Below are 120,023 nucleotides of genomic sequence, written 5' to 3' on the forward strand. Positions count from 1 at the left end.
CTTGGTGGATAAATATTGGCATTTTGGGCTAGCTTTAACTAAACCAAAAAGATAACCTGAAATTTATAATTTGCTGATGAATTGTATGATCTATACAGTCAAGTAATAATGTACAAGCATAGATTGATCTTGAGGTCAAGAATAGAATCACTTAAAGATCGAGGTTGAAGACAATTTTTACTTGTCTTAAAGTTATACCGAGAGATTGTCATGGGTAAGATGCATTTCACTCATGTCTGATACAAATTTTCCAGGCCCTCATAGTTGATTTATCTAGACATCTTTTTATGCCGCCCTTCGAAGAAGAGGGGGTATATTGCTTTGAACATTTCCGTCCATCCGTCGGTAGACCAAAGCTTGTCTGAGTGATAACTCAACAATTCCTGGAACTATGGTCCTCAAACTTGACATGAAGGTTGGGCCTGACCAGCATATGACCCCTATTGATTTTAGGGATCATTGATCAAATGTCAAGGTCACTGACCTTTACCGCTAAAAGGTTGTCGAAGCTTGTCCAAGTGATAACTCAAGAATGCCTGGACCTATGGTCATCACAGCTGGCTGGGCCTAACCAGTAGATAACCCCTGTTGATTTTAGGGTTCAAAGGTCAAGGTCACAGTGATTTTGAATGGGGAAAGGTCACAGTGATAACTCAACATTCAAACTTGACTTGGAGGTTGGACCGGACCAGTAGATGACCCCTATTGATTTAAGGGGTCATCATGTCAATTGTCGAAGGTCACAGTGACCATATAAACAAAAAGCTTGCCTGTGTGATAACTAGAGAATGCCTGCTCCCATGGTCCTCAAACTTGACATTTAGGTGGGGGGGGGTGACCAGTAGATGACCCCTTTTGATTTTGAGGTCAAAGGTGAAGGTCACGCCTCATATTGGTTATTAATTTTTTGTGTTTTTATGTTCTATGTCTTTGGCGTTCACCCAGTGCCATTAAACCGGGTTTATATTTAAACTTTTTGCTACTGAGCTTGTTTCTGTAGTTTTTCGCATAAATATTCATCAAAAACTGTACCTTCTGTTCTCACACTTTGAATGGTCATAATCTTAAAATTGCCACAAAGGCATTGACTGTCAATGACAAATCAGCTGTCATTTTGGTCCATGCATATTTCATTCAATTGTCCAAATATTCCGGACAACATGGCGCTCTGGGGGACATAATGTTTGACAAACATCTCTTGTTATTAGTGAATACACACAGCTTATTTGACCTGACTTTTAAACAAAAGAAAAACAATGAATAGGCCCATATTCACGAACATCTAAAGTCTAGTTCGATGATACGTCTTTTAAGTTTCAAATATATAACAAGAGCTGCTACAGTATATAACGAATGTCTCCGAAAGTGCCAGCCAGTTCAATGGATTGTACAATAACAATGTACTGATATGCCCATGTTCAGGAAGAGATATATTAAACTATTAAACTGCAAGGATATGCAAGCCCCATGATGATTTACATCAAGTGTGGAGGAGTGATGTAATAAGAGGTAAAGACATGGGTCTTGCACCCGACACGTCTTTCTTATGCACTGAATCATAGTGCCAATGAGTTTTAAAACCCCTCCCTTCATGGTAAAGTTACAGCCCAGACACAACCAGCTACACTGTATGTGCATATATACAGCATTCCATAATGTGCCATTTTATCTTAAAAATCCTCAGACCTCTGCACACGACATTATGCATTTACGTACGGAGCACGCTCCATTTTATTTTAAAATCCCGCTGTCCATGACAAATTTATAGCCTGAACACGATTAACCACACTTTTAATGCATAAATTTAGCATACAACCCAATAACCAATAAACCTGCAACAGTGGCCTCGACTTTTGAGGTATTGTAGGGACGTGGGTCTTGCACTTGCCACGTCTTGTTGATGCACCAAACTCAAATGTCAAGTAATTTTAAAATCCCACTGCATGACAAAGTTACAACAGTGACCAACTACACTGTATATGCATATAAGCAGCATTCTATAATTATTAACCTTTAAGTGTGACCTTGACCTTTGAAGTAGGGTATGGACATGGGTATTGCGCGCGACACATTGTATTTCTTTATCGAACATAATGTGCCAAGTTATTTTAAACCCTCCCTGTATACAGCATTCCATAATGATTATCTTAATGTGTGACCTTGAACTTTGAGGTAGGGTCGTGATTCATGCATGCAACACATCGCATGTACGTACGGCACAGTTACACATGTTGCATTATAGTTTACAAACCCTCTATTCATGAAAAAGTTATAGCCCGGATACGATCAATCCCACTGTTAATGCATATATGCCGTATGCAATAATGATAAACCTGTAGGTGTGGCCTCGATCTTTGAGGTAGGGACATGGGTCTTGCACGCGGCACGCAATATGTCGTATTTCTGTACCGAACACATGTGCCAAGTAATTTTAAAATCCCTCTTTGTTCGACAAAATTACACCCGGAAAACGACAAACTATACTCTCTTTATGTGCTTATATGCAGCATTCCATAATGATTTAAATCCTAGTGTGATCCTGACCTATGATGTAGGGAAGTGGGTCTTGCATGTGACACTTCGTCTTTATATTCTGAAAACATGTGAAAAGTTATTTGAAAATCTCTCTCTGCATGACAAAGTTACAGCCCGGACACATCCAACTATACTCTTTGTGCAGCATTCCATAATGATTTAGCTCCAAGGGACATTGACCTTTGCGGTAGGGTCGTTGGTCTTGCACGCGACACTTCGTCTTTATGTACTGATTAAAATGCCAAATTATTTAAAATCGCTTTTTGCATGACAAAATTACAGCCTGGACACGAAAAGTCGGACGAACGTACTGACGAACGGTGCGATTTTCATGTACCTTATTTCGGGGGCTTTAATAAATACGCAAGATGAATTGTTTTGTTCAGGAAACCTACTCGAGGCCGATTCATTTCAGCTCTTCACTGTCTTCCCAGTTGAGCTAAAATAAATTGGTGTAAACCTGAGACCAATAATCCTTCTCCTAAAGTAAACTAAGGTCCAAGTAAAAGAAATCAGCCTCTCAAGCATGCACAATCTTCATCCATTCATCATTCTATGGGAACCATTTTTTTCTTCCGATCTTATTTTATGTGTAAATTGGCCTTATTAACAATATTTCTACTATGGTTGCTCGAATTTATTCTAAACTAGCTGGAAAAGTAACCGTGCATGATATGAACTTTGTCTCAAGCTGATCTCATAGCGTTTGGTGGTGACAGCAGACAGTGAACAAAATGTCATTCCGTGGGCCGCCAATAACCGAATTTTTTGCTGTACTTTAGGATACCTACGCAAATAGGAGTTATGATAGAGGCTGGGTTATGATAGAGGCTGGGAGTAATAATACTGATTATTCATCTCAGGATAGAGATGACTTAATCAGATATATGTGACATAGCGTTTGGTGATGACAGCTGCTGAGACAGTGAACAAAATGTCACCCCGTGAGGCGCGAATAACCGAATTATTTGCTGTTCAGTTTTTAAGTATACCAACGCAAATAAGTGTTATGATAGAGGCTGTGAATAATAATACTGATTATAGTTAGGATATAGATAACCCAATCAGATATATGTGGCATAGGGTTTGAGCTGAAGGGTAATGGAAGGGTGCTGCACCCTGCGCTCTTCTGCCCTCATGCAGCTTTTGTACACTTCTGCCTGTATTTAACTTAATGCTTATAAAACTGTGAAGTATTTCTTTCGTTTTGATAAAAACTTGATTTTACACATAAGAACTTTACATATATGGCTTGTATTTAATGAAACAGAAATCTAACCTTTTCTATCATAATATTAAGCTTTCCAGAGAGAATGTGACAGTTTATCCCCTAATATTCCATCCCTCTTCTTCATTACCCAGTTCTTTCTAAAAAAAACTGATTAAAACCCTAGGACATATAAAATCAGAACTTGTAATCGTCTTTTGAATCCTATTTGAGAACCAGTCGTATATCATGCACAGTTGCTTCTTTCCACTAGCACATCAGATACTAGGCAAATAAAACTTCTTTTTGTGGATGTAAGCCGCAGACAAAATAATAAGTAGTTGATTTATTAATCTCTGATATGTACCATACTTCCTGGGTCCCTTGGTCCAGTTTCCTGAATCTTTCTGAGTGAATGGAGTTGCTGTATAGGTGACATTATAGCAGGTTTTAAACTAATTTGCAACTTATAAAAATATTCTTATATAATTATGTTGTATACATTTCAAAAAATGCATTCTCAAACTTAGATTCAAGATGTAAGCGAATGGACCCTGATAAAATGTATAAATGTAAAGCCATTTTTAGAGCCAAACAAACCCATGTCAGCTTTAAGTAAGCATACTCAATGTCAAATAGACCGTATTTTGGAAACCATGAACCTCATTTAGATTAAATCAAACCCATGTGCAGCTCTAAGTTTTAGTAAGTAAGAATGCATAGTTCCCAAAAGACCACATTTGGAAACCACAAAACCCAACTAATTTAAAAAACAAAACATATGCAGCTCAAACTTAACATACACAATGCCCGAAAGACCGTATTTTGGAAACCAATTAAGCCCATTTATATCAAAACAAATCCATGTGCAGCTCTAAGTAAAATCAAACCCAAGTGCATCTCTACATAAGCCTACTTTGTGACAAAAAGACCACATTGTGGAAACCATGCATTTAGCCCATTTAGATAAAAACAATCCCAGGTACTGAACCCAATGTGCAGCTTTAAGTAAGAATACACAGTTCCAATAAGACCACGTTTTTGGAAACCATACGCCCATTTATATAAAAAAGCAGCATGCGCAGCTCTAAATCAGCACACACAGTGCCTAATGGAACACATTTTGGAAACCATAAAACCCATTTAGATAAAAAAAAAAACCACATGTGTAGCTCTAAGTTAGCATGCTCAATGCCCATTAGACCATACGTGGCAACAATGAAGCCCATTTATATAAATCTAAACCCATTTGCAGCTCTAAGTAAGCACACATAGTACCTATAAGACCACGTTTTGGAAATGACAAAGCCCATTTAGATAAAAAACAAGCCCATGTTCAGCTCTAGGTAAGAATACACAATTAATGCCCATTAAAGCACATTTTGGAAACCACAACGGCAATTTAAATCAAAATAAACTGACATGTGCAGCTTTAATTGAAGTAAGAATGCAAAGTGCCCAGTGGACCACATGTGACACCCATTAACCTCTTTTATATATATAGAAGCAAACCCATGTTCAGCTCTCAAAAGAATACATAGTGCCCATTAGACCACATACATGTGTCAACTATAAAGTCCAATCAGAGCCAAACAAAATCATGTGCAGCTCTTAGTAAGCATACACAGTGCCCATTAAACCACATTTGGTATCCATCTTGGATATACATGTAGTAACGTCATTTCGGAAATGACGTCTGGTATTTTGTCCCGGCTCTCTGAGTGATTGATTTCAAGTTGGAAGGGGGAGCAGGATACAATTCCAAAAAATGAAAAATATCATTTTTAAAAAAAACAACAACACTGTTTGAAACAGTGGAATTTATTTTTTATTTCACTGATAAATCTCTTAAAATCATCTAAAAACATACAACAACGATGTTCTTTTGCATCAAATCACTATAATGAATTCGAATTTCATGTACAAATCATACGTATACAATTGATTTTTCGGGTACATTATGTTTATTAACAATGTATTTTTTAAGAAAAAGTTCCAAAGAAGCCATCGTCTTTATTACGAATGAGGTCAAATATCTTAAACAATATGAGGTTTCATCCATACTGTTAATTGTGTTATCATACCTTTCCATCCATCAAAACATATAATTCACTGTACCTTTTCTCTTTTTATTATTGTTTGAACAGATGTGTGTAATGTTAATTCAATTTTCGTATAATGCTTCAAAAATTATTCGTACACCTTCCTCTGCAATCGTAACAACTCGGCCATTCCCGGCAAGCTTCAATTCTGTTAGATAATGGCCGAACTGTTCCGATGACTTCCTGTGCACATTTCCAGGAGTGCCAATGAATGGCTGTTCTTTGGAAATTAATGTCAATATCACGATGCACTCCTTGTTCACAAGTGCTTACAGGAACACACACCTTCTTATTTACAAACGAATTTGCACTTAACAAACAACGCTTTTCACCCACCCACCTGGGAATCCCAGCACCCACTAAGGATAATTCTTATTTCTCATGTGAAGTGAAGTGCAATACTAAATATGGTATTGCAGCAGTCAGAATAATACCCTCCATTATGTCAGAAATATCGTTATCGAGTTATTCTGCTACTTCTACATCAATACTATTTCATATATTATCAGGGTGTGTCCGCTGATTGTGTTTTTCATGATTATTCTCAAAAGACATATTCAGATGGTATGATGTATGATTTGTTTGGAAACTATTAATACTAGAGATTATTTGTATATGTTAAGTGATATGTTTGCGTAGAAGAAAGTTTATTCAAAAGCAACATACAGCACACTACTTATTTGAAATAGGCCAATATATGTTTGCGTATACATAGAAGACCACACTTCTTCTTCTTCTTATAATTATTAATATTTTATTATTATTATTATTATTATTATTATTATTATTATTATTATTATTTTAGAGTCCATTCTGCAGCCAATATACATCTATTGCTGCAATTATTTAAATTTCTTCATTTCTAGTGAAAACTACACTTCATGGATATATTGCGGCTCGATAAATTAAAGATAGTAACGTACGTGTACAACGTTTTTTTTCACACACCTTGGACATTATTATTCGATTGTTAATTAAATAGATTGATAAAATCCAATTTACTTTTGACCAAGAATCAACGATCTTATTAAAACAAAAATTATGCGTTATGTACAGATAAAAAATATTAACCTTTATATTTTTTTTCTTTTAAATCAATAGCTACGTAGCTTAACATTTTCCCAGTTAAAAAGTGTCAAATTAAAGAAGTTCTGCCAAAGAAGTTAAACATGATAAATTAAAAACAAAGTTTTGTATCAACCTATATTGGGCGTTAAATATGAAACAAGCATTATGTAAACGCGACAAGAAATATCATACTGTTACACGTAAGCATGCGCTTGGATCAGACTCTTGTTATAGAAGTAGGCTTATGTTATAAAACATATAGGCCTACATTTTAGCCTTTAATTGCATATATACAATTTTATGGATTATATGGAGGAATACTCCAAAATTAATACATGAATGTGCACAACTATTAAGATGGTTTGAGTCTGTACTCTCGAGACAATACCGCCATATTTGCAAAAATATGGAACGCCTATTCTGCCCCATTTTACTCATTCTACTTATAAGTACACATATCATAATGAAGTATGCACATTAAGAAATGGAGAACATAACTAACATAGTGATACGTACATATAGCATAAAGGGGTATGAATATGATATAACGTAGACCAGTATGTTGCAGCAAAGGCGTAATACATGAAACAGGGTGAGTCTGTGCTTGATTCGTACCAGTGATGCCTTTATTGAATTGACAAGGTTTCCAGTTGAGGAACAATGTGTTCGCATGTTGAAACCAGTGACTGAGAACGATGGTGAAAAAATGAATAATGTCAGGGTGGCATTCTCCCTGAAACAAGCATTGGATAGAAACGTGGCGTGTGGGGTAAAGCTTAATTAATATATTCACTGAATAATCGCTATAGATATTAACGTATTGTGACTCCAAGCAATGGTTCAGAAAAAAACTCAAAACAAAGCGGGTAGGTTCTATTACTTGTATCTTGACATTCGCAAGGCATTTGATAAAACAATCCACCATATGTTGATTCATGCGTTACAGAAAAGGGTCTTCAATGGTGATTTATTACAAGATTCAAAAGAAAGTGTATCGCATACTGTAATCTTGTGTTGCAAAACGCAGGAAATGTGACCTCCGACGTGCAGTTGTGACATAAATGAATACTGATCGAGATGCAGTGACCCAATATTGAACAAGGAGATAAGTCATGCCCGACCATTTTTGCACTGTTTATAGACGTACTATATAGTTATGTTACAAGAGAGCTTTGGATCTTGGATATTTAATATGCAAAAAATGCATGTTATTATATGTCTTATGTTCAAAGGGTGGATCACAACGTCAAGTTTTAAGTTTTATTGACAATACCGACAATTCATAGTAAAGCCATTAGCCATACACAAAACATATATAATAAGATTTTCATACATTGTAAAGGTGGCAAAAACAAACTATGATACTTGACAAGCGCAGAAGATACAAAACGAGATAGTTCGTGATTTTTTTTTTCATACAGAACTTCGAAGCAACTGCATCAATGGTGACGGAAATCTGTAATTAAATATATCTAGTCAAACATCTTGTATTGCCATGAACGATTCAAAACATATTTTGCAAGAGACATCTATGTGTTAAAAGATCAACAAATACAAGTTTTACTCTTAGTATAATGGACGATACAATTATGTGTTACTTACTTTGTAAATTGATATAAGTACTGGTATAAGCTATTATAATCATGTCTCTGATGAATCTGGGTGGATTTTTTGGGCTACTAACACAAACTCAGTATCATCCACCATGGCTTGGTAAAAATGCGTTGCACAAGATGTAGGATATGAAGATTTATTCATATTTATTTTTAGACAAAATGAAATTGAACGTTCTGTCCAAAACTGATACCATGAAGTTAATATTTGACCAAGATATCACCATCATAAATATAATAAAACCTCTTAAAGATACCTTTATTTGAAATTTCCATTAAAATAAGATTGCTTTTGCTAGATGTGGATTCTCAAATTTTATATTAAATCGTTGACTTGGGACTTGGGGGAAATCTAAATACTCCGCAGGTTGAGACACTTCTTATATATTTGTTGTCTGAAACAAAATTACATGACAGTAAAAGTTATGGATTGTGAACATCTTTTAAATTGCAGTATGCATCTGGAAAATGGATTCTGAAAATAGTGACACGATATCAAAATATATCAACTGTTAAAATTATTATGATAAACATGTAAGAACCTGGTATATTTTTGTAAATATTTATATGAAACGTATATTTCATGCATTGCAGTTATAACTATAATTATTTCGTTTATATCAATTGATTTAGCTGGATAGTGAAGAAAGCTAACAGCGTATTTTAAACGCTCTGGAGTTCAAATTCACCTGTACTGAGTGTCAATGCGAGAGGCCACAAAAACGTTCCCCGCCCGGGGATCGAACGCCTGACGTCTTTGACGGGAGGCTTATAATGATTGCTGTAGAAACTGTGTATTTTGAGCCGTGGGATTTGTGTGTTTTAATGAAATGAGTTCAGTTGAGTTGTTGCATGCACACAGAATAATGATAGTGAAACAAAACTACCAATCCAAATTTTAGGCCCAGCCTTTACTTATCTACCAATATAAGTATGTCTGCAAAGTACACTTAAAATAACGGAGCCACAGCTAACGTTTAACCTAGGTCACGTGTTCCGGAAGCAAACTCCACGCTAGTTTACTAAAAACAACTCAAGTCTATTTCTTAAAACATATCAACATGCTTATATCAAATACAACGTATGTAAAGCCATGTTTTTAAGCAGTATCAAACAGATTTTACAAGAAAAACAACAACAATATTTAAATGGATAAAAGGAACAATAACTACTAGCTACTACTAGCAATATTTTTGTATAGAAGATTGACAGGTTATTCAGCGAATATTTCCTTTTAGTTTTTAGAAAGTAAATGGATTTTTCTCGGTTGGCTACGTGTTATAATATTTTCATATATGTTATATCAAGTAACGAATGCAATTTTGCACCAAAAAATATTGTAGAATTTCATTCGGTCAAATTGTACCATAAATAAAAATGAAGGCAGCTTGCTATTGAAAAAATCCGAGGACAAACAAACGTTATCATTTTGGTGTCATTGTCATATTGGCTCTACAACAAAAGCTATGGACTTGATTACTATTCAGTACATAACATTTGTTTAGTAGAGCAAAATGACCGGTTGACCATATAAGAGTATAACTAAATCCAGTTTTAAATCTGTGTTCGAGAGTTATGCCGTGGTTTTCGGAAGAAATCGTCATATTTACTGTTTATATTAAATGAAAACGCCACAACAGTGAAAACGCCCGCACGTCGCGTTCGTATCGCCGCAATAAAATATTATTTAAAAGAGGCAGTTCAAAAATCTGTAGTTGAAAGAAAGAAGTACATAAGTTGACACACTCACAGACTTGGTAACGTTTTCAGTCATGGTTATTGGCTTACGGAAACTTGCGTATTTGCAAAGACCTGAAACCGTTGAACAGAGCATTGAACCGCAGCCGTAACTTCTTGCTACCTGCGGTTAAATATATCTTTTTAGAACTGATTCATGCTGGGGGTTTAACATTGTGACATTGTCGATGTGCTCTGGCACATGAAGCTTGTCAATAGTTCTAGCTACCTAACAACATTTGAAACATTATTTGAGAGTTATATGTTGTTGAAATACCCTTACCATTCACGAACCGACTGTCAACAAACTGTTTTGACTTTCAGGACCTAAGGACAAAATTCAGAGCAACAACAAAGATACCGATTAATGCGCATTCCGTGCACAGCATATTTCATAACATTATTAAAGATTTTTTTATTAGAATTCACATTATTTCATCTCGAATTTGAATGCATCTGCTCCTTTATATTCTTGAATACTACGACTCGATTCTCCATCGTGCTTATGACAGGATCGTACTACATTTTGTATTAGAAATTGACTAATTAAATAAGAAACCACTTGAAATTACTTAAGATAAAAATGACTTTGAGATTCGTTAAAAACTCGAAAAAACAACAAGATTTAAACGAGTACGTTATCACGGACCTATAAACCAGGTTTATAGGTCCGTGACGTTATGAACTTACACTCAGAAGGAAAATCGGAACACCTCGGTCATTATCACGAAGAGATATTACGAAGTTTGCCGGTGATGGCTGACTTGTTACGATTGTCGGAAAGATAGGCTCACCTGAATCATCGTTGTTCTGAGTTGCCGCTTCGATTGCGTTAATCGCTTCCTCTACTATTATCTGTTGTTGTTGATTTTCATTTCTGCGAGTCGTTTATTACGACTGTATTAAGGTTGTTCTCTTTTTGCGCCCGGTGCGTTAGTGAGTGCCTTGTTTTACCTGGGAGTAGGATTGGTCCCAGGTTTGACATAAAAGCTATAGTAGTTGCAGGTTCTTTATTTGTTTGCACATCCGTGAAATTTTGACATAAGTTAGCTGTAATGTTTATTGTTGTTGGCAATATTTTTGTTCATTGTGTCAAGTTTGCTCTGAAGATTAATTAGACTTAAGAGGTAGTTCTCATTGTAGCTGTTTATAAGTCTGCGTAATAGCTTTTCCTCACACTTAAAATTCATTATTAGACACTATTTCCCTTAAATGAGCCAAATGCCAGGATTTTTTATTATGACATAAAAAATGGTGTAAGTGTACAATAATTGGTTTGGCAATAGACCCGGTATATTTTGGAAAAGTCTGAGACAGGTCAATGATTTGACCGAAGAAGGTGTGCAGCTTACGGCATATGGCCCATCAGCGCACTAAAAGGACACTATTATGTCAAAATGTGGTTTGGGGTTTAATGTCTTGCCTCAAGTAGTTTTTGGCTTAAAAGTCTAAAATAGTGCATGCTTTAATATTACACGTATAATTTTGCTCCCATATTGACATTTAAAATTGAACTGAACTATTTTAGTAATTATCTAAAAGTTTACCGTCAATCATTCCCCGTTTTCCGGATTTTATTACGGACTACCGTCTAATACACATCCAAGCATAACAACTCGCAATCGTAACAACTCGGCCATCTCCGGCAAGCTTCGAGATAGATTGTTGGATAATGGCCGAGGTGTTCCGAATGGAGTCGCATTCACTCTGTCGCTTACAAATAAAGCGTCTCAAAGATGTAGTTGCTCCGAAATTGATACAGGTGGAAGGTACCCAGGTGGAATGCTTAGCCTATCTTATGAACAAAAGACAAAAAGGTACATATTTACTTTCATAAATATATAGGTTGTTTTTCACAAGCGCGAAGTATATCATACGCAGAAGTAAAAGTTTGAAAAGCGCCATTTTTGAATAGATTGACGTTTCGCACTCACTTGTTTCGTACTTGATCAACCACGGAAGGTTTGAGTCTTTGAAGAGTCGTGCTTATCAGAAATGACATTTTGAATTGAGTTAACTTAGTCTTGCAAACATGAACAATCAACATCACAATATATGCTTTTTTTTATGAAAACACAGATTCATATCATGTCGACCTCGGCACAGGTGCTCGTCACATTGCCTGGATACAGTAATACATACTTATTTCATATTTTCTTACTTTTTATATTTTTTTTTATTTTTTTTTAATTATTTATTTATTTCGGTCAAGATAGTGAATATGTCATTTAAAAAATTATTCCACAATTTTTCATGAAAGAAAATTAGTATAATATATAAATAAATATACGGTAAAAATGTGCAATATTTTAATATAGACATTATTTTGATCTAAAACAAGCGTCTTCGTAAACGAGCAATTGCTCTTCATTCGGTGCACAAGGTCGTTTCTAAAAATTATCGTTAAAACATAAAGAAAATAGTGGTAATATTCACCGAATTGAGGAGATTTATCACTCAAAACAATGAACCGGGAAGCATGGACGCACCTGACATTACTGCCTTTGGAGGTGCTGACAACCTTTCATTAATGGAGCAAAAGAACTCATGGAATCCATACACATTTTCTTATAACATTTTTGCCACTTTGAAGAGGCTTCTGTAATCAAAGGAAACCATAGAAACAATTGAATTTCCTTATTCCTGAGCTTAAAGGTAAATTTACATTTACATTATGTTATTATAGCAGACTATAGTACATCTTTAAGTCTTAAAATTCTATAAAAACATCTATAGATATAGCTTTACTTTATATACTATGTTGTGGTTTATGTTTTATCAGTGTCTGCATTGCATCAAACAAAAACAACAGCAGAACAGGTTCTTTCAGCACTCTGTTTAATGTAAAAATAATTTGATATATTCAGGTTTTGAAACAATTTACTGCCTTCTAAAGGTAATGTTTCCCCTTGCGAAAAAATGTCCATCCACCATTTCCCTAGTTAAAAAAGTGCCAAAACATCGCTAATATTTTGGTATTTAATATCTGTACCTGAATCATATTATGCACTTTTTTTTGTTTCCATCATTAAAGTGAAATGAGTTGAACACGATAATGTATTAAAATTGGGAAAAAAAAATAGTGGCATCAACCTTAATTATATATTATTGTGTGGCTGTAATGGAATGATATTTGCCTTAATAAGTGGTATGTTTTTCACAAATTCCTTAGCAAATTTTGAATTTGTGTTCTGATGGTATAATTGCTTATGTATTAATTAGCAATAATAAAATCCTCGTGAAACAGCCATGGCCTTCGCTATCATAAACTTAATTCTCATATGGAACGGAGAATACTCAAAATGGATTTATAAATATTCATTGGCCTCAGAGAATCTGATATGATATTTGCACCTAATCCTTGTAATAATAATAATAATAATAAGGGGATATTGGCATCCTTGTCAATGTTATGACAATGTTAGTAGACTGAACTCATACATAGAGGCTTAAAAACTGTTTTTTTATTTGGACCGATGTACTAAATGACAAGCTTCGGAATTTATTATATACATTTATAGCTTTATGTTGCAGACCATTATGAAAAGGAACACTCCTTTTACTGAAGTTTACGGTTAATAATACGCTAGGATAGACATCAGGTCTAATCTCTTGATACTGTATAAGACATGCAGTGTTTTTCTTTTGGAAAAGTATACATTTTCTCTTACCATACATGCCATATTTTCTGGAGACCATTTCGGGGGATTTGTCAGGAAGGCAGAAAATTCAGAGGAATTTTGATAGTATTCAGGGGGATTTGTTTAGCAGGTCTAAGTTGGCGAAGTATTAAGAAAATCTTGGATACAAATAAGAATTTTTTCATTCTTGTATATTAATATGTATTGTCATATATGCAAACACTATATACAGTCTATATACTATAACAGAACAGCAGAATAAAATATGTCATAAAAGAATGTTTTGGAGATAATATAAATCAGGACAATTTAATTCGCTTGCCTTACTCCAAAGTCAATTTAAAAAAATCTAACTATCAGAAATAATGACTTTCAGGCAAAAAGAGAATGGAATATTTTTTATAAATATTGTTTAGTTCTTTTATTTCCCAAATAGTAATATTTGTTTGCTTTTGATCATAATTACAAATAAATTTAACACTACCTGTAAAAGTTGAATCTCATGTTTCCTTTTGGCGTTTATCTCTTTACTTAATATAATTTCATTGTAATTCATATAGTCATTTTCTCATTATGCTATCACTAAAATCCAGTGATTGTTAACTAACAAGCATCCAGTGACTATATAACTAACTAGAATCCAGTAGTTTTAACTTGAACCCAGTGACTAAATAACTAACTAGATTCTAGCGACTATATAATTACCTACAATCCAATGACTATATAACTAACTTAAATCTAGTGTTTATATAACTAACTACAATCTAGTGACTATTTAACTAAGAAAAAACAAGTGAATATTGACTGGAATTCAGTGACCATTGACTAGAATCAGGTCAATAGTTACTAGAATCAAGTGACTATTGACCTGAAGCCAGTGACTATTTTCTAGAATCCTTTGACAACTGACAAGAATCCAGTGACTATTGGCTAGTATCCAATGACTATTGGAATAGTATCCAGTGACTATCAACCAAAATCCAGTGAATACTTACTATAAATCAGTGACTTTTGACTAGAATCTAGTGACTAGTTATCAGAATCCAGTATCTACTGACTAGAATCGAGTCACTATTAACTAGCATCCAGTGACTATTAACTAGCATCCAGTTACTATTGAATAGAATCCAATGACTATTAACTAGAATCCAGTGAATACTTACTTGAAATCAGTGACTATTGACTAGAATCTAGTGACTAGTTTATATAATCCAGTATCTACTGACTAGAAACCAGTGACTTCTTACTAGTATCCAGTAGCAATTGACTAGAATTTAATGGCTAGTTAAACTAAAATCCATTGACTATTGACTAGAATCAATTAACTAGTTACTAAAATCCAGTGACTATTGACTAGAATCAAGTGGCTACTGACTAGAATCCATTAACTAGTTACTAAAATTCAGTGACTATTGACTAGAATCCAGTGACTTTTGAGTAGAATACTGTAATTTTGACTAGAATCCAGTGACTATTGACTAGAATCCAGTGACTTTTGAGTAGAATACTGTAATTTTGACTAGAATCCAGTGACTATTGAGTAGAATCCAGTGACTTCTTACTAAAATCCAGTGATTACTGACTAGAATCCAGTGACTTCTGACTAGAATCCATTGACTATTGACTAGAATCCAGTGACTTCTGACTAGAATCCAGTGACTTCTGACTAGAAACCAGTGACAAAAATGTTTCAAAATGGGATATCAACATTCAACGATGATTCACTATATTGCTGATTTAAAAGCTGGCATCAAATGACGAAAGAACTGTGTTCAAATTATGGAAACAAATACCAATCAAACATTTGCTGAAATTTCAACCAAAACAAAATGCATAAGGGCCTCCCAGGAAACCTTAACCACAGCCTTAATATATTCATTTAATCCCCGAAGCAGCTTATCTCAGACAAATGTATTCCTTGCCAATAGTCCATGAATTCCAAAATGGCCATCAAAAGCCCATTTATATTTTATATAATATCATTTACCTCCATTGACTAGATCTGGACCATAATTTTTCTAGTCAATAAATTCTTATAAGGACCCTTTAGAAAGATTTATTTCATTACCAGTCAACAAATGCTAAATTGCCCTCAGATACATTCACTATCTTTAGATTATTCTTTACCTCCAATAGCTCATCTCCGACAATAATATTTCCATTATGTGCAGCAGCACCCTCGGGCTGTTTTCCTGCCACAAACATGCTCATTGTGTTGCGATCCTTGTTGCCGGCGCGACTGATACCAAGCCTGCCAGACCCTCATGTCAGCTCAACAAATACTAGAATCAAATGACCAGTTACTAGATCCAGTGACTACTGACTAGAATCCAGTGACTATTAACTAGAATCCAGTGTTTTCTGATTAGAATCAAATGACTATTGACTAGAATCCAGTGACTATTGAGTAGAATCCTGTGACTTTTTACTAGAATCAAGTGACTATTGACCTGAAGCCAGCTAGTATCCAGTGACTGTTATCTATAATACAGTGACTACTTACTAGATTCCAGTGACTACTGAGTAGAATCCTGTGACTATTTACTAAAATCAAGTGACTACTGACTAGAATCCAGTGACTTCTGACTAGAATCAAATGACTATTGACTAGAATCCAGTGACTTCTGACTAGAATCAAATGACTATTGACTAGAATCCAGTGACTTCTGACTAGAATCAAATTACTATTGACTAGAATCCAGTGACTATTTACTAGAATCCAGTGACTACTGACATGAATCCAGTGACTATTGAGTAGAATCCTGTGACTTTTTACTAGAATCCAGTGACACCTAGCTAGTATCCAGTGACTATTATCTATAATACAGTGACTACTTACTAGATTCTAGTGACTACTGAGTAGAATCCAATGACTATTGACTAGAATTGAACTACTAGTTACAAGAATCCAGTGACTATTATCTAGAATTGAACTTCTAGTTCTAAAATCAAGTAATCTGTTATCTATAATACAGTGACTACTTACTAAGTTCCAGTGACTACTGAGTAGAATTCTGTGTTTATTTACTAAAATCCAGTGAATACTGACTAGAATCCAGTTACTACAGGATATAATCAAGTGACTAGGATCCAGTGACTTCTTACTAGACTCAAATGAATATTGACTCGAATCCACTGACTATTGACTAGAATCCAGTGACTATTAACTAGAATACAGTGACTATTACCTAAAATCTGTTTACTTTTGAAATGAATCCAGTTACTAAACTCCAGTGACTTTTGACTAGAATCCAGTGACTATTGAATAGAATCCAATGCATATTAACTATAATACAGTGACTACTTACTAGATTCCAGTGACTACTGAGTAGAATCCAATGACTATTGACTAGAATTGAACTATTAGTTACAAGAATCCAGTGACTATTATCTAGAGTTGAACTTCTAGTTCTAGAATCCAGTGATCTGTTATCTATAATTCAGTGACTACTGACTAGAATCCAGTGACAACTGACTAGAATCCAGTGACTACTAACTATAATACAGTGACTATTGACTAGAATCCAGTGACTACTAATTAGAATCCAGTGACAACTGACTAGAATCAAATGAATACTAACTGGAATCCAGAGACTACTGAATAGAATCCAGTGAATACTGACTAGAATCCAGTGACTACTGACTAGAATCCAGTGACAGCTGACTAGAATCAAATGAATACTAACTGAAATCCTGTGACAACTGACTAGAATCCAGTGACTTCTGACTAGAATCCAGAAACTACTAATTATAATACAGTGACTATTGACTAGAATCCAGTGACTACTAACTAGAATCCAGTGACTATTGACTAGAATCCGGTGACAACTGACTAGAATCCAGTGACTACTAACTGGAATCCTGTGACTACTGACTAGAATCCAGTGACTACTAACTAGAATCCAGTGACTACTAGTTGGAATCCTGTGACTACTGACTAGAATCCAGTGACTATTAACTGGAATCCTGTGACTACTAACTAGAATCCAGTGACTATTAACTGGAATCCTGTGACTACTAACTAGAATCCAGTTACTACTAACTAAAATCCTGTGACTAATAACTGGAATCCTGTGACTACTAACTAGAATCCAGTGACTATTAACTGGAATCCTGTGACTACTAACTAGAATCCAGTGAATATTAATTGGAATCCTGTAACTACTAACTAGAATCCAGTGACTACTAACTAGAATCCTGTGACTACTGACTAGAATCTAGTGACTACTATCTAAAATCCTGTGACTACTGACTAGAATACAGTGACTACTAACTGGAATCCTGTGACTACTGACTGGAATCGTGTGACTATTAACTGGAATCCTGTGACTACTGACTGGAATCCTGTGACTATTAACTGGAATCCTGTGATCAACTGACTAGAATCCAGTGACTACTAACTGGAATCCTGTGACTACTGACTAGAATCCAGTGACTACTAACAGGAATCCTGTGACTACTGACTGGAATCCTGTGACTATTAACTGGAATCCTGTGACTACCGACTGGAATCCTGTGACTATTAACTGGAATCCTGTGACTACTGACTAGAATCCAGTGACTACTTACTAGAATCCTGTGACTACTGACTGGAATCGTGTGACTATTAACTGGAATCCTGTGACTACTGACTGGAATCCTGTGACTATTAACTGGAATCCTGTGATCAACTGACTAGAATCCAGTGACTACTAACTGGAATTCTGTGACTACTGACTAGAATCCAGTGACTACTAACTGGAATCCTGTGACTACTGACTGGAATCCTGTGACTATTAACTGGAATCCTGTGATCAACTGACTAGAATCCAGTGACTACTTACTGGAATCCTATGACTACTGACTTGAATCCTGTGACTATTAACTGGAATCCTGTGATCAACTGACTAGAATCCAGTGACTACTAAGTGGAATCCTGTGACTACTGACTAGAATCCAGTGACTACTAACTGAAATTCTGTGACTACTGACTAGAATCCAGTGACTATTAACTAGAATCCAGTGCTTGCATCTCCATGTTATCAAAGTTATTAAGCTGCGGCACTTGTGTATAATTTCTATCACGAGGGTAGCGGGTGATGTAACCTTTTTGTACCATATTTTCAAGGACAACATTCATAACTATTATATGTGTGCAATTAATGAAAAAGGCTGTATTTTATCCATATGATTGATTGAACGGCTACCTCCATTCCACTTGTTACCATTCTGATATGGAAGTTAATGTGTACACAGGTGCGAAACAGTGGCTCCAGCTCTTTTAGGAGCTGTGTATAAAAAGGAGCCAATGACACTTCCGAGCTAGAGCAAAAGAATGGATATCATCGTAAAACATAAGTATGACTCGTTATTTTATCTAATATCACAATTATGAGGGCTTATTTGAGAAATCGGGGAATGCAGTGCCATATAAATATGTTTAATCTTCACATGTATTTGGGTTATTTTGTAAACATATTGTTTATGGAGTTATAAAACCAATTATAAAACCAATTCTCCCATCAAACACATCAATGTTTACAAACGAAAGTAGAACATTTTCACCAATTTTCAGCTGAATTTCACTCAAGAAGCTTACATTTAAGATAAAGCCAGTATTATCGAGTGCTTTTTATTTTGTCGGGAATAAAAATGACCGCCTGATTACCGGAATAAGCATGTTTATACTCCTTTTCTGGGTTGAGCTGGAGCCAAACCAGGGAGCTGGAGCCAAAGCATGCAGGCTGAGCCAATACGCAGTATAATAATGCAATTAACTGGTCATATTTGGAATAGTTGCAGTTTTTTATTTATAACTAGTATTAAGATAGTGTTGTATTTTTTTAAATATATAATTATTTATGATTATTTTAGCAATTCATCTGATAATCAACTGACCGCTAGTACATCAATCGGATTTAATACGTGTAAGTGTTAATTTTCTTATTTTTCTGTACATTTGATTTATATTTCCTATATATAAAAGAATGAGGAACCCTTTTTACCGACATTAAACGCAAGCTTGGCTTAGATTAAGAGAAAACTAGTGTGAATTCTTACAATAATTCATTGTTTCCTGGACCTGCAAGGTGTCTATACAGCATAAGTAAGCACACGATATTAAAGCTGCACTCTCACAGATAAACCGTTTTTACAACTTTTTTATCTTTTTGTCATAACACAACACAGGTTTGTTTTATTATTACGATAACATATTAACATTTTTTTATTAATTAATATAGGGTAATTACACCTTTTTGAGGTCGTTACCATCTGCAAAGGCCCGCAAAATGGTTTACAGCCCAACAAGTAGCGCGAGGGTTGTAAACCATTTGAAGGGCCTTTGCAGATGGTAACAACCGCAAAAAGGTGTATTAACCATTATTGCATAAAATTACACACCATGAGTAACTTTTTTTGTTGAAAAGCTGTTTAATGTCACGAAAATACAGAAACAGTTAGTTCAAAATAACCTCAATAACATGTACTTGTGTGACGTCACGAGTGATGTCACTGAAAAAGTTTTACATTAAGCTCGAATAGGGCTGCAAAAAAACTCGACAGTTTCATTTTTGTTTCAACGCCATTTTTTTCAGTGTTCAGTTGATTGGAAAGTGTTTTTTTTTTTAGTAATTTACTGGATTACCTGGATTATTTACACACAATACCTATCAGGTTATCGAATTATTACCGATTTATCCCTACTTTAACATTTATATGTTTTGGCAACTAATTTAAACCGGGAAAAATTGTTGAAATGTTCTGGACAAAATGTTCAGCATCTTCAGCATCTAACAGAGAAAAATATATTTGAAACTCTGTTCATTGCATACGAAGTAATGGAATCATGTCCATTTAAGTCGTTTGTTCTGAATAAAATCAACAGAAATGAGTTGGGAAGAGTTAAACATTTTAGACTTAATTTAGTGCTTTTAGAGCAAATAAAAAGTCAAAACAACTGCAGAAAGTACTATCTAGTAAACACACATCAGCTGGCCAGGAAAAGATATTTCAGAAGGAAATATGTAAGTTATATGTGGTTTATTTCATTTCTTTAATGTTTGTATACAGCTATATATGCTGAAATATGTTTTAGTGCAATATTTGCATCGTTGACCCACTTTCGGTAAGAAACCAGGTCGCTCAGTCTCCATTGTTATGATGCGGGCCCTGATAGAGCTTATGTTAAACAAAACAGTCAGGAATTAACGGCACGTAAATTTACTGAATAATGCACGTTTTTTTTACCGATAACGCCCGGGTAATTGCGTTTTAACACACCATGATAGTGGACCAAAAACACACATTTTATGGAATAATTGTTATTAATAAAGAATTTAGCGTTCGGAATTTGCCGATATTTCTCATCAAAACAGGCATTATCATACAGCGTATTGGCTCAGCCTCCACGCTTTGGCTCCAGCTCCCTGGCTTTGGCTCCAGCTCAACCCAGAAAAGGAGTATAAACATGCTTATTCCGGTAATCAGGCGGTCATTTTTATTCCCGACAAAATAAAAGCACTCGATAATACTGGCTTTATCTTAAATGTAAGCTTCTTGAGTGAAATTCAGCTGAAAATTGGTGAAAATGTTCTACTTTCGTTTGTAAACATTGATGTGTTTGATAGGAGAATCAGTTTTGTAACTCCATAAACAATATGTTTACAAAATAACCCAAATACGTGTGAAGATTAAACATATTTATATGGCACTGCATTCCCCGATTTCTCAAATAAGCCCTCATAATTGTGATATGAGATAAAATAACGAGTCATACTTACGTTTTACGATGATATCCGTTCTTTTGCTCTAGCTCGGAAGTGTCATTGGCTCCTTTTTATACACAGCTCCTAAAAGAGCTGGAGCCACTGTTTCGCAATTGTGGTGTAGAAAACCCCCAAAGAAACACTCTCAAAAATGGAAGAAAAAAGGATAACAGAACGCCCAAGATAAATATTTTTTGTCTGAGCATGACTGTATTACATAAGTATGACTGCCTTGACGTCACCCTACTGTCGAGCAATTATTCCCATGTTTAATAATTTATTATCTTTGGCAGACTGTGTTCATTTTATTCTTAAAATAAAGGAAGAGATAAAAAAAATCCAATCATTGTCTCTGATATTACATCATTACTATTTAATTGTTATAATAATTTATTTTGTAATATTTGCTATTCATTTTTCCGTTTCGTCTTGCAATCAGTGCTTGTATTGTGATGATGAGTTAACCGCAGCTGTAGTAAATCACTACCAAGTTATATGAATATTGATCTCTCTGTTTATTACAGGTCTTAATACTGCAGGTAGTTTGTCACTGAGATTGGTATTAACTGGGTCATGTCCTTGTAAATCATACAGTCTCTTTCAATAAAATGTCATACATAGAAAATATCCCCATTTAAGTAGCAAATCTCTGTTTAGGTTTGTACAATGAAATTTAAACTCATAAGAGTAAACAGCGACCGGTGACTGTGCACTAACAAAACTATTTTATCAGTTTAAATTTAAACTAGAACGCTCAAATTGACTTACATTTTAGAAGCATGTAGTGAGAAATTGATGACACTGTTAGGTTTTAGTGTTCGATAAAATTATAGTGGAAATATACCTTGACATTCTGTGGTGAGTTATATTTTATGTTCTTTAAATGGTGTGCTTTTATTTATGCATGGTTTTAAATACCTTTCTGATATCCTGTTGTTTTGTGTAAATAATCTAAACAGTGCTATTTATTTTATTATTAATGCCCTAGATTTAAAAATGCACCATCATGTGCTCACTGTTGAACTTTTGATATCATATTGCGGGTGTTTGAATTTTGAACTTTTTGTGTTGCCTATACGCAGCATGGCAAACATATAGGCGCTATGATAGGGGTTACTTTGTTGTTGTTGTTGTTGTTGGCGTCACACTTTAGTTTCTAATGAATAACTTTTGAACGACTCGTCAGACGCCTAGCTAGGGTCAATTTGGGATTAGGCAGTTCATTGATGGACAGCATATTAACCCCTTCAGCCCCTACCCCCCTTTATTTTTTTTTTCATAATCGGGTTTTTGGTATGACAAAAACTTAATCTGTCAAAATTTCATTATGCAACTGCGTATTTGCGTAAAGTCAGCTACGCGCCTTCTTGTTGTTGAGTCTTCAAACTTGGTATGCACAATGGTCATGGTCAGTAGATGACCCATATTAAATTTAGGGTCAATAGGTCAAAGGTCAAGGTCTAGAAAAATTGCCGTTGCTTTGGTTTTAGCCTACGGTGATAATAATGGGCATTAAGGTATCTTTTTTAACATTTGGATATTCATTATGTTCGCATAGAGGCGCCAAAACAAAAATCGTCAAAGACTCTGAAGCGGCTGTTTATATGGATTACTTTGGCTGATGATCGATAGCTTTATAAATACTTGGCCTAGAGTCCTCAATCTTGGTCATGACAGGAAACACATCCCATTCGCAGAATTCTAGTTTAATATCATGCTGCACATTTTTCCCGAGTGATGCCGGCAATTATCCACGACCTGGCTGTCACCATCATTAGTGATTGTTTTGTGTAATCAATGATTATGCTATGATCTGACAATGTTACCTGGGGTGAGTTGCACGAAAGAACCCCAGAAAAGCAATACTTGTGAACTTTAGTGTTTTTCTGCGTTTAAAAGCGTGTTCTATTTCACATATAATTACTGTTAACTTTTATCAAAAAGAGCTAGATAGGTTTTACTATGCCTTAGAGACTAAAGGCCTTTGGAATTGTGAAAATAGCCTTAAAATGCCTAAAATTGAGAATTTACCATAGTATATTTTAAACAAAGAAACAAATCGAAGTCATTTTAAGATTTGGGGTTTGAAGAATTTTAGGAGAATTATACTGCATTTTGACATATCTGTACTAGCTGACCCCATTTTCCGGTTGAAAAAACATGGCGCCTCCAGAGAATTCCTTTGAATTTATAAGTCATTTTAGATGGAAATTAGTTTAAACATTATATATTTTACAATGATTGTAAAGAAAGATATGATAACTTATACTTAGTAAATCTCGTTGGCATGATGTTGCGCGAGAGTGTGGTGTTGTGGGTGAAACTGGAGTACTTGGAGAAAAACCATTTGTCCGTCTTTGTGACCATTCAACCAAACTCTTATTCACCAAGACTGGGAATCAAACCCAGGTTGCCTTGGTGACAAGCAAGTGCCCTAACCACTGGGCTAACAGGACAAGCAGATTGAAATTGTCCATGCAACGCCATGATATGAAAAAGCATCACCCATCCCCTCCAGGCAGCTTCTATGTTTACAATTATTGTTGCATAGAAGTTCACTACAGAGACCAGCTGACTTTTTAATGAAAAAGAGATACAGTCAAACTCTGTTGGCTCTTAGTATAACTCCCATCTCTTTACCTTGAGCCTTTGAAAATTTGAGCCAAGCGGGAATGTTTACCTTCAGTATAAAGAAATCAGTCCTTTACAAGTAACGTCTAGTTTGAGCCAAAGAGGAATTTGAGCCAAGCAAGTCCGAGCCACAGTTTGACTGTATCTTACATTTAAGTTACTAACTTGGCTTCAGAAATTATGAAACAAGGCTTTATTATGGAAAACTAAATTATGTGCATTTATTACCCAACACTTGTATTTGCCCTTGCAGGCTTGTACTTATAATCCAACCACATGTATTTTTTTAGCTGTCATTCAACATTGTCGCTATCTTGGTATACATGTTGCCAGAGATATTTACACATAAATATAACAAGGCCTTCATAATTCTTGTCTTATGCTCCTTTTGAGGGAAAAAAATGAGCAACGTGGTGTTTACTCAGCGGCCCTCTTGTTTATCTTCTTTGGTCATGTATATGCACAAGATAAAATTTATCAATGATCAAAAGCCATTTTTACTCATATCATTGTGTATATTTTGTAAACTGTTTAAAACAAAATAAACTTTGTTCTGTCCTGTAATTAACACAGACTTACACTGATATTTATTTATACATTTGCAGAACAAACTCATTTGAAAGCTGTTACAGCATCTTTATGTAAAATATTGCAGATTATTCACGATCGATTAAGCAAAGGTAATAACATCGATGTATATTCATTACAGAAAAGGCAGTTCACTGATTGGCGTTTATGTTGTTGACTTGGAAATCCAGCTGTTTTCTGTCATCTTTAACCTAAAAATATTGCCAGCTCCGTCTAAATATATAGATTATAAATAAGAAATATTACACACCACTGAGGGTCATTATGACATTATAAAGACCGGCCAGTCAGCCCCCGAAGGTGTATATGGACCGAGGCTGACCGGCCCAACCCCCATGCATGTGCTTTGCAATATTCAAGGGCTTTTTAAGGAGTAATCTGTACGTAAGAGCATTACGCAGTATGCAGAAACTTAAAAAAGGCAGTATTTGGTATGCATGTGTTATGAACTATTTGTAATGTAGGATTTAAATGTCAAAAGTATAGTTGTTTAATTGTTTTCAGTATGTAACTTTGGGTCAATTAATGATTCACAACGAAAAATCAGCAGGGAAAATCAACTTTGCCATGTGATTCAACATGGAAATTAGCCATAGCCATTTGTTTTACCCTGTCAAAGAGTGGAAAATAAAATTTGGCCTTGTTTTTCACCATTGAAAATAGACTTGGCCATGTTTTTCTCTTCAGTAAATAGACTTGGCCATGTTTTTCTTTTCAGTAAAAAGACCTGGCCATGTTTTTAAACTTCGGAAAATAGACTTGGACATGTTTTTCACGCCGGAAAATAGACCTGGCCATGTTATTCACTTTGGAAATAGACCTGACCATGTTATTCACTTTGGAAAATAGGCTTGGCCATGTTATTCACTTTGGAAAGTAGACTTGGCAATGATTATCTCTTTGGAAAGTAGACATGGCCATGTTTTACACTTTGGAAAATAGACATGGATATGTTTATCACTCTGGAAAAAAGACTTGACCATATTTTTCGCTTTTCAGTAATTAGACTAGGCCATGTTTTTAACTTTAAAAAATAGACATGGCCATGTTTTTCATTTTGCAAAATAGACCTGAAGATGTTTTTCACTTCTTAGTTAATAGACCTGGCCATGTTTTTTACTCTGGAAAATAGACTTGGCTATGTTTTCACTCCGGAAAATAGACTTGGCCATGTTTTTAGCTTCAGTAAATAGACCTTGCCTTGTTTTTCTCTTTGGAAAATAGACATTGCAATGTTTTTCACTTTGGAAAATAGACTTGGCCATTTTTTTCACTTTTCAGTAATTAAGCTAGGCCAATGTTTTTAACTTTGGAAAATAGACTTGGAGATGTTTTTCACTTCTTAGTAAATAGACCTGGCCATGCTTTTCACTCTGGAAAATAGACTTGGCCATTTTTTCACTCCGGAAAATAGACTTGGCCATTTTTTCACTCCGAAAAATAGACTTGGCCACTCCAAAAATGATGAATTATCGGTGTCAGACCAATTCTTAATGACAAATTTGTTTGTTTTGAGGAAATACTGTATTTTTGCGGATTTTGGGAGAATCTGGTGTCTAGTCCCTTTAACATTTCATCCAAATTTTAAAAGTGCTAATAAGTTCATATGAGGATTTTTTTTACGTGCATTATCATGTGAAAGTTGCTCTACATTATTGTATAACTAGTGATTAAGAACAGGTATACATACTATATTGTCCTATTATTTGGACAATTCCCTATAATGATTCTTTATCAAAGTTCTACTGAAATTTTCTAACATTGGTAGTTTGAACATTGGTAGTTTGATTTGTTTTTCTAAATTGTATTGCTGTATGTAGAACAGACAATTTTTTTTTTATTATTATTTATTTATATAAATATATATTTTTTTTTTGTTAATGAATACCAGCTCAGGGCTTTTTCATTTTTTTAAGAAAGTTCCAAAATTTAGCTACTCTCCAAATGAACAAGTCTATTTTTCCCAAATTAAATTAAGATACTTTAATGTCTCCCATTTATTTTCAAACATTAAATCCTTGTGTGGATGTTAAAATAGTTTTGTTTGTTTCTATTTGTCAATCTTTAATTAATTTGAAGAATGTCCTTGAAGTCAATTATAAATTATGCGCAACAGTGGTAAAATTTTCCACATTTGAAACGTTCATGCATTAATATTTCTAAAATTGACAAAAGATATGTGTCTGATATAGAGCAGATTATTCGTTATTTTAAGACAGGTTTTTTTCCATCTTTGTTCCTATAATAACACTATGCTGGTGTATTTTTTGAGAGGCCCAGAGAACCTGCACCTTTTAGTTTAAGCATTATATATTTTACAACGATTGTGAAGAAAGTTATGATAACTTATGTTACGTCACTCTCTTTGGCACGATGTTGTGTGAGAGTGTGGTCTTGTGTTGTGGGGGAAACCGCAGTGCCCGGAGAAAACCAACTTGTCTGGCTTGGTGACCACTAACCAAAGTCACATGGCGCAGGGGGGAATCTAACCAGGGTGGCCTTGGTGCGAAGCAATTGGGGTAACAGCAACTTTTGGAGCTCAAACTCATGATCTCTTGGAAGAGATAGGCCCCTTTACCTCAAAAGCTAAATTTTAGCAGTCACTGGCTAGAATTATATGAAACTTTTCAGGAAGCTTGCAAAAATATTAAGACGCATTCGTAGAATTAGGCTTTTAGGTGAACAAACTGGAATACTTGCACCAGCACCAACATTTTCAACTAGCCTGGCGACCCCGATTCAATAAAGATCATAAGGCTTAAAATTGTTTGGCTTAAGATCGTAAGTTTCTAGACGTCTCCTCATTTTTGGTGTCAACAGCGTTTTAATATAATATTGTAAGGACATTTAGCATATAGCTTCTGCTCATTACATTTCAGGTGTCAATGAGCACTCTTTAAACCATCAGTAAAGTCTATGACTAAGAGAATTCTTATCCTAGATTCTGAGCAAGCTTGCAAGGTATTTTACCTGATTGCAGGGCTTCCAGGGTTGAGCTAATGAGTGTCTCTTCTCTACTATTAAATACCAATATGGCTTATATAATTTCATTGTTGCGTTCTTGAGCCTTTGGCTGTAAACTTGAAACACATAGGTTAAAGCTGCACCCTCACAGCTTGACAACTTTGACATTGGTTTTGTCGCCGATTTTTACTTTAATCGGTGCTTTTAATTATTTGGTATTTTACTTATTAAGGAATTGTTTCCTTTTCTTTCCGCTGCCACCATCCAATATATCATTGGAAAAATAATTAAAACCATTAAGTGTCTAACATTTTATTTCTACACACATACACAAAGTCTTGATTAATATTTACAGTTTAAAAATACATCTATTTAATTAAGTCCAAAAGTCATTCTCTAATTTCTTCTTAGTCTCTCTCCTCATTTCAATCTCTCATCTCAACTCCCCCTTTCCTCAGAAAGGCTCGGTTTATATATCCACTTTTAAACGGACAGTGGCCGAAGAAATGCGCACAGTATTACATAATAGTGGCCCCGAGAAAAGTGGACACTCTGGCCGAAGAAAGCCGAACACTATGGCCGAAGAAAGCTGGACACTATGGCCGAAGAAAGCCGGACAATATCATATAATACTGCATAACATTGACTGAGGCCACTGAATACACAAATGCATGATTAATATTCTCTCTAGAGACCTGGGAAGGATAAGAGTGGCAGAAAGTAGACATTACAGCTACTACTCAGAAGCTTATACTGATAATTTAGATAACACCATCTGTGCATAATAATTTCTCCCAACAGAAATACTAATTAAAAGAAAACTTCACTTTTCAGTGTTTTACATAACATTTTATAGATATAAAATTGCCACAGTTTTAATTTTCGTCTCAGAGAATCGGCTGATTTTGGCATCAATACCTTCTATTCAGTCATATAAAATAACTCGCTATGGAATGGATCTCTATTGTTTGGAAAACTGCTGAAAATTTCATTTCTCTTAAAGCTTAAGGAACGCTTTTAGCAATAAAACATCAATTTTCAAACGTACATATGGAAACTGCGATCTGCTCAGCAGTCAGCAGTTTTATATCACTGGTTTTTAGATATTTGCTCATCAATTGGCTCATTCCAAGATGAAAAAATAAAAGTTGTCAAAACGGTCAATCTGTGAAAGATTGCAGCTTTAAGAGATGCTCTACATCGTGATTTTTTTTCTTTGTTTCACATCAGTAAAGGTCATATGAATACATGTGGAATGACTCAAAGGCTTATTATCTTCCTTTTCATACTTATATGAAGGTTTTTAAAACCCTGCCGATGATGGATCAGAACTGTCGAGTTGTATTCAGCAAACTGTTTTAAACACTGACTGGTGTGTTTTTCAATGAAAAAATGTATTTATATTGTAAATTTTTGGTTTTGCTGTCTGTTTTTCAAAACAAAATGTTATGGTAACCTTATACATGTATCTTTGGCTGCTGTTTTCAGTGAAAAATGAATGGGTCACTTTTTGGCTTAGTTGTCTGTTCATTTTTCAATAAAAATGTAATGGTATCTTTATGGATTTCTTTGTGGTATTTGTTGCTATGTGTTTTTGGTATTATATTTTATCTGCGTTGTTGTCATTATTATGAAAAGGCGAGGGGATATAGTAATGGTAGGCGCGATTCGGTGCGGGCGTGCATGCGTGTGTGCGTCCGTCCCACATTCATTTCTTTGCATCTCCTCTTACATTTCTCATGTGATTTCTACCAAACTTTCACAGATTGATGATCATAAAGTGAAGCAGCGCATATTGTCGGGCTGTTGCGATTCAACCATTTTTGAAAGAGTTATAGCCCTTTGTTTATTTTACATTTAAAATTGGTTTCTTCACAACTCCTCTTATGTTTTTCATGCGATTTCTACCAAACTTTCACAGATTGATGACTATATAGTGACGCAGCGCATATTATCGGGCTTTCGCGATTCGGCCATTTTTGAAAGAGTTATTGCCCATTGCTTATTTTACATTTAAAATTGGTTTCTTCGCAACAACTCCTCTTACGTTTTTCATGCAATTTCTTCCAAACTTTCACATATTGATGACTATATAGTGACGCAGCGCATATTGTCAAGCTTTTGGGATTCAACCATTTTAGGAAGAGTTATTGCCCTTTCTTAATTTTACGCATTTCTTATGTTCCTGAGAAACTACCCTTACCATTGATTGGCTTTCGTTACAAAAAATGCAGCTGTCTGTGACTGCTCTTGTTTCAAGGAAAAATGTTACGCAAAACTTTTGTTTTCAATGTCTGTTTTTTTATGTCAAATGTTTGGTAATTGTCTGGCTTCGTTACAATTTTTTTCATTGTAATATTCTGACTCCATTATTGCTTTTTTCGATGAAAGTTATGGTAACTTTTTGTGCTTCGTTGTCAGTATTTTTGATGGAAAAGGTCATGGAAACGTTTTGGCCTCTCTGTTTGTTTTTGTATAAAAAATATGATATACTTGTGTAAACTAAGAACAGTCTCATTAGGGAGTGCAAAACATTGATTCTATTGAAATACAGATCCATTTATGTTACTCCTATATGTTAATGCAATAAGTACATTAATCCCTGATCAAAGGACTTATATACTGTATATTGCTTCCTTTTTACGTGGTTTTAATATTCGCAATTTTTCAAGAATCTCTCAGGTTTGGAATTATGAACCTTTCAATATATCAATTTTACTGATGTTTGTTCATGTGGAATAGTGATGTCTAAAATATTAAGCCCAATCAAAATACTCTAAACAATTTTAAGAGTGCTGAAAAAAAGATCTCGCCATATTGATATTGTACAGTTTTCTTTCAGAAGTACTGGCAGCTTTCTCCCAAATTCATCAGCAATAATTACCATGATATCAAATGTCAATATTTTGACAACACTTGTATAATTTCCATTAAGGTTAATATAGTTATACCCACGCGGATAACTCACAATTGGTCCTATTTGTTGAAAGAAGCAAACAGTCAACATGGTGAAATACTCAGGCAGATGCAAATTAATCTGACTTATATCAAATTAAAAGACCAGTGGAGCCACACAAGTCTCACAGTTTGGTCCCTTTGTTCCTCAAATGTCAGTATCTGATAAAGTTAATGCCTTTATCTTTTCCTAAGCTATATGCCAAAAAAACAACCCTGTCACACTAGGGCCAATGGCATCCAAGAAAAAAATTTGGACATGCCCAAAACAAACGCTGTCGCTCAGCGTTCTGATAAGAGGGCAGTGGATTTGCTGTGAGGTCACCTTAGCAGCACAGTAAGTCAGGTCTCCTTCAAGGCCACAGGATCACCACGGGCGTGCATATAGGTCGTAGTGTGATGGCAATAGTTATTGGTGGCGCTAGCACAGCGACTGAATGACGTTCTCTAAGGTACTACTGCATCTCTACTGCACTTGTTTGGTATGTCTATGGTGCTAAAAAGAAGTTTTATTTTTCTTACTGCGCTCTATCAATGATTGTACGGAGCGGCTAAGTAACTTACCTAAGATAGACCTATCACTACCAAACATACTGCTCTTCAACACAGCCTAAAGCTAAGCCTGTCTCAACCAAAGGCAGACAATTTCTAAGCACAATTACTCCCCTTCTGTGTCTAACCCATTTACTACTCTTTGTAACTGTAAAAGGCAGGTCATTGTCTTACTTATTTTGTCCCCTTTATCCCTGTGAAGTGAAGGTCAGTGTCTAAAAGGTCCTCTCTTCTATCTCTGCAAAATGTCGGCGAGTGTCATACACAATTACTCACCTTTATCCCTGTAAGAGGCAGGTCAGTATCTTACAAATATATTCCCCTTCATCTCTGTAAAGTGTAGGTCAGTGTCTAACACATTTACTTCCCTTTATCCCTGTAAAATGAAGGTCAGTGTCTAACACATTTACTCCCCTTTATCCCTGTAAAATGCAGGTCAGTGTCCAACCCATTTAATCCCCTTTATCCTTGTAAAATGCAGGCCAGTGTCTAACACATTTACTCCCCTTTATCCCTGTAAAGTGCAGGTCAGTGTCTAACACATTTACTCCCCTTTATCCTTGTAAAATGCAGGTCAGTGTCTAACACATTTACTTCCCTTTATCCCTGTAAAATGCAGTTCAGTGTCTTACACATTTACTCCCCTTTATCCCTGTAAAGTGCAGGTCAGTGTCCAACCCATTTACTCCCCTTTATCCTTGTAAAATGCAGGTCAGTGTCTTACAAATTTACTCCCCTTTATCTCTGTAAAGTGCAGGTCAGTGTCTAACACATTTACTTCCCTTTATCCCTGTAAAATGCAGTTCAGTGTCCAACCCATTTACTCCCCTTTATCCTTGTAAAATGCAGGTCAGTGTCTTACAAATTTACTCCCCTTTATTTCTGTAAAGTGCAGGTCAGCGTCTTACACATTTACTCACCTTTATCTCTGTAAAGTGCAGGTCTGTGTCTTACACATTTACTCTTCTTTATCCCTGTAAAATGCAGGTCAGTGTCTAATACATTTACTTTCCTTTATCCCTGTAAGAGGCAGGTCAATGTCTTACACATTTACTCACCTTTATCTCTGTAAAGTGCAGGTCAGTATCTTACAAATTTATTCCCCTTTATCTCTGTAAAATGCAGTTCAGTGTCTAACACATTTACTTCCCTTTATCTCTGTAAAATGCAGGCCAGTGTCATACCCATTTACTCCCCTTTATCACTGTAAAATGCAGTTCAGTGTCTAACACATTTACTTCCCTTTATCTCGTTAAAAGGCAGATCAGTGTCTAACACATTTACTAACCTTTATCTCTGTAAAATGAATGTCAGTGTCGAACACATTTACTCCCCTTTATCTCTGCAAAAGTCAGGTTAGAGTCTAGCACATTTACTTCCCTTTATCTCTGTAAAATGCAGGCCAGTGTCTTACCCATTTACTCCCCTTTATCTCTGTAAAATGCAGTTCAGTGTCTAACACATTTACTTCCCTTTATCTCTGTAAAATGCAGTTCAGTGTCTAACACATTTACTTCCCTTTATCTCTGTAAAATGCAGGCCAGTGTCCAACACAATTACTCCCCTTTATCTCAGTTAAATGCAGTTCAGTGTAACACATGTATTCCCCTTTATCTCTGTAAAGTGCAGGTCCATGTCTAACACATTTACTCCCCTTTATTACTGCAAAAGTCAGGTTAGAGTCTAGCACATTTACTTCCCTTTATCTATGTGAAAGACAGACCAGTCTCTAATATAGTTATTTTCTTTTTATTACTGCAAAAAGCAGGTCAATATCTTACACAGTTAATTCCCTTTATTTTTCAAAATACATGCCACAGTTACTCCCCTTCATCTCTTCTAAAGGACAGGCTGTCCTTAAATAAAGACCAATATGTGTTGGTCAGCCATGGAGAATAAAAACAAGTTACTTTACAGCGTCCATATAATAGTAAGTTTTCAGAAAAGCTTACATATATAACTATATTTCTATGACAAAAGATTAAAGCAAACAGATGCTGATATAAATGTTTTTAAAGCCATTTGATATTTTGTCATCATATTTCTCATGAATACTGTAAGCCTGATTAAAACTTAAACCAAATTTGATAATTTGCATATAGTAATGGACAAAATGGCCTACTTCTACATGGAGTCCTGACGGGCACCACAAGTCATTTATTGTCCCCCGTTTAATTGTGTGTCGGTTTATACCCTGGTCGTAAACTTGGGAGGCTGAAATTAAGGGCTGCTGTCAGGGTTATTTATTAATGGACATCAAGAATAGGAGGCAAATACCCTCTAATTAGTCAGAAGTAAAGAACTAGATTGCTGGAAAAATCGATGAGAGGAAATAAAATGTCTCTGGATTAGTAACTGTCTGACAGACATGACTTGTATAACAACTGTTTGATCATGGAGAGTTCCAATGTTTTTAGCTTGCAATTGATCATTGTTCGCATAATTTAGATTTGCTTCATTTATTTATCTGCTGATGTTTTCCAGCATTGCAGGATTTTTCCTTTTAGACTGCAATATAAATTGAAAATTGAGATATGTCTCCTAAATTGCTTTTTAGATTGGAATATAAATTGAAAATTGAGATATGCATACTTAATTTTAATGTTAGCCATTACAATGAAACCTTGATACATATTAACATGAAACTTGGTACACATGGTCACCTTGACAATACACACATATACAGCAAGTCCCATAACTCTGGCTAAAGTAATTATTGAGTTATCCCCCATTGATCAACCGAAAGATGCTACCCTGACTTTCGTCGCTGTTATGTCCTGTTTTATACATGTTTGTCTCAGTTTCTGGGCTATTTGATAATCCTGAATTAAACCTAAAATATAACTACCTCTGGGACACGTCACCCCACCCTACCAACAATAAAGGCGCTGAACTTATTGTTTTTATAGTGTTTTGGTTAAAAAAGTAATGAAATTTTTGTGTGTTTTAATATGAAGTTTAAAAAGCTTTATACTGAATACTTTAACACCATTTTCCAATGATGACAATAAGGTTCGTACATAATTAAAGCCTTAAAAAAATATATATATAAAAAAAACACATAAAAAAAACCCTACTTTAACCTTACCTGATTTTGGACAAGATGTAGCCATGTTTTAGACATTTTTTATAGGCCTTAAAGATTTATGCTGTAAAGTACTGACAACAATTTATTTCATGGCAGACAGATTCAAATTATGAAAATATGTCAAATTGGACCAATTTACCCCCATGTCTGATGCTTCTTATAAATTACATGAAAATTGTCGCAATTGTCTTTATGAATTGTTTATGTGTTGGAATAATAGTTAGTAATTTTGCTGTGAAAATAAAAAAATAACATCAATGAGACCACAATCAAAAAATATTTTGTTTGATGTGTCCCAAAAGAATGTTAGACCTGAAAGTGTTTTTAACCCTTAGTGTGTAACCTGATACAAGTCCAGATATTTTCCGACTGTGATATTTACCAGGGGATGTTCACCAACTTGATTTCAACTTCAATTCTTGGACCAACTTACCATATCAGTTCATAAAAATCCTTAAGGTTTTTGTACAGGCAATTTTGTTTAAGGAATTAACAAAAACAACAATGAAAAATGAACCCAAACCTAAAATGGTTGGTATATATATATTTCATATGATATTTCAAACAATTATTTCTGGCCTTTATCAGAGCTGATAAAATTAAAATCAAGGCATGTAATGGCTTTCTCATACAGTTCTTTGGGTGGTCATAACTTTGAATACAAGGCCAGCAATTGCTTCCTCATACCATTCTTCGGGTGGTCTTAACTTTGAATACAAGGCCAGCAATGGCTTCTTCCTACGTTTTTTGGGGTGTCTTTTAAATTTGAATACAAGGCCAGCAATGGCTTCTTCCTACAGTTCTCTTGGTGGTCTTTTAACTTTGAATACAAGGCCAGCAAGGGCTTCTTCCTACGGTTCTCTTGGTGGTCTTTTAACTTTGAATACAAGGCCAGCAATGGCTTCTTCCTACAGTTCTCTTGGTGGTCTTTTAACTTTAAATACAAGGCCAGCAATGGCTTCTTCCTACAGTTCTCTTGGTTGTCTTTTTACTTTGAATATAAGGCCAGCAATGGCTTCTTCCTATGGTTCTCTTGGTGGTTTAACTTTGAATACAAGGCCAGCAATGGCTCCCTCATACAGTTCTTTGGGTGGTCTTATCTTTGAATACAAGGCCAGCAATGGCTCCCTCATAGAGTTTTCTTGGTGGTCTTAACTTTAAATACAAGGCCAGCAATGGCTTCTTCCTACGTTTCTCTTGGTGGTCTTTTAACTTTGAATACAAGGCCAGCAATGGCTTCTTCCTATGGTTCTCTTGGTGGTCTTTTAACTTTGAATACAAGTCCAGCAATGGCTTCTTCCTACGTTTCTCTAGTTGTCTTTTAACTTTGAATACAAGGCCAGCAATGGCTTCTTCCTGCATTTCTCTTGGTGGTCTTTTAACTTTGAATACAAGACCAGCAATGGCTTCTTCCTACAGTTCTCTTGGTGGTCTTTTAACTTTGAATACAAGGCCAGCAATGGCTTCTATCTACAGTTCTCTTGATGGTCTTTTAACTTTGAATACAAGGCCAGCAATGGCTTCCTCATACAGTTCTTTGGGTGGTCTTAACTTTGAATACAAGGCCAGCAATGGCTTCCTCATACAGTTCTTTGGGTGGTCTTAACTTTGAATACAAGGCCAGCAATGGCTTCTTCCCTTGTTTTTTTGGGTGGTCTTAACTTTGAATACAAGGCCAGCAATGGCTTCTTCCTACGTTTTTTTGGGTGGTCATAACTTTAAAAAGAAGATGAGCTTCCTCATACAATGCTTCTGTCGCACACATCTAACCCTGCAGGCCATTCTATTGATTTATCGTTTCAAATTTACAAAAAAATCCTTTAGTTTAAGATTGATTATTGTCAAAGTAATGTAGTATGTTATTCTCTTGACATAAGCCTTAGATAACCTCTATCCCACACACATTAATTTTGATGTTTAGTAGAATTCAAAGTTTGAAAATGTGATGGAAATTGGATCTAAATGAAAGCTTACAGCTAATAAATCATTTTGATAACTGTGACCGGCAAACTAATGTCAGTAGCAGAATATTAAAAGCCATGCTTTCATGGCCCTATGGATATTGACGTCTAATTGTTTTCCAATACCGAAATGTCTACAGCATCATAGAAATGTGACAAAAGCAAAGTATCAATGCTCCGGCATTGTTTATTGAATGCTACGGAGGGAAATAGCTTTTCGAGTGTTGAGAACTGTAGACCTACAAATAGACGTGATTAAGGTTTTTCATTTGCAGTAATGGACCCTTAGTCTGAGCTTGAAATAGCAGCTGTTTCATTTACAAGCAGAAGTATTATATTCGGCAATTTAGTCATTTGTTTGTCAAGTGTCATTTGCAAAAACTGTCAGCTGTTTAGGTGTGTATTTATGGAAAATGATTGTGAGTATATTATTGTTGGAATTTTTTCATTAAATTTAAAATGATTTAAATTTTATTTTGCAGATGATATATTTATATATATATATAATGATTTGTGTGCATTGTGCAGCTATTTCCTTTTTGCCACAGATACCAGCCTAGGGGCATTTTCATTGAAAGGATTTTAGGCATGACTTCAATGTCTAAAATCTGATTAAACGCCACATTAATGGCAATTTTTATACATCAACTCAAAATTATATCCTCCACTTTGTGTTCATTTTCAGTGCTGGCTTAAGTTCAATTTAAACAAAAAAGTAGCAAAATTAATTAATGAAACTATGGTACTAAAATAATTTCAATTAAAGACTAAGGTTACCTTTTGGTTACCTATTACAGGACCTTTCACAGATTTGATGTGGGTATCATTTTTTTTTAAATTGTTTAAATTGAGTTATTTAATTCACTAAAGAACATTAAACACAAAACAGCAGCTTGTACAATCACACTGATTTGAAAATAATTTAGCTAATTCAAGCCTTAAACAGGTGTTCAATGATCAATATTGTTATGAACGCTGTTAGTCAAAATGCTGCATTTCTGTCACATTTTTTAATAATTATTAATAAAAGAGCTCATTGTTAGAGTTTTGATAATGTTTATCAATTTCATGAGCATTATGTTCGAATTTCACACATTTTTTTTTTTCCGTTATCTAGCCCTTAAATGTAGTGAACAAGCCCAAAGGTGAAATTGTTCCTTTCCTTATAACTGTTTAATTTCACTGGTAGGAGGAGTAAAGATGCTTAATTTTACTCCACAATTTAAATATTGAAAATAAAGTTTAAAAAAGGAAAAATTTCAAAGCGTACATTTTCCAAAAATTTAAAATAAATCTGGCAAGTGCTGCATGCTAAGAACCTTATTTCATTTAGCCAAATCAGTTTTTTTTTATGCCATAATCTTCATTATTAAATGTTAAGTGTACATTTGTTTGTTTTTAAAAAAAATCTACTAAATTTCTTTGATCTAGTGGAAACTGCCTAAAAAGGACATTTTCCCCTCTCATTGAGTAAGACATTGAAAAAGTTAAAAATGTGAAAAAAATGCAATATGTAGTCTAAATTAAAGCACTGTTGTTAATAATTATGTAAAAATACCACATCAAATGCTTCATTGGTCAAAATCTATTAGTAACGCATTTGAAAATTTAAAAAGTTTATTCTGATACTTTAAATGTCCTGTTAAACGTGCGTGCCCTTATAGACACACTGGGGCTCTTTCTGTGGGTCTATGTCCGAATCTGCGACATAAACATTGATTACCTAAGGTGACTATAAATTTATTGTAAGATTTTCATCTTTGCCGTCTTTTCATCCTCTATTTTCCGCTGCACCTTAAATTTATTGACTCAAATAACAATGTGAAACTAGGTTCTGTGTGTTTGTGATTTGGTCATGTACTGTCTGTGAATGGCTTTTATCCATACCAGCTGGTGTTGATGTAAAAATTCAGATGTAAAAAATTAAGGAGAATTGTTATGATAGTGTTCCTGGTTTGTCTAGAAACACATGTATTTGATCCCTTATGTAATAAGAAAGGGCATGGACAATAGTGAAACATGGAAAATAAAAAGTAAAATGACATCCCCCATCCCAATTTAAAGAAAAAATTAGATTGTGGTGTTAGTAGTTTATACTCCGGGTTCCGGCATTGAAGGGTCCCAGAGTGACAGTTCAACCACCGCATACCTATCCTGGGCAGACTATCAGGCGGTTAACCAGTACTAGGTGTCCCTCCTCTGCAAGGAACTGACAACTTCTGTACATGCCAGGGGCAGTGGTACAGTGCGAATGGTCGTAGAAAGGATTTCATAACCAATCACAACAGAAGTGACCTGGTCTGCCCGGGAATCACAGTCCAATGCTCTACCGATTGAGCTAACTGGGCGGACAAAGAATTGGATGCAAATCTAGCAGTTTATATTGGCCTTAACTCTTAACTCCCCAAAAATCACGTCTCCAAGCAAAAAATGTTTCCAACTGAGTCTCTTCAAACCATACCTCATTCTGCTAGATATTTATAATCTACATCAAATAACTTAATTGGAAAAGCTCTTGGTGTGAGAGGCAATTTTCTTCCCCCACCCAGGGGACATGGGAGTTAAAAGACCATGTAAAAGGAGCATAGCTTCAATGACCAGTAATTCTACGGAGGCTTAAAGTGGAATCTTTCAATTAGTCCGAGATCTGATACCTCTCAGCTGCATCAGTCCTTAGAGAATTTATTTTTAGCAACTCTTTATTGAATGATTTTTTTCTCCCGGAATCATTGAATGACCGCATTGCTTTTTACTGACCAATTTGGGGCTGAAGTTTGGCCCATATAATTCCCAAAGCAAAAACCTTTTTTTTCATCTTATTAAAAAAATTGGACTCCGAAAACACAATTTTATGGAACAGTTTGTGTTTTCTTATAGAAACAACAATTATCACATTCTTTTGTTCTGTCCATATTTCGTAGCATTTTTTTTCATTATTCTAGGCAAAATATGAATTCTTAATGTAAGTCAATATGACGCATTTTGCCAATTAGAGAGGCTTGACTCTTTTCCCAAAATAACACTGGGCTGTCAGTAAATCCGTAAAAGAAACATATTCCATTTGCCTGAAGCCGCAGAAAAGTAAATTTACCCTTGGGCAAGTAAAATAAATCTTGTCAGTCACATTTATGGGCAAGTCAAGTTTGGTCCTTTTTTTCGCACTTGTTTTTTGTGTGAGGCTGCCATTATACCCTTTGACTGGTTTATCATTGAAAGTCAGTTATTAAAAAAGAACTAAGACTGTGGAATTATAATTTTTAAAAAAAAAAAAATGCTTTAAAGTGATGATCATTAGTGTTTATGATCATAGCAAATTTCAGCACTTTAATCAAAATCGTGATGAAAGCTGTCACCCAGTGTCAGCATTACATTCACAAAAAAAGATGGTTAATTACAGTTCATGAACTCCATATCATATTAGCATAATAACACGCATACCTTGTTTAGATTCTGAAATCTGTTGCACATTGAAGTATTAAAATACTTACACCAAATCGTTTAACTGATTTAGCCCTTCATGCAAGGCCACAAGCTGCGTTGTTCCTCATGTATGCCTGGGGAAGGGTTTGGGGGACTCAGTCCCCCATCTTGCTGGTTTACAGTCTGGGGAACTTTCCTGGGAAAGCCATTGTTTCACTTGAAGACTATAAAGCTTATTTGGGCTTCTGTTTTGCTTATAATTCAGAAAAACTTTAAATTTATTTCTTTCATTATCTTTTTATTAGAACTTACACAGGCAGATTATAATATGTTAAACGACTTCAATATTGAATTTTTAATGATTTAGGCTTTTAATAGTATCTGTTTCACATTTTATGCCAACTCTCAAATGATCGCTAAATTATTGTTTCGTAAGGTCTTATTTGTAAAACCATATACTGTGAATCCTATTCCCTACAAAGCATATAATACAATAATCACACTTTTAATGTCAAAGACATGCTCAAATATTGGTCTCCATGGAAACCAGGAATTGTCACATTTGGAGTCTATGGAGGTGTACAAACTGACTGCGGCAATACTGTATTCGCAGCGTGGTTTTGTGTTATTGAAATCTGATTACAAAATCTTCTTACATGGTATAACTAGCCTCCATGAAGTAAGTCGTTTAATATGCATTATGACTTTTTTTGCGCTATGTTAGATAATATTTCAGTCTGAAGCTTTGCATTTAAATTTGAACATGCATGTGCATAACACTTCATACATAAATGAGTAAAAGGACAAACTAAGAGACACCCTTGCGTTATACAATTGTACCATATACAACAGCATTTTATACGGCAAAATCTGTGTCACTCTCTGGCCATATACAACAATGTTTTAGGGCAAAATCAGAGACACTCTCAGGCCTTATGCAGCAGCGTTTTAGGGCGAATCCTGAGACACTCTTGGGCTTTATACTGCAGCCTTTTAGGGCAAAGTCTGAGACACTCTCAGGCCTTATACTGCAGTGTTTTAGGGCAAAATCTGAGGCACTCTCATGCCTTATACTGCAGCGTTTTAGGGCAAAATCTGAGACACTCTCTGGCCATATACAGCAGCGTTTTAGGGTAAAAATCTGAGACACTCTCGGACCTTATACTGCAACGTTTAAGGGCAAATCTGAGACACTTTTGGGCCTTATACAGCAGCGTTTTAGGCCAAAATCTGAGACACTCTTGGGCCTTATACAACAGCATTTCATAGGGCAAAATCTGAGACACTCTAGCAAAGTTTTAGGGCAAAATCAGAGACACCTTGGCCTTATGAAGCAATTTAAGGGCAAAATCAGAGACGCCCTTGCCTTACAGATTAAAGTTCAAGGGAAAAATCAGAGACACCCTGGCCTTATGGAGCATTTAGTTTAAGGGCAAAATCAGAGACACCCTGACCTTATGGAGCAAAGTTTAAGGGCAAAATCAGAGACACCCAGGTCTTATGGAGCAAAGTTTAGGGACAAAATCAGAGACACCCAGGCTGTATGGAGTAAAGTTTAGGGACAAAATCAGAGACACCCAGGCCTTATGGAGCAAAGTTTAAGGGCAAAATCAGATACACCCTGACCTTATGGAGCAGAGTTTAAGGGCAAAATCAGAGACACCAAGGCCTTATGGAGCAAAGTTTAAGGGCAAAATCAGAGACACCCTGACCTTATGGAGCAGAGTTTAAGGGCAAAATCAGAGACACCAAGGCCTTATGGAGCAAAGTTTAAGGGCAAAATCAGAGACACCAAGGCCGTATGGAGCAAAGTTTAAGGGCAAAATCAGAGACACCCTGACCTTTTGGAGCGAAGTTTAAGGGCAAAATCAGAGACACCAAGGCCTTATGGAGCAAAGTTTAAGGGCAAAATCGGAGACACCCAGGGTTTATGGAGCAATGTTTAAGGGCAAAAGCAGAGACATCCTGGCCTTATGGAGCAAAGTTTAAGGGCAAAATCAGAGACACCCTGGCCTTATGGAGCAAAGTTTAAGGGCAAAATCAGAGGCACCCTGGCCTTATGTAGCAAAGTTTAGGGACAAAATCAGAGACACCCTGGCCTTATGGAGCAAAGTTTAGGGAAAATCAGAGTCACCCAAGCCTTTCGGAGCAGAGTTTAAGGACAATATAGAGACAACCTGGAGGTATGGAGCAGAACTGCAAGTCAATATAAGAGACATATTTTCATTAACATTACAACAGACAACCAGACAATTTACTTTAATAGGCAGTTTAAGGGATAAAATGGGAAATTTAAATTACGTATTTCACCAGGGTTCTTGATGGATCGATCTGATCAGCTCGCCAATTTAAAACCTTAAACACAATATCAAATTAACCATGGCTTTCCCATTTCTCTCAATTTAGTGTAACAACAAAAAAAGAACCTCATAAAATTAAAGCCAATTGTACAGTTGTGATGTAATAATGGCCATTACTTCATTTATTCATTCCACAATTATTGAAGTTATCTGCTTGAAGTACCATTTACAAAGATGTTAGGTTTTGATGCCAAGAGATCACATATAATTTTGGCATAAATTGCAAGGTAATTTCTTGCTGATAACTGATATGTAAAATGAGATAAAAAAAACAAACAACAGTTTGTTTCATATTTGCTAATCAGTTGTGATATTAACTCATTTTCAGATTTTAAAGGCCGAAAAAAAATGGTTTTGATACATTTAGTTTGGTATCATTTATGTTCCGAAAATGACCAGGTATATGTATGACCGCACATTTTTCCCCTAGAACTTTTAAGATAAATGCCATTGTCTTATCTATGGTTTAAGGCATCCGATAATATTTTTTCAAGGTCAATTCCAGGCCAAATTTGGCTCTTCATAGGAATAAAGAGGAAAAACATTGTTTGTTTACTTAATTTCAAAGGGATGTAACTCGCATCGCATCGATTGAGTTTTATAAACAGTGGAAAATCTGGATATTACGAGTAAAAAAAACGATATATATATTTGTAAAAAAAAAATTCATATTGTATGATCAGAATTTACGTAAAATAATTCTGTATTAAAATAATAAATAAACATGCATGCTGTGATGTACCATCATTGGGCACTGACAGTGCTGTTTTCAACGTGTGAAGGTGTGAAAAGCATCCTCTGCCTTAAAATATCATTAGTGTTTGCCCTACATTGTCAGCCAATCAGGGGTGCTAGATTTTTAAAATTTTCAGTTTCTTATTTGTGAAGAATCGTTACTTATTACTGAAGACAGTTCTTCATGATTAAGACAATTGCTATAAATGCGGATGTGCATATAGTCACCCCTTCTATTTGCATGTGCAAAGGTGCGATTTCAGTGTCAACGCTGATTTAAATGACGTCACACAGTCTTGCAGTGATTGACAGGTCTTTTTGACAGGCACACAGATTAATTTTAAAGCTAATGCAATTTGGGAGGGGCTTACACTAAGTCGGTTAGAATTTATTAAGTAATTTCTTTGTGATTAAGAAACCACAGTCACTTTGCTTGGCTCCGCTTCCTTAGGTTACTTATTTACGAAGAAATTACCTAATAAACTCTAACCTATACAAAGTACAGACTGTTTCATGATAGCATTGCTTTTTCGCACTTTGCAACATTTTTTAATGCTTTACAGAAAGTGCTGAAATTTTAATAAACAAAGAAACATACTTTGCTTTACTATGTATCTAATATTCAATAATCGTTTACTATTTTCACGATCCATAAAAAAATCGGCAATCAATCCTTAAATATTGTCACCTGAGGCCCCAATTTCTCAAACATCCCATGTGCATATTTTAAAATAGGATTAAGATAAGCTCACTATTTCTGTTGGTGTATTTTTGTATGATATCTTCATTTTTGGGATTTTTTTTACTTTGAGAGTACCGTTAATGACTGGGTATTAGACGCCCTTTTTTCCCTCAGATTTCGATGCAAAAAAATGCCTGCGTATAATACCCAGTAACAATTTTTTTTACTTTTTTTCTGAGGTCGATTTCAACCCGAGAGTTTGTTTAGATTTACGTAGAAAGGGATGTTACTCGCGTCATATTGATCGAGTATATACGAGTTAAAACGGCAGTTGAAGATCGGGATACGGTATATCGTAAGACATTTATAATTTAAACAAAAATATTTTTCGATTAAAGTTATTCAATATTATTTTGAATAATAAATTGAATTGAACAATAATTAAAGTTGCATATAAAAAAGCAAAGTTGGGCACTGTCAAAATATTTTTTGTCAGTTGTACGAGAAGGTGTGAAAAACTCGACTGCCTTTATCCTGTTTAACATACCAATACCACATACTGTTGCGATAATGGTCTTGTTTTTTCGCACTTTGTCACATTCTTTATTCTTTTCTGTAGGTGTTGACATTTTGAGAACAAACCCGTACAATATAAGGTTTTTGCATAACTTAACTTATCATTCTCGACAGTTTATCATTGTATGGTTTTAAAGATAACTGTCGCCATTTTCACTAAAAAATATTTTTTTGTCACTGTCAACAAACATGGTGGCCCAAAATGCCAGACAATTTGACATCTTTTCTAATATATGTCTTTTAACCAAAAACATAGATTAAAAGTTTTTTTCTTGGACTTTTCAAAGATTTTTTTCCCTGCGTCTAATACCCCCTAACGTCTTATACGGTCCAGTCATTTACGGTAAATGATCTTTATGATGATCACTATGAACTAGGTTTTTGTTTATTCAAGGTAAAGTAAGAAATTTGGCTCAATGAAATTAGCTTATTACACTTCAAAACTTGGGGCCTGGGGTAGTGTACCATATTCAATTTAAGTCAGCCTATTGGTCAAACATCATTGACTTCATTTACTCTGTCAGTTATTAAAATTTACATAAAAGCGAAAAGTCTGTAAAAACTGTTCGCTGATTATTTGCCTTAGCAGTAGTAATAGTTGATCCCACATTGATATTTAACGTCACATAACATCGCCAAAAGTCGGCCATTTCCGATATGGAATCATGATGTTGATTGCTGGAGATAAACGAGTAAATACGATGCATCTGTAACAGCATTTTATGTTCACTGTTTTGATTTGTTCTGGGTTGGCAACAAGGCACAGTCAAAATTGTCAGCACTCAATATGCTTCGGCTTTGGTATCTAAATGGCGGTGGTTGGTGGAATAACCTGAAAACTTGAAAACACCTAAACGCTGATGATATTGAAATATTTTTGGTGAGACTAAGTGTTTTTACTAAACGACATGTCCATCTAGTGTTTATATGTTTCGTTTTGGAGAATTAAATCAGGAAAGCATTAAAACCAGTTGAAATATTCAATTTTTAACATTTTTGTATACTATTTAATGACATGTTTGTTCGGACAGGCAAATATTTTTCGGACCAGCTAAGACTTCCAACGTGCCTGTTCGGAGGACAGGCAGAATTTTTACAATTTCGGGAAGACTGATACATTTATTTTATTTATTTCATACCTTAAGAATGAAAATGCACAGAATTAAATGCAATATGCATAGTTTACAATGCCTGCCTACAAAACAGATGTTACTATATATATTCAGATTTAAGGGCCTTTTAAGACACCAGATGATACACTTCCAAGAAAAATAGAAAAAATTCTTAAAAGCTTACGTAAAATAAACATCATTGTGTAAAACTCATTGAGTGTTGTTACTTACTGATGTAACACATCGCTTGTGACACATGCATATTTTGCAGTTTTACACATTTCCCTAAAGTTTAAAAATAGCATCGGCATGTTTATCTGGCCCCGATATCACGAAAATACTTAAGTCAAATCTCAATCTTAGTCTCAACTCATTCTTCCACATTACAGTATGACATTATTTAAAATTACTTATGTTTTACTATTTTTAAAAGCACATTCTCACATGCATTATGTTCATTATCATTATTGTTCAATATTCTAAAAACAATTATTTCTACAGCACAAAATGTACTTGAGTCAAACTCAAAACGAATAAATTTGACTCAAGTACAATTTTTGCTCTCAAATATTTTTTTCTATAAAATATTTATCAATTTTTTTTATCAACGTAATAAATGAGAGAATGTGATTTTAAAAAAGGTAAAAAATTTACAATTTTGAATCATATGATGCTGTAATTTGATAAAAAGAGTTGAGACTGAGATTGAAATTTGACTGGAGTATTTTTGTGATATTGGGGCCTGTACACATAAACAGATATGATTTAAACTGGGAAACCATTGTGCGCTATTATTTAATTGGAAACACAGATAATACAGCAATATGATTGTCGTGTTTGATATTTTAAGCATCCAAATTGATGTATTATCGGCCTCCTACTAGGTCACATTGACAATTTTAGGCTTATTTCGTGGAAATAATGTATTTGCCAAATTTTTGACCATCTGGTGTCTAATAGTAGTGTTGGGAATCGGTTCCAATTTTACAATCGATAATCGGTTCCACTCAAGTAACCGATTATCGATAGTACAATCGCTTTTTTAAAAATACTAGATAAAACCTAAAGTGAAGTTTTATTCATGCACATTATTAAACTCTTTATCATTATATGCATATTTCGTTATGTCTATGATTGAAGTTATTAAGTGTTATATCAAAAATAGTTCATTTTTACTTGCTCATTGTGGCTTGCATCTGCCATTTTGTTAAAGATAACGTCTGAACACTTACTTATATTTTTTTCAATTGTTTTTTTGATGATCGATTATAACCAAATACAATCGATTGTCGCCGATTTCAGGCCCAACCAAACGATTTTCAATTATAATCGATCATCGGAACATCACTATCTAATAGCCCCTTTAAAAGTTGCGTTATTTAGTAGGTGACATGAATTATTCTCTTTATTGTTTATATTTATGGAAAAAAATCTCAAGAAATTATGTAATAGGTCACATTACGTAAGAAAGGAAGTTCAATGCGTTGTACATAACGATATCAATTTTATGTATTTTTTTTACTTTTTCCATTTTTTCTTGCATTTTTATCATATGGTGTGTCAGTGTAGTGTCCCTTTAATTGTTTTAGCTTCTCTCGGGGCAACATTCTCAGGGTCTCATTCTCCCCATTACAAAATCCACAGATGTCTTTATTTGGAAACGAAATTAGCGTCATTTGCAGGAATCCTGCCAATTAACATAGTGCTACCAATTAGCAAATGAACTGACCTGGGATGCCAAGGTCGACCGTAAATTACTCATTGTTTCCAGACTTCAGAGCATGGCCTGGTCACTTGGAAGCTTCGGGTCTCCTCAGGATCAATAGAAGCTTACATTGGATTTACATAAATATTCTCAGACCTTAAAAATATTAGCATGTCTTTGATTTAAAGACGGACTTAATTCTGTATTCTTGTGTGTGGAGAATTGCTCTTGAGATTTTCTTCAGGGAAATTCTGGCTAATTTTGCCAAAATGGGTATAGACACAAAAGCAATTACTTCGAAAAAGCCCCGGAACTTGATTAGGAAGGGCTGTTAATTGGCACTAAATATTAGACGAAACATGTGCACATATAAAGCCAGCATTGTGAAGCAAATCCATCCCATTCAATCTTAGAAGACTGTCAGACTGGCTTGATATTGCTTTGCTGATAGTAATTTGAACATGGACATGTATATTTAATGAATCCTTTCAAACAACCCAATCAGAGCCACTTGTATTGTGTGCACTCTATTTTGTTTATTAGCTTGACTGTTTTTTGAAGAAAAAAGGTTGAGTCATTAGCTTTGGGGTGGTTACTTATATTTTTGTTTTCAAGATAATCAATCTTGGTACACCCGTTGCCAGTGACACTTATGTACATGTACAGATAGGTATTACTCTTTGATGGAGTTATGCCCCTTGTTTGAATGAAAACAACTGGCGAGCTTTGGTGCTCGCTCCACGGCCCTCTTGTTAGCCTACGTGATTGAGTGAAAAAATGGGCTGTGATGTCATACCTAATGAATAACATTCCAGAGTTTCGATGATAAACTAAATGTTGGTTATGTATGTATGTAAGTCATGTATTACATGTTAAAGTAACATATCACTGAGGAAACTGGTGCACCCTTAGAATAATCTCGTTTAATTTGTAATGCATACATAAAGTTCAAAATGCAGATGAAAACTAAACAAAAAAATAATAAAATATCTGTTATTTATTTTGTTTTATAATGAATATTATAAGTATCTCAAAGTGTTACTACTGTTTGGAAACATACCCATCAATCAGTTATACAAAGCATGATTGCATTGCCATTTTGCAATGAAGTCAATTTGTACCAATTCTATGCAGCTTTGGACAGTCATTTTCAACACTTCAAAGAGGTTCATTTGTCAGCATGTTGTTCTTACAGGTGTAATTTATAACTATGATTAAATTGCCCAGTTGCAGTGAAACCAATGCAAACTGTACATGCATGGCTGGATTGCTGGCTAATGAGATTGCCTCTTCGAAGTTAGTTCCATTGGATACCAGAAAAATACACCAAATCACTGATAGTGGCGGAAAGCTTTATGTAGATGTGTGAAGTTGATTGACAGGGAATAAATGTTGCACTTGATTCTATTTCTTCACTTAGTGGTGGGCAGAGCAATTTAAGCTTCAATCATTCAATGCTTCAAAACCTTGAAATGCAAAGTTCATTTGCAAAAAGTAGTATAATAAATTTAAATGTCATTGTTTTGTTCAACTATGTCTCAAACCAAAAGTGTATGCTACAAACATAAATCTGAATAAAATATCGGAGATATGGCAAGCCATGAAGCTGAATAAAAACTGAGATGAAATAAATAATTCAGCGGGGCGATTTCATCATCGCTGATCCTTATGATCCACAGCTATTGGCAGCCATTTGGAAGATGTCCCGATAAGGCCAATTATTCAGTATTTCCAAACTGACAAGATCTCGGCCATATTTTCCTGTCATATTTGTGGGAAAATAATTGTATAACAGCCAAGATGCGTCTACTGATGGATATTTTGTGGCTTTGGGCTGCAGTTTTATTTTGGTATTTTGGTATTTTGCTTGATTTTTCGGCTATTTCTTAGGCTGACTGAATTCACTTCCTGTGACTTCCTGTGAAATGAACAGAGATGAACTGAATATAATTAAAATTTTCATTGGTCATTGTAAAACCAAACTAGAAATCCAATTGGCCATAGTAAACATTTTAAAGTGAATAGAAATTTTATTGGTCATAGTAAGGAGGTCAAATAATTTAAACGAGTATCAAATAAGTATTGAATTCAACGTTTTAGCTCTGTGGTTGTTTAAAAGTTGAAGATATTAAATTTTTTGTGAACGATTTTCCCAGAAAAGTAAGAAAGATGATATTTTAAGCATATAATATATAAACACAAGGAGATGAATTCTAAGAATATGATACAATTACAGTATAGATCTGGTTGACCGATAATCATAGGTCAAGGTCACCCTACGCCGTATTGGACATTATAAGTTGAGTCAAAGCGTCTCCACATGAAACAATATCGGTATACGAAAAAGTATGCAAAATATTAAAAATATTTTATTTTTTTTGTCAAAAATTAAAGCTGTATTGCATTTGCTTTTCTATTCTCTGAGTAATCGACACCTAAATATACATTACCGGTCAACAATTAAACCAGGAACAATCTAGTAAATTGGTCAAATATTCAAACCAGCTTCGCACACAAGTCAGCTGCTGGTAAGCCACTGGCTGAGGATCTTTTTCAAAGATATTTTTGGTGGGGTGATGGTTATTTTACTGGGCTTGGAATTTTTTCGCCCTTTTTTTCTATTTTGGTGGAGTGCTTTTTTTGCAACACAAAATTGATGTTTCATTTAACAGATTTACCCAACCTTTTTTCAAACAATACAAATTATTACTATTTCTTTTAAAAGAGATCCTAATTTCATTACAGCTTATTTGTCCAAAATCCGTAGAAAAAATACTTAGATGTTGACGAAGAGATAATTTGCTGAATTTTCATTTTGCTATTTTGCTGATGTTTCTTTTTCATTTTGCTATTTTGCTGGACTGCTATTTTGGTATTTTGCTCAGTTGCTTTTTTGCAGTTGCTGAGGTTTATTTTTGTTATTTGACAGACTGCTATTTAGATATTTTTTGTGGCCGCATTTATTTTCTGTTTTGTTTTAATTCATTGATATTTTACATGGGTTTGGTATTTTGCTCTGCTGCATATAGCTAGGTTTCAAATTTGTAGTTTCCTTGGCTGCTATTCAACCGAGGTTTCATTTTGGTATTTTGTTTGGCTGCTATTTTACTGAGGTTTCATTTTGGTACTTTGCGTGGCTGCTATTTTACTGTTGTTTTTTTCTTTAGCTTCAATTGTCTTTTTCCTATGAAGAATTCTCTCTGACGTCAATACCATTGTCCCATGATAGTCATAATTTTTTACTAGACTGCACAGGTGCTGTGTTTGGGTTCTGTGGGGTTTCAAAATAGTTGATTAACAATCATTCTTTACTTAATGGTCATGCAACATTCAATGCCTTAGGATTAGCAAGGATTGAAATTAGCACAGGTTGCAAGCCCTGCTGTGGTTAAAATTGTTTTCCGCACTTTATCAAATTCTTCATTTTATACAGTCATCGAAATTAGACTTTTGGATGAACAAGCCCGAAATCTTATGCTATTGTTTAGCATCAAATTTTTGAACACAAGCCCTGCTATATAAAATTCAGAATTTGAGCAAGCCCGGAAGGTGTTTTACCAGTGCAGGGTTTGCGGGCTTAATTGTGTTAATTTCGATCACTGTTTCCACAACAGGGCTTGGGAAAAAAAAACATGGTTTGGTTAGGGTAACATCCTTTTCAAAAGCAGGCAGGGGAGGTAAAAAAAAATTTCAGACTTTATGTGAAAACATTTTTGTCATCATCGGGGAATGGGGTTAAATTAATATTCTGTATAAAGCGTTCAGAGTTTTTACTACAAATTAAAGCCAAACTCAAAAAATATTATTTTTTTTTATTTTTTTTTTATCAACAGACTATACAAACAGTAGTAGGATCAGTGCCAATTTCGTAGGTAGGGACAGGTTACCCAAACCAATTGCAATTATTTTTTAGCCTTGTCAAGCATTATGATAAAGAATTGGTCTTGTTCATCCAAAAGCCTTATTTTCGATTTTGCAACACTTAAACCAATAAGAACAGAAAGTTCATGTCTGTCGAACAGACGCTCAGAGAATTTGTCTATAAAATTGAAAATGAAGTAGAACGATAATTCAATATTATCTGGTTCATTTCATTTATATCTGATAAATATCTAAATTATTTTAATGGTAGTTTTAAAGGAAAATCCATAAAGTAGCCTATGGCAACTGCATTGAAAAGGAATTCAATGATGTAAAGATTATAAATTGATGCTATTATTTGAGTCTGTATACTCTGTTTCCCGTTTTATGACTGTATGTGCAGATTAATTTGCATCATATTAAGATCTGCTTTTCGGGGTAAAAATGTTGAGATATTCCCCCATTCATGATAGCCTTGGTGTCGTTGTTGTAATTGTTGTTGTTGTCAGTGATAAACTTTATGCACCAGTCAATTGTAACCACGCCCCCCCCAGGTCTGGGGGTATACCGGGGATAGCCGGGGAAATGGGCTGTGTTTTTACCTTCCAGGTGGCCTTGCAGTGCCGTGTGAATGCGGTGGTTTTGTCTTCCCGTAAAAAATATTTGCATTTGGCGGGAATTTTACCATCAGTTCGTCTCCGCAGGGCGGGGATTTTGCCTGGGGTTGGATGGACCGAAAGTCAAAGTCCCCGCTATTCCCCGGACCTGAGGGGGCCGTGGTTACAATTGACTGGTGCATTAGTTACTCCTGTTGCCTGAGAGCTATAGGCACATGATTGTATTATAAGTAAGACGTATAACTCATATTCCCCTATTCATGATAGCCTTGTTGTCGTTGTTGTCGTTGTTGTCATTGTTGTCGTTGTAAGCAATGAACTTTAGTTACTCGTGTTGCCTGAAAGCCAATAGGACCATGTATTATAAGCAAGACGTATAACTCATATTCCCCAATTCATGATAGCCTTGTGTCATTGTTGTCGTTGTCAGCGATGAGCTTTAGTTACTCGCGTTGCTTTAAAGACAATAGGCACATGTATATAAGGTGTATAATTCGTATTCCCCTATTCATGATGGCTTTGGTGTTCTTTTTGTAATTGTTGTTGTTGTCAGCCATGAACTTCAGGTACACATGTTGCCTGAGAGTCACTACGCACATGTATAGCAAGGTGTATAACTCATAATTATCAGGGTTATGTCCCTTATTTGACTAAACACAATATAGACAAGCATTGGCTTGCTCCATGTCACTCTTGTTGAATAATTAATGACAGAATAGTCTGTTTCATGTCAGACTTCTATTGAGGAAAGCAGTGTACTGTCAGGATGTGATTGATTTTTCACGTGGGACGGTTTTCGGAATTGAATTGTTGGATACCTATACATCACAAGCACCAGAATGATAAACTGCAAAAAATCAAAGAACTTTTTAAAACTGAAATGAATCATATAATTTGAGAATGAAAATTTCTACATAAAAAATGTCAAAATTTAAAAATAATCACCCAAAAATATACTCCAGGTATACTGTCTATAAATCTTCAACTGATATTTTGCAATTTTATGACTTTGATGCCAATTATCAAGCGCTCCATTTTTAGTTCAATACATTTAGTATATGTGTGGTATATATATTCATATGGAACTTATAAGTCTGAGTATTCTATGGTCATACTTCATTGACTCCATTCACTGTATAAGTCCATTATTTATATCGAGCAATCCACTAAGCTAAATCATTCTAAGATCCAAGTAAGAGAATGTTGAATAGTCAAACTTTGGGCTAAACACTTATGAGCAATATTTAAAGTAATATTTCATAGTAAGTGTCGGACACAAAGGTGGTATTGTTGTTTTTTTGACCCCATATATATTGTCTGTATAATATATATATGGCTGATTGTTAATATAAACTTAGTTTAATTTAACAAAGTTGTCAACTTAGTTGACTTTCAAATCTTTACTTCTCTGAAAGTATTAAGAATACACTTTTATTATATGCTTTATTTGGGACTGGCTATTGTGCTCGTCTCCTCGACTTATTTAGGTTTCGATGCAGCGTCGGTATATTTTGTATGAAAATAGAAGGAAAAATGTTGGGGACTAAGCTTTGTCCTCAGGGATCGCTGGTTCTCGAAAAACCACCTGTTCAAACAACCGCAGTTTTACTGTATAACATAAGATTTAAGACAACTTTATCTGAGCTGTACTAATGTGTGAACACATCAAAGCATATTTCACATTTAGTTTACCTCAACAAAGTTCTTAACAATCAGCCCATAGGGAAAACAAATCGAAAGGAAACAGTGGTGATTGGAGAGTCATATATCTAACAACTTGTTCTGATATCCTTTTCCTTGTTAAATCTAAACCACAAACAAATCTATTTTTAAATTTCATTTTAAAATGATATTTTTTAATAAAGGTTGCAAAGTATTAGTAATAACTAATTTCCTATAATTTAGGTTTTGATTAATGTATTCTTTTAAGTCAGAAACTTAAAGGGACTAACTCATGATGGGCACCAAAAATTTTTTTCTTCTGAAAATGCATCTGAAAACACTACTGGTTGAGAAGCAGTTTCCGACGGAAAGCAGTTTCCGACAAATCACTTTTTCGCGTACCTTCCTTAGATCTTCATAAAGAAGGTACTGCAATTCAACTATATGGTAACTATAGGCAATCAAAAGTTGAAATTCTTACCGAGACACGTAAGAAACTTTTATTATTATTTAATGTTTAATGTTTATTTTTCATTTTGTACACAAACTTGCACGTGGGGGATCTGCATGCGCAGCGTATTGCGCATGCGTGTGAACCTAATTTGCATATCTATTAATAGCTACAAGGTTTTCCTTAATTGACTTATACAAACGATGATCATTGTGTACATATTTGTGAACACTGGTGTCATGCTTGTTTCGCATCCACATTCACTTAAATGTATACAAACACAAGTTTCCATCAGAAATGAATAAAAAAAATCATTGATATTCAGTCTCTGCCTAATTTCGAGTATGAATTGAATGTCGTAAATTTTAAGGTTTAAATTTTTCGTAAATGCTGAAAAATTAAATAACATTTCTCTTATTACAGTCTTATATTTAGTTTATTAAATAAACGGAAAATAAAAACACACAACAGGCACCTTAAATATGCCCCTCATTCAAATTGTCGGAAACTGCTTCTCATCACAAGCTAATCAGAACAATGTAAGTACCCTCTTTGCGCCCCTATTAGATACACTATATTTGACGTCACACATGTAAGAAATATATCGACAATAGCAGCTTGAGCTGTAGTTATATAAAATGTGAACAATTTTAGTAGATATTTAAACACGTATAAATAATTCAATAAAAACGTTTAAAAACTGTCGGAAACTGCTTCTCAACCAGTAACATTATGATTAATTTACTCTTTGATACTGAAAGTGCAGAGAAAAAAAAACAATCAAAGTAAAATACAACACAAACCCATTATTTTACTCTTTGTTGCTAAAAATGCAGAGAAAAATACAATCAAAGTAAAAACAACCCTCAGGTTTTAGTCGGGAGCAAACCCACGCCAGATCGGTCAAGAAAAAATAAAAAAAACAATGACTAATTATCCACTTGCCCATAAAGGCTCATACTATACAGGAATCTTAACATTTGTTGAAAACATTGGCATCGTGTGATAATGCACCAGTCATTTGCAACCAGGCCACCCCCACCCCCCCCAGCTCCGGGGGTATGCCGGGAAAATGTTCCGTGTTTTTACCTTCCAGGTGGCCCCGCAGTGCCAGGTGAATGCGGTGGTTTTGTCTTCGCGTCAAAAATTGCAGGGAATAGGCCTTATATAGTGTTCCTTGGGTCGGGGCATTTGGCGGGGATTTTATTAGCAGTTCCTCCCTGCAGGACGGGGATTTTACTTGCGCTGGACTGAAAGTCAAGGTCACCGCTATTTCCCAGACCTAGGGGGGCTGTGGTTACAATTGACTGGTGCATAATGTCAATATTTACCAATCAGGGCTTCTAAAATTTTGGAAGCTCAATCGGTCCGGACCCGCCCCCCCCCCCCCCCCCCCCCCCCCCAAAAAAAATAATTTTGGACCGATTTTTTTTATACTTTTTGGAACTAAAATTGGTCTGGCCTGGTCAAAATCGGTCCAGACCGGCAAATTGCCGGTTTTTAGAAGCCCTGCTACCTATCTATTGAATCCCGTTAAAGATAATGGTTTTGGAAATTGTGGATTTCCAGACAATATTAGAGCATATATCAACATTTGTTGAAGTGTTCCAGCCCTTTCTTTCTTAATTTTAACACTCCATTTAATTTGCCACACTTTATTTTGAATGTGCATTTTACAAACGATGTACAAGTCTCTTTAAAAATGGTTGTCAGCGTTTTTATCTTCGTTTCAAAATATTATTAAATTGCAATGATTATTCCTGCATTACAAAAAATGCATCCGAATTTCTTAATTTATTGAAAGTCATTATATTTAATAGTTTTTTTTTATCATGAATGACTGGTTCATATTAGCTTGTCAAGGTGAATATAGAAAGGCGTATTAAACAGGTTGATGCAAAAAAAAATGCAGATGATTTTAAGGTACGGATAAAAAAATATTACCGATATTTTGAAGCTATTTTAATGCACCAGTCAATTGTAACCACAGCTCCCCCAGGTCCAGGGGTATACCGGGGATAGCCGGGGAAATTGGCCGTGTTTTTATCCTTCCAGGTTGCCCCGCATTGCCGGGTGAATGTGGTGGTTTTGTCTTCGCAAAAATATAGCAGGGAATTGCGCCTAACCTAGGGTCCCTGGGGTGCAGGGGCATTTGGCGGGGGATTTTACCATCTGTTCGTCCCCGCAGGTTGGGATTTTCCAGGGGTTGGCTGGACTGAAAGTCAAAGTCCCCACTATTCCCCGTACCTGGGGGGGGGGGGGGGGGCGTGGTTACAATTGACTGGTTGACTGGTGCATTACTGGGGAATTTGTGGCCACGTGACTATTAATTAAAAAAACATTTGTAAAGGCTTATATTTTTTATCTGTACCTAAACCATGTTTGATTTTTGTTTTTATTACAAAATTTAAATGAGTTTTAAAACATGATATTGCATTAAAATTAAAAAACGTTTTGTGCATCCACCTACATAATGTGCACCTTTAACAATATCCTAAATGTTGTTTTTACAAGGACTGAGGACATGTTAGTTGTGTTTCATGCATCACTGATTCAAGTAGTTGAGGCCCTCACAGTGGTTGTGGTTTTACAGTTTATTTATACTCACACTTGGGCAAGGCCCATTCTGCGAATGTCTCAAGTGTGTCGATAATATTGCTAATCATATAAGGTTTTAGGAGCATTATAGTGCACAGACAGAATGTAACCCTGTTTAGAACTACTCTGGTTTTTCAACATGCACTAGAGTATAAAATTGTCACAGGGCACTCCCATTTAACGTCCCTCCCGGAAGACATTTAGTATTTGTAGTGCAGCGGCATGGAAACCTGGATTGACAGTCAAGTATGTTACCACTAGACCAAGGATCTATGGGATAGAGCAGTATTGAATATATTTCTTATCCTTATTCTTAGATATGCCTCAGTGACTCCAGTCAGTCTATTGGCCAATTAATTTTATTACAGTCCAATCAAAACCGTCGGATTCTAGTCTTAAAAAATTGAGTTAAATCTAATTGGTTATTGAACACAGGGTCAAAGATACCTTTTTATTTATTAATGGACACATTTCCACCTAAACTTCCATTCCTTAAATGAACTGCCTTTCGGCATATTTTCCGAAGAAAGTAACATCTTCAGATATTAATAAACATGTAAATTGGAAAGCATTTAATATCTTGTTGTACTTTGGGACTCCAGACACTTTAGACAGCCCAACTGCGTTCATATACCCCTATAATGATATAAATCCTGTAACTCATTCCTTAAATGGACACATGCATGCTTGTTTAACACAGTAACTCAGTAAAGTTAATCTACTGGAAGATGTTATCGGGGCCTCCCTCGGAAAGACTGTGCTGCAATTATGCTCATGGAAATTGTGGTCCAACAATAAAAATTCTGCATATATATACACAGTTTTTAGTAGATCATTTTAAAAACAATTGGAGGTTTTTCACTTTGAAGGAACTTTATCAAGGGATATTTCATATTTATTACTGCTTAATAGCTTGTATAGGTGAACATAAATTTTAAGAGTATCCTATACAGTCAACATAATATTTCATAACTGTTATAATTGAAGAGGTGTTTAAACATTGTGGCATATTTTTAAGTGTTTCATAGTTTACATTTGGTGGAGGAAAGTAGTTTATTACTTTTGACTTTGATTTGAAATCAAATGAAATATTAAATGTTTTGAACTATGAGTCTATTAAAACCAATGATAAAAGACTTTTGACAAAAAAATAAATCATATTTTTTCTGAATTTCCTTTCAAAAATAAATGTTTTATGGCCTAAACTGTTACTAACAGTTTTAAGTAAAATGTATAAAACATCAATTTTTTAACTTTAATATAAAAATCTGCGATCTATTTTTTTGTCAGCAGTCTTATTTAACTGGTTTCCATGGATTTTCGCAAAAATTGGCTCGTTCCAAGACAAAAAAAAACTAGTTGTAAAAACGTTCAATCTGTGAGAGTGCAGCTTTAAAGGGACTATAGACACATAATACCATTGAAAGAAAAAAAGAAAATTGTCAAAAACTCATTTTGAATCTTAATTACTGATGTATTACATCACTTACGACAAATGTATTTTTTTTAAAGATTTTCAAATTTTTCAATTCATAGTTTTACTGTCTTCCACACAAAATCCAGTTAATTAAAAAATAGTGTCGGTATATGTATCTGTACTAATCACATGACTTTTTTCTCATCTGAGACAGCAGCAATTTTTTTCTATCAATCATGGAAAATAATGTATTATAAGCCTAATACAAGCTCTTATTGACAATTCTAGTCCTAATTAAGAAAATAGTGTATTTGTCGATTTTGAAACCATCTGGTGTCTAGTCCCTTTAAAGTATTATGCAATTGTTACTGAAGCTTTAATTCTGTACCGACTGTACCAGTATGTAGAGATGAAGGCATGCCTAAAACAGTAATAATCATGTCATTAAATGTACCTAAAATTAGATTTTTCACAGATTATGTTTAAGATTATTATTAACCTTTTAACTAGCAAATTGTTTCATTTTGGCGGAGCATTCTTGGATTCTAACAAGTAAGTTTTTGAACCATTATTAAGCAAGTTTTCTTAGCGGGACTGGACTGGACCGGACTGGACATGACAGGACAGGACAGGACCTGACCGGACCGGACAGGACAGACATACAGACAAGACAAGACAAGATAGACATGACAAGACAGACAGGCAAGACAAGATAGACAAGACAAGACAGACCGGCAATACAACCCAAGACAAGATAGACAGGCAAGACAAGACAAGACAAGACAGACAATGCAAGACAAGACAGGCAATGCAAGACAAGACAGGCAATGCAAGACAAGACAGGCAATGCAAGACAAGACAGATAGGCAAGACAAGACAGGCAATGCAAGACAAGACAAGACAAGAGAAGACAGACAGACAGACAGAGAGACTTACGCCTACATTGAAAGGAATGAATGAAAATACAATTATATTAAAAACTAAAATAAAGAACACTGCAGTTGTGTTTTGTCCATGTGATTGACAGTTAAACTATGTGACAGTGATGAAATATGTAAAATATGACAGATTACAGCTACTGAATATGTCAATTTATTAGATAAAATGTGAAGAATTTAGAGAACTGAATTGGACAGTAAATGACTTTATTATAAGTGGAAAATTATCATAAATTTTACTTTTATCTTATTATGTTAATTTTGATGCCAACAGTTATTAAAAGAAGCGACAAATAAGTGAAAATATATTAATAATATGTATATGGTACTTATCCTAGATTGTACTCAGATTACTGTCAATTTATGCAGCCAAGCATGAATGCATCAGAGATAATAAAGCATAATAAAATATAAATAATTCATACACATCTTGCACTGAAAATTTAATGACATCATATTAAATGCATAAGTTGAAAAAGAATTGCAAATAAAGCGACAAAAATCTAACAAATTTTGAACAGTTTACCTCAATGTAAAATGCCCAGTTGTATTTTTAGAATTGAAATCCTACAAAAACTGTATGGACTGAGTATGAAAATACACCTAAAAATTGATCAGTTTGATCTTAATATTTTTGTTTGAGTGAAATTAAATGGCCTATTCGAATTTGGGGTACTTCATTATTAATATCATCGCCAAGGTGCATTTTTTTATATTTTTAAAAATGAAAATTTTTAATTTGCCTTTAATAAAATATTTTATAATGATACAGGTAATTGAATTCATTGTCTGGATGATATGCATGCTATTAGTCCTAGGATAGGTAAAGTCCAAAGTCATTAGTTTTTTCCCACTTTTAAGGGTATGTTGGCGGAGCCCTTCGATAGGGGAAAAATAGCATTGTTTTGGCAAAAAGGGGAATTAATATAAAATCTTACTTACATTATTCATATAATGTTCAACTTGTTTTTAAACCTTTAATTTAACAAACCTATCAGCATATTCATGAATGGCACTATATATTGCTACATGTGTTCAATGTTTATAGAGGTTAAAAATCCACCAAAATAAAATAAATAAAAATAAATAAATATAAATTTAAAAAAAAAACAAAAAAACATTTTGGTAGGTGAAAAATAAATAGTTTTCAGGAGGGGAATGGGGCTGAAAAAACCCCTTGCATTGTGCCATTATTTTAACTTTGGAGCTTGTAAAAAACTACAAAGGGAGGCGAAAGAAATGTTTGACCACACTACATAATAATGTTTTAGCCTTGAGGGCTCAAACTTAGATTTGAACAAAGATAAAAAGTTAAAAGTACACAATCCTTCCGAGACACCGGATCAAATATTGAGACTTTTCGCTCTTGTCATTTCTCTGTTTTTATTATAAGAGTAAACAAAGGTATTGGGCGAAGAATGATAGAAATAATATTGACTTTCACACATACACTGGTTATGTCATTGTTTTATGATGACAATAATAATTGTTGACATTGAACAAGACTCCATTCTCCTGAAGTCTCAAAGAAAATCATCATTATTTTAAGGTTGGAAAGTGATAAAATTAGTGAATGTGTGGTATGGTTTGAAAAGTGAATGGATTTTATTGAAAAAAGTTAATAAGGCATGTATATAGCTTATGATACACAAATTGAATATCGGATTTTATAGTACAACAGTAAGTTATTTCACACATTTACTTTAAACTCTGGTATGATTGAAAGTGTACCTAAATGTAACTTGAGTTTTGGATGTAAGAGTAAGCTAGCTTTGATTGTATTTTACATGTCTGTACTCACTCAGTTATACAGTGTAAGGGTGTATGGAAATAAAATAGGCCAATGACCTTAGACACCAGATGGTTTCAAATACATTATTTTTTCTCAAATAAAGCCTAGAATTATAAATATGAGCTAGTATGATGCCTGTAATATAGACATTTTACATGATTCAAGTAATAATTTGTTGCTGTTTCAGTTGCGTTTAATTTCCCCGTTTTAAAATGCGCACAATGTTTTCCCAGTTTATAGTGTGTATATTCCACTTGTGAAAGTCATGTGATTAGTACAGACACATTTTAACCAATGCTATTTTTTAAAATTTTCTGGGATTTATGTGGTAGACAAAACCAGTGAATTTCAAATTGGAAAAATTTGCAAAAACTGCAAAAGAAATATGTGTTTTAAGCGATGTCATACATCAGTAAGTAAGATTTAATGCATTTTACACAACAAGACCAATTTTATGAAAGTCTAAAAAAGATATATTTTTTTTTCCTGCAATTGTATTTTTGGTGTCTAGTCCCTTTAATGCACCAGCTTACACTTTAGTCTTATAACCAGTCATTTATGGTAAGAATCCCTGTTAGCTGGTGCATTAAAGGGACTAAACACCAAGAATACAATTGAGATTCTTACTCAGTTTTGTGTGTTAAACTTAAGGGCCAATTTTTATGTTACAACCTTGATACAATATTCTGGGCTAAGTGAATTAATATTGTGCAAATTCTGGTGTTACGCAAAAGGTACATAAGTAAGTCTTGACTCGTTTTGGCTCATTAAACTAGGCCAATCATGATGGTATGGTCTATTATTTTTACCATTTTTTGAAAATTTTTATTATAAGTTTATTTCAAGTTTTAACTGAAGATATGTATGTGAATTTTTGGATCATTGAACGAGGCCAATAACAATGTTATGCTTCATTTTTTTTACCATTTTTGCAATTTTTATCTTTATTTGCATGAGAAATTTAGCCTACACCCCTCTTTGAGTCACACTGTGTTAAATATCAAACAAATTCTGTGTATATGCAAATATGTTTGGATTGCTGTTTTTTGTACAATATATAATGTGAGTAATAGTTATTCTACCTTCTAATTGGATAATTAAAATTATACACATAAGGCGGGATTAAGCTCAAGGCATGTATAATTTTGATCATGGTTACAGTCGATAGTGTGTTTAGTAATAACTGTTTTGTACATTTTCGTCACCTATCATGCAATATTAAAAAAAGTAGCATGTGTAATTTTTAATATGGTTTTAATTTATCAGTATTTATTGAACGGTAAAAGCTCTGCTTTATAAGGTAACCGTTATAACAAGAATAATTTTTAACAACTGTTACTTGATTTGGCACTTTCCTGCATTAACCAGTTTGTTTGTTATCGCTTAGAGTGACCCGCTTTTGTTTTTGTACCAGAAATTAGTTTTCATGGTAATGCATCTGAAAACACTCATTGTATCATTATTCTACTCTCTGATAGCGAAATTGCAGAAAGAAATACAGTTATAGCATAAAGAAGTTTTTTGCACTTAGTGAGGTTTGAACCTACGCTGGTAAAGTCAAGAAAACCCCCCAAAAAAAACAGCAGGCTAGTCCACATGGCCACCGAGACTTCATCAAAATTGGTGGATATGTTGTCCTATTAAAAAAGTGCATTTTACAAACCATGAGCGAGTTACTTTAAGAGACAGAAATATACAGTTTTTATTTAATTCTGAATGTAATGGGACCTCTTGGGACATTATATGCAGAAGCAGCTTATGTTCAGAATATATCTCTTCCCCCAATTGGACAATTTCCTCATCTGATATTCTTTCGCTAAATGTACCCTTTTATTATTATTTCTTATTTGTTACTTTAGATTACAGGAGTAATAACACTTAAGCTTATTTAAGCATGTTTTTGTTTAAGAAATAAAACATTTAAAAAAAAAAAAAAAAAACATTTCAGAAATTAGGAGTTGGATCCCGTGAGACTTTGTGGTTACTTGATTTATACCATTGTCATATTATTTGCTCAGTGCCCAGAGGTTGTTTGCAACAGTGCTCACGACAATTTCCTTGTAGTATAGCAGACATTACCAGTTTTATTTTGGCAGCGTAACGTAACAAATGCACCATTGCAGCTGTTTCTCGATAATTCCTTACTTTCTCTTCTTGTACAATTATTATACCCTCAAATTTAAAGGGGGTTGAGCGAAGGTGGGGGGGGGGGTAGGGGGAAGGGGGTGCTATATAGAATATTTTTTTGAAAAGGGGGAATTATTGTCAGGATTGGCATTGGCATTAATTTGTCTTTATAATAGTTACCTTTTTGCCCTGAATCGAAAAAAAACTGTGAAAATTTATTAAAGGGACTGTACACCAGATTTGCACCAAAAGTTTTTTTCTGTAACGAATCTCAGGACAATTATCTAATAAAATGTGTTACGCTTTGATATCATTATTGTAAAAAAAGGAACCAAAATGTAAAAAAAAATTGTGTCAGAGACCAGGTTCGAACCCGTGTCGCCAAAATTGCAGTCCAGCGTCATATCCACTGAGCCAGGATGGCTTACTCTAACTGGGTGACATAATCAAGCTATAAACCTACCTCGGTAATATCACGTGATAACACCGACTAGCCAATCACGCATGAGGAATGAATTCTACCTGGTAGACATACACAGTAATCTTTTTTAATGGAAAAATAGGAAATAAATGCTAAACTTAAATAAATATATTTCAATGCATTGTACACATCGATGCCAAGTTTATGTCAGTTTTCGACAATTTTCTTCTTTTTTTCGCTATTTTATCGCACGGAGTACAGCCCCTTTAACAACGATTTATAATGCTCATTTACAGACAAAGGACTGCAAATATACTTTGAATTACCAGAATTTTACAACATATTTTCTGTTTCTTTTATCCTAAAGTTTTTAAAAATTGTAATCTTGAATGGTGTTAATTGGACAATTGTAATTTGTGATGACTTAAAACATTTTTAACCCCGTTACATTGAAAGCTTAAAATGTTTCTTTTATAAATTAAAATTATCCTAGTGTTAATTTTCGTCATTTTGATAATTAACTTTGGGGCAGTATTTTATAACACACAAAGTCAAAGAAATAGAAAACACAATGTGTTAATTGATGTTTTTGACGTTTATACAAATTAAAGATTATTGATGTTACTACAAAAATTGTTTATTGAAACGACCCCTGAAGGAATAAGAAACCATAAGGGCTGTAAAAATAATGCCAGGGAAAAATGGGGTACCAAGTGTGAAGATTGTAGGCATGTTATAATAGAGAAATACATAAAAGAAATAGAGGGTAATATGCTACTCATGAAATACAGCTTTCGTGCTCACTCAGTGAAATATATAGCAATCTTATATAGCAATCTTACACAGAAACCATCAATTTTTCTTTTTGGTATATGCCTCACAAGGATGAAAAATGACAGTTAATTCTAGTTTTCACACACCCTCCAATTTGTATGCGAATATAATGTTATTTCGGAAATGACGTTGAAATTGTTTCCCAGCCCTCAGTGCCAGTGTGAAGTTTGATTTGGAAGTGACTTTTATTTCACTGTTTGAAGCTGCCTGCAATATCATTTTTATTTCACTGATAATTTTTTATAAACAACTACAAAGCATATAGAGAAATCGTTTAATTATAATATTGTTTGATTTCAGGATGAGTGAAGGGAGGAGCCATTATTGAAAATGTTCTGGAGCTGTTGAGGATAAATATGCGGAGATGGCTGGTGGGTGGTTGAGGGTCGTTCAGAAAGTTTTCATGGCCATTTTCAGCCTTACTCATGCCATCAACGGTCTTGGAAATGGAGGTAAGGCTACTCGACATAAAATCAAAAAGTTTTATAGGGTCGTTCAGAAAGTTATCATGGCCATGAGGGGATTTTTTCCGAAAAGGAGTATATGTTTAAAAAAGCGTTTTGAATTATATATTTAGATATATTATAATGTACCAAAAAAGATTAGCGATATTTCGGCACTTTTTACTGGGGAATCTGTGGCCACATAGCTGTTAATTCATTATATACCCAAAAATAAAGGCCAATATTTTTTTCGCTTTACCTAAATCATTTGCATTTTTTTGTTTTGATCTTGTAAGTCAAATGAGTTAAACACGATATTGCATTAAAATAAAAAAAAATATAACATGTTGGCATCAACCTATATTGAGTCCCATTAAAGGGACTGTACACCAGATTTTGGCACCAAAAAATTTTTTTTTTCTGTAATGAATCTCAGTACAATTATTTGATAAAATGTTTTACTTGTTGATATCATAATTGTTAAAAAGATTACCAAAATTTAAAAAACAATTGTATCGAAGACCAGGTTCGAACCGCTATCGCCAAAATTGCAGTACAGCATTGTATCCACTGAGCTACGAAGGCTTACTCTAGATGAATGATATAATTAAGCTATACACCTAACTCGGTAATATCACGTGATAACATCGACTAGCCAATCACGCATAAGTAATGAATTCCACTAGGTAGACATACCCAGTAATCTTTTTAATGGAAAAATACGAAAACACTGCGAACAATAAATTAATTGTAAACTATGTGGTACTTTAGTTAGTAAGTTTCAATGCATTGTACACATCGATACCAAGATTATGTCAGTTTTTCAACATTTTTTTTTTTTCGCTATTTCATCATGAGGAGAACATTCCCTTTAAATGTTCACTCATTAGCTTCAATATAAAGAAAAATTTGTCTGGCCTGTAGCCAGCATTAATTCAATATTCAAATTCATGAAACAGGAGTCAATGCATGATCTGCACTATAAGGCTGTACCAAGTTGTTAACTGAGTTTGTGAAACAGTTGTTTCATTCAGGGTTTGGCCATTTTAAGGACTATTAAGGAGCCCCAGGAGTCTGAAAGATTTGGGCTCCCAGATGTTTTAGCTTTGCAGTCCCTAGGGCTCTTTGTTCATGCAATTGAAGACAGCAACAATAAGTGTTATTTTAGTTTTCATTGTATTTTTGTAAATTTTAGGAATTCAAACTTAAAACTTGATAAGTTTAATTAGAAATAATATACCTTAAACATTTATCTTTTCTTTTTAACATCAAGTTCAATCTTAAAATGCTAGCCCGATTTCTCGAAACTTCTCAAGTCCAAGTAGGTTTAAGAAGTTTATTTCTGTTAGACAAAACACATACTTAAATTTGATTTTGATAAATGAAAAATGGCTTCTAGCTATAATTATCAAAATTCCTTTTTAAAGGGTACAAACTTTCAAAGAAGTAAATGATAGGCATATATTAATATATAAACAAAAATAGTGATCTTAGCTTAATCCTGTTATAAGGGACTTCAGAAGTTTCGAGAATTTGGGGCCTGGACTCATTGATTTTGACTAGGACTGATGGGCCAGGATGCTTTTTAATAAATTCACTTTAGAATTTGATGGGTTTTTTTGTTATCTCCCAGGGCGAATTGAAGGTTTGGGGAGGGGGATATTGTTTTGGCGTTGTCCGTCCGTCCGTTTGTCCGTCATTCTGTCTGTCCGTCCGGAACCATATCTTGGTAGGCATTGATCAAAAATGTTCAAACTTGGTCAGAATGTTCCCCTTGATCATATCTCGACCACTTGTAAAAGTGGGTCATATTGGGGTCAAAATCTAGGTCACTAGGTCAAATCTTAGAAAAATCTTTGGAACAAACATTATACAAGGTCAAATATTCATGAAACTTAATCAAAATGTTTTCCTTGATGAACTCTTGGACGTATATAAAACTGGGTCACATATGATCGAAAATTAGGTCACTAGGTCACTCTATATACAAAACTTTTATTTCAAATAATTCCAGACAAACTCAAACTTATATCCAACGTTCATAATGGTCCATTTCTCTGCAGCCATATTACATGTTAATATAGGAATATTCCACCTACTTTTCATTTTCAATCTATGAACTTTGCCTAATCAGGCGGGGGATATCAATTCAACGAATGTGTTTGTTTCAGTTGTTCTTCCAAAAGATCCTTACATTTACATCGGGAACATCCTCACGCTCATGTGTAACCTTACTACTTACGAGCCTGGGGATTACGACTCGCAAAATCTGTTTTTCTCGCGGAGAAACGACGAAATAATCGCCTCAACATACATCACCATAGAGTCAACGAGATCCATTGTTCTACGATACCCGATAAGATCAAGTGAAGATGGCGGAAATTACTTGTGCAAACTTAACCGGAGAAATAATCGTCCAGAGATTATTGGAAACCAGTTTGTCGTTGTTGAATGTAAGTATTACCATGGCGATAGTTTAAGGTTATGTAAATTATTAACCACATATGAGGTAATGTTTTGATGTTATTTGAAATATTAACCACATATGAGGTAATGTTTTGATGTTATTTGAAATATTAACCACATATGAGGTATTGTTTTGATGTTATTTGAAATATTAACCACATATGAGGTAATGTTTTGTTTTTTAAAATATAACTACATATGAGGTAATGTTTTGATGTTATTTGAAATATAAACTACATATGAGGTCGTGTTTTGATGTTATTATGAAATATGAGAATACATCCTACATTTTCGGCCAATGAATAGGCAATAATTAATAAGTAGGCTTAATTATTACGAATTACAACTTTCGCAGGTGTTTAAAGGTCTGCCTACTGCCTTTTTCTTTCGATACGCACTCCTTGCGTCTGAGTTTGCGTTCACAATGTGTCAGCTTGTGAATGAGGTAGTATTTTAAGGGAGTTCAAGATAACCTGAAGTAACATTTATTGATTTAAAAGGGCTTGTTCACATCGCTCACTCCGCCCACTCTTATTCATTTAAAAATGTTACTTCATATCTAACTATTACTTAACTATGTATAAGGTAATGTTTTAAGGGCATTTGAGATTTAAACAATTTATGAGGTCATGTTTTAAGGCAATTAATGAAATATTGACTTCATATGAATTTGGGTTTCCTGTACATGGCTGTCCGCTTTGTATGTAAATGTATATGAAATGTCAAATAAATTTTACATTGTAATAATAAGGGTGATTGACTTTTAAGGGCCATGAGTAATAAAAAGGTTGTTTTGCTTACTGGACTAAAGGAACTGAACACCAGATTGGCACAAAAAAAAGTATTTTTCTGTAACGAATCTCAGGACAATTATCTAATAGAATGTGTTACACTTTGATATCATAATTGTAAAAGAAGTACCAAAATGTAAAAAAAAAATTGTGTTGGAGACTGGGTTCGAACCCGTGTCGCCAAAATTGCAGTCCAGCGTCGTATCCACTGAGCTATGACTGCTTAATCTAATAGAGTGACATAATTAAGCTATACACCTTCCTTGGTAATATCACATCATGCATAAGGAATGAATTCTACCTGGTAAACATACCCAGTAATCTTTTTTAATGGAAAAATATGAAATAACTGCTAAACTGCTAAAATTGTAAACAATTAAGCTCTTTAATTATATACCATATGCACTTTTGATACTGTCCTTATAACCAAGTCTTGAGTACTGCTACTAAAGAAGACTAGTTCAGTCGCTGGTTGGAAATAACAAATATAAACATTTGTTTCCTTTAAGAAACATGATTGTACTTATAATATTTAATCAATACTGGTCAAAAGCATATTTTTGATTCATTGTCTCATGTTGTGTTTATGCAGTCTCAAATGACTACAATTTAAGAAACGTATCTTATTGGTATACTGTACTTTTAAAAAAACCATAGTTGATATGTTTCCATAGCAACCTTTTAAAATTGAAATGAAATGACTGAAAGATACATAATTGTGGAATGATTATTTATCAATCATGCTCCCATTCAGTAATATTGTAATATCAATTTCATACTGGACTATTGTTTTGTGATCCTTTTAACAGGGTATCAGGTCTGTGCCATTAGTATATTGTTAACTGTTCTTCTTTCCATAGCTAAGTATCACTAAAATAACACAATGTGAATTTTTATTTGCTGAAAATTATGTATTATGACATTAAGTTAGATTAAGCAGATAAATATTCATAAAATAATGGTAATGTAGTCAATAAAAAACCTGAACATTGGTCAAATTCTTTAACTTTGGTATGAATATCAAATAAAGAAGATTGGTTGCCATGGGAACATGCAGAATAACTTTCTCACAAAGGTTTTTGTTGCTTCATAGTATTGTATTCTTGATCTGAACACTAAAGCTAGAAAAAACAAATGAATGACCATTGACATATTTGCTTGTTTCTCTCCAATAAATAGCTGTTTTTCAATTATATTGTAGCACACGCCATATAACAAATGTTGTCCAAAATAAACAATAACATATTAAGTTTTCATTTAATTGCGTTCAATATCAATGTGAATCTTCATTTTACCAAAAATTCTTCAATTGATGGATTTTATTGATGAACACAAATGTGTTTTTATGAAAAACAATAGCATATGCAAAATAAAAGTATAATTTTTAGACAAGAAATCATTTCCATGGTTACCGTGGAATCAATTTCAATTACTGATAGCTTAATTAAAACTTTAACATTTCAATATCACTGTCTGAAAGTTTGAATGCTGTAGAACAAGTATTATTTAAATTGTATTCTTTTAAAGTCAATGGGTGATATATTTAACATTCACTCAAAACAACTCAGCATTGAGCACAGAACTACACTTAAAACATTGCAGCATGGTAAGGGTTAAAATGATTTCAGACAATAAAAGGTAATTATCTTAAAAAAATCACCATAAACCATTTTTGTTTAAAAATTTTAGAAATGGCAAAGTGTTTCGTAAAATTTGAAATAAGTAAGTAAATTGGCGTAATTAAAAATCTTATTTAACACTTCAGAGTTCCTTTTTTTTTGCATTTTAGATAATGCGGCCTTGTTTTTTTTTCTTTCTTCTTGCTAATGATGATGACAGTAACCTTCTATTTGTCCTACTTTTCTGCAAAAAAACGCCGATTTATGGATCTGTTTTTATTTTTATTTGTTAATTTTGTTCACGTATAACATCGCGGGTCATCGGTAAAAAGCGCCGCATAGTTCTTATTTGAAACATTGCCGACCTGTGATAGCCTGTGCAACTATTAAGTGTAAAGCTTAAGTTCACTTAAAAGATGTGCGAGCATTGTTTCTATATGTCGTTCAGATGGACAGTCCATTGGTAAATCATGGGGCGATTGTTCAGAACTTTGTTAAAGTTAACAACGTGATTAACGACATCGTTGTTAACTTTTAAAAGGGAAATAATTGAGGATATGTTCATATATTTTTTAATAAAGCAAGACTTTTAGTGCAGCTGAAATTGTTGACCCAAATCTTGTAAGAAATATGGCAGATCACTAGTGTATCCATTATCTTTTCTTAGAGCAGAAAATAGTTGAAAGTTTAGTTAACAATGATAATGTTAATAATGTTGTTAACTTCAACAAAGTTCTGGCAAAGCAGAGTTTGTAAACCACGTGATAAATTGCGTCATAAATGCTGCGTGGGATAGCAATATCTTGCTTTGAATGAAGACTTTAAAACAAAGATAACTTTACTATTTCTTCACCATTCTAAATGAAACATAACACAGTCTACTCTGCTTACACAGCCCTACCTTCTGTCTTTTACCAGAGTTTGAAAAAGAGTTTAGTTTCTGAAAACACTTCAATGAATCCTTTCACAAAACTGTGGCCTGAGCACTGTCAAAACATTAGTTTGGAAACAGGTTTGTCGAAGTGTTTGAGGAAACTAATCACCTCTTCAAACTCTGGTTAAGAAGTGAAGGCGGGGCTCTTTAAGCGGCATAGACTGCCCTTTGTTTCATTTAAAATGGTGAAGAAAAATAAATTTAAGTCCTTATTTGAAGCAATATGTTGCTTCCGACGTTTCATATATGACATAATTTATCACAGGTATAACACACGCATTGGACAGGCCCCAAGCTTAAACCTCCAGTGATCTGATGTTTTGACCGACCAAAAAAGGTTTCATGCATGATATGTGTATATGGGACCTGAGCAACGTTTGAATTCTTTGTCAGTATGTTTTATATGAAAATAGAAGAAATAATGGTTCCCCTGCGAAATGTTTATGAATTGTTCATGAATTATTCATGTTCTTTTCTTGAACTGTTCATGAACCAAGTGCATGAACTATTTGTGAACTATTCATGAATGTTAAATGGCCACTTACAAAAATTCATAAAAAGATGAGTTCATGAACCATTCATAAACTAATGCAGCCATGAACTATTCATGAATCGTTCATGAACAGATTTGTTCAAGAACCAATAATAAATGGTTCATGACTTAATGGGTGGCCATTTAACCTTCGTGAATAGTTCATGAATAGTTCATGATTTTCGTTCATGGGTAATAGCACTAAGCTAGGACCTCAACAGATCGCCAGTTCTCGAACAATTGCCGAATGTGCTTATCTAAATCTTATCTAAATATATTTTTTATTTAGTTGAACTTTTGTTGGAAGTGTGTACATATTTCATTTTTTTTTAAATCTTGACTTTAGAAACATCAAAAACAATTTTTTTTTCCATTATAAGGTTTATTTCTTAGAGAATTTACATGGCTTACTGATATGGTTAAATCAAGTATAAAATGTTTATGCTGCGACAGTGAAATTTTTTGCATCATGTGTTCTTATTGCTTTTTAAACTTTCCTTAAGGTATTCCACTCATCATAAAGTACAAGTTATTGTTTATTTTTTGCATTTCTAAACTATTATTTCAGCATAAGCCTGACTGAAATCCCAGCTGCCAAATTAAAAGTTTCTGTTGAGCATATATAAATGATTAATTTCTTAGTGTTCAAGGTTGAAAGTCACTTAGTAACACTAGCCAGCATACTTTCATGCACAAACTGCTGTATTACATACTCAATAAAACAAATTAATGACTAAATAGAAAATTGGTGGTAATTTTGTCAGCAGCTTTAAATTTCTAAGAAATTTAAATAGAATCCGTCCGGTTATCCAGGTAGGCAGAGACATTTATATAATCACATGTATTTTTCAGTAGATTTTGGTGTCTCGATGATATCGTTTGATCTTAATATAATTGATAATTTCAATGTGTCATGGCTGCTTATTATCCCCCGCCTTGAAAAGGCGAGGGGATATAGTAATGGTAGGCGCGATTCCGTGCGTGTGTGCGTGCGTGTGTGCGTGCCTGTGTGCGTCCGTCCGTCCCACATTAATTTTTTTGCATTTCCTCTTACATTTCTCATGCGATTTCTACCAAACTTCCACAGATTGATGATCATAAAGTGAAGCAGCGCATATTGTCGGGCTTTTGGGATTCAACCATTTTTGAAAGAGTTATAGCCCTTTGTTTATTTTACATTTAAAATTGGTTTCTTCGCAACTCCTCTTACGTTTTTTATGCGATTTCTACCAAACTTTCACAGATTGATGATCATAAAGTGAAGCAGAGCATATTGTCGGGCTTTCCTGATTCGACCATTTTTAGAAAGAGTTATTGCCCTTTGCTTATTTTACATTTAAATTTGGTTTCTTCGCAACTCCTCTTACCTTTTTCATGCGATTTCTACCAAACTTTCACAGATTGATGATCATAAAGTGAAGCAGCCCATATTGTCGGGCTTTTCTGGTTTGACCATTTTTTAAAGAGTAATTGTCCTTTGCTTATTTTACATTTAAATTGGTTTCTTTGCAACTCCTCTTACGTTTTTCATGTGATTTCTACCAAACTTTCACAGATTGATTAATATAAAGTGAAGCAGCGCATATTGTCTGGCTTTTGCGATTCGACTATTTTTGAAAGAGTTATTGCCCTTTGCTTATTTTACATTTAAAATTGGTTTCTTCGCAACTCCTCTTACGTTTTTTATGCGATTTCTACCAAACTTTCACAGATTGATAACTATATAGTGACGCGGCGCATACGGTCAGGCTTTCGCAATTTGACCATTTTTGAAAGAGTTATTACCCTTTTTTTTTTACATTTAAAATTGGTTTAATCGCAACTCCTCTTACGTTTTTCATGCGATTTCTACCAAACTTTCACAGATTGATGACTTTCATTATGATTTTTAGCTTGACTATTCCCAGGGCTATACTACTCGCCCCAGAGTCTGCACCGGCGTCTGCGTCCGGTTAAAGTTTTAGGGCAAGTTAGGATTTTCACTTCTAAGTCCAATACCCTTCATTCAATTGACTTAATACTTCACACAGTTGTTCAGGGCCATCACATGATGAGGTTAAATAACTCCATATTATCCTTTGCACAGATTATGGCCCCTGATTGACTATGGAACTTAGGTTAAAGTACTAGGGCAGGTTGGGATATTTATTAATAACTTCTATACCCTTCTTTCAATTGACTTAATACTTCACACAGTTGTTCAGGACCATCACACAATGAGGTTACATAACTCCATATTATCCTTTATACAAGTAAAGGCCCCTGATTGACTTAGGTTAAAGTTTTAGGGCAGGTTAAATTTTTGGGGCAAGTTGGGATTTTCACTTAAAAGTCCAATACCATTCATTCAATTGACTTAATATTTCACACAGTTGTTCAGAGCCATCACATAATGATGTTAGATAACTCCATACTATCTATTATACAAATTATGGCTCCTGATTGACTATGGAACTTAGGTTAAAGTTTTAGGGCAGGTTGGGATATTTATTTATAACTTCTTTACCCTTCATTCAATTGACTTAATACTTCACATATTTGTTCAGGACCATCACCAAATGAGGTTACATAACTCCATATTATCCTTAATACAAGTTATGGCCCCTGATTGACTTAGGTTAAAGTTTTAGGGCCAGTTAAAGTTAAGGGCATGTTGGGATTTTATTAAAAAAAACTTCTATACCTTTCATTCAATGCACTTAATAAAATTCAAAATTATTTATGACCATCTTACAACAAGAAACATAACTCTATTTTAACCCTAAATACAAATTATAGCCCTTGATTTTTTTTATTGATTTTTTAGCTCACCTGTCACATAGTGACAAGGTGAGTTTTTGTGATCACAATTTGTCCGTCGTCCGTCCGTCAACTTTTACTTTAAACGACATCTCCTCATAAACCGCTTAGCCAATTTCATCCAAACTTCACAGGAATGTTCCTTGGGTGGTCCCCTTTGAAAATTGTTCAAAGAATTGAATTCCATGCAGAACTCTGGTTGCCATGGCAACGGAAAGGAAAAACTTTAAAAATCTTCTTCTCCCAAACCACAAGGCTTAGGCCATTGATATATGGTAGGTAGGATCACCAAATGGTCCTCTACCAAGATTGTTCAAATTATGCCCCTTGGGTCAAAATTGGCCCCGCCCCGGGGGGTCATGGGTTTTCTCTATATGTTTATAGTGAAAACTTAAAAAATCTTCTCCTCTAAACTTACTTGGCCTAGAGCTTAGATATTTGTCATGATTCATTGTCTAGTGGACCTCTACAAAATTTGTTCAAATTATGGCCCTGGGGTCAAAATTGGCCCCGCCCCGGGCGGTCATGGGTATGCTCTATATGTTTATAGTTAAAACTTCAAAAATCTTCTCCTCTGAACTTACTTGGACTAGAGCTTAGATATTTGGCACGATTCATCGTCTAGTGGACCTTTACAAAGATTGTTCAAATTATGGCCTTGTGGTCAAAATTGGCCCCGCCCCGGGGGGTCATGGGTTTTCTCTATATGTTTATAGTGAAAACTTCAAAAATCTTCTCCTTTGAACTTACTTGGACTAGAGCTTAGATATTTGGCATGATTCATCGTCTAGTGGACCTCTACAAAGATTGTTCAAATTATGGCCTTGGGGTCAAAATTGGCCCCGCCCCGGGGGGTCATGGGTATACTTGATATGTTTATAGTTAGAACTTCAAAAATCTTCTCCTCTTAACTTACTTGGACTAGAGCTTAGATATTTGGCATGATTCATTGTCTAGTGGACCTCTACAAAGATTGTTCAAATTATGGCCCTGGGGTCAAAATTGGCCCCGCCCCTGGGTGGTCATGGGTTTTCTCTATATGTTTATATTAAAAAAAATCAAAAATCTCCTCTGAACTTACGTTGCTTAGAGCTTAGATATTTGGCTTGATTCATCGTCTAGTGGACCTCTACAAAGATTGTTCAAATTATGGCCTTGGGGTCAAAATTGGGCCCGCCCCGGGGGGTTAGGGTATTCTCTATATGTTTATAGTTAAAACTTCAAAAATCTTCTCCTTTGAACTTACTTGGACTAGAGCTTAGATATTTGGCATGATTCATCGTCTAGTGGACCTCTACAAAGATTGTTCAAATTATGGCCTTGGGGTCAAAATTGGCCCTGCCCCGGGGGGTCATGGGTATACTTGATATGTTTATAGTTAAAACTTCAAAAATCTTCTCCTCTGAACTTACTTGGTTAGAGCTTAGATATTTGGCTTGATTCATCGTCTAGTGGACCTCTACAAAGATTGTTCAAATTATGGCTCTGGGGTCAAAATTGGCCCCGCCCCAGGGTGGTCATGGGTTTTCTCTATATGTTTATATTAAAAAAAATCAAAAATCTCCTCTGAACTTACGTTGCTTAGAGCTTAGATATTTGGCTTGATTCATCGTCTAGTGGACCTCTACAAAGATTGTTCAAATTATGGCCTTGGGGTCAAAAATGGCCCGCCCCGGGGGGTTAGGGTATTCTCTATATGTTTATAGTTAAAACTTCAAAAATCTTCTCCTCTGAACTTACTTGGACTAGAGCTTAGATATTTGGCATGATTCATCGTCTAGTGGACCTCTACAAAGATTGTTCAAATTATGGCCTTGGGGTCAAAATTGGCCCCGCCCCCTTGGGGGGTCATGGGTATACTTGATATGTTTATAGTTAAAACTTCAAAAATCTTCTCCTCTTAACTTACTTGGACTAGAGCTTAGATATTTGGCATGATTCATCGTCTAGTGGACCTCTACAAAGATTGTTCAAATTATGGCCCTGGGGTCAAAATTAGCCCCGCCCCTGGGTGGTCATGGGTTTTCTCTATATGTTTATATTAAAAAAAAAATCAAAAATCTCCTCTGAACTTACGTTGCTTAGAGCTTAGATATTTGGCTTGATTCATCCTCTAGTGGACCTCTACAAAGATTGTTCAAATTATGGCCTTGGGGTCAAAATTGGCCCCGCCCCGGGGGGTTAGAGTATTCTCTATATGTTTATAGTTAAAACTTCAAAAATCTTCTCCTCTGAACTTACTTGGACTAGAGCTTAGATATTTGGCATGATTCATCGTCTAGTGGACCTCTACAAAGATTGTTCAAATTATGGCCTTGGGGTCAAAATTGGCCCCGCCCCCTTGGGGGGTCATGGGTTTTCTCTATATGTTTATAGTGAAAACTTCAAAAATCATCTCCTCTGAACTTACGTGGCTTAGAGCTTAGATATTTGGCATGATTCATCGTCTAGTGGACCTCTACAAAGATTGTTCAAATTATGGCCCTGGGATCAAAATTAGCCCGCCCCTGGGTGGTCATGGGTTTTCTCTATATGTTTATATTAAAAAAAATCAAAAATCTCCTCTGAACTTACGTTGCTTAGAGCTTAGATATTTGGCTTGATTCATCGTCTAGTGGACCTCTACAAAGATTGTTCAAATTATGGCCTTGGGGTCAAAATTGGGCCCGCCCCGGGGGGTTAGGGTATTCTCTATATGTTTATAGTGAAAACTTCAAAAATCTTCTCCTTTGAACTTACTTGGACTAGAGCTTAGATATTTGGCATGATTCATCGTCTAGTGGACCTCTACAAAGATTGTTCAAATTATGGCCTTGGGGTCAAAATTGGCCCCGCCCTGGGGGGTTATGGGTTTTCTCTATATGTTTATAGTTAAAACTTCAAAAATCTTCTCCTCTGAACTTACTTGGACTAGAGCTTAGATATTTGGCATGATTCATCGTCTAGTGGACCTCTACAAAGATTGTTCAAATTATGGCCTTGGGGTCAAAATTGGCCCCGCCCCCTTGGGGGGTCATGGGTTTTCTCTATATGTTTATAGTGAAAACTTCAAAAATCATCTCCTCTGAACTTACGTGGCTTAGAGCTTAGATATTTGGCATGATTCATCGTCTAGTGGACCTCTACAAAGTTTGTTCAAATTATGGCCTTGGGGTCAAAATTGGACACACCCCGGGGCTGATGGGTTTTCTCTATATGTGTTAAAGTGAAAACTTAAAAAATCTTCTCCGAACTCACAAAGACAAGTAACGTCTTAATTTAAACTGGATAACATATTTAGTACACATACCAATTTTCAATATGGGCCACATACAACAATTAATAACAAATATACATATATAGATACACACGTAAAATCAAGTAGTGACAAGAGCTTAGATATTTGGCATGATATATCATCTAGTTGACTTGTACCAATATTGTTCAATCTTTGGCCCTGGGGTCAAAAAATGGCCCCACCCGGGCGGTCATGGGTTTCCTTATATATGTATATGATGAAAACTTATAAAATCTTCTTTTCCGAAACCAAAAGGCGAAGGCCTTAGATATTTGGTATGAAGCATTGTTTATCGGACCACTATTAATATTGTTCAAACTTTAGCCCTGGGGTCAAAATTGGCCACGCCCCGTGTTCAAAGGCTTAGGTTTTCAATATTTTTACATTGTCTTGTCACTTAAACATCTTTTCCTCTGAAAGTAAAGGTCAGAATGACTCCATACTTGATATGTAGCATCCTTACAGGTCCTCTCTCAACTTTGTTCAAATGGTTTTGTTTGGCCCCTTTTAGGGGTCACCAGAGCAAAAAATAAAAAAACCTTTAAACAACTTGATCTTATTAACTGCTTGATGGATCTTCAAGTCTGAAGCATCCTAGCATGGGCCTCTGTCAGGTCTTTTCAAATAATTTTGTTTGGCCCCTTTTAAGGGCCACCAGAGCTAAAATTAGTAAACAAAACTTAACATTTTCTTCGCATGAACCCCTTGATAGATCTTCAGCAAATTTGGTTTGAAGTGTCCTTGCATGGACCTCTCTTAAATTTGTTCACATAATTTTGTTTGGCCCGGTTGCCATGGCAACCTAAAGGAAAATGTCAACAATTGGTTATAATCATCTTCTTCTCCTAAACCGCTTTGACAATTTTGATGAAACTTCATAGGAATGATCCTTGGTTGGTGCTTTTTCAAAATTGTTCAAAGAAATTAATTCCATGTAGAACTCTGGTTGACATGGCAACCTAAAGGAAAAGTGTCAACAATTGGTTACAATCATCTTCTTCTCCTAAACCGCTTGGACAATTTTGATGAAACTTCATAGGAATGATCCTTGGTTGGTGCTTTTTCAAAATTGTTCAAAAAAATTAATTCCATGCAGAACTCTGGTTGCCATGGCAACCTGAAGGAAAATATAGGCTGTCGTGTCCGCGCTGTGACTTTCTCTTATATGGACAGATTTTAAAATGACTTGCCATATGTTTTCGACATACCAAGACAACGTGTCGTGTGCAAGACCCATGTCCCTACCTCTAAGGTGAAAGATACACTAAGTGTTTATTCACAATGGAATGCTGAATATGAGGACATAAAGAGTGTTGGCTGTCATTTAGTATGATTGGTTTTTTTTCTATGCTCAGAGGCAATTTAATATAACTTGCAATATGTATTTGACAAATAAAGGCAAGATCAACTTTTTATGTACTTGTTCATAGATCAATGTCACATTGGGGGGGGGGGGGGGCATTTGTCACATACTTTGACAGCTCTTGTTCAATATTCTTTGAGAAACAAGCTATATTAATAACAAAGGTTAAACTCTTTTACTCAGGTGAGCGATTTAGGGCCATCATGGCCCTCTTGTTTTATTTTTTATTTTATTTTAATTTCTTTTGAAAGGCATATTTGTATATTCTTAACCACATTTTCATAATGGGAAATCAAGTTATTTGAATGACTTGCGTCATTGTTCGGGTGGGCTGGTGGGAGGGCAGCATCAAAGTCACCTTATGTATAGAATAATTTTAGTTAGGTTTGACATAAAGAGACCAAACCTGGTAATATTACATCATTATTGTATTCACTTGTAAGTAAAAGTGGCGTAGTCAAGTGCGCTGTCTTACAACAGCTCTTGTTATTATTATTATTATTATTATTATTATTATTATTATTATTATTAATATATATTTTCTTTCCTTAAGCATTCAAAATTAATGCTTTCAAATAAAAGCAGTTTTATATCGTGTTACCCGAGCCTTTTACAATGATTGGTGAAACGCCTTAAGTTAAGAATGCAGTAAGTAGACCACAATTTTCCTGCGTGGTATTAGTCGTTCACAAATTTCCTGGAAAGAAACCTGAGTATATTGATGTGACATTATTAGGTAAGGAAAATTGCTTGTCACATGCAGAACTTTTGGGAGTGGCTTGAATTAATACTACATTTATTTAAGGTTCATTCAGAATAATGTAGCCTTTGCTATAAACTTAATTTCTATTGAAACCGGTAGACATTTTGGGATACAGAGAGACGCACTTGCCTAGCTATACTGCAAATGTTATATTGAAGATGAATTCCATTTTTTGTTGATATGCAGTTTTTGCCTTAAGTTTTTTTCAACACTTGTCCTTTCGGGCAAGTAATTGAAGAAAACCACTTGCTCAGTTTTTCTTGCCCTTAATAATTAGAAGAAAATCAAAACAAACAAAAAAAAGAAGTATTTAATTAATAAGCGTCCACTTTAAAAGTGTCAGGCAGACGCTTAGACACTTATAAATTTATTATTTAATTTATAAGTGTCAGGCAGACGCTTAGACGCTTATAAATTGAATACTAGAAATGCTGAGCACGCGTAATGCTTTGACGTCACCAATTCATGCGTAAATATGCAAAAGCCAATATTTAGAACGTTCATTTAGGATTTGTGAATTGTTGCTGAAGAAATTATGAAAACTGGGCATTTAAATTTAAAAAAAAATGCACTTGCCCGTTCGGGTAACCACCTGGGAATTTTGACTTGTCTGAAACAGTATTTACTTGTCCAGGGCTTCGGACAACCCAGTTACGACGAAGACTGGATATGTCCTTTATATAATGTTTTAAGAATGTTTATATTGCAAAATACTCTCAAGAAAACCCTACTATTGATAAATTCTATGCTATAATGTCTAGTACAAATGCTTTGAGCATATGTTATGTATCAATGTTTATTTATTATGCATTTGAAGAAAGAAAGTTGTTTATGGACGTTTGAGTTTGATATCATAACATACGTCATTATCAATATCATGATTGTTTGATATATAACAATATAATATCAATCAAGCAAATCGATTAGCGCCTTGTGCTAAATGAAGCCAAGCAAACAAATCAAAGTGTTAAATTCTTACCTAAACCCGCGAAAATGACATCGACCCAACCAAACAAAACCAAATATGAAGTTCTTATATTGGGACCGCGAAAATGACTTCGAGCATGGTGAAATATCAACCCTCAAGATATCGAGCCATCCAATCAAATTTTATATGAACATAGAGTAAAAAAAATCGGTCCTTTAAAACTGATCCAAGCCAATGAGGATATCAAGCCATGAGATACGAGCCAACGAGTTTCGTCTGTATAGACTCTTGTGTTTGTGTATGGGGTGGAGGCCTTTTGTACGATTAACTTGAACTTGGCGATAAGTTCTTTAATCTTCTAGACTATTTTCTGATGATTTTTGATGAAGATATATGTTTATGTATCCTTTTCTAGAAAATAAACCTGAGAAGAGAAACAATTATAATTGCTAACTCGTCTATTTTGAGGTAATCGCTTAACCAATTAACTACTCTGGCTGAGCACGCCATATTAACTGATTGATGTCGAACCATATTAGGTTGCAACATGAAATATGCATGCTTGCATTAAGCGCTTTTATACTTTGTCATCTTACTTTTTAGACTATCAGCAAGCTGTTAGAAATAGAATATTAAAAATAATTTGTTTTTGCATGTTTTCTGAAATTACGAAGAAACATTTTGCATCTAGAACACCTTTTAGTTATGTTGAAAACTATATATAATATTGAAGATGCATGCTTACTTGCAAATAAGATGTGTCCCAATTAAAAGAATTGTTTTAATTTACTAAAAATGAATAAATATCGAAAACAATGGTTCTTATGAAAGATAATGTGTTTATTTGAAAGAAAGAAAGCAAATATTCTTACCATATGAGACGATAGTTGATCACTGTAAAACATTTAGGACTCACCAGTCATTTAATATTGTGCATTTTCAGCTATTTAATACAAGCTTACAATCTTATCAACAGTAATAACCAATTTCCATAAATTCATTATTTAGTAAGAAGTTAAAGGTTTAACCTTTATCACTCAAATTTATGTTTGTTATACATGTATATGTATTGATTTTAAATTTGAGTGTCACTTCAAAATATATTTAGGCAACAATTCAACAATTAACAGATTTGTTGATGTTGCCAGACTGACTCACAAAACTACCAGCCCCCCTAATGTGGTCATTTAAAAAAAAAAATCTTTCTTGCTGGATATAAAGGGATTTACTCATGTTTTGGCACCATTTTTTCCCAGGTGATGCGTCTAAAAACATGTGACTTATTTTATAACTATTTTACTCTTTGATTCCAAAATTGCAGAAAAAAACGTTGCTGAGAATATAATGGATAAATGTGCATATCCAGCATTGCATCAATTTTCAATGGGTTCAAAATTTAATGATACACAGGGTGGTAAATATGTCAGTAAATGATCAACCTTGTGGCAACTTTGTAAGCATCTAGATGACACAGCAGGTCTTTCATGGTGCATTTTTAGGAGGGGTCATAAATTTAAAACAGACCCTCTGGACTCATCACCTTGCTTGATGTCACGAGATATTCCTGCATCACTTCTGTGTATTGAAAGATCAATCGTTGGCTTTTTAATCTGGAAATGGGTCTTTTTATGATGTTGCAATAAAAGTTCGCTCATCCCAGCATATTTTTGACTGATTTGTTGAATCAAATGAGGACATTTCAAAGTAATGGTACAAGTCCATCTTCAAATTGAATTTACAGATATAATCAATTCTTTAACATTTTTTCATTGACAGCATTCACTAGATAATTTAATTATCTGTAAAAATTATATCACATTAAAATAATATGAGTGCGAGTAATATTGATCTAAAGGTCATACTGGTATTTAAATTGGCACTTTTCCAATACCCCTAAAAATGGCCTTAGTTAATATTCAATTATAAGGACTGCTTATCAGGAAGTTGGCTTTTGACTCAGGGAGGTCTTATTTCGCCACTTGACTATGCTAAAGGGTTAGGGTTCTTGATATAAAAACATTGGGAAAATATTCCATCCAATTAAATTCTAAGCTAAAAGTCTAAGTAATAATCAATTCTCGATTAACCCTCAAACTTTATATTCATGTTATAAGTACCTCATCAGTGTCCTTTTGTGCTTAGTTACATTGGGGTAAGGGCGAGTTGTTTGGTTCCCAGCATGGAACCTTGTTAAAATTGATTGAAGGCATCTCTTGAGGTGAAATTTCTGATAGAACCTTAAAATGTAGGAAGAAATGCATAAATTGAAGGGGAAAAATATGAGCTACACTAGAATATTACTTTATTATCCTTTGGTGCAAAAGGGAGGCTGGCAATAAAAGGCATAAAATGTAAACTAAAAATAGTACACCTCAAAGGCACTGAAATGCTTCTACAAAAATTCTTTTATATTAGGCTGAGAAGTCGCATGGTTTAAAAAAAGAAGTGTTTTAAGGGACAGATTCAAATAAATATCCTGTGCTTTGGAAAATTCAGGAAAAAAATGCTGATTTTAATTTTAAATTACAATTTGTGTCAACTTTCCAGATGAGCCTCAGCCGGTGACGGATGTGAACTGTCGTGTGTACAACTGGCAGAACATGACGTGTACGTGGGACCTTGGCGTGAAATATGTGCACCCCGACACCATTGATGTCTCTCTCATCTGGACAATTGAGTATGTTTTTGATATTTATATCATGAATGACATACGCATGGGATCTTGGTGTGGATTACCATACCTGGGGACACTATAAATTTCATGCTCATACAGAATGCTGTTGAGTATGTTGTTTGTGTGTCGCGCATGGCAGACACTTAGAGAATGCTTTGTCAGGAAGCAGCATCTTTGTCATCATTGTCATCGTCATTGTCGTTGGCGATACATTTCAGTTTACAATCTCCTTCTTGTGGTCTTCAAACTTGGTATATACATTGGTCATGGTCAGTGACTATTTTTGGGCGGATCAGTAGGTCAAAGGTCAATGAAAGTCCCCTTTCATTAGAAAACTGATGGGCGCAACTTTTTAGCATTTTGCTTTATTATTGGTGCATGTGTATGATAAACTAAAGAGAGAAATGATTGATATCTTACAACTTTCTCATGTCTGGTTGTACATAATGACCCATTTATTATATGCCTTCTGGCTGTTTATAAAGATAACTCAGTGATATATTAATGCTATTTCACTGTGTCAGACAGTGAAGATATCAGTTTGATAGTTCAAACTGTTTTGAAATTTAAGTGAGCACAGGACTAGGACAAAATTTGAACAACAACATTTCCTAAATTACGTTACGTTCACATATAATTTGGTGCGTTTTTCTAAAAACTACAATTAACCGTAATTTGTATGCTTGTGGGCACATGTTAAATATAAAATTTGTAATGTTACAGTTTAAGATCGCAATAAATTTAAATTTGTGACACCAAAAGTAAACATTTCACGCCACTATTGCAGTGTGTGATAATTACGTCATATATGCTACGTCGGAAGGCAACATTTTGCTTAAAATGCAGACTTAAAACAAAGATAACTTTTGTTTTACTACACCATTTAAAATGAAACAAAAGATAGTCTATGCCCCTTAAAGAGCCCTGCCTTCGTTTAATTACCGAAGTTTGATTAGGTGATTAATTTCATCAAACACTTCGACAAACTTGTTTCCAAAATAATGTTTTGACAGTGCTCCAATAGACGGCTGTTTTGTGAAAAGGTTTGTCGAAGTGTTCTAGGAAACTAAACTCTCAATCAAACTCTAGTAAAAGAGCGAGGCTCCGTAAACGGCATAGACTGCGCTATGTTTCATTTAAAATGTGAAGAAAAAGTGAAGTTATCTGTGTTTCAAGTCTTCATTCGAAGCAAAATGTTGCCTTCTGACGTAGTATTCATGACGCAATTTATCACGTGGTATACACACACTGTAATGTGAAATATCCCTTTTGGTCTAAGTCTTCTTCCTGCAAGAAAATCAGTTTTTAGCTCCACTGGCCGAAGGCCATGGAGCTTATGTCGTCACAGATTGTCCGTCGTGAGTGCGTGCGTGCGTGCGTGCGTGCGTGCGTGCGTGCGTAAACTTTTACTTTAAACGACATCTCCTCTGAAACTGATAAGCGGATTTTGACAAAACTTCACAGGAATGTTCCTTTGGTGGTCCTTTACCAAAATTGCTCAAATGGTTCCGGTCCATTGCACAATATGGCCGCCAGAGCTAAAAATAGCAAAATCTTTAAACGACATCTCCTCTGAAACGGTTCGGCAGATTTTGATGAAACTTGACAGTAATGTTCCTTGGGTGGTCCTTTATTAAAATTGCTCAAATGGTTCTGGTCCATTGCACAATATGGCCGCCACAGCTAAAAATAGCAAAATCTTTAAACGACATCTCCTCTGAAACGGATAGGCAGATTTTGATGAAACTTGACAGAATTGTTCCTTGGGTGGTCCTTAACCAAAATTGCTCAAATGGTTCCGGTCCGCTGCACAACATGGCTGCCAGGGCAAAAAAATAGAAAAACCTTTAAAGAACATCTTCTCAGAAACCGATGATCAGATTTTGATGAAACTTAACAGAAATGTTCCTTGGATGGTCATTAACCAAAATTTGTTAAATGGTTCCAGTCCACTGCACACCATGGCTGCCAGAGCTAAAAAATAAAAAAAACTTTATACGACTTGTCGTCGAAACCGATGACCTTTTTTTCGATAAAACTTGACAGAAATGTTTGTTTGGTGCTCCTTTACTCAAATTGCCCAAATCAATTCGGTCCACTGCACAACATGGCAGCCAGAGCTATTAAAGTAAAAAAATTTTTTAAATAACTTCTCCTCAAAAATTGATGATTGTATTTCTATGAAACTTGACGAAAATGTTCGTTAGGTGGTCTTTGCTTGAACTGATGTGCCTCTTGTTGATAATTTCTTTAGATTTGGAGGCTGAAACAATTTTTTTTTTTTTATTTGTTTCAGCTCCACACAGTCTGTCTGTCCACACCCGACAAAGACATCGTGTTCATGGTGGGAAGTTGATGAGGAAAACTCCTTCATGAGTGACCTCCCTTACTACATGGGCGTCATTGTGACGAATAAGCGTACAGGCATCCGGTACCCAGAAAGCGTCCCTGGACAATCTGTGGACACAAACAGAATTGGTATGTGTGGTTTAATTCTTGATAAAGCTATGATTTGTTGTTTTTTAGTCGGAAGGTTGTTTAAGGCATGCAGGCATTTAAGGCGTATAAACCCCATTGCTGTTAGAACTATGGTGATCAACAAACTAATAATATAGCTACCGCTGCTTTTTGCTTATGAAGCATGCTAAAAGTAGCATTGTTATGAGTACCGTAAATGACTGGGTATAAGACGATAGGGGGTATTAGACGCAGGGGAAAAAATCTGTGAAAAATCCGAGAAAAAAACTTTTAATCTATGTTTTTGGTTAAAAGACGCATAGAAAAAATGTCAAAATCGTCCGGCATTTTCAGCCACCATGTTTGTTGACAGTGACAAAAAAAAATATTTTCGTGAAAATGGCGATGGTTATCTTTAAAACCATACTGTCGAGAATGAAGTTATGTTAAGCAAAAAATATTTTGACAGTGCCCAACTTTGCCTTTTCATAATTATGTAAGTTTGATTATTGTTTAATTCAATTTATTATTCAAAATAATATTGAATACCGTAATTCACAAGAGTTCGGACACCATAAATTAATTATTTTTTTCGCTCTCCGAATACATAGAAAATTATCATTTTTACATTTTATTTACATGTTTGTTTAACCTGCCTTTTTTCTTCATGTTTGCTTTTTACCACTTATTAATTTATCCGTAGTAATCAATGGTCATAAACTTATTTATTACGCCTATAAGTGTAAATCCTTCATGAAGTTAATTAAAACACCATTTTATACATGCACTGAACTGAATAAACACATTCTATCGGCTTTAGATCAAAGAGTCACACTGTGTGACGTCACATAACTTACAGTTATGCCCACGAGGATCTCGTGGAGAGCATGGACATTGCTATGCAGGATTAATAAATAACTGTACGATTATTGCTTCATATAGTCTATAAGTGTGGTACAAGTTTGAAAGCTTATTGGCAGATCATTTTACAAACATGCCATGTCGATGTTTTTTTAATCCCTTGATTGCCCTTGTTGTTTGTTTAATCCTCAAATAAATATATCACACTTCCTTTTCAACAGGCAATAAATCGTTTAGGATGGGTAGTAACTAATTAAATTGTCACAGTGGTGTATACGGTTAGGTAATCTAGCCAGGCAGTGTAAAGATAAAAATCAATAATCTTCGTCTGTGAAACTTGGTAACTATGAAAGTTATGATTGATGTCCTTTGGGTGTCCGAAAATTAGGTACGCAAAATTAATTATTTTGGGAAATAATTATGGGTGTCCAAATATTTAGAGTGTCCGAACTCTTAGGTGAATTACGGTAACTTTAATCGAAAAATAGTTTTGTTGAAATTATAAACGTCTTACGATATACCGTATCCCGATCGTCAACTGCCGTTTTAACCCGTATATACTCGATCAATATGACGCGAGTAACATCCCTTTCTACATAAATCTAAACAAACTATCGGCTTGAAATTGACCTCAGAAAAAAAGTTCAAAAAATTGTTACTGGGTATTATACGCAGGCATTTTTTTGCATCAAAATCTGAGGGAAAAAAGTGCGTCTAATAACCAGTCATTTACGGTATTCATAATATGTTGTGCGGTGAATATTAGTAATTCTTGGTTACAAAAACCCTTATAGGGAAATATACCTGTAACAAGGAATTAGGGCAATCTCAGAGATTAACTGTATTTCACCCCTCACTGATACATTTTTTTGAGGCTATCACTGTTGATTTACCCATATATCTTTTCATTATCCATATAAAACACAAGACTTACACTCTTGCGCAACATCGTGCGAACGAGAGTGACTTAGTATAAGCTATCATAGTTTTTGTCACAATCGGTGTAAAATATATAATGTTTAAACTAACCATACAAATACACAGCTAACACTTTCAAACAAGTTAATCTATAAAAGACTTTACCAGGGCCTCACAGTGCTGCAATTCATCATGAGATAATCCCAATACGCTACTCCGGTATGCTTCATTGTTTACCGTGGGCGTTTGGATAGGAAAATCTCGTAAATCATGAATGATTATTAAGATAGTTTCATTAGTTCCACAAGGCACCAATGCGGATGCAATGTCATCCGATATGGATTAACTTAAATCCTGAGGTTAATCCAAAGTTTGGATAAGCTGCTTGCACAGCCATTTCTGCTGTCTATAATAACGTATAATACTGACAGTTAGCCGAGTTTTATCTTGCTTGCAACATTTAATTTTTACTAAAGCTGCTAGTTCTCCGAGATTGTTCAATTTATTAGCTGATATAGTCATGTTTCGCATCTGGAGCACTAAACACGTATCCTATGAGCAATTAGTAATATAATATAGGTATCATTTTTCTTGTGATCCATTTTCAGTCGAACCCACGCCTGTACAAGATCTCGCTGCAGAAAAGAACACAACATGTATAATGTTGTCATGGAAGCACAGGAAGATTAGACGCGACAAAGTTTACAAGCTCGACTTCAAATCAGAACACGATATGTACTGGCAGGTCTGTATTTATGGTTCTTATCATGTCTCCGACATAAGCACAATATTATTTAATGCTGACTGAAGGTATTTGTGAAGGAAATACTTACCCTGTTATTATTATTTTATCTGTTATTTTCATGAACTGTTTTTGATGTTGATGTGGGTGTTGTGAAGTAAGTTTTTGTCACGCCCCTAAAGGGTGGCATATTGTTTTTAGACTGTCTGTCAGTCCATCCGTCCGTCCGTCCACATGGTTTCCAGTCAATAACTTGTGAACACTTCGGCCTAGGGACCTAAAATTTGGTAGGCTGGTTGATCATGACCAGTAGATAAATCCTATAAATTTTGAGTGGACTGAATGTTGAAATTTTGTTGACCTTGAGCTGAAAATCCGTTTTCGATCAATAACAGAAGAACGCTAGGGTCCAGGGACTTCAAACTTGGTAGGCAGGTTGATCCTGAACAGTAGCATGCAAACTCTTAAGTTTGGGCAATGTTTCTATAATTGTTATAGATGATTACTTCAAACTTTTATGACCATAAGTCTCGCTGAAAAACTTTTGATGGTGCGTCCATTGATTGACTTGAAAATATGGATCGGCATCGACATCTGCCTGTAATGCTCTTGATTTTAGAGAGTTATCTTTAGGTTGAAAAAAAGATAGAAATACTGAATTCAAAGAAATCTTTATCATAAAAACAAATTGAGAAGTAAACTTGCTTGAATGTTACCAATTAAGCAATTATTGTTTCAAATTAAATTGTTTACAAATGTGTGGAGTGATTTTTTTTCTAAAATTGCACATGTATGTGTAATATAAATAGTTATATTAAACCAGAAACACAAGTCATAGCATGTGATAAATATAAATAATATGATAGAATGTGGGTAACTATGCATGCCTAAGCATGTCGGTATAAATAGCTTGGGACGTTGTTATGCTTTTCATGTGAATAAGTTGCATTTTTAGCTTGACTATTCGAAGAATATGGAGAGCTATACTACTCACCCAAGCGTCGGCGTCGACGTCACACCTTGGTTAAGGTTTTGCATGCAAGCACACATAGGTTAATATCTCAGCAACTACTTGAGGTATTGCATTGAGACTTTGTACAATGGTACTCAACCATCCAACCTACTTAATTAACCAAGTTAGAAAACTCTAGTTTGCATTTAATGCAAATAATTGCCCTTTATTATTCGACTTAGAAATTCTGGTCAAGGTTTTGCGTGCAAGCACTCATAGGTTAATATCTCAGCAACTACTTGAGGTATTGCTTTGAGACTTGATTCAATGGTACTCAACCATCCAACCTACTTAATTAAGCAAGTATGATAACTCTAGTTTGCATTTAATGCAAATAATAGGCCTTTATTATTTGCTTTGAAATTCTGATTAAGGTTTTGTGTGTAAGCACACATAGGTTAATATCTCAGCAACTACTTGAGGTATTGCATTGAGACTTGATACAATGGTACTCAACCATCCAACCTACTTAATTAACCAAGTAAGATAACTCTAGTTTGCATTTAATGCAAATAATTGCCCTTTATTATTCGACTTAGAAATTCTGGTTAAGGTTTTGCGTGCAAGCACACATAGGTTAATATCTCAGCAACTACTTGAGGTATTGCATTGAGACTTGATACAATGGTACTCAACCATCCAACCTACTTAATTAACCAAGTAAGATAACTCTAGTTTGCATTTAATGCAAATAATAGGCCTTTATTATTCGCTTTGAAATTCTGGTTAAGGTTTTGCGTGCAAGCACACATAGGTCAATATCTCAGCAGCTACTTGAGGTATTGCATTGAGACTCGATACAATGGTACTCAACCATCCAACCTACTTAATTAACCAAGTTAGATAACTCTAGTTTGCATTTAATTCAAATAATGGCCCCTTTTTTGACATAGAAATTCTGGTTAAGGTTTTGCATGTAACCACTTTTAAGTCAATACCTCAGCGAATACAACATGTATGGCATTGAAACTTTACACACAGGCTCCCAACCATTTAACCTTCTTCTTTAATCTAGTAAGATAACTCTATCTTTCATATTATGTAATTTTTGCCCCTTTATTATGAGACTTAGAAATTCTGTAAGGTCATGCATGTTAGCACACATACAGTACACTCAACGAGTTAGACCCACTTTCCTCGCTCACTCGGAGGGATAAAGTCGATGATCGCGGGTTTCCTCCGAGGGTAAAATTCCCCCGAGTTCCTCCGAGTGGCTGGCTTACCGCCGAGTTTAATATGAACGATGGCGTTGAGAATCGTCCGAATTTATGATCCCGCGGCGGAACTCTGAGTCTAATCAGATAAGCAAGAAATCATTTTTGTTTAAAAGTTATTTATTTTTATGCTTATCCACATTGTTAAGCGTAAAAGATTCTTACATGTACCAACGTTTAATTTGTATTTATGTCCGTAAACGCCAATTGAATATTGTCTTGAATTATAAACATTGAATCATTAAAGTATATCCACTAAGTTATTGCATCATAAAGCAGCCGACTATTTACACGATTCTGAACCATGACCTCTGACGTCAAGCGCGTGATCAATACAATGTAGAATATACTATTTATTATTGGTGGTTAAAAATAGCTATGACGTTTCATGCAATTTTCCACAGAAAACGAGGCAAGAAGGCCTTCAAAAACTTGCGCTGTGAACTTTGAACGCGTGTTTGACCTGATTTTCCGAAAATGTGTAACCTAGAATTTCTCGGAAGAAATGTGTTTATCAGTCATTAGCAAAACACGTTAATAAGATGCATGTGCAACTAGTGAAATACGACTGCATTCTTGTGGTAAACTAACTTCATGCAAAACGGGCAGAGGAAAAATAATAATAGCAATTTACTGGAGCCGTCGTAATCGGTTGAAAATTTTAATAAAATAAATATAACTTTAGCGTAGATTCTTATCTAGTGTCCGCAGAGTTTCGCGGAGTTAACCCCTCCGAGGAACGCCGAGTTCGTTATTCTTCGGTCGACTGATCACCCTCCGAGGGCCTTAAATTCAAACTCCGAGGAACACGGACAATCGATAAAATCATTGTGTTGGCCGCGATAGCAAAAATCCGCGGAGGGAAACGGAAAGTGGGTCTAACTCGTTGAGTGTACTGTAGGATAATATCTCAGCAACTACTTGATGTATTGCATTGAGACTCGATACAATGGTACTCAACCACCCAACGTAATTGAAAAACCAAGTTAGATAACTGTATTTTGCAAATAATGGCCCTTTATTATTAGACTTAAAAATTCTGGTTAAAATTTTCCATGTAACCACATTTATGTTAATATCTCAGCACATCATGTATTGCATTGAAATCTAATCTAACAGTGATCCATGCATGTTTCGCCAAAACTTTTCAATCCTTACATTGAAAAGCGGCGGAGTAGTCGAGCGCGCTGTCTCTGTGACAGCTCTTGTTAGAGTCTAATTTAGCATTGTTCAAGTTGCAGAATCGGAAAATAGACCCAAAAAAAGACCCTTGGTGTGTCTATTATGGCTTGTGATTTTAATATTCTTACTACTTTTGTGAAAAAAGGAGTCATTTTGAAATTTTGTAATGGGCCCATATTTGGCACGATTTTAGTCAGAGAAAAATCATTGGGCTAACCTTTCATAATGTTTATTTCTTATTAGACGAAGCACCTTGACTCGGCTCGGAAGATTACCCTGTGTGGCCTGTCACCGCACACACTTTACAACTTCAGTGTACAGTGCATCCCACGACTTCTGACCGGCGAAGTGAAGGGGTTCTGGAGCAAGCCTGCGTATATTGCTGTCCGAACAGAAACTGGGAGTAAGTTAACTTACACATGGCAGGGCTTTTTCTATAGTACCCACGGGTCCGACTATCGGACCCATTCCCAAAGCAAAATATAAGATAGTTTTCCCAATCTTCAGAAAAAATCCCAATCAAAAATAAATGTTTTTTTTTTTAAAATGTTTTTTTTTTGTTTTTTTTTTCAGAAAGTCTTTTTACCTGTACAGGTTAATTTTCAATATCCTAAAAAATTATGTGATGCAAAGTTTTTTTGATAATTGAACTCGGAAATCATTGATTTTCATCACATTCAGAGATCAGTATGAAATATTATCTGTCATGATTTATTGCAATATATATTTACATCCCAAGGATTGATATTTTTTGGGTCTTTTAAAGGAAAAATAAACTTATATTAAATCATTTCCTAATTCGCAGGAGACAAGACAGCTTTTACTTTTAACTGTAAAATTTCCCAATTTCGGCATTTTCACAACGCAAAATTTCCCAAAATGTCTAGGGTCTTTTTCCCAAAATGGGCAGAAAAAGCCCTGCATGGGCTGAATAGCATCGTGGAGACATTTAAAAGGGCCGCACTCCGTATGATGAAATAACGGGAAAAAAAGAAAATTGTCGAAAACTGACATAAACTTGGTATCGATGTGTACAGTGCATTGAAACTTACTAACTGAAGTACCACATAGTTTACAATTAATTTATTTTTCGCAGCTTTTTTGTATTTTCCATTAAAAAAGATTACTAGGAATGTCAACCTAGTAGAATTCATTCCTTATGCGTGATTGGCTAGTCGATGTTATCATGTGATATTACCAAGTTAGGTATATAGCTTAAATATTCCAACCGTTTAGGTTAAGCCTTCATAGCACAGTGGATACAACACTGGACTGCAATTTTGATGACACTGGTTTGAACCCGGTCTCCGACCCGATTCTTGTTTTTACATTTTGGTATTTTTTTTTACAATTATGATATCAAAGAGTAAATCATTTTATTAAATAATTGTCCTGAGATTCGTTACAGAAAAAAACTTTTTTTGGTGCCAATCTGGTGTATTATAGTCCCTTTAACTGTTATAGAGAAGGAATTTTGGAGTCAGGCTTAGAAATTGCTGGTAACTAATACTGGAGTAAGGGGAACTTAGGGATGATAATCAAGGATTAATCCTTAAAGCTGCACTCTCACAGATTGACCGTTTTGACAACTTTTTTTTATTTTTTGTCAAATTTTCGACTGTAAATATGAAAAACTGCGATCTGATTTTTTGTCAGCAGTCTTATATCACTGGTGTCCAGACATGCATTATAAAATTGGCTCATTACAAGATGAAAAAAAAAAAAGTTGTCAAAACGGTCAATCTGTGAGAGTGCAGCTTTAATGCACGATTTAGTGCTTTCTGTTAATTAATGTTAAATGTGTATTTTGCTGGATAAGGGCACTTGATGGGGTCATGGGATCATAGTACAGAAGCATCTTTAGGCATCGTCAGAAAGTTTTAAAATATACTACAAGTATAAGTTTTGTTCAGTGCACATACCCTAGTGAGAATTAAACTCCCTTTATGACAAAAACAACATTGGTCTATCCTATAAAAAGGTCATGTTAACAGTTTCTTAGATACTGTAAATTACTGTTAATTTTAGGATCTTTGCAGAGGTATCAGTGTGTCTCAGTTTGTTCCAAACAATAAAAGTAAATCAATATGAGTTTTTAGGACCACAAACAACACAAGTCACTAAAGTTACATCCCTGAGAATGCAAAGATAAAGGCCTAAATATCCCTAACAATCTTAAAGGGGCTAGACACCAGATGGTCCCAAAATCGACAAATTAATTATTTTCAAAAGACAAGCCTTGAATTGTCTATACCAGCTAGTATGAGGCTGATAATACATTATTTTACATGATTAAAAGAATATTTTGTCGCTGTGTCAGCTGAATTAAAATGAGCGCATAATTGTTTCCCAGTTTATAGTGTTTTTTTAGCATGTAAAAGTCACGTGATTAGTATATGCCTGCTGAGCCCACTGTGGGCAGCGTTACCAGACTGCCATGCTGGTTCACTGCCATGCCGGCTGTGCCCACTGCGGGCATTGACTGCCATGCCGGCTGAGCCCACTGTGGGCAGTATTACACAACTGCTGGCAGAGCACTTAAAACTCTGCAGTAATTTAATTTTAGAACAGGCAGAGCTGTCAGCTGGCTTAGCTCAGGATTCATAAATAAATTCAAATATGAATAGTTTTTAACAACCAAAACAAATTTCATTACAGAACATGTGCTTTTACAATGCAACAACAATTGATCTGACTAAGATGGGCACTCCCATCCAGCAAAAAATCCAAAGAATGCTAGTCTTAAGCTCATGTTTTGTCTAGACCCGATTACAATTTGCATTATTTCTCTTAGAATTTTCAAGTACTTAGAAGCTTTTTCAATGTAACTTTGTTGGCAGTTAATTCTTTTAGAATTTTAAACTTTTATAGATACATGTGTAGAGTCTGAGATGAAGATTTGTTTGCTATTCCACAGTTTGAGAAATCATTACTACGTTTTGTGTTTTTGAAATGGAATTGAATATATAGCAATTTAATTTCTAGCTTGTCTGGGGTTTTTTCGGAAAAACAACAACATGGTTTTACCATCTTGTTTGTGTCATTGCCGGCGGTTGCAGCATTGTTTGTGTCTCTCCCATCATCGTCTTATCAATAACTCAAACACAATTCAAGATATACAAATTAAATAACATCCACATGTTTCCAGAGACCATGTAAAAAGTGCATGTCAGGGCCAGTAACTCTAGCTTTTATATTTTTTGAGTTATGCCCTTTATTTACTGAAAAAGGACTGGAATATCATTGACGTTGTAACGCTCCTCAGCTAACATAATTATTGCTTCATGACATGTTATTGGACACACATGATTATAAAACCACTGTGAAAATTATCATCGTTGCATTTGTATGTTATCATAATGAGGTCAGGATTCAAAAAATAAATTTTCATAGTCGCATCTTAAATTTGACATATTAGAGAGCTATTAAGCCTGCGCATTGCTGTATTATTTACTTGTGTAACTGTCTGATGCAATACTATGTTTTTGACACATGTGCTGTTACGTTTTTCAGTTCCAAAGAAGAGCCCAGTCATAGCCTCGGGGAGCTACATGGAGACTGCGTGTCAACACTTCAACTGTAAAAAGGTCCACATTTACTGGAAGGTACTGGCTCTACCCAAATCGTCTCTGAAACTTTTTTCAAGGGCTGAATTTATGATGCTATACTTAACATTTACATTAATGGTACTTAGGGAAGTAAAGATTGCTTATGCATTGAAGTACAACTTATTTTAAGGTATTTATAAGGGCAGTATTAAGGGCTATATGCATCTTCCTGGAGGGATGGAGGTGTCATGTGACAGTGCTATACAATGGTGAACTTTAAAGAATCAGAGTAGCTCAGACCTAGATTGCATTCTGTTGGTACATTATGGCTCACAAAAAAAGGAACAATATTCGGACCAATTTTTTAGCCATTTTCTGTAACTGCAATCGGTCTGGTCTGGCAAAGTCAAAATCGGTCCAGACCGGCAAATTGTCGATTTTTAGAAGCCTGCTTACAACCTAACAAGAATACTGGTTATCAACTCTCACAGGGTCAGAAGCTGATGAATTTGATGAATTTCCAGTTTGTATCATGAAATAAACGTAAACCCCTCCCTTACGGAGTACTTAAATATTACTTTTACAATATTATCTTATAAGCTAGTTTTAAAATATTAATGCAAAAAAAAGCTTGGCAATAAATTAATCCAATTTTGTACAGTATATAAGTAGAGGTTGTGTGATTTTTGCCAATATATTATGTACTATTTAGAATTCGCTCATTTTGCAAATATCTGGATATTCTCTACAAAGGTTGATATATAGGGGATATTTGTTAAAATAGCTCATTTAGTCTATGAGCAGTGAAGTTCACTGCAAACAAAATAACAGCAGTGAAAAGAAAATGATATTTCACCAAAAAGCATGAATGAGTTAAACTTGGTTTTTAATAGGTGGCTGTAAATACTCACTTCCTCTGTAGAGTTAATGCCCCTGATTTTCTGTTTCAGTAAATTTTATAAAACAGAATATAATTGTCTTTTCAGCCTTTGACAACACTTGAAGCCAACGGAAATGTCTCGTTCTACAAAGTGGACTTTCAGAACCTTCGTACCGGACTAGGCTGGGATTCTAGCAGAGTTACCACCAGTGAAATCTCGCTGATGTTTATAAAATCTGACCCCTACCAAGTGCAGATTAGGGCAGCCACTAGCAAAGGCGTGGCTGATGTGTTTTCCAACATGTTCATTCCTGGAAATGACTTTAGTGAGTTACTCAATTTATACATTTAAACATCGTAAATCCGAACACCTTTTATTACTTTTTCAAATTTATTATTCGGTCCTGATTTAATTCCTGATTCTTAGTTTAATTTAAATTTTCATCAATAATCTGAAATGACTTGTTTGAAATCATCCATGCAAACATGGAATATCTGGCAATGGAAATATGGGTGGGGGTGTAGATGTGGAGTGTAATCTACCGTATTATACGATGTATAGGACGCTAGCATAGATAGGACGCAGGCAAAAAAAATTGGTGAAAAACAGGTAAAAAAACCTTAACCCTTTAGCGCATGTATACGAGATAGCTCATTAGCAGATGTATACGCATCTGGCCGACCGTACCCATTACTGGATGTAAACGCATGGCCCGCATATTTCAATAGGGTCATTTCAATATTTCAATTTTGCACCTTTCTTTTTGTAAACAATATCCCGGATGTTTATAAAATTAAAGTTTAACCTTTTGTATATTGATTTTCCCTTGAAAATATCGTCTGCTAAATTGAGAAGGTGCATGTTTATACTCCCAATCGCAGGTGTGATATCCCATTGTGATGTAATAAGACCACGAGCTGAGTACTGTATGGAATTTCCCCCAAATTCATTGATGCGTAAATCATTAAATATATTACGTCAGTTCAGTTTACCATTAAAATCAATTGAGATTATATTTATTTAAAGGTAAAATTTTGTTTACAAACAAAAGAAACAATTAGTAGATGAGAAAATGATGAGTAAATTTTCTGTGAAGCTGATATATGTCCATCATAGTTTCAGCCGCAAAATAGGTCATGTGCAAGCGTTTTGTTTGATCTAGATCTTTTTATTCATACCGGAAAATCATTTATTGGCTTTCTTTTTGTAAACAATTTTATGAGGGGTTAATAAAGTTAAACAGACACCCTGACCTGGATCTCTCAGCTGGATGACACCGGATATACCTGACAGATTTCTGTGTATTATACACAAGAACATAAATTGTCGGCTTTTTAATCCAGATGTGTCTTTTTTATGATAGAGGTAATAAAATCTTCACAGATGAAATAAAATAATTTAATATTTCATCATTGACACCATTTATTAGATAATTTAATTAAATATAAAAAATGTATTCACATAAAAAAGATTTGGACACAATTATTTGGAGTAACATTGATTTTAAGGTCATACTGCTGTATTCATTTTCTCATTTTCAAATATCCTGAAAAGTACCTATACAGATAAGGACTGCTTATCAGTAAGTTGGCTTTTGACTGGGAGGTGTAATCTGGCCACTTCTCTATGTGCTAAAGGGTTAATATATAAGATAGGACGCAGCGGAAAAATGTCAAAATCGGAGCAGAATAATTTAGGTTGGTAAAGAATTTATAACATAAAGTAAAAACATTAAAAAAAAATTGTATATAAGGCATATTTTGATAACTGTCTTGTGTATTTCGATAATTATTGTCGTATTTTGGTAATTTAGCGTATTTCCGTAAGTCCAGTATCCGCCATATTTGTTTTGACGATTTTTTTTTAGGATCGTGAAAATGGCAAAGGTCAATATAAACCATGCGATATTAAATTTTATAGCAAACTGATATGTACTTCGTTTTTTTATTTCAAGTAAACTTATACATTAGATACGGAAGAAAAGTAACAGTAGCACAGGTAATAATACAGTTTTATTCTGTCAACCTGTTGATGCTTTTCTTTAATCCGCCTTCGTCGTCTTCTGACGGTGTATCGTAAACAACAATGATATAAGTCTTATAATATGCATGAATGTTCTCAAAATGTCAACACCCTCAGATAAGTATTAAAACACGTGGTAAATTGCGAACAAACAACCATACGGTATTGCCATCGTAATAGTTCATTCTATTGATGTTTTTCTAATGACAGACAGCGGGTGTTTTTCACACCTTGTAAACACTCATGTTTGTTTTCAATTTATTTCTCAATAAATCATTTTAAAGTAAACATTTAATATATTTCTGCACGTGTTAACTTGCGTGATTTTATCTATGTCAGTTGTTCTCTTCGGTGGACACAGTATCGGTAATTACCATTACCGCGTTCGTTTCCGGTCCGACATTTTTGGCCTGAAAATGGACTTGTGAAAAACTGATAAAATCCTAATAGCATAGAAAGGACGCAGGCAATTTTTTAGACAATAATATGTGGTAAAAAAATGCGTCCTATGCATAATATAATACGGTATCCATGGATTTCTATAGATGCAGACTTTAGAATGGTTAAACAATGGTACCTTCCTTCATATTGAAGTAGCCATATCAGCCACCTCTAGTTAATCCCCTTGTATTATAACTTTAGAGGAGAATATAAGTATCTTCCATGGCCGAGATTGTAAGATAGGTTCATTCGGACCCGAGCGTAGGGTGTTTTGCGGAAACGAGGTTTACCGAGTTTCCGCAAAACACCCTGCGCGAGGGTCGGGATGAACCTATCTTACACGAGCGGCTATGGTAGATGCTTTTTCTCCCACCTCAGTTAAACAAAATTAAGTAAAAATGTATTTTTTTGCTGGAACTCTTTTGTGCTTAGTGAAAATAATTGCGTACGGATATGCGATAATTCGTGGTTATCATGGATATTCGCGCAGTGATTCAGAGTATGTAAATGGTCTGATGGGTCTTTAAATAGTTCTAAGAAGAGTGAAGCATTATTTCTTGAAAGGTGCATGAAAACTGTTTTCTGGTGACATTTGAAGCGAGAAATGATTAACTAGCGTTCTAAATATTGCCACAAGACAAGGTTTCCATGATGCGCTACAGATGACAGTCTTCAACAAGGGAGGTAATAACAATGTGGTGACCATTAAAAGAAGTTCCATACAGGCATTTTATCTTCGCCCGTGGGCAAGATAAGAATTTCTAGCATGGTTAAATTAATGGATCTACTTATCTGAGGTGGGAGAAAGGCGTATTTATGAGGGGTTAAAGGGTCATATATGAAGGAAAGGGTAAAGGAGCATGATACAGGTTGATACAAAGCATTTTTATACCCCCCAAAACAAAGTTTGGGGGGGGGTATACTGGAATCGGGTTGTCCGTCTGTCCGTCTGTCTGTCTGTCCGTCTGTCCGTCTGTCCGTCCGTTTTTTTTTTGTCCGGGATTCATCTTTGTCGTTATTGAACAAATCTTTTTCAAACTTTCAAATATTAATGACCATGATGTAAACCTGTGCCTCCGTGGATTTGGTCAGAGTCGCATGATCCTGAGTGGAGTTGTGGCCCCTTAATGAGTTAAATTGGGCAAAATTAGCTTTGTCCAGGATTCTTCTTTGAAGCTATTGAGCAAATCTTTTTCAAACTTTCAAATATTAATGGCCATGATGTAAACCTTTGCCTCCATGAATTTGGTGGGAGTCACATGATCCTGAGTGGAGTTGTGGCCCCTTAATGAGTTAAATTGGGTAAAATTAGTTTTGTTCGTCCTACTCCTTCGTCATTTTTGAATGAATCTTTTTCAAACTTTTAGCCATGGTGAGAACATTTGCCCCTGTGATTGTGGTTGGAATCACATGATCATGTCTCCAATTATGGCCCCTGAATAAGTTAAAATAGGCAAAAATTATACAGCTTTGTCTAGCCTAATCCTTGGTCATTTTTTCTCATTTTTTCTATAAATCTTTTTCAAACTTTCAGATGTCAATGACCATGATATGAACTGTTGAATATGTGATTTGGTGCACCTGTATTAATCAGAATGTTTGCATGGCCTTAAAAAGACCTTTAATTGATTTTGTCCTTAAAAAGACCATCAAAAGTCCTGAAGTTAGGTGCATACAGGCCTTCTAAATAAACTAAATAAATGTATTGCCTTGTGCTTTCTAATGATACCATAACTAAGGCCAGGGCAAACAACCTAGACAGGGAAGGGTTGGGGGGTATTCGTTAGCCTTTGGCTTACAGTTCTAGTTTATTTTAATTTTAATGCATTATTTTAATTTTACAGCATCAGGTAAAAGCTCCCTGTGACCTCCAGTGGTGGGAGTGCTTTAAATTGATATACAATTAGTTTTGACTTGTGAACCTCTTGTAAATTTCAGAGCCGAGTGTGCCAGACCATCGTGTGGAGGCAGGCAACAGTTCTGTGACTGTCTATTGGGATTTCCCAGAGGATATGACCTCGCCTTACTGGCATAACCTGACCTCGTTTACTGTCTTCTGGTGCACTGGCTTTGTCGGAGATTTACGGTGTGAGGTAGGATACTGTTCTGAAAATGATAATATTAATGATAAGGCCAATTTTTTTTAAATGTACAGTGGAAACTCACTAAACAGGACAAGGTCCGGACTGGGCAAAATTTCCGGTTTAGTGAGGATTCCGGTTTATTGAGGATTTGATGTACGGAGTAAGTTTACTCAAAATATTAACTGAGTTAACCTTTAAAGGGAAGTTGACGTTTAGACAGAGGTTGAGACATGATTAAAGCACATGCAAAAGTGATAAACATAATTAAACATTTCTGCATTTTTATAATCATCTTTTTTTCCAAGTCTTAAAATAAAACAACTCGCATAATTTAATGCTTGTTAAGTATGTTTGATAGTTTAATAAACGCACCGCTCTAATTTGATTCAATCATAGAAGTCTTTAGATAAAACAACCCTCCAAAATGATCAGTTAATAACCGTTTCAAGTTCTTTATTTTCTGTAACAACAAATATGTTTCAATCAATTTTCTTTTCACAAGTTTGATTATCGTTTGATTATCGCACGGCAGTCAATCCACAGCGCAATCATCATTATCGAGTTAACACAACATCACAGGTGCAATATTTAACGACGCTGTCAAAACAAAGTGACAAAGTGACACGCGATTCGCGAATTCCTAATACACAAAATCATTTTGACATGTCTGAATAAATATAAGTCCGGTTTTGTGAGGTAAAATTACGTTGACAACTAACCAATTTTCTCAATTTTTTGTACGGTATCCGGAATTCCGAGGTTCCGTTTTTTTAGGGATTATTTTACATCGAAAATAGAAGGGGAAAACCGGGACTCTGAAAAAAGTCCGGTATCCCAAGGATTCCGGTTTTGTGGAGATCCGGTTTAGTGAGTTTCCACTGTACTTAGGGTTACATGTTGTCCAAACACAGGTAGGAAAGGATGTGTAAGATTTTTTTCATGATTATGCTTTATCTTTTATTGTCATCATTGGGGAAAGGCATAAAAGTTATCTTCAGTATAAAGCTTTTTCAACTACTACATATCTAAACACATTTTTTTTTTATGAAATATGTTATTTGAAGTGACCGACTATAAAAACTGTAGGATCTGCACCTATTTCGTAGGTAGGGTTTGGTAACATGAACCATTAATAATTTTTTTATACCCCCGACAAACGAAGTTTGAAGGGGGTATATTGGAGTCACCCTGTGGTCAGTCGGTCGGTTGGTCGGTCGGTCCGTTGCAATTTACCTTGTCCGGAGCATAACTTAAAAACTGCTGGATGGAATTGGATTAAACTTCATACAATGGTAGAGCATAATGAGAGGAAGTGCAGTGTACAATAACCATAACTCTATTCTTGCTTATTACTGAGTTATTGCCCTTTGTTACTTTTTTTTGTCATGCAACAATATTTTTTTTTGGCATTTTTTTATACTTTCAAGATCCATAATCTAGGCATGCATGGGCGGATCTGGCTGGTTTTCGAAAGGAACCGAGCTTTAATAGATATCTAGATACTGTACAAGTTTCATCGAGATAAAATCAAAACTGAAGACTGTATCGTGTTCACAAGCAATTGTTTACAGACGCACAGATGCATGAATGCACGGACACACGGATGCACATACTACGTACACATTACCATCGCATAAGCTCTTCTGGCCTTTGGCCAGTAGAGCTAAAAATGAATAACTGACAATAGTCCATAAAATAAAGTTGTCATTTATAGATTGGCTTTCCCAATAGTTGACTGCAATTTCATATCAGGGCGGCGTTCGGGGGTATTAATCACCTTCAGTGATAGCTCTAGTTTAGGCCTACATAATAATTAACAGGACACAGGACCACCCTGATATAAAAATTTCATAAGTGCTAAACCAATGGGGAGATTTACTAGTCATATGATAACCTTGGACAAACAAACACATGAATTTTTACTCAATGTATTTTGTTTGTTTAAATCATGCAATTTTAAACAACGCAGGTAATTATTTAGGGCGGTTGATATCTGATTTTTTGTGTTATATCAATTTAAGTGACAATCATCAGGTGATAAAAATAGTGATTTTGTGTCAGTGTTAGACTTTCCAGCCCTACATTTAGTTTATTCTAAGGGCAAAAGTTATTTTTAGCTCATCTGTTTTTAGATGAAAAAAGTTGAGGATGTCCTAAGTTTTTGTAACAACATGATACTGCTGATAAGTAACTGATTGCAGATAAACTTAGTAAAACATACTCTTCAATCATTTAAGGTGACAAAATCAATACATACACATGTATAAGAAACATAAATTTTGAGTGATAAACCTTAAACTACTTACTAAACAATGCATTTATGGAAAATATCGATTACTAATAACAAGGTTGTAACCGTGTATTTAATAGCTGAAATTGCAAAAATATTAAATGATTGGTGAATGCTAAAAGATTAACTGTGATCTACTTTAGTCTCATAAGGTAGAAATGCCATGTTTTCTGCGCTTTTCTTTCAAATTAAACTCTGTATGACCTTCATAGGAACCATTGTTTTCGTCATTTATTCATCCTTTTTGGTATATCAAAACAAATGTATAAATTGTGGTAAATCTTATTCGTGAAGAAGAGTGCATCTTTAAACAAAGTTTGATTTCAAAGCCATTTTGCACCGAAGTGAAAGTCAGTGTGTAATACCCCAACAGTGGCTTCGAACAGTCCATTTCCACACTTCAATTTCCATTTTTCATCGTCTCGTTCTTGCAAGCGTCAATTGAAGTGAAACCAATGCAAACTACATGTATAGATGCTGTGAGGGATCATGAGCCTGCCTCTTCAGAAGTTAGTTCCTGATGATATGCAATAATATATAGCCCGGAATTCACATAACTGGATTTCCCCATGCTTGTACAAATTAAATTTCAAGCTATTGAAATTCATGTAACAGACCAATGACTCTATTATTTCCGAAGTAACGTGTGTATATTAAAAGGTATAGTTTTGTTTGTACCGGAGGATTACCTTGTGAAAACCAGAATATTTATAATTCCAGGCTTAAACTATTTCCTCTTTTCAGCTGGTTACCTCCTTTTTGCCACAAAACTTTAAAATTGTTACCTATTATCTGATCTATACACAAAAATGAATTTTGTTTGTATATAGTGTGATTTGGATACTCCTATTTTGTACTAGTTTCCTTTTCTTTTTTTTACAAATTTATGTTGGCCTCCCTGCAAAGTATAAATTATGCCAAATCACAGATGGTTGTGGTCTGTTTCTTTAATGTGAGAAGTCATTTGGCAGGCTATAATGGCTGCACTTGATTGAAATTCACTTGACTCAAAGCCACATTTGTTCAATGCTTCATAAACTTAAAGATGCACTCTTACTCCCAGATAAGATTCACCACAATTAATAATATTGTTTTAATAATCCAAAAAGGATGAATAAATGTAGAAAACAATGGTTCTTATGAAGAATACCGAGTTTAATTTGAAAGAAATGAGCATTAAACATGGTATTTCTACCTTATGAGACAATAGTTGATCACTGTAAATCTTTTAGGACCCACCAATCATTTAATATTTTTGCACTTTGTGCTCTTAAATACACGGTTACAATTTTGTTATAAGTAATTAATATTTTCCACAAATGCATTATTTAGTAAGTAGTTAAAGGTTTATCAGTCAAAATTGATGTTTTTTATACACATGTATATATTGACTAACATGCAAATTTCATTTGCAAACAGAAGTAATCTATGTGAGTTTTTGTATCAAACAAATTTCATGAAGATTTTTTTTTCAAACATAACTGGTCACATTATCTCTTTTGAAATAAAATGACATTATAGGACAAATTAAAAAGGTCTAGACTAACTCTGAAATAAGGTGAAGCCTTTTAGACGGTATTATTTCCAACAGCTGCCAACTGTCTGGAAAATAAATCCGGTTTAATCCCTGTAACGTGTCATTCATTAGCAACGATCCATTTTCAGAAACCTATCGAGTTCAAAGATGTCTCAATTACTGAAAGAAGTCTAGATGTGTTTACTGCAGATCTGAAGTCACACATATTTGGAGTTGCGGTCAATGCCTTGTCTAAATCAGGAAAATTCATCAGTAGCGGCTTTAAATGGAACTCGTGCATGTACCGGAAAAATGCGGGTAAGGTTCTGCAAGCTGTAACATAATATACTGTAAACATTTTACCATATAAACACTGTAAATATTCTGCAAGCTAAAAGATTGTTAGGCATGATAAGCAGTGAATGGCAAAGATTTAAAACGCTGGTAAGATTTGTACAAGCTCAAAGATCATTGTGCAAAAGTGCTTGTATGATTCTGCAAGCTAAACTAGTAAATATAGTGAAAATGCTGGGAATATTCTGCAAGCTTAAACCTCCTGATAAGATTCTACAAGCTTAAACCTCCTGGTAAGATTCTACAAGCTTAAACCTCCTGGTAAGATTCTACAAGCTTAAACCTCCTGGTAAGATTCTACAAGCTTAAACTTCCTGGTAAGATTCTACAAAATATATCATTGTATGGAAAAAATGCAAAATATATGCTGGTACAAGCTAAAACATTGCACAAAGAAAACTCAGAAACAAACTTAATCTACCACAAACTTTTAGCAACAAAAGTTAAGCTGAGAAAATCATTTATATTAAGATATATCAAAATTCTCTTTGCAAATAAGAATACCACAATAAGACTTAAAATTTCTTAAATATTAATCACAGAATTTTTATATCCGAGAAAAACATACATCATAATTATATGCCCCAAATATAGAAATTGCACTGTCCATCTGACAGTCTGCATCATCTCTTAGCTTTTATGTAGTTTAACTCAGAGAAGTTCATTCAAATCTGATCAAACTTTACAGAGTTGTACAGCAGCATCAAAGTGTGTGTTGTCCATATATTATTTTTTCTCTCTTGTTTGTTCATAAAACTGGCATCAAATCTGGCATAAAAGTCTTATCATAAGTCAGTTTTTAGTACCATAGATGTATTTAAATAATATTAATGTTTCAGGAACTTTAACCTTCTTTTTTTTCTTTCATAAATTATTAATGATTTATTTATCTCAGAACCAGAGGTAGCACCGATGAACATTCGCCTCTCTGCATACCAGCCGGACGATTCTCTAAGTATTGAGTGGGAGAGACTATCTTGCGATGACAGCGTCTCATACATCGTCAGCTACCACATAAACATTTGTCCGACCAGGGGTGGCTACAACTGCACAGGTATTGCAAGTTTGTTTGTATAAGGCTAATTGCTTTAAAGGAACAGATTTAATTCCCCCCCCAAACAATACAGTATTTGAAATATTTTTTTGTTTGAATCATTTAAGTCACATGAGTTAAAAAAGATAATGAATAAAAAATTTAAATTTTTTTGCATCAAATCTTTTAAGTGGCGATAAATTAAGAAATAAAGTCAGTATATGTATCTGTACTCATCATGTGACTTTCACACGTTAGATGGGCACACTATAAATGGGAAATATTATTTGCAAATTTTAAAATGACGAAATGTTACCTAAATCATGTAAAATGATGTATGATTTGCTTCATAATAGCTCCTGTTGATAATTCTAGGCTTGTTTAGAGGAAATACTGTATTTGCAGATTTTGGGACCATCTGGTGTCTAGTCCCTTTAAAATGTAGACACTTGTCTTTTCAATAATTTAAGTTGTGTATAAATCAGTCAACACAAAAGGGTCTCAGATTAACTGTGAACTATAGTGTAATGGAATTAAAAAAACCTACTTACCCAGAATTCAGTTAAGCAAAATTAAATTATTTCACAAAACTAATTTTTCAGGAGAAGTGAACACGTTTACTGTCCCAAACACCTTTAGCTCATACACAGCAGAGGGGCTTGACATCGGAACACGCTACAAAGTCTGGGTGAATGCTGTATCGGAAGCCGGATCCGGACCCAACAGTGAGACTGTGTATGGAGTCGTCATAAACAGGAGTAAGTGGTTCTTGTGATGCACTGGTTTTTAGAATGTTCATGTGAAATATATATGGCTTTTTTTTAGCACAGCTTGTTATAGAAAAAATATTGATATTGTCATAGCCCCGGTGTTGTTGTTGTTGTTGTTGGTGTCATCATTGCTGGCGGTGTGCAAGTTATATAATGTTAATGCCAATATTTTATAAAAAGAATAAAATTGATATCAGAAATGCTTCCATCAAAAGTATGCATATGTGTTGAAAGACCCTTCCGAACTCTGCTAAAATAATTGCAGAATTGTGCCCCATGGCTTCAGGTGCCTTAGTCTTAATAATGTGGTGACCAAGACACAAAAGGCTTATGGTATATAGAAGAGAAATTCAGCATTATGCTAAGTAAGGTAACTGGGTTTTTTTATAAAAAGGTAAATTTACATGTTTAACTAACAGTCAACGTAATTTCAGGTTTGACGAAGGGAGAAATAGCTGGCATTGTGATTGGTGGGTTGATCGTGTTCATCATCTTTTTAGTTGGCATCGTTCTGTGTACAAGGTACGTACAAAAATAAGTGTACTGATATTGAAGTAATGTGCAATGCATAGCATACTTTAAAGTAGTTTGTTAGTTTTTAGATGGGAAAAAAACATCAAGTATATTGAAAGCCTTCATGTCCCGGCATAGACGTGCAAAAACTTTATAATTGGCCGTTATAAGTATTAATAATTTATGGTTAAAAGTATTACTTTAAAATTGTTAAAACGGTCAATCTGTGAGAAGGCAGCATTAAAAATTGTCCAGTTATGCCCCTTGTTGGACAAAAAAACAACAGAACAGCGTTGCTCTTGTTTTATCAGTGGTATGTGTAGGTAGTGGCTTCTTACTTAAGTATGGCGTCCTTAGAATCAGGCGTGCATAATGTTTGCCGCTGAAAACCCACACAAGTACTCGGCCCGTATTCATAAAACATCTGAAGTCATTTCCTATCTAAGAATATGATCTTATCTTGAATATGATTAGTAAGGAAAGGAAATATCTTCTTTTTCTTTCAAATTCTTATTTATTGATGTATTTACAAATGCTTTATAGTGCAAATTTTTGTATGATACGTATATGAAGCATCAATTATGTGTTATCACAATTTAGTATAATCTGTTACTTTTGAGATATATCTCGAGTACATTTTTTCTTGCTTTAGAATAATGAGTCAAGATGTCCTTTGGATGGCAATGAATCATGAGTACTTGATCGATCCTTTGAGTACTCAAGTACTAATTTACTACTCGAGTGACCAAATAAAAAACAACAACAAAATAACCAGTATTATTTTAAATTTCACTAAAACCTCGATATACAGATGATATATAGACAATGTACCAGCATTGGCACATTGCCAAAAAGACATGCATTGATGGAAAATGCCAATATTAAAATGACCAATGTACAAGGTACATGAACATGTCACTTCTAAAAAAACAAAGTTTTTCCGAATACTTGTGTACTCGAAAGGAAGATTATCCAAGTACGCAAGTAACGATTTTACTACTCGTTATTCCTAGTTAATCCACATCTTACATAACAGAATGAGGTTATGAAACCAGTATAACATGTATAATTCTAAATCATCCACGCCATTATGTGAAAACAATATGTGGAGGTTGAGATTGAGAGATGATATTGTGACATTGAGCTGAGATATTGTATTCATTAATGCCACGAATTTGAGATCAGGATTTTCGAGAAAAATGATGCGGAAGTAAAACGTTGATTTTGAAAGTTGTTGTAGATTTTATAATTACAAGTAGGCTTACTTGTACTTATTCTTCTTTTTTCAAAATGTGTGACAGTGTTTTTTTTCGGCCCTTTTTTGGGCCGTAATTCAGGTCTATTACCCTTCTGAAAAAGCATATATTTTTCCCCTACCCGGAGTTTAAAAGATCCCCTTTATTTTTTATTTTTATTTTTAGAGGAGCTTTGACCCCTAAACATTTAGCAAATTTAGCAACATAGTGCCATTCATGAATTATGTTGATGGGTTTGTTAAATTAAAGGTTTGAAAACAAGTTGAACATTATATGAATCATGTTAGTAATTTCCCCTTTTTGCCAAAACAACGTCATTTTCCCCCCGATCAATGGCCTGCCACCATTCCTGTAAAAGTGGAGAAAAAAACACACTGAGTGCGATAAATGACGTTTTATAAAATTAAAACAAATATGTCAAAATTTCAAACTATGACGGAAGACATTAGTGAAAACGGGCCCAGGAATAGACCCTTCACGTTTTTAGGGCACGTTATATAAATTACATTGCAGATAATTAACATGTGTCCAAATTTGGATATAGCCGTCTAATCTTATTTTAGCCTTATAAGGACATGAAATTCCGTTCTGACATAAACACTAATACTTCCTGGTATTCAGCTACTCTTGAAAATAGATTGGAAGTCTTCTTGTTCCAGTTATAAATACCGGTATCCTTATGGTTGACATTTTATTTGCATTTTTAAGGAGTAGATAATATGTCACCATTTTTAAAGGAAATTTATGATCTATATGCGTGTATGACCTTCTTAAAGACTTCTCCTGGAATTGAGAAGAAATTTTTTATAAAAATAAAATTGGGATGTTTAAAAAATAGTCCAGTGATATAAAGCTGCTTTCTCACTGATTTACAATTTCAACAACTTTTTAACCAGGTTTTCAACGAAAACCGAGTTATTAGAATGAGGTTGTCTTTGGGCGGGCGGGCGGGCGGGCGTCAAACATTGGTTTCTGTTCAATAACTTTAGTTAGCATTGATAGATATTGATGAAAATTGGTGTGTAGGTAGCATGTGAAGAGCTAGCTTGGGATTGCTTTTGAGTGGGGAGGAGCTACGGTCATTGTCACTGTTACTAAAAATAGAAAAATGGTTTCTGCCCAATAACTTTAGTTAGCATTGATTGATATTGACGAAACTTGGTGTGTAAGTTGCTTATGTGAAGAGCTAGCTTGGGATTGCTTTTGAGTGGGGAGGGGCTAAGGTCAAGGTCATTATTACTTAAAATAGAAAAATGGTCAAGGTCACTGTTACTTAAAATAGAAAAATGGTTTCTGCCCAATAACTTTAGTTAGCATTGACAGATATTGATGAAACCTGGTGTGTAGGTAGCTTATGTGAAGAGCTAGCTTGGGATTGCTTTTGGGGGGGGCTAAGGTCAAGGTCGCCTGTTACTAAAAATAGAAAAATGGTTTCTGCCCAATAACTTTAGTTAGGATTGATAGATATTGACGAAAGTTGGTGTGTTGGTAGCTTATGTGAAGAGCTAGCTTGGGATTGCTATTGAGGGGAGAGGGGCTAAGGTCAAGGTCACTGTTACTTAAAATAGAAAAATTGGTTTCTGCCCAATAACTTTAGTTAGCATTGACCGATATTGATGAAACTTGGTGTGTAAGTTGCTTATGTGAAGAGCTAGCTTGGGATTGCTTTTGAGTGGGGAGGGGCTAAGGTCAAGGTTACTATTACTTAAAATAGAAAAATGGTCAAGGTCACTGTAACTTAAAATAGAAAAATGGTTTCTGCCCATTAACTTTAGTTAGCATTGACCGATATTGATGAAACTTGGTGTGTAGGTAGCTTATTTACAGAGCTAGCTTGGGATTGCTATTGAGGCGGGTGGGGCTAAGGTCAATGTCGCCTGTTACTAAAAATAGAAAAATGGTTTCTGCCCAATAACATAAGTTAGCATTGATAGATATTGATGAAACTTAGTGTGTAGGCAACTTATGTGAGGAGCTAGCTTGGAATTGCTTTTGAGTGGGGAGGGGCTAAGGTCAAGGTCACTATTACTAAAAATAGAAAAATGGTTTCCGCCCAATAACTTTAGTTAGGATTGACAGATATTGATGAAACTTGGTGTGAAGGTAGCATGTGAAGAGCTAGCTTGGGATTGTTTTTGAGTGGGGAGGAGCTACGGTCAATGTCACTGTTACTTGAAATAGAAAAAATGTTTTTTTGCCAAATAACTTATGATAGCATTGATAGATATTGATTAAACTTGGTGTGTGGGTAGCTTATGTAAAGAGCTAGCTTGGGATTGCTTTTGAGGGGGGTGGGGCTAAGGTATAGGTCACTGTTACTAAAAATAGAAAAATGGTTTCTGCCCAATAACTTTAGTTAGGATTGATAGATATTGACGAAATTTTGTGTGTAGGTACTAGTAGCTTATGTGAAGAGCAAGCTTGGAATTTCTTTTGAGGGGGTGGGGTCAAGGTCACTGTTACTAAAAATAGAAAAATGGTTTCTGCCCAATAACTTTAGTTAGCATTGATAGATATTGATGAAACTTAGAGCGAAGGTAGCTTATGTGAAGAGCTAGCTTGGGAGGTGGGGTCAAGGTCACTGTTCCTAAAAATAGAAAAATGTTTTTTCTGCCGAACAACTTAGTTAGAATGGATAGTGATGAATCTTAGTGTGAATATAGCTTATATGAAGCTGCAGATTGAACTTGCTCATACAACAAATTAATTGGCTATAATTTCTGATTGCCCATAACAAAAACCTGGTTTTGTCGCATTGCGGCACTTCTAGTTAAGTTTTTGTCTTGGAAAGAGCCAGTTTAAGCTCGACTATTCGAAGAATATGGAGAGCTATACTACTCACCCAAACGTCGGCGTCGGCGTCACACCTTGGTTAAGGTTTTGCATGCAAGCACACATAGGTTAATATCTCAGCAACTCTTTGAGGTATTGCATTGAGACTTTATACAATGGTACTCAACCATCCAACCTACTTAATAAACCAAGTTAGAAACTCTTGTTTGCATTTAATGCAAATAATTGCCCTTTATTATTCGACTTAGAAATTCTGGTTAAGGTTTTGCGTGCAAGCACACATAGGTTAATATCTCAGCAACTACTTGAGGTATTGCATTGAGAATTTATACAATGGTACTGAACCATCCAACCTACTTAATTTACCAAGTTAGATAACTCTAGTTTGCATTTAATGCAAATAATAGGCCTTTATTATTCGACTTAGAAATTCTGGTTAAGGTTTTGCGTGTAAGCACACATAGGTTAATATCTCAGCAACTACTTGAGGTATTGCATTGAGACTTTATACAATGGTACTCTACCATCCAACCTACTTAATTAACCAAGTTAGATAACTCTTGTTTGCATTTAATGTAAAATAATTGCACTTTATTATTCAACTTAGAAATTCTGGTTAAGGTTTTGCGTGCAAGCACACATAGGTTAATATCTCAGCAACTACTTGAGGTATTGCATTGAGACTTTATACAATGGTACTCAACCATCCAACCTACTTATTTAACCAAGTTAGATAACTCTTAGTTGCATTTAATGCAAATAATAGGCCTTTATTATTCGACTTAGAAATTCTGGTTAAAGTTTTGCATGTAAGCACACATAGGTTGATATCTCAGCAACTACTTGAGGTATTGCATTGAGACTTTATACAATGGTACTCAACCATCCAACCTACTTATTTAACCAAGTTAGATAACTCTTAGTTGCATTTAATGCAAATAATAGGCCTTTATTATTCGACTTAGAAATTCTGGTTAAAGTTTTGCATGTAAGCACACATAGGTTGATATCTCAGCAACTACTTGCTACTGAGGTATTGCATTGAGACTTAATACAATGGTACTCAACCATCCAACCTACTTAATTAACCAAGTTAGATATCTCTAGTTTGCATTTAATTCAAATAATGGCCCCTCTTTATTTCGACATAGAAATTCTGGTTAAGGTTTTGCATGTAACCACTTTTAAGTCAATACTTCAGCGAATACATCATGTATGGCATTGAAACTTTACACACAGGCTCCCAACCATTTAACCTTCTTCTTTAATCAAGTAAGATAACTCTTATCTTTCATATTATATAATTTTTGCCTCTTTATTATGAGAAATTCTGGTTAAGGTCTTGCATGTTAGCACACATAAGATAATATCTCAGCAACTACTTGATGTACTGCATTGAGACTTTATACAATGGTATTCAACCACCCAACGTAATTGAATAACCAAGTTAGATTACTGTATTTTGCAAATAATGGCCCTTTATTATTAGACTTAAAAATTCTGGTTAAAATTTTCCATGTAACCACATTTATGTCAATATCTCAGCACATCATTTATTGCATTGAAATCTAATCTAACAGTGATCCATGCATGTTTCGCCAAAACTTTTCAATTCTTACACTGAAAGGCGGCGGAATAGTCGAGCGCGCTGTCTCTGTGACAGCTCTTGTTTGTGTAAGTATTTAACAACCAGTGATATAAGACTGCTGACAACAGATAAGATCACAGATTTTCATATTTCCATTTGAAAATAAAAGTTACTAGCGCTTTAATTGCAGAAACATGAATATGAAAACCTGCGCTCTCATTTTTTTCAGGATTCTTATATCGTTGGTTTCCATGCATTTTCGCAAAAATTGGCTCAATTCAAGACAAGAAATAAAATAAGATGTCAAAATGAACAATCTGTGAGATTGCAGCTTTAATATGTGAAAAAAAAAAAAGCGTAAAAATCATACCGGTACACGCCATCTTAAAATATTTAATGTAAACAAAACCTGTTAAGAATATAAAGGTACATCTTCTGTGGCATTAAACAGTTAATTTGTATTCACTGGCATATGTTTATGTACAAATCGTCAAATCAGATTTTGTTTTTGCGGGGAAGAACTGAATGAACCATATTATAATGATTCTGTAATATCTTTGAATACATCGATTAATTTGTGAAATGTGAACAGAATTCAGTGAAGTTATAAGCTTACATTTAACATAATTGATCGATTAGAAAATCTATCCTTTGTATTGAGACAGCTATTAAAAGTAAAGTAAAGTGTTTGTTTATTATAGTGTCACCCCTCTTAGTTAAGGGCCAGCCCGTTGGGCTTATGAGACACCTACATTCGTGAACATCTTTACCCCGATTCCTTATCCCAAATGCCAGGCGCCTGGCAGGAAGGCAATCGGTACCCCTCGATTTAACTAGCTGCTGGGTCGGCAACCGGCCATGTCAGAACAAGCCCCTTGTGAGACTCGAACCTTTGACCTCCCGCTCCGTAGGCGGACGCCTCAACCACAAGGCCACGGAGACGATATTATGTCAGGTTCAAATTCTTGATTGTTGCAAAAATCCAAATTTTATCATGAAAATATAAATCAAATGAAGTTCTTATATGATATTCCCTGAAGGCCAAAAAAAATTGGCTTGATAAGTGTTACATTCTTTTCAAAAACAGGTAGGATAGGTAGCCTTTTAATTTTTATTTATTTTTTATTTTTTTAGGCTTTATGGAAGAATGCTATTGTCATAATTGGGGAATGGTGTTAAAGTAATATTCTGGGACTATAAAATGGTAGGGTCAATGTCTAACTAGAAAGTAGGGTCGGATAACCCAAACGAAAACAATTTGTGTTTTAGGGGACTAGCAATAATAATATTTTCATATATTACAATCAATTTGCGAGCAAACATTCAATGTTCAACATTACTTGAATATTACTTTATAACTTCTAAAATTAGACTGGTTAGGGACTTCTTTTTCGGCCACCCACTTAAACCATTTTTTTATTCCATTATGGGTATTTTCTGTACAAATGTTATTTTGTGTTTAAATGAAGCTTTATACCAGAAAAACTAATATTTCTCACTGAAAATTAGCAATTTATCAGCGATATTGAAATTGCAACAGGTTGTGCCATGTTTCTTTTATCAGGACGATTATCAGTTTTATCACTCAACAAAATGGAGAATTTTTCGTTCAAATGTTCTCATTTTACCGAGCAATATACATGTATTTAATATTATAGAAAATAGACAAAAAAAGTAAAATATTTTGCTGTCACTCTCGAACATTTATTTTGAGATTTTGTTGATAATTACAATTTTGGAATGTAAATAGGTTATTGGTTGAGTACGATCTCATTTCAGTGGATTTTACTGAGTATGTTCTGCATTTGAATTTGTTCTTTAAATAAGCATACAGATTTTAAGATCAGGGGCCTAACTTTCATAATAAATTAAAATATTCATTATTTCTTAAGTTACGCAAGGAAATCTTCCATTTCAGGCTCAAAAAGTGATCCAGGAGCCCATTTCAAAATGATATCTTAATTATAAACCGCTAAGAGTATTCGGGAACACGGCATTTAAATTATGGGAAGAATCTATGTGAAAAATGTCCTTACAGTCTTTATTGAAATGGGAACCAGCAATGCATTCTGTAAACATGTTTGCGGCGAAGATTTGCTGTTTGGTTTCCCGCTTGCAGTGTATGCGCTGTACAAAACAAATCTTTTGCAAGCATTTTGTAAACGCTCGCCTTAATGAACACACTGCAGTTCTTACTTTATTTCTATTTACTTTGGTTCGTGTTGCAATCTCTTCTTTGAAATGGATATTATGCACTTGTTTGTGAATATATCTAAGTCTTTACACGAGCCTGGCTCTGATGTACAATGTTTATATATAGCAACACATAGATGTACACATATTCATGTCAATGTGTAGTTACACTTCCGCATGAATGTGTAGAATAGTTTCAGTGACAGTGCGATGTTGGGTTGTATTGCAGGCACGTGTATGCATCGTTGAAGAAGCGGTACCAGTACCCCGAGCCCATCGACATTCCCATCACACTGCCTCCACTCCCCGATGTTGTAAGTCTCAGACAGCTTTTTTCAGCAGTACTTTGTGGAAATTAAGTTTTTACTTACTTTTATAAACAAACACCAATAGCAACTGGTTGATGCTTATTTGAATTTTGAAAATCTAATAAGACCATGAAAAATACAAGCAAGCTCACTAATCAAAAATTAATTTAGGACTACCAGATTCAGTCTCAGTAAGCCTAAAATCATTCAATTTTAGCGTTGACAAGAATTAATCTATGATAATACAAAGTGCACTATTTTTTTCAGATAAAACGTGAGTGTGTCCTTTTAAATGCTTGTCAAATTTGTTGCTTTCAAAATAATAATTGTGCATTAGGCTTAGCATAAAGTCATCAACCTTTAGCCAAAACTCTAAATCTGTTCAAAATGTTCACCTGAAACTTAGCACCAATGCTACCAGTGTCAATATGCATTTGTGAAACAAGGCCCATAACTCTGGCTTAAATAATTGTTGAGTTATGCCTCTTGATTTTCTGCCCCTTGATTGTCTGAGGTAAAGGAATAAGGGTTGGCAACTGCGGGCAATGCTCTGGTTAAATTTGAATGTCAAACTATTCTCATTATTTTGACCATGTATTTTTTTGGATTAAAAAATTGATAGAAGACATCCAGGCTGGTATTCAATATGGGTCTTATCTGGACCTAAGAACGATGTAGCTATTCGGATTACATGTTATTAATAACTGACTAATAGAGTAAATGGAGTCAATGATATATGACCCTAAGATTAACTTAAGTTGCATATTGAATACCACCCAAGTTTGTAAGATTGATGCTTTGAGTATTAATAAAGCTCACGGTTGCGCCCTGCTGCTTGTGCATGATACAAGCTTTTAACGTTTTTTTTTATTGCTTGAATTTTTTTATATGGTATGACGTATTTGAATCACTGGAAAACATATTCGTTGAAATGTGTCATGCAGAAAATCAAAATACAAGGTCTCAAATACCCATTAGATAAAATTGTGCCATTTGGAAATTAAGCTCTTTAGACAATGAGGCCATCTTATCAATGCAATTTTTTGTGGATTAGTATTTCTGAGTAGTTACACTATCTATGTAGAGACTGAGACATATTGCAAAATACCATAATCTCTATTCCATTCCAGTGTAATACCGCAGTATTCCACTTCGCTGACGACATGTCATAACAAGTTATAATCATTGCACTATGTTAAAATGATGTCATTAATAACACGTCATAACATTGCGCTAAATGACGTCATAAAACGAAAAAGTGCTTCATCAATATGACATTTATAACGTCTTTAATGTGATTTAACCAGTAATGATTATAATAAAAGGATTATTAGTACTGTGTTTTGATTCATGCTCGGTCATATTCAACTAGCATGGATTTTTGCAGATTTGGATTTCACATGGCTAACGCATCCTGAACTCTGAATCTTAAAAATTTGATCGAGTCTAACACAGGCTCATATTTTTTATGCAGTACTTATAACCCTATTTAACGCTGATGGATAAGATGGCCCCCATCTGCACATATTTTAGATAGAGACTATTTAAACCTCACATTTGATGTTAGAGGTATGTTGTGACTTGTCTGTTAAACGAAAATGAACTTATAGGGAAAAAAGATGCGTGCATATTTTGTACAGTTAAAACCTGCTGGCTTGATATCGCTTGGCTTGATTTCGTCTTTGGCTCGAATTTTTATTTTACTCTGTTAGTTATTAGCATTCTCGCTTTGCTCGAGGTATTTTGGCCAGTCAATGGGATATCGAGCTAATGGATAACGCCTGTATAATAATTATGACTATTGTAAAGAATGCATTAATTAAACTAATATTAAAAACAGAGATAACACTAATTTAAAGCAACAATATTTTAATACAAACACCAATATCTAATTTTCAGCCGATATTTGAGGAAGAATCGCAGGGGTCGGATGACTCCGACGGGATTTACGAGAAGATTATAGACGACCCTCCAAGCCCAGTGTCATCTACAATGTCCACCACTGGCGTGGACGCACCTCTCCTCAATTCAACAGTCAAACATGGCATTCTTAAGGTAGATAGAATACAATGGGAAATAACAGAAAAAGATCTGAAAAATTCCAATTTAGGCATGGAACGATGATATTTGATGTCCGTTAAAATAATGAAAACTAACATTAATTTCACATGGCCTTAACATAAATTGTTTATGTATTAATAATTTCTGTATTCTGAGATAAGAAGAACCAGCAATGCCTTCAGTAAAATTGTTTGCGGCGAACGTTTGCTGTTTGGTTCCCGGGCGCTTGCAGAGTACCCACTGCATTGCAACAGGGATACAAAACAGTTTGGTAAACACTCGCCCTACTGGACACATTGCAGATTTTACCATTAGTACATTTACAATGTTTTGCTATTCATTTAGGTCAACATAATGCCGTGATAGCATTTCTAGCACGCTTCATTTGCTAAATCCCCATGCTGCCTTCATAAACCGTGACAGTAGCAAAATGTTATCAATTAATTATTGATTCTTAATATTCTTGAGTTTATAAAAATTATAGTATGAATGCTCGACCATGACTGCAAACCCATGAAGCACATTAGTGTTTGTTTTATTTTTTTCTAATACAAGATACAAGTATTTCAGATAAAATTAAGGAATCATATATGTCATCGCCAATGAACATCAGTGAAAAGGAAGATTTTATATTTGAAACCCTTTTTACCAATGGTCAAATGACATCTACCTTTTCCAATCAAATTGCAACATTGAGACATGCAATGACATCATAACATCCAGCTGTTCATGCAAAAAGAATGTCGTATTTTCACCAAAGAAAAGACTAGAGAACTGTAAATATTCCTTTAACGTGTATCACTGTGTTTTCTTCTTTTTTCCCCATAATAACACATTTTCTTACACTATTTCAGGGCTACATATACGATGTCAAAGAACAGCCGAGTGATGACAGTGGCCGGGGCAGTGAAACACACAGTGCCGATACTCTTCTCACTCGATTACACCCCTCACACCTTAAAAAACACAAGAAACTCTCTGAGACGGACCCCGTCTCCAACAGCGACTCTGGCGTCATGCTAGACGGCCGGGGGCAGACATGTACTTTTAAAACAGTAAATGAAGAGTTGAAGAAAAGCATCATGAATGGGAATGTGTACAATTTTGATGAGAGAGGAGGTAAAGGGAAATTAGATAACGTTACTCCATATAGTGCTGTAGATATTGTTGAAAAATCGATGAAACAGTTCGCTGGGACACGCTCTAAAGGTGACGCAGATATTGGATTGAATAAAGGAAGCACTTTGTCACTTCCTATCCACAGGCTAGTGGATTCATCTCAGACGCTTGATGTGCGAACACGAAGTGCTGAAAACGACCTTGACATTTCCCGCCATGTTGGTAGCGTGAAAGGGGTCAAGGAGTCAGGGTCCTGTAAGGACTGTATAGATTGTGTTTTGAACAGTTCAGGAGAGACTGATCAAGGGTCAAATGAAATGTCCAGTAACCCTGACCCCAGCAGTATTATTTTAAGGTCAAGTGATGGGTCAAGGTCAAATGGCAGTCATGGTGATAATGGGAGTTGCCATAGTGATGATATAAACTCGTATATCAGAGTGGGCAAAAACAACAATCTTAGCAGGAAATCTGGTCTCATTAATCCAGCGTGTAACTGTGGTTGCCATAGAAACTGTGTGGTGCCGGTTGCCGGGGGCGACGGATATGTGGCACAGGCAGTAATGGTGGGTCACGAGGAGGAAAACTGTCACTGTAGAGTGAAGGAACAAATAAAGGCTTATTCGTTTGAAAATGGATTGGATTTCGCAGATGAAATGAAGGTCCGTATATTAGCGGATGTGATAAAGAACAGCAACAGACCAGACAGCCAAGTGTGTAATCTTCCACCGCACTTCTTTGATTCTCTCAGTGCTTTGCCGGTGGATCCAACAAGAACAACAGAGTTGTAGCGGAAACAACTTTAAAAGTTTACGGCAAAATAATCGAAAAAAAAAGTTTAGGCCAAACAAGAATAAGTTTTGTTTGACTTGACTCTTGAAAAATATGGCTTAAACTTTTTATTTAAGCAATTGGATAAGAAATTGAACTTTTTAAAATAGAAAGTAGAAAAAATACCAGCAAACTAACTATCCTCTTTTAAAATGTTTTAGTTTTGCATTTGTAGGCATCTTGGAATTTCCAATTATAGTCAAAATAACGCTGTTTTCCCCAATCTGAAAAACCCTGACCCAATATCCGTACTGGTGAAAAACAGCCAACGTAAGATACGTGCATTGAAAATAGAAATTTAAATTCATAAATATAAGTAGCATACTTAAGTGTGTTAGAAATATACCTTTGTTTAGAAAAAAGGCTGTTATCAATGTCCAATTATATAACTGCATTGTCATTTTGATGTTATATTTCTTTTTTGTTGTTTATTTCTTTTTTGTTGTTTCCTTAAGGCTTCGACAAGATTTGAAAAACTATTTTTTTGTAATATAATATACTTAGTGCTAATAGAACCACGTGCAAAGCATTATAAAGTTTAGAGTCAAAGATCATTTGATATTTTATTGTTTATTAGTTAGTGCTATTGGTACTCTTATATTGCAATATTTTCTGATATTCCAAGTGGCATTTTAATTGTATTTTAAAGAAATAATTGCGGAACTAGATAATGTTTAAATAATTCATCAATATATTTACGTAATATCACAAAAAGTTTGTGTCGCATTTTAAAACTATAATGCTTATATTAACATTTCAAATCCTTTAAATAATCATGTTTAATAACTAATTTTCCAACTTGATTGTGCGAATTAGTTGTATTTCACACATTTGTTAATCAAACAGGGAGTGAATTGAGTGATATCTTTTTTTCAAATTGGTAACTCTAAGAAAAAAAAAGAAAGAAAAAAGAACCCAAAACAAATTGGCCAACGCAATTGTTCAGAACTTTGTTAAAGTTAACGACGTGATTAACTATATTAATGTTAACATTTAAACATGAAATATTTGCTGATATGCTCACATATTTTGATATAAACTAGTACAGTTGAAACAGTTGTTTCAAATCTTATAAGAATTACAGCAGATCACAAGTGTATCCATTCAACTTTCAGGGCAGTATCGATTTAAAGTTAACAGCAATAAGTTTAATAACAATGTTAACTTTAACAAATTCTGAGCATTATACCCATTTTTTTTTTGGCAAGATAAGATGCTGCTAGTTTGAATTTTTAAATCCAACTCAGAATTTTGTAAACGATCGTTACGAAATCTTGAACTTAAAGCTGCAAAGATTCATCGAATTGACAACTTTTTTTATTTTTTGTTTTGGAACAAGCCAATTATATGCGAAAATGATTGCAAACCAGTCATATAAGCCTGCTGACAAAAATCAGATCGCAGATTTTCATAATTAAGTTCAAAAATTGATCTTAATATGCATTTTTTCTTAAAACATTAGTAATGGTTTTAGCCATAAAACATTAATTTTTAAATGGAAATATGAAAATCTGCGATCTGATCTTTTGTCAGCAGTCTTCTATCACTGGTTTGCAGATATTTACGCAAAAACTGGCTCATTCCAAGTCAAAAAATAAAAATGTTGTCAAAAAGGTAAATCTGTCAGAGCAGGGTTCGAATTTAGCACTCGCATACTCGCAAAATGCGAGCCAAAATTGAAAAATGCGAGTTGAATTTAAAAACACTCGCAAAACATTTGCAAGTTCACAATTTGCAGAAAATATGCAATCCTCG

The 120,023-nt window shown here is 34.8% G+C and overlaps 1 protein-coding gene across 1 annotated transcript; it reads left to right on the plus strand.

Moving 5' to 3' along the window:
- The first annotated feature begins 22,452 nt into the window (after positions 1–22,452).
- Positions 22,453–119,619, plus strand: LOC128213303 (uncharacterized). The gene is made up of 17 exons (XM_052918908.1): positions 22,453–22,506; positions 63,996–64,147; positions 66,310–66,591; positions 82,158–82,287; positions 84,581–84,762; positions 87,129–87,265; positions 90,914–91,073; positions 94,184–94,275; positions 95,205–95,424; positions 99,501–99,655; positions 103,602–103,770; positions 104,702–104,860; positions 105,442–105,597; positions 106,044–106,131; positions 114,182–114,266; positions 116,160–116,315; positions 117,176–119,619. The coding sequence occupies exons 2-17, from the start codon at positions 64,060–64,062 to the stop codon at positions 118,226–118,228; spliced, it is 3,312 nt and encodes a 1,103-aa protein (XP_052774868.1). The 5' UTR covers positions 22,453–22,506; positions 63,996–64,059; the 3' UTR covers positions 118,229–119,619.
- The last annotated feature ends 404 nt before the right edge of the window (positions 119,620–120,023 follow it).

The sequence above is a fragment of the Mya arenaria genome, chromosome 13 (genome assembly GCF_026914265.1).
Source record: "Mya arenaria isolate MELC-2E11 chromosome 13, ASM2691426v1".
In the NCBI taxonomy this organism is placed as follows: Eukaryota; Metazoa; Mollusca; class Bivalvia; order Myida; family Myidae; genus Mya; species Mya arenaria.

Bases quoted from the DNA above. Each gene is read 5' to 3' on its own strand.
- LOC128213303 (XM_052918908.1), top strand. From the start codon at position 64,060: ATGGCTGGTGGGTGGTTGAGGGTCGTTCAGAAAGTTTTCATGGCCATT. The intron at 84,763-87,128 runs GTATGTGTGGTT...ATCCATTTTCAG, and splicing joins TGTGGACACAAACAGAATTG to TCGAACCCACGCCTGTACAA. The intron at 87,266-90,913 runs GTCTGTATTTAT...ATTTCTTATTAG, and splicing joins AACACGATATGTACTGGCAG to ACGAAGCACCTTGACTCGGC.